Source organism: Peromyscus eremicus, chromosome 4, assembly GCF_949786415.1.
Source record: "Peromyscus eremicus chromosome 4, PerEre_H2_v1, whole genome shotgun sequence".
Taxonomy (NCBI): Eukaryota; Metazoa; Chordata; class Mammalia; order Rodentia; family Cricetidae; genus Peromyscus; species Peromyscus eremicus.
The window spans coordinates 44,633,457-44,777,635 of record NC_081419.1 but is presented as its reverse complement, the minus strand read 5'-3'; the positions used below and the strand labels follow the sequence as shown (position 1 = coordinate 44,777,635).

At 37.3% G+C, this 144,179-nt stretch overlaps 1 protein-coding gene across 10 annotated transcripts; it reads left to right on the top strand.

The window, feature by feature from the left end:
- Nucleotides 1–39,713: 39,713 nt before the first annotated feature.
- LOC131909187 (sodium channel protein type 1 subunit alpha) lies at nt 39,714–126,764 on the top strand. 10 transcript variants are annotated; one of them, XM_059260597.1, is made up of 27 exons: nt 39,714–39,977; nt 55,070–55,188; nt 57,500–57,589; nt 59,473–59,601; nt 61,214–61,305; nt 61,856–62,125; nt 78,471–78,534; nt 78,984–79,125; nt 79,672–79,903; nt 82,841–83,118; nt 84,047–84,394; nt 85,645–85,777; nt 86,511–86,749; nt 88,041–88,214; nt 89,491–89,847; nt 91,088–91,570; nt 99,502–99,622; nt 101,221–101,375; nt 103,042–103,215; nt 105,028–105,150; nt 112,984–113,265; nt 115,707–115,760; nt 117,271–117,408; nt 119,091–119,195; nt 120,730–121,000; nt 123,574–124,583; nt 124,635–126,764. In XM_059260597.1, the coding sequence occupies exons 1-27, from the start codon at nt 39,714–39,716 to the stop codon at nt 124,749–124,751; spliced, it is 5,964 nt and encodes a 1,987-aa protein (XP_059116580.1). In that variant the 3' UTR covers nt 124,752–126,764. The 10 variants fall into 10 exon arrangements, with proteins under 10 accessions (XP_059116580.1, XP_059116581.1, XP_059116577.1 ...); XM_059260598.1 differs by having other exon boundaries at nt 79,672–79,878; nt 82,837–83,118; nt 84,047–84,343; nt 123,574–126,764; XM_059260594.1 differs by having other exon boundaries at nt 79,672–79,878; nt 82,837–83,118; nt 123,574–126,764.
- Nucleotides 126,765–144,179: the final 17,415 nt, after the last annotated feature.

The following is a 144,179-nucleotide window of genomic DNA, read 5'->3' as shown; positions in this document are numbered from 1 at the left end:
GGTATTTGCAAAATTATAAACCGCCTGTCATCTAATTCCTTTTCTTTAGAAACATGGTTATTTTCTATTTAAAAGTTACTTGGTCAGCGTTTATTTATGATTTTTGTTCACACAGTTTTGATATTCAATGATTTAGAATTTCTCTAATTCTTAACAGAAATACATTTAATTTACAGAAATTAAAGCTTGATCATTTCCTCAATCATACAAAGAATATACATGCAGGAGATTGAGCCATGTCTTAGCACATGTCGTGAGGTCCTGGTTCTAACCTCGGTACCACAAGTAACAATAATAGTATACACTAAATAAACAAATTTGGAGATCAAAAATTTGTAAAGCTGAGTTGGATGACTTCTCTGATTTTGTGGTACAATTAATTGTGTGTATGGTACTGTCTACATGCAGTAATGGAGATTAAGATGAAGGTAATGAGTTTCCTTAATTTATACTTGACAGATAAAAATATTTGTCACATTATATAAGTTTTAAGGTTTCCTGCTACAGTAAGAGGGACTTACATATTATCAATTACTTTATTTAGTTTTAATAAAAGAGAATAAAAAGTGTTGTGTGGTTGTAATACGCTCATTTAAACCTCATCTTTCCTTATTAGAATGAATGTAAGCATTTTCTGTTGTTTGGACACTAACACACACACCATCCACCTTCCCACCCCACCCACCCCCGGTCCCTCAGTTACAATATGACCTCTGCATTCCCACCAGCCCTAGCATGCACATTATACATCCAACCTCCACTGCTGAGCCTGGTGTGAGGATGCACACTTGTGATCCTAGCAGTCTGGAGACTGAGGCAAGAGGATGATTGTGAATTTTAAAACATCCTGAGCTACATAGTGATATGCTATCTCAATACAAACAAACAAACAAAAAATTCTCCATTATTTAAAACAGCAGTCCAGGTTTAAAAATCCAGTTCAAGATGATTAGCTTCCATGAGGATTATCTCTTACCCCACAGTCTGTGTACACTATCGCTAATCCTGTAAAGTTAAATGTGTGTCTGTGAGTAATTGAAGCTGCTTCGAAGTCTTTGAAACCGCTTCTTTCTCTGCTTGAGAAACCACGACCTCTCCTTCCCCCAAAGATGACTCACTTCCCTTTAGAGATGTGCCCGCCCCGGGCATAGACTTTTATCACAGTACCCACAGAAGCTCGTGGTGCCTGTTTCTCTCTTTCTGTACCTTCCTTCAGTGTGAGGTAGTGTCTTGCCTCATGTGAGAAGGTACCATCATCACTGCCTGGTTCAACTTTTGCATACTAATTACCCAGTGGAAGTAAGTTAAATGGCATGAGACCAAAATAAGAATGTTTTAGAGTATTCTTACATATTTATTAATTCTACACTTTAAGGATATTTTCAGATGCTGTTATATAAAATATACCTAAGAAACATACAATTTAATAGTTTTATATTATTTTATACAGATTCCAAACTCCTATGATATCACTCAGATATACTACCTATTAGATAATCAAATGATAATCTGCAGCTTTTATGACCTGATTCACTGTCTGAAATTTTTAATTACTTCTTTCATACCTTTCAGGTATATGTTCGTATTTACTTGGGTCCAATTTTTTAATCATCTAATTGATTTTATAGTTATAAATTTACTAATGGTATTATAAAAATAGAATATAAAAGCATAAAGAAGAAAATAATATTCACAGCCTCATAATTTCTTCATTCTCTGTATTAATCATTGATACTGCTTTAATATTTAATATTTTACTCTACATTGTTCTTTTTTATATAATGAGATTTCATGATGTTTTCAGTTATATGTCATGTACCATATATTAAATATTTTTCATGCCACCAGAAAGAATAATATCATCTTAAAACATTTCTTAATAGTTTTAAATTTATAAAATTATTCCTATAGTCATGGAAATTTTGTTTCTTTCTGGTTGGATCATAACTTTTGAGAGAAACTTAAATAACATATTAAAAATAAATAAAAAGAAAGTTAAAAAAGAAATAAATAAATTTCTCTCATTTACAAAAAAGACAGTTGTTATTGAATTATCAGGAAGTGTACAGACAGCAACCTTACAAGTTAGAAGTATGTATAGGTGTGGTTGATATATTGTGCATCCCAATAAACTTATCTGGGGATCAGAGAACAGAGCAGCCATTATATTAAACATAGAGGTTAGGCAGTGGTAGGACACGCCTTTAATCATAGCATTCCTGAGGCAGAGATCCATCCCGATCTTTGTGATTTCAAGGCCACACTGGAAACAGAGCCAGTCATGGTGGCACACACCCTTAATCCCAGGACGTGAGATCTCATGTCTTGCTTGGGAAAGACACAAGCCTTGAATCCCAGGAAGTGGTGGCTGGAAGCAGAAAGGTATATAAGACATGAGGACCAGAAATTAGAGGTTTTTAGGCTTTTTAAGCTTTCAGGCTTTTAGCAGCAGTTCAGCTGAGATCCATTTGCAGGAGGACTCAGAGGCTTCCATGAGGAAACAGGATCAGCTGAGGAGTTGGTGAGCTGAGGTCAGCTGTGGCTTTTTCTGCTTCTCGGATTTTTCAGAATTCACCCCAATATTTGGCTCCTGGTTTGTTTGTTTTTTTGTTTTGTTTTGTTTTGTTTTTTTAGTTTTTATTTTGCAGTACAATTCAGTTCTACAGATCAGCCACAGATTCCCTTGTTCTTCCCCCTCCCGCCCCCCTCACCTTCCCCCCAGCCCGCCCCCCATTCCAATCTCCTCCAGGGCAAAGCCTTCCCCACAGACTGAGATCAACCTGGTGGACTCAGTCCAGGTAGATCCATTCCCCTCCTCCCAGGCCGAGCCAAGGGACCCTGCATAGGCCCCAGGTTTCAAACAGTGGACTCATGCAATGAGCACAGGACCCGGTGCCACTGCCTGGATGCCTCCCAAACAGATCAGGCCAATCAACTGTCTCACCCACTCAGAGGGCCTGATCCAGTTGGTGACCCCTCAGCCATTGGTTCATATTTCATGTGTTTCCGTTCGTTTGGCTATTTGTCTCTGTGCTTTATCCAACCTTGGTTTCAACAATTCTAGCTCATATAAACCCTCCTCATTCTCGCTAATTGGACTCCCAGAGTTCCACCTGGGGCCTAGTCATGGATCTCTGCATCCAGATCCCTCAGTTGTTGGATGAGGTTTCTAGCATGACAATTAGGGTGTTTGGCCATCCCATCACCAGAGTAGGTCAGTTCGGACTGTCTCTCGACCATTGCCAGCAGTCTGTTGTGGGGGTATCTTTGTGGATTTCTGTGGGCCTCTCTAGCACTTTGCTTCTTCCTATTCTCATGTGGTCTTCATTTACCATGGTCTCCTATTCCTTGTTCTCCCTCTCTGTTGTTGATCCAGCTGGGATCTCCCGCTTCCCCAAGCTCTCTTTCCCTCGACCCTCACCCTTCACTACCCCCACTCATGTCCAGGCTGTTCATGTAGATCTCATTCCATTTCTCTGTTCAGGACCCCAAGAAAGACACAGGGATCGCCCAGGTTTGTTTTTTATTTAATAAGACCATTTTAGATTCGTGTTACATATAGGGGTTAGCAAGATGGCTTAGGAAGTCAGGCCAAGCATCCACAGCCTGATGACCTGAGCATAACCCCAGGAACCTACATGGTGGAAGGAGAGAACTGATGTCTTCATGTTCTGCTCTCACCTTGACATATGCACTATGGCAAATGTCCACCCAACACACAAACACAATAAATAAAAACAAATATAAAATTTCAAAACAAAGTCAAGTATCTGGTTTCTATTAATAGACAAAAGATAGTTTGTTGTCAAACACAACTTCTGTTGAGAAGGAGGCAGAAGTCCAACAATGTCCTTTTAGCGCAGACAAGAAGATAAAGTCAAATACTAAAGGAAGGGAAGGTCTCCAACATGTGGACCCGGGTGTCAGGACTGGTCTTCACTTTTCTCTCTCATATTTGGTTTTCCCTGTGGATGGAGATGACACACAGGGCTTAGCTTACCACCTTTTCCACTCTGCCACCAGAGTTCAAAATACATGTCTTATGCTTCTTCATGAAACTAACCCACCATTTTCCTATGTTTAAAAATAGAGACAAAATGATTTCTATGTCATCAGTAATGACCTGCAGATAGTGCCTAATTGATTCCTCATTTTTTTTTTTTTAGCAGCAACCAACACTGGACTCTTTAACATAAAGTTTTCAAGGGATTTAAAATATCCATTAGAATTTGTCTTTAATGACAATTTGGATAATATTAGATTTGGAAGAGGGATAGTAAAGCATTTTTAAAAATGTCATTTATTCTTCAAATATGTGTTGAAGGTTTGCCCTCACCTAAGGGAAGAGAGTCATTAGTATCTTTCTTGAGGTCTAAGAACCACACTGTATATCAAACCAGGGTAACATGTAATATTTACCTTTTATTAAAAATAGATTCTTTTCTCATACAGCATGCTCTGATTACAGTTTTCCCTCCCTCTATTCCTCTCAATTTCTCCCCACCTCCCTTCCCATTCAGATCTACTCCTGTTCTGTCTCTCATTAGAAAGGAACAGGCCTCTAAGAGATAACAAAGTGTAAGAAAATAAGACACAAGAAGATAAAACAAAAATCATCACATTAAGTTTGGACAAGACAAACCAACAGAAGGAAAAGGTCCTAAGAGAAGATTTAAGAAGCAGAGACCTACATGTTCACACACTCAGAAGTCCCATTGGAATACTAAGCTGAAAGCTATGGTATACCCACGGAGGACCTGGTGCAGACCTGTGCAGGCCTGTGCATGCTGCTTCAGTCTTTCTGAGTTTGTATGAGCTTTGCTCAGTTCCTTTAGAGGGCCTTGTTCTCCTGGTGTCCTCCATCCTCTCCGGCTCTTACACTTTTTCCACCTCTTCCAAGTGGTTCTCTGAACTCTGAAGGGAGAGATTTGATGGAGACATCTCATTTAGATCTGACAACAATATAATTTTAAAAACCACTTTAATTTCCGTTTTATCTTCAAGTGTAGTCCCTCATCTCCTTCATCAATGATACGTATTTTATTAGATGTAAATTATAATATGTAACTGTAAGTCACAGAGAATAATCCTGAATTTTATGGCCTTTAGAATAATGTTGTGTTCAAGCTCATTTCAATGACCTTGATTAATGGTGTGATCAAGGTCATTTAAGTGACCTTGCCTTCCTTTCCTACATTCAGTAATAGAATAGACAGTACCTGCCTGCTTCAAAGTAGTACTGTAATACTGGGGAAATTTATTTCACCAACATTTGAGGGGAAGGCCAGTTTGTGAGTTCATTTCTCTTGCAGGGATTGAATCAGTATTGGGCTGCTGACCTCATTAATGAAATATGAGGGCAGTCTGCAGCCTGGCTTCCGGAAGAACACTTGTCACCTGAGCAAAAGCCACAAGGGGACACAAAGGTCTTCCTTCTCACTCCTGCAGCCTCTCTGGATGTCATACCCTTTTTATAAAGCCGTCTTGGTCAGCCATTGCTGATGGTAGTGGAACGCAGAGAGTAAACCCTTGGAAAAATTGTTGAACCTCCCAATCAGTGAGTCTGACTCCTCACCTTCCACACTTTCTTAGCTCGTGTTATGTGAAGTTGAGGATTCCTAGCCAATAAAACAGTTGGCTGGCTTGTATCTAAAATGTATTACTATATAGACCTCTCTTAAAATTATACTTAACCTAGTATTCTTATATCTATGTCTAACATTTAAACTAGTTAGTCATTTTAACAAATTAATAAAGATGTTGAATCATTATCACCTTTTAAGCCACTATAATAATATTCACAGTTATTGGGCCTCCAAGTGAAACAGGAAGTTAGGCATATCAAGAAATAACTTTCTCAGTCATTCATTTCCTCATTTGTTGCTAACTAATTTAACCAAGTAAAAAATGGATCAAGACATTCTGACTCGAAAACAATAAGACCAGCAAGATGGCTGAGCAGCTAAAACGAATGGCTGCCATGCAAGCCTGACACTGTGAATATAGTGGCTGGAGCCTATAGTGGAAGGATCTGCGATCCCATCTCTGAAAGCTGTCCTCTGCCTTTCCAAACACACACCATGAAGAGAGTGCACCTTCACTCTCATATATACAAAACACACACACACACACACACACACACACACACACACACACCAGTGATAAAAAAATTAAATTCATAAAAAGGAAATTAATTAATGATTACCGAGTATGTGAGAATCACTGTATTATCTTTTTGAGTAGTTGGGTGCTCTTTAATATATTTAGAGTTGTGCAACCATCATTACAATTACTATATAACATTTCCATCAAGTTTCAAATAAACTCAGTGCCATTAGTAGTCTCCTCTACTCCCACCCAACCCAAGGCAACCCAGATTTTACCTTCTGCCTCTACACATTTGTTTTCTCTAGACATTTCACAAAAGCAGGACCATACACTGTCATATTTTGTCATCTCATTCTTTTACCTAAAATATTTTTGAGATTCATCCAGTTTGTGTCACATACAATTATTTTGCTTATTTTAATTTCCCACTCATTCTCTTGTCTAGGTATATCTCATTTTGTTTAACCATACCAAGTTAATTGATAAATTTTTGAGTTCTACATTTTGAATACTGTAAATACCATTGCTAAGATCATTTCCATGAAGGTTGAACATAAGGTAAAAACTATTCCTCTTGGGACTTAACTTGAGATCGTTCAAAACATCACAAATAAGCTGAGAAATTACCTCATTTTCTCTGAAAAGTACTCTCCTACAGATAAAGTCTTTGCAGATGATTTTATTCCATGGGAAATACTTTTCTCGGAATGGTGATGTTAATTTTTTCCGCTCACACAAGGAACCCTTTGTTTTCTTATCCACAGGGGCATCCTAGCAAGAATAAGTAGTCAATTTGTTCCAAAGATGAAAAAAAAAAAAGAAAGAAAAGAAAAAGAAAAAAACCTCTGTAAGAACTATTGGCCAAGAATAGAAAAGTCACAGAATAATGCACTTTAATCTGCTTTTACTTGGGAGTATTTTGAAGGGGGAAATGCAAGATATAGGGAAGACAAGTCAAGCTTCTTCAGAAAAGAATTCTCAGGGTCTCTAGCTCTTCTTGTGAACTTGCCTTTTATGCCATCCCAGCTGTATTACATCTCAGCACAACGCATCAATACAGTCGTTAAGGGTGAATGTTGTGATACCTCAGTGCACTGCTTTCCACTCTTTCCATACTAGATTATGCTGTAGCATTACACAGTATTCATTATCTCTTTTTTAAATTCTCTCTTCCTTGATTTTCTCACCTACAAAATGGAGATCACTACTTTTTTTTTCTACAAAGATTGGCTATTGAATTTTAAGAATGTAAATATTCTTTTTTTTTAAGATTTATTTCCATTGTGCACTTTTGGCTTCTTTGTAAAAAATTATATGTTCATAGGTGTGCGGATTCATGTCAGGGTCTTCAATTCGATTTCATTGGTCCACATGTCGGTTTTTATGCCAGTACCAAGCTGTTTTTGTTACTGTAGCTCTATAGTAGAGCTTGAAGTCAGGGATCGTGATGCCTCCAGAGATTGTGTTATTGTACAGGATTCTTTTGGCTATCCTGGGTTTTTTGTTTTCCCATATGAAGTTGAGTATTACTCTTTCCAGATCTGTGAAGAATTATGTTGGTATTTTGATGGGGATTGACCGGGTCCTGTGCTCATTGCATGAGTCGGCTGTTTGAAACCTGGGGCCTATGCAGGATCGCTTGGCTCGGCCTGGGAGGAGTGGACTGGACCTACCTGGACTGAGTCTACCAGGTTGATCTCAGTCCGCAGGGAAGGCTTTGCCCTGGAGGAGGTGGGAATGGGGCGTGGGCTGGGGGGAAGGTGAGGAGGGCGGGAGGGGGGAGAACAAGGGAATCCATGGCTGATATGTAGAACTGAATTGTATTGCAAAAGAAAAAGAAAAAGAAAAGAAAAAAAAAAGATTTATTTATTTATTATGTATGCAGTGTTCTGCCTGCATGCATCCCTTCAGGCCAGAAGAGGGCACCAGATCTCATTACAGATGGTAGTGAGCCACCATGTGGTTGCTGGGAATTGAACTCAGGACCTTTGGAAGAAAAGCCAATGCTCTTACCTCTGAGCTATCTCTCCAGCCCAAGAATGTAAATATTCTTAATGTCTGCCTAAGTCAAGATTTTGGCCTACTTTAATGCCAGACAGAGGTATTTGCGGACTCTGCTGAAATTAGACTCTGTCAAAAAACAAACAAACAAAACCCAAAAGCATAAAAAAGCAAAGAAAGAAAAAAAGAGAACTTCCATTTTTATCAATATATAGAGTCATCATTTTCTTCAGAGTTTTGACAAATCTCGTTGTCTCTGAAATTCTTTCTTCTGCTCTCCATAAATACCACCAATAAAATTAACTAACAAAAGTTAATTTCAATTTCAATTGACTCACTCATTCTTTCCTTCAGAAGATACTTATAAACACGCTACCAGGCACTATGCCATGAGCAGAGACAAATTTCCAGCTAATATGATTCAGAGGAACGACTCTAGAGCCTAGAACTATGGCAAATCAGCATTTATAGTTCAGCCCTGGCTCTACATAGGATCACACTGATAATGTTATTTTGTTTTCTGATTTTTGCTTCTTCATCTATAAAATAGTGATTACTATCTGCATTTGCAAATCATGTCCTAAAGACTAAAGTTATGCTTGCCAAGTACATAAGGTAATGCTTGGCACTGATCAGACACTTTTAAACACGGTCATCATTCTGGTCTGCAATTTTCTCCTAAATACCAACACATCATATTAATTTTACATGCCTCATGTATCCACAGCCTTTTCCTTTGCTTCCTACTGTATTTTCTTTCATTTAAGCTCCAAACTACTGAGGAATGTTCTTGGCAACATTCCCGCCCCCCTAAAGTCCTGAAAGAATTAATCATGCCCTCTTGGTCGGTTTACGTTAAAATAGTAACAACAGCTATCTCATACCCAAGAGCCTAAGAACTCAATAGCTGCTTGGTTTTTCAGGCTGCCTCAGCAGTCAGAGTAGTTCTACAGTGGATAGCTCACATCCACAAGGTTGGGTGCCTCAGCAGTCTTAATCAGTGCCCCCAAACATGGGTGGTACCTGGCAAATGCCTAGAACTTAGCTATGATGGAAGCTGTAGGCAGATTTTTCATCAGGACAGTCGGCTCCCCAATAATGACAAGGAGACATTATTAATTATGAAAGCTTAGCCTATAGTTTAGGCATGTTTCACTAGCTCTTATAAGTTAAATTAACCCATTTCTAGTCATCTACATGCTGCTAGAGGCTCATTTGCCTCCTCTATGTACTGTCCATCCTGCTTTCCTGCTTCCTCTGTGTCTGGCTGGTGACTCAGCCTTTCTTCTTCCCGCATCCTCTGTATCTAGAAATCTTGCCTAGCTATTGGCCATTCAACTTTTTATTAAACCGATCAGAGTGACACATTCTCGCAGTGTACAAAAACATTATTCCACAAAAGGATACTACTAGTTCTGATCTCAGTAAGGGAATCAGCTGCTGAAACAAGAGGATCAATAAACTCAACAGCAAGAGGGAAGGCCAAGTTAGCAAACCATGAATAAGCTTCCATCCAACAAACCCTCCTTTTTCTGGACTGCTACCAGATCTGCCACACACGCTTGGAGTGGGTCTTCCCACATCAAGTAAGGCAGACAGGACAATTCTTCAGTTGAGGCTCCCTAGTCAGGCGACTCAAAGTTACGGCAAGATGACATTAAAACCAACTTTCACAACCGATGTCCAGTGTGTCTCTCCTAATAGACTATACCTTCAAGGCAGAAGTTGTGTCTTTCATACACACAGACACACACATACACACACACACACACACACACACAGAGAGAGAGAGAGAGAGAGAGAGAGAGAGAGAGAGAGAGAGAGAGAGAGAGAGATTCATATATTCCAACCTGCTTAACAGTTGAAGAATTATTCATTCTTTAATACTATTAAACCATGTCTTATATGGTCTACAAAGTAGGTAGTCCTAAAATAAAACATCACTGAAACTTGATTTGTTGAATATTATTTTCTATGTTATCTGTGATATATTGAATATTACTTTCTTTGTATCTATGTTATATATGAATAACAGATTTAAATTAGTGTATTACCTATATAATTTTATACGTACTTAATAAACAAAATGTGTCTGCAAGTCAATGGCTTCTGGATACTAAGAAGTATCTTTCACTATGAATGATAAAATATTTAAGATTACATAAGTCATCTTTAAATTACCAAATATATGATGAAGTATAATGTACTCTTCAATCTTAAGTAAATTTATTCTTTATAAATTGAATAACTATATATATATATATATTGATTCAGTAAAATCATTTTACCATATGTTCTACTTTTGATAATGCAAATGTTTTTATATTATTGGTTTAAATCTCAACAATATTTTCTTAACTGAATAGGTATATAAAATTAATGATTATCCAGCCCAAGTGACATTTAAGCACACGGTCATTCCAATTTTTGGCATATTACTTCTGTTTGTTATTTTATGAGTAAGAAACTATAATACTGTTAAAATGTCAGCACAAAATTTGTAATGGAAAAGGTCTTTGATGGTAAATGGTTTCAGTAGCAAAACATATAAATAAACTTATAGACTTATAATCATAAATGAGGAAAATAAGTCTTTCACGCAATTTTAGAAGTCCTACACTTACATGAACTCAGAGGATGTTGTTTCCTTTATGCTTTACGCTACCTTCATGCTTACCCTACCATATGCCTCATTAACATATATATATACATAAATATAATACAATTTATGTTATGAATTGTAATAAAAACAGTTGAGAGGAAAACAGTGCAGACTGCCCACAAATTTGTCTACAGAGCACTTCATTAGCTACTCAGATTTTCTAATTTGCGAGTGCTCTAGAAGACCACTTAAAATCAAGAACTTAATGTAATGGCTCTTAACTATTTTAAATAGATTTTTATACCCTGTATTTTTAGTTGGGGTCTAGATAACCTCACATATGAGAAGTTTTAAACAGATTCCTGTTTAACCTAGCTCTCGGGGGATAACTGAAGAGGCTTACAAATGCTAGTATTTGGAGGGAACAAGTTAATAGGAATTAATGGATGGCACAAAAACAGATTTCTAAACATAGGCATTCTTTCTATGCAAGAAGCTGACAAATTTTAAAATAGAATCAAAGTGTAATTTTCATTCATTTGGCAACTACTAAAGAAGACATTAAAAGGAATATATGTTTAGAATTATATCTAAATGGTTAATAATATGCTTTCTTTATTCTAGTAGCTAACCCTTTTCAGAATGCTATCCTTGACAAATGTGATTAAGTAGTCTTAAGACTTTCATCTTCATTCAAGATCTTAACATTTCTTTGAAAGAAAAACCAAATCAACAAAAACCCTATATGTTCAAATTGAGTGTCATCCAGAACAACATAGAATAAAAGTTGGTATAACCTTGTCAGTGGAAGTGGTGTCAGATCAATTTAATTTCCTTGTGAGACAAAGTAAGTAGCCACATTGACTAAGAAAGAAATAATGAATATTGCTTATCTGTACTTCAGGGAGACTGTTTTCTATCAATATGTCATCTATTTATCTATTCATCAATTATTTATCATATATCAGCCTATGCTTTTTGAAAGGCATAGTCTCTCATCAATTCACAACTTTTATATCAGAAACATGGGGAAATGCTCCATGAAAAAAAAAAGAGAATTTTCAGTGTTGATTGATGCTAACAATACACACTGACTGTCAACAGGCTTTTGTGAGGGAAAAAACACCACTTAGACTTGAATACCACCATATGAATGATTCTTTGGGGATTATAGTTGCCAGTAAAGCATTCATTTATGATGAATCCAGAGCTGGAATGGAAAATATTGAGTCTTAGAGGCTTTGTGATAAACCTGAGGCTGATTTTCTGTAACTATTGGTCTGTGTTTTATGGATGTCTCAGGCATGTCCTTGTGGTTCCGGGTGGTTAGTAACAACTCCATGAGATCCAGGAGAGATGTACTAACTACAGCCCCTGAAATCAACCCAGACTATTGCGTTTAGTCACTGGTCAGAAGGCTGAAAGGAAAATAAACGTTTAAGTGGCATATAGAAAATTACATGAATAGTCCCTAGGAAAAGCAGGAGTTTGAAACAGGCCAGCCTTGGAACTTTATATACTGGTCCATCAAGACAGGAAAAATGTGAATGACTGATAAAATTTGAATCAAGAACCAATTCTATACAAATAATGATGTAGCTGAAACATTAGCCACAAATTTGAAGAAATTATTTATGTTTAATAAATAATCAATAAAACATAATTTCTGATTAATAGTAGGAATAGGAGAATGATAAACTTTCTTCATACTAAAAGATCAGTTTTGTTGTTTCATTTGCCCTGTTTAAATATCAAATTGATGTGTACAAAGACAAACACAAGCCTGCTGTGGTGGCACAAACCTGGACTCTGAGCACCTAAGAGTTTGACGTAAGAAGACCAAAAGAATCACAGTTCAGTGCCAGACTGGACAACATAGTGAGGTCCAGGGCAGCCTGTTACATAGCAAGACTCCTTTTCAATCAGATAAAAACAAACAGCAAAAAAGCCAGGCACAGATTAAAAAAGTTAAAAGACATTGTTATACCACTGAAAGCGACAGCAATTTCTACTCAAATGTGTACTTCATATACAAAGTCAACGTTGTCTCATTACTTGTCTTCTTTCTATTACCCTAAAGTAGTGTTTCTGTCAAGTAAACCAGTAAGGCAAGGATTACTTAGTGTTTATGATGAATCAGTAAAAAAAAAAAAAAAAAAATACTCAAAAACAAATCTCATTTTTGGAAAGGAGAAAACCGAAGGGGGGCATGATAGCTGCATTCCAATTTGTGCAAATGCTCCGCGTGGTGTGAATGCCATTCAGTTTTTATCTCTGTGGAAACACAGAGTACTGGAGAGGAACAGAAGTTGTAGCCAGGTAGAGTTTCACTTGCTTATTTCTTTTTTGTTTACTCAATGATTTGATCCAACTTACAAAATCAAATACAGTGTCAAACTGAGTAATATGAACTCAAGCAAGCTAGAGGACAAGCTAGAGGAAGCGGTGGGATTCAAATGCTGAAGTATTGTTTTTTGCTGGCCCTGACTTCCCTTTGTGCTTCCTAACAGTTAATGGGGAAAGAAAAGGAGCATGGCAAGTTACATAGAGCTCCTACAGCCTAGTCAAACTACAAATCTCATTACCCTTTGTGTTCTAGCGTATATGTGGCTATGGATTGGGTTTAAATACTTCATTGGCAAATTGGTTGACTCATTGACTGATATTTAATGATATTTCTTTTTGTTTTAGTTCTACTGTTTGTCTAGTGACTAATAAAATCATTATATCTTAAATTTTCCAACAATATTCCTGCTGAACACAAATTTCTGATAATTTTATCGTGCACGATTTATTTTCTACACGTGGACCTACTTTTAAGAATTTAAAACATTGCATAATTTAATATTAAGATTCTTTGCATTTTAAAGTGTGACATTCAGAATGTTATTTCTTACTCTGTCAAAAGATTATATAATGACACCAAAACCTGACCTTCTATGGAAAATAAAGATTCTCTTTAAAAATGTTAACACAACTTAGCGTGAACCAGGCCAAGGCTGGTCTGTCAGATGGAGAAGCTCTTAGGAGTCTAAATTGATTAAAATGATACTGTGAACCATTCAAATTATTGAATGACTGCAATGTGTGTAGTTCATTCCAAAAGATGATACAGTTCTCAAAATGAGTCACTCTCCCAAGACTCACTTTATTTCATTTTTATACTTAACGTATAGCAAAAACGGCTGCTTTATTTTTGGTCAAACTTTGTCATAATTTGTAGCATGGAGCTTTGGTGTCTCAGCAGTGTTGTTGGTCCAAATGTTTGAGATTATGTTAAAATCTGTTTTTTTTGCTTTGTTTTGTTTATTTGTTTTTTTTGTTTGTTTCTGAAAGATTATCTTTACCTATAGTTTTTTAATATTCTTTTTTAATAAAGGTTTTTTGTTGTTGTCATTGAAATTTTTCTATAATTTATTTTTATTTTATGTTCATTGGTGTTTTGCCTGCATGTGTGTCTGTGTGAGGGTATCAGAAGCCCTGAAATTGGAGTTACAGACAGGTGTGAGCTGCCTTGTGGGATCTGGGAATTGAACCCAGATCCTCTGAAAGAGCAGCCAGTGCTCTTAACTGCTGAGCCATCTCTTCAGCCCTTTTAAAAATATTCTTAATATGAAAAATTAGAACAATATAATTTCCGAAAGCTACATATCAAACTCACCAATGTTTTGAAACATTTCCCTATTGAATGTCTAGTTTTTATTTTTTAAATTAATTTTATTTATAATGTTGTGAAACTAGGGATCAGGTCCTCAGCTTTGGGCATGCTAAACAAGCAATCTATATTTAGTAACATCCCCACATTGAATGTCCAGTTTTAAAGCATGGGCTTTTTTCCAATTTATTTTATTTTATTAATGTTTTAATTTAGTATACAAATGAATTTCCTCATGCCATCCATATGTATGTGCCATTATACTTCAAACAAGTATTGAAACTATTAGACCCACAGGCCAAATCAATCCATTATCTGTGATATTTCATTTTGTTGAACTTCTTCATTATTCTCTACAACTTTAAAAGTTCAAGTAAAACCTTAGAAGTGCTTCTTCTGCTATGTTCCACGAGCCTTTTGGACGGTGGTAGAGATGACCCATTTAGGGGTGAGCACTCAAAGTCACTTACTCTAAAAACAAAAATTACTTATAAGTGTCAGTAACCATCCTTGTCCACTACAAAATGAAGCTGCTCTAACCCAGGTTGAAAGCAGCAGTGTGCCTAGGTTTAAACATAAACTCTTAGAAAGTAGTTTTGACAAAATGGCATTTAGGAAAACAGTAGTTGTGAGTTCCCCTCCGGTGCCAATGAATTCCCCAGCCATAGGCTTAGGATCAGGTGTATGGTGACAGGCATGAACCCATCTTCTGGAGCAGGCTTCCAGTACAATCCCCCATAATAGTCAGTCATGCCACTGTTGTGCAGTGGGCACATTTTCCTGATAGGTTGGTCACAAATGATTTCAGCCATTGACTTTTCTCCCCTAGCATTTTGCAACAGCACGTTCTTGCACTATAAACGCTAGCCAGCATGGAGGAAGCTTCCAGGTCAATTCCAGCTTGATTTCTCTATGTTCTAAACCCAAAGTCCGTAATGTCTTCAGCAGAAGGGTCCTATTTCTGATGAGCAACCAAGGGCAATGGCAATAGCTCATTTTTTTTTTTTTTATGGGTCTCTGGGGCCTCTCTGATCAACAACTCCTAGGAAAGGAATGATGTAAAAGGAGTGCTGTAAAACATTGCTTCCTGGATATGTCTTGCCTGCAGTACTCATAAAGTCATAGTGGCTATGGTTACCTACACACGATTGGGCCCATCATATTCAATCATATCCTTCTCCAAGGGGCCATTGGCAGGCAGTTAATTGCTCCTGGGGGGAAGGAAAGTAGTGTCATTCCATACTGAAAGCCACTTGCGAGTTGTCCGTGCTCCAGTAAATACCATCCCCCCACCCACACAACATATGTTCATGAAAACAGCTTTAATGACAATCAGTGGCCTTAAAAAAAACAGACCATGAAACTATGCAGGAACTTATTGGGAATAAGGGGTTCACTGGGAGTGGGCTAAGAGGATGATAAAAATGATCAACATACATAATAGACATTTTGAAATTGTCAAAGAATAAATTAAAAAATACAAAAGGAGAAAAAAAATTAAGAACCTAGTAAGATATCTCATGCCTGTAATCCCAGCACCCGGGGGGGGGGGGGGGGGGGAATGAGGCAAGGTGATCATCCTGAATTCAAGGTCAGGTTGGAGGACACAGTGAATTACAGGCCATCATAGGCTATGGATTAAGACCATGTCTCACTAATAAAAGTAAATAAGTAAAGATAGAATAATGAATAATTAAATAAAGGAGCGTGTGATGTGTAAAGGATTTTTCAGTTTAGGTTTTCACCACAGAACAATCATATCAAGAACTAAAAGGACTCTCAACTTAGTAAGTAATAGGTTTATTAATAGTAGGCACACAATTGGAGAGCCGAGGGCCTAAATACAGCTGAAGCAGCAGGGCAGAAGTGCAACTGGCCACCTAACCAGATGAACCCACTCTTGTCTCGGCCCCACCACTGCTTTCTTTCTACTGGCCTCTCATTTGCTGTTACACTTGGTCCTTTGCTTGCTCCAAGCATAGCTTCCCCAAATTCAACTCTAGGTGACTTTGATGTCATGTTTCCGTGATATTCTGACTCCTTCTTACCCCAATTTAACCTTGTCCAGAGAGATCCTTCTCTTCTCAGTGACTAAGCTTGTAGTTTGGTCCCTTCTGACCTATTTCTCCTACACACCTGCAGCCACAGGACAGGAATGAGAGTCATGTGGCCTGTGCGCAGCTGTCTATGTGTAAGTTACTCATGGGAGTCGATGTTTTAAAGGGGAAGAGGGCTGAGTAGGCCCCCAAGGTTTGTTGGCTTCAAAACTGATGGAACTGAAGCCAAGAGAAGTCAAGAAACGGTATTTAGATCTAGAACTAGATTCTGAACAGTAAATATTCTAAGTTGAGTGGTCTCACCAAGAAAAATCCATGGCTGAGAAGCTAAGTCTCCAAGACAGAAATGCTTTCTTCTAATGTTTAAGTTAATTTAATCTTGGATTCCTCTTTAACAAATTTACTTGTCATGAACTCACTCACTCCCCTAGACCCAAAACTTTTTTTTGATGATACAAAGCAGTTGTTCTCAACCTTCCTAATGCTATAGTCCTTTAATATAGTTCCTCATGTTGTGGTGACCCCAAATCATAAATTACTTTCATTATTACTTCATAACTGTAATTTACAGTTTGAATTTATGAATCATAATGTAAATATCTGTGTTTTCTGACGGTCTTATTGTTGATTTTAAATGTGGCGCTTTTTCTCTGTGAGGAAAAGTCAAGAGGCTTGACAAAACCCAATATCAGAGCTTTATTAGGAAGAGGGAGGGGACAGAAGAGAGCAAGGCAGGCCTGTTGGAAAGACACGAGAAAAGGAGGGAGAAATGGGGGAGGAGGAGAGAGCAGAAGAGAGGGGAGAAGTCTGTGACTAGCTTTTTGAGGATTCCCTGCACATGCACATGTGGGCTTACAGAGCTATGCAACACATGCGCAAATTGCATGAACACGCTTCACACATTGTGCAATCACACAGTGCACGGATTACGTAGGATGTAAAGCCCCTTGCTTGGCCATCAAACTGTGCATGTGTGATCATGCAGCTGGGGGGAGTGGCCAGGAATCCTAGCACTTAGACCAGACCAATCTATGAAAAGGTCGTTTGAGCCCCCAAAGGGGCCATGATGCACAGTTTGAGAACCTCTGGTATAAAGGATGTTGGACTAGTACATTATTTTATATGTGGCTCTCAACGTGTACTTATTCACTGTACATGAATCCTGAAACCTAATTACCAACACAGGTAACTTTGAGTGAAGTCTGATCCCGAACTTATGCCTCATAAAAATAAACAAACAAACAAACAAACAAATAAATCCTGGAGTGGAAGCTTCAGTTATGCATGTGCAAAGTTCTTCTGACGTATTTTTTTAAACAAATGTGGTTCATATTCGCCACTTTATTATTCAGTGAATAAAATCCAATATATGATATTAATTTAGCCCACAAAAATGCTTCCACTTATACTGGGGATGCGGCTCTCCTTTCTTAATTCTGGATTTAATCTAGAGGACAAATTCCATAAAAAGTCTTCATTTAATTAAAATTTACTGTGACATTCTCAGATTCCTTAAGAGGAGGAGTGTGTTAGGTAAAGGAAGCTCTTTGCTTTGCTTTGTGACACTGTGCTCGATTTCCTTTGATTTGGCAATGACATGCATGTTAGAGTTGGGTCAGAAGGATAATGGCATTCTCCTTTCTTCAGTCTGTGCCATGAGTAGGTGACCAAGGGGAAATAATGGATTATAGATCCATTTAGTTATTAATATTCAATTGAAAAATTACCGTGCACAGTGGGGAAACCATTTTGGTCCAAGATGTCAGATAGAAGGATTGTATTTATGATTCTAGGAGTGTTGGAAGAAAAAAAAAAAAAACAGGAGGCAGGATGAAATTTGGTTGATATTGTTGGAGGTTTTCATTGTTTGCTCTTCGCTCCATTGCTGATCTCTTCTGTGCCTTGCTTTTGGCAGGAAAATATAATGCAGCTGCAGCTGGAAGGCTCACACTGTCTGCAGCCAGGCAGACGCACTGTATTCTGAAAGGGTGCTGAGTAATGCCTGCAGAGGCATCGGCCCTTTCTCTGCAGCCCAGTTCACAACCCTAGCTAGAACTGTTTCAGCCAGAATACTGTATGTCACCTCCCCCACCAACTTTAAAGCTCAACATGAACTTCAAGCTGTTGACTAAAGCATGAAATAAATGCATCAGGATTCTCTTCACTCATTTCAACAGCATCTAAGTCCCTCTTAATGAGTCCTTAAAAATTTAAAATTGCCATAAGCATCTTTACATTCTAAAGTTCCTTCAGCGACTTCTCAAGCTACCTTTCCTTGTCTCCAGCACTCCATGGGCTTTCTGTGAGACTCGTTGTGCGAATTTTCGAAAGGGAAGTCTTCTTTTTCTATGTCAGAAAAGAAATGGTTTTACTGTCACCTTTCCTGTGTCCCCATACTGTACTGCATGCTGCTGTAAAGCTGTGCGTTGCATAACTTTGCCCTTCAGTAAGGAGCCACGCTGCCCTTTTGTTCTGTAACATATTGAAGATTAGTTCATTGTATCATGATGTCTGTCTCATGTAGATTGTGATTTTTTTAAAAAAAAGTGCTAGTCATTAGAATGTAGTTGTGGTTTGAAATCATTTTGGTAAGTTGTGCTATTTTCAAATATACATCTTAGGAAAATTAAATTGTATGCTTTGGCTTATTTATTTAGGAATAACAGATAGCAACATGGACAAACCAACAGTTAGTATGCAATAATCTGTTATTGGAAATTGGTTAATGTCTTAGAAGTTTGCTTTAAATAGATTTTAATTTAAAATTATTCATTAAAGATTTGGAGCAGTTACTAAGTGTACATCATTCTTCTGGTTTACAGCAAGGGTTCATAATTATGATAAAATATAACACATTAGTTATATTTTATAATGAAGCATCTCTCTTCTGCTTAGTGAATGTACACTAGAGAAGGCCTCAGGTTCTGGTTATTGTTAAAGGAGAACTAACATGAAATCCATACTTACCGCTTCACTTTTGCTAGGAATATTTTGTAACACTTATAAAATTGAATGGAAAGTTTGTCCTTTATCTCTGACAAATGCATCAGTTATGACTCACACAAAACGCAGGAGGGCGAGCCTCTCTTCTGGGATGACTGTCCAGTGCAGCCTTCTGCTCCTTGGTGGTCTCACTTACATTTTCTTGAGTTTCTGTGTATACAAAGTCAATTGCAGGTAATGAAACAACAATGGGGAAAACCCAGTGTGGTGGCCTCAGTGAGATTGGCTGTCCCCCATAGGCTCCTATGCTTGGTGCCCAGTTAGTGGAGTGTTGCAAAAGATTAGGAGATGTAGAGGAGATGTGATCTGGGGGTCAGCTTTGAGGTTTCAAAAGTTCTCTGTCTCTCTGTCTTTCTGTGTCTCTATCTCTATCTGTCTCTTACTCTCTTTCTGTTTCTCTGTTTCTGTGTCTGTCTCTCTCTGTCTCTCTGTCTCTGTCTCTCTGTCTCTGTCTCTCTGTCTCTGTCTCTCTCTGTCTCTTTGTCTCTCTGTCTCTCTCTGTCTCTGTCTCTGTCTCTGTCTCTCTCTCTCTCTCTCTCTCTCTCTGTGTGTGTGTGTGTGTGTGTGTGTGTGTGTGTGTGTGTGTCCTGCTTGCAAATCAGGATGTAGCTCTCAGCTCCCTCTCCAGTGCCTGCCTGCTGCTAGGCTTCCTGCCATGATGATAATGGACTCTGAAACTGTAAGCAAGCCCCCAATTAAATGCTTCCTTTTATGAGTTGCTTTGGTCCTGGTGTCTCTTCACAGCAATAAAACAGTGACTAAGACAACAATTGAAGTGGAAACACTCACTGCTGAAGTCTTTGAATCCCATATTGATTAAAGATATGAAACTGACTAGCAAGTGCAGAAAGTTTTAGCAGCCAGGCTCTGAGTTGGGGTTGGAGAACCCATATGAGGTTCCTGCTAAAGCTAGAAACCAGGTTTTACAGTACAACTTCTAAAACTATTCTCTAAAGATTCTTTAACTTACTTTAGAAACTGAAATGACCTTCCCTTTTTATTTATAATTTTGCTAATCTGGATCCTCTCTCTTCTTGTCTTTGTCAATTTTTATCTTTACAAAGAATTATCGCCATTATTTTATTAATTCTGTATATTGCTTTTAAGCTTCTCTTTAGTTTCTACTCTGAATATTAGTCTTTCTTGTTGGGCACATGATCTGTTCTCATTTTTAAGTGCTGTAGGTGCGACATTAGGATATTTGTTTGATATCTCTCTGATTTTTATTTGTGCTTTGAGAGTTGAAGAATAATATGTTTTGATCATATTTGACTCCCCTCTCAGCTCTTTAACACCCCTTCCCTACTCACCTAACTTTGTGTCCATTTTTTTTGAGCCTTGCAAAAACCATTGATGTGTCTTCTACTACTAGAGAGTGGTCAGTTAAACCAGAGGTTACAGTCATGGGAAAAATTGTTTCTCCCTCTCCAAGCAATTAACAGTTGTGAATAATCGCACAGCTTGGATAGGATTGTACCCAATTCCCTTCTCCCTGCTGGCAGTGAGACTGGCTTTGCATAGGGATTGTACACACTTTCACAACTGCTCAAAGTTCATATGTGCATCTACCCTGCTGTGTGCAGAAGGTAATGGTTCCTTGTAGGCATCCACCACCACAGGCTCTTGTGCTATATTCTCCTTCTCTTCCTCTGTGATCCCTGAGTCTTGAGGAGTGAGGATCACAGTAATATATTCCCTTTAGGGCTGAGCATCCTGCAGTTTCTTCTTCTCTACACTAGCCAGGGGTGAGTCACTGTGGTAATCACCATCTACTGCAAATAGAGAACTCTCTCTGATTTTTCATGTAAACACTCACAGCCATAAACTTTCCTTCTAGAACTACTTTCTATCCCAAAGATCCTTTTAGGTTGTGCTTTTTACTTATGGGGCAGCAACTTTTAAATTTCCTCTCTGACTCCTTCACTGCCCCACTTGTCATTCAAAAGTAAACTTTTCAGAGGCTCAGTCAGTAAAGTCTTAGAAGCAGAAGACCAAGGTTCAGATCCATAGCATCCACATAATACGGCCAATAGGGCAGCACATTCCTATAATTGAAGATTTGCAGATGCAGAAATAGGAGGATGTTGGGAACGTGCTGGCCAGTCAATCAATCTGGCCAAATCAGCAAGCTATAAGTTTAGTGAGAGATTTGTATTAAAAAAAAAAAAAGTAGAGACTGGTTGAGGAAGAACTCCTCACACACATGCATTGGCCTCTAGCCTCCACATGAATGGACTGACTCACACAGCCATACATAAGTGCGTGCGCGCGCACACACACACATACACACACACACACACACACACACACACACACACACACAAATACACACATACAAAAGAATATGTTCTTTAGTCTCCATGTGTTTGTGTATTCTCTGTAGTTTCTCATGCTGTTGATTTCTAGTTTTATTCCTCTGTGATCTGAGTTTATATAAGAAATTATTTTGATTTTTTTATATTGGTTAAGAGCTGATTTGCCACGTGGTCTATTGTCCATTTAAAGAAGTTTCCAAAGGCTTCCAAGGAAAATGTATATCCTATATACACGTATATTGGGTTGAGTATTCTGTATATATCTCTTAAATCCATTTGACCTATGATACAGTTTAACTTTGAAATTCCTTTATTGATCTTCGGTTTGCGTACCATATCTAAAAATGGTTGTGTGATATTGTAATCATCCACCATTATTATATAAGAATATATCTGAATTATTGTCTCCGTTAGTGTGTTTTATAAAATTGAGAAGTCCAAATTTTGGTGCATATCTACAGTTGTTTTATTTTGTTGAGACAGTGTCTCTATGTGGGCCGGTTTTGGAACTGTTGATCAGGCTGACTGACCTTAAACCTACAGAGACAGGCCTCTTCCACCTAACTAGTCCTAAGATTAAAGGTCTGCACCTCAGTTACAATATCTTCTTGATTAATTGTTCTATTTATTTCTCACTTGACCTTCTTTATATCTTCTGACTAATTTGTTTTAATCTGCTTTATCATATATAGGACAGCTACTTCAGCTTTTTTTCAGCTTCCATTCACTTGTTAGGTTGTCTAGATTGTCCTCCATTCACTCACTTTCTGACAGTGGCTGACTTGACCCATAGGGTGTGTTTCTTGGAGACCATAGTAGAGAAGGAACAGAGTCATGGTTTTTATTGTTGTTGTTGTTGTTTTGTTTGTTTTTGTTTTTTTGTCTAGGCATCTAGGTGCCCAATCTGTGTTTATTATTGAGTTCTGGCTATTTACATATAATGTTATTCTTGAGTGATGTTTACTAAATCCTGTAATTTTTTTTAGTTGTTCTTATTTAGTTGGTGTAATTGTTGTTTATTACCTTCTCTCCTTGGTGTTAGGGATTTGTTGGTTCAATAATATTCTTTCTTCTCCTTGATTAAAAGGTCATGTTATTTTCCAACGGTTTGTTTGTTTTTGATTTCGTCATTTCTATGATTTTTAAAACATTTTTTTTTTCGGAAATCTCTATTTTCCCGCTGAATCTTTCTTTCACGTTACTGACTTTTTCATCTATCTCCCTGACTTTCTCATCAGTTCTGCTGACTTTTTCTTCAGGGTTGTTGACTTCCCTCTCCAAATACTAGACTGAATTCATCGCTTTGGTTGCATCCCCTTGGAGGTCATCAAATAAACTTGTGAACAACTCACTAGATTTTACCTATTTCACTGTATTTTTGAGAAGCGGAGGAATTATGACCTTTTGGGTGAGTCATTTACTTCTTTTTCTTAGTCACATCCCTGTGTTTCTATGCTGCAGTTTTTACACCTGTTGGTTTTGACACATCTCTTGAAGTTTTATTTGAAGATCATCTGTTGAATATTCCAGTCATTTTTTATTTTTTCTTTTCCTTGTTTGTTTCTGTTTTGTTTTGAGGTATGATCTCATGAAGAGGCCCTGGCTGTCTTCAAACTCACTATGTAGCTAAATTTAAACTTGAACTCCTAATTTTCCTGCCTCTGCCTCCCCTTTTCTACAATTATAGTTAGGATCCACCACACAGGGCAGAGCAGGTTATTCTAGAGGTGTCAATCACTGGTTCCAATTAGAGGGAAGAAAGTAAAATGCTGTAACAACATCAAGATCAAACCATTCAAGGTATAGACATATTATTTAGGATAAATGAGGATGTAGTAAATGAAAGAGAAAAGGAAAGCAGCACCGTAAAAGGAGTAGAGAAGGTGTGAGGGTAACTTAAGGGAAAAAGAAGAGTGGAGAGAAGTATTTTGGAGAAGAGCAGGAAAGGGTAAAAAGTTAGAAAAAGTAAAAATTAAAAGAAAAAACTCTGAGGTAAAATAATACAAGGTAAAGTCAGAATACTGCTAAAAGTGTAGCAGACAGGGACGAGGAAACAACTGAGGTAAAAGAGAAAAAAATCAAGGAAAGACAAAAGATTGTCCAATAATGAAAAACACGAATAAACAAAATTAGATAAATGTATGATGGGAAAAAAATATTTTTAAAGTACTATAAAAATTCTCCTAACAGCATAATAAATGAAAAATATGAAAGTGAGGAATCACAAGGGTTAAAAAGAAAGGAGGCAGGTAAGTGTTGAGATGGATTCTTTCTAGGTCCTAGCAAAATTGGAGATTACCAGTTATATGACCAGATTACCAGTTATAGGGTCCTTTAAACTGTGGACTGTTGTCTTGACTATAGTTCAAGCTCTTACTGAGTCTGTGTTGGAAAAATATATGCTGTCTGCCAGAGTTATTTTTACTTTGGTAGTTTCCCTTCTTGGTGCACCACAGACCATAGCTTTGTAGTCCTTGTGCTGGGGAGGTTCTATCTCCCTACTGGGACAATTCAGATTGTATCCCCTGAGGTGGCCAATGTCCTAGTGGTGAGGTGTCTCCCAGGTGGCTTGGGAGTGGCTAAGTAACCAAAGCAGGGAACTCTATGTAGGAGGAGAACCTACCTTCATACTTTCAAGAACTTCTAAGTTGATCAATCAGCCTATGGGTGGGAAGTAGTTCTACAGATCATCACTGGCACCATAGTTCTCAGGCTCTGAAACGGTGAGGCAGAGAACTGACTCATCCTGCTGATCTATCCATTGACCTCAGACTCAGTTATCAAATTCCATGTTACTCTCAGCTGATGATCTGTTCCCAGCCCCTAAAGGCAGGGCTATCTTTCCCTATGTCCTTCCTGCCTAAACTGAGCTTCCTTCCAACTGCACTTCCCAATTCCTTCCTGGGCCTTCTTTTACACTAGGGCTGTGGCAGGCGAAATTGAGGCTCCCTGATTTCTAGTTGTTCTCTACTGTCACGTTCCTGGGTTCTCAAGATTCTGTTGCTGTTTTCATCACTTAAAAAAATTATTTATTGAAAATGTTATGTATGAGTAATGTATTTGCATAATTTCTCCCCTTCTCATCTTCTCCTGTGTTGTGTTCTCCTACACACTGCTTCCCAAATTCATGGCCACTTATTTTTAATTTTATTTTTAACAATAGATTTTCAAAATCTTGCCTAGTCTGTACCCTACGTCCTATAGACTGATTCAATAGGAATTTTCTTTGCCACAAACCTGTACAATGGAGCAACACTGTCTCATCAAGAACTGAGAGGGATTTGAGTCTTGTAAGTGCTGTGAGACTGTCCTTGGGAATCATTGCCCAAGTCTCTTTTCCTTCTTAGCTTTTAAAATGGCTTCTGCTTCTTTTCCCTTCACCATGGAGTCATGCAGGTGGAGCTATTTGGTTTATGCCTTACTTGTCTGCCACCTTTTCCTCAGAACTCTTAGTTTTCTTTTTTCTGCCTTTTGGATTTCCAAACCTCTTCATTCCATTTTCCTTAGGGATGGAGTCTATTTCCCCCCTCTTATTCTGACTCTTTTCTATCTTTCCATATATGTTTTCCTTGTCTATTAGACTGGGCCTGGGAAAAGGTCTGATCCATGTTGAAGGACAGGGCTCCTAGTCAGAGGCAGTCACCTCTGTAATGCCCAGAGTAGAGAAAATCTGCCTTCCCTATGTGGAATAACAACCCTTCCATATGGAGAGAACATTCCAAATAGAGGCATGAACCTACAAACTCACTGTGAACATTTTGCCCTTTGGAAGCTTCTCCTTCCTCTCCAGAAACACATAGTAGTTTTATCTTTATTGGCTCAATAATAATAGTTACCTACTCTCCAAAGAAAATTATTTTCTTAGAAATATCAAAATTAAATAAATTATTCTATTACTAAGTTATAATAATTTTTCTATCATTTATGAACATCAATCATCACTATTTATAACATTTTTTATAATCTACATGTGAAAATAAAGCATAACAGCAGCTGCGTTCATGAGGACTTCAAGTTAAATTATGGAGTAAAAGAATTGTCTCTGCCTCTATCACATCATGCTCTTGATTCTCTCTTTGATTTGCAAGTGGAATTCACCGAAATCTGCCTGCCTCTGCCTCTCAAGTGCTGGGATTAAAGTCATGTGCCACCACAGCCCTGCCATATCTACTTCTTTTTATCTTTTGCCTTACATCTCATTCCCTTTCTTCAAACTCATCTTTTTAGGACAGCATTCCAGGCACATGATAATCATATAAGAAATGAACCACTAAAATGAGTGCAACTCATTCCCTTCCATTGAATTAACAGTTCACAGTCAATTCCATGCTCTTCCTCTTCCTACCAAAACCAAACCAAACAAACAAAAATCTCTTATTCCCTCAATTAGATCAATCCACATTAGTCACGAGATGTGTTGATGCAAAGAACACAGATCCCACTTTGTGGAGGTTTAAATGAAATGTCTTTCACAATCTTGAGCATTTGAATACTAGGTTCCCACTTGGAGTTCTCTGTTTGGGGAGGCTTGGGAGGTCTGGCCTTCCTGGAGAAAGTAAGTCACTGAGATTGGGCTTAGAGGTTTTTAAAAAACATATGGCATCCCCAGTTCACTTTTTCTGATTCCTATTTGTAGTTCAAGAGGGGAATTCTCAGTTGCTTCTTCATCTGCCATGTTTTCATTCCACAATCATGGATTCTAATTATCTCAAACCGTGAACTAGAATAAACTCCTTGTTCTGTATGTTTCCTTGGTCGTGGTGTTTTATCACAGCATCAGAAAAGTAACTAGTACATCATTTAAAGAGAATAATAGATTATTTATGTTTGAGCCAAATTTGACTGTCCATAGCATACAAAAGAGGGTGCTAGGTTACACCAATTCTATGTTTTGATGTGGAAGCACTTTCTTGAAGTTGTATAATAGCAAAACAAAGAAAATCATGAATCAAGGCAATTTTAAAATACATTGGTGGATAGATCAGAGAAGGCCTCTGATGATATCTGATAGCAGCCTTCTTAGCCCTTCTTTGGCAAGGAATAGGGATTAGTTATGTTAATATGTTACTAAAGTTGTTTTTTTTTCTAGTCTGTTTATCAAGATGTTAGGGCTGATACAGAGATGGACAAGGACTAACTCTTTAGGGATTAAAATAGCCCCAAAGGAGCTGGTGCAGAGACCCACAGTCAGACATTATGCAGAAAGAGTCTCAATTGGAGGTCTCTATTGGGTCCCTCCTCTTGGAGCTCAGGGAACCCCATGGAAGATGGAGAGAAAAGATTGTACGAGTCAGAGGGGATGGAGGACACTAGGAGAACACACAAATAAATAAATAAATGTAAATTTCTTACATTTATTTATTTATTTGTGTGTGTGTGTGTGTGTGTGTGTGTGTGTGTGTGTGTGTGTGGTGTGTGTGTGTGGTGTGTGTGCAGAGGTCAGAGGACAACTAAGTAGGGCTCACATGGGCTCAGAGAGACTGAAGCAGCAAGAGTGGGGCCTGCATGGGTCTGCACCAGGTCCTCTGCATGTGTTATGGCTATTTGTTTGGTGTTTGTGGGTGACTCCTAACAGTGGGAGCCAGTGTGCCTCTCTTTTGCCTGCTATAGGGACTCTTTTCCTCCTATTAGGTTGTCTTATCCAGCCTTGATAGGAGGGGTTTTGCCTTATTATGTCCTGTTTGGCTGTGGTCTCTTGGAGGCCTGAAGAGGAAACAGAGGAGGAATGGATCTGTGAGAAAGGGAAGGTGGGTGGGAGCTGGGAGGAGAGGAAACTATGGTCGGGATGTATTGTTTGATACAAGGTTTTATTTTCAGTAAATTAAAAAAATAGCCCCAACAAAGTGTCACTAGGCTACCTGGATCAACAACATTGCAGACTCTCTGAAGTCATTTAAGTTTTAATCTGTCTAGCAGCCTTTGCACACACAGCTTCTTTCCAGGAATTTTCTGTCACAGAAATGAGTTAGATATTGAGAAGTAATCAGTCTCTCTAAATCTCTTTGAATTAATTCACAATGATGCATGAGCAGCTCATCTATGTCCCAGACTTAAAGTGTCTTTTAAAGGGAAAATTCTATTAAGCTGAACAGCTAATGTGAATTAACTGAATTTCAGACAATTTGAAGACAGATTTTGTAACAGACGACTTTCTGCAGACGCGAGAGTGCCAGATTTGTCAAATAAATAAAAAAAATGTTCAGTTAAACTTGAATTTCAAATGAACAATAATTAATATATACTATGTCTTAGTGTCCTACTATGCTTTGAATGAAGCACAAAAACATGTTGTGTATTTCAAATCCAAGCTTAGTGTTCATTTATTTATTTATTTAGGCAATCCATTTGAGATTTCTTTAAAATTTCTTACATTTATTTATTTATTTGTGTGTGTGTGTGTGTGTGTGTGTGTGTGTGTGTGTGTGTGTGGTGTGTGTGCAGAGGTCAGAGGACAACTGGTGGAAGTGGGTTCTCTTTTTCACCATTGGGATCCAGGGCTGCAAAGCAGGCTTGGCAGGAAGCATCCTTCTCTACCCATCAAGCCATCTTGTCAACCTCCTATTAGGATTTCTTAAGTCATTGTAATCACTCATATTCTCACTGACTCACTGACATAAAACTCACCTGGCATCTTCCAATCTCCAGTCTGAAAGTTGTTCCAGAATCATGGAATCATGCTTCTTCCATGCAGGAATCTATCAAGAAAAGAGCAGCAGTTTCCACAACATAGACACTTCTAGTCTCATTCTGTAACATTTCCAAATCAGAGACAATAACGCCCCACCAAGCTTAGTAGCTTTAGTAAATTATTACATTGAAATTAGGGAAACAGGTGGGAGATTTTTGAGATTTAAGTAGAAGGAAAAGTAATTTGGGCGCAGGCTTTTGTTGAATGTTATAGTAATATTGAAATTATTTACAAAGTTTCAAGAACACATGCAGTTATACTGAGTCAGCCGCCACCTGCTGTTGAGTGTAACAAAAATGATTTTTTCACAGTTAAGGAATGTTAGAAAACATATTGAATATTAAAAAAAGCATGAAATAAAAAACAATTATTTCCTGTAAAAATTTTTATTTTTGCAATATTATTTAACAGTTCTTCACTATTCAACCTTTGAAAAAAGGGCCAGAACTTCAAAACTAGTTAGGTCAAAAGAGTGAGGGGCACATTTTGAACTTTATGTTCTTTTATCTGCCATGTTTATGGTGTTGAGTTTAATGTACCAAAAAATTCTTTGAGATAAGCATGAAAATGTGCATCTATTTTAGAAAAAAAATCACTCTATGTGAGATTTATTAACACAGGTTACGAGATGTTTACTCTGTTACTTTTAAATGAGTTAGTAACAGTTCAGGATAGTGTTACTATTCTGTGTCCTTGCACACACACAGACATACACAAACAGTGTGACTTGTGAATTCAAGAGGACGTTTCCATGTTTAGAGTCAACGCTGCAATGTTTAACCTCCATTTCCATTTACTCTCGTCTTTAAATATACAACTCCACTGAAGTTAGAAACACCGAAATCCCATAATGAATCTAAAGCTTGGAGTCTAATTCGTAGAGAAGATTGTGAAGATAATTATCTTACTCTCAAGAACTCCCAGTAGAATTATTTTCCACAAGCCCTGATGGCCTTTAAGACCCTGTCCAGTGTCTTGTCCATGGCATATATTAAATGAATATTTTCAGAATGTACAAAATTGATTGTGCAGATCGTGTGTCATATAGAAAGACAAGAATAGATTAGCTCAGTGTCCCAGCTGCTGTGACAGATGTCCTGGCATCTGGTAGTGTGTCCTCTGTACAAAGTTACCAATCATCTGCTGGTGGGCATACAGAAAACTAGGAACTGCTGAAGGGTGTCTATAAACAAGACTAGTATATCACAAAATAAAGACAGAGTGACTGACCTTAAATTTCAGATTAAAAGCCAACAAGTATAATTTTAAATAATAAATTGGCTGCAATTTTATATCATAAGTGATAAATGTCATTTAGAGGACATTAATATAGTCAGTTTTTAAAATCAAGAAATTATTTCATCTTTCATGACTTATTTCCTATAAATTCTTTCGGCATACTCTGTGCTTAAATGATTATTCTTTGAACAGGAATCTATAACATTAGAGATAGAATTGTGTCAGAGATGAGACTTGTGCAGGGTCCAGATTTTATACATAGAATATTTTTCAATCAACTTGCTGCAGCCCATACACTGCTAGTCTCAAGTTCTCCTAACCCGGAGAAGTTACTGTGTTCGTAGTTCATTCTGATGCATGAAGTGTGGACCACCAGAGAGCCATTTGCCAGGGTGGTTGATCTGTGTTTAACACTCCTCTCCCCTCTCTTCTCAGCCTCCTCTTATCCACTGTGGCTCTTTGCTGTTTCTCTCTAATTGTCTTTGTGTTCTGTTCTATGCTCCTTCATGCATCAACTATACCTTGGACACATGTGCTTTGTGATGAAACCATTTATTAGAAATATTAAAATAGGAAAGGCATCTGCAAATTAGCTTTATAGAGACATCCACACTCCCACAAAAAATTGGGGACATTTCATGTGTAAAACAATTTAAACATCTTTTCTTGCTATAAGCAGCTTATAGACTTCTCTTGAACCATTTTATGTCCTGTGTTGTCCAAGCAATATCCACAAGAGTGAAAGGAGAAAATCACAGAAAACTTAAAATCTCTGGGCTCTTAAGATCCTTAATGCCTTGATATACAGAAAAGATTCTGCCACCAGGGTGTATTTGATGTTTCTCAGGTAAACAGTCTAATTTTGCCATGTGTCCCAGAAGTGCTTTCATATGGATTGAAAACACTGCATTGTTTTTAGGATGTCATGGGTAAGGTAGATATTTGCAAAGTGGGATTAGAACAATTTCCTCCAACATCTCCTGTTAATGTGTTGGCTTCTTTTTCCATCTAAGGAAATTATGCACAGTAATTTTGTTTTCTGTTTCTTTCCATTATTGTTTCACAGCAATAAAGAGACAAATGCTGACTCTAGTAGAATTCTAAATGTCTGTAGGCTGCGAAGTATAGCTATATAATTCCCACCTTCACCAGCACCACTGGCAAAAAAATGACCAGCATTGCTGGAGAAAGCAGCAACTGAGTGACATTTCTATATCTTTGTAGGGTTTATAGTAATGTAGGTTTCATGTAAAACTGAATTGATGCCTCCCATTTCTACAGAAAGCTGAATGGGGACAAGAAAGTGAGGAGGGAACTGGACTGGCTTGTGTTAAAAGCCTTCTTATAGGAAGTGCACACTTAATATCTAGTCAGTGAGCTAGAGCAGCCATGTTAGACTTCCTGTGTCCATCAGCCCAGTTTTCTTGATATCCCAAAATCCACAGCATAAACACAATGATGGACAATGACATTTCTAGCAAATATCTGTGGCTGGACCATTCACTCACCACAATATGGTTTCTTTGACCTTTTTAGTGGGAGACTTCTTTACTAAAACACCTTTTTAAAAAACTTCTTATTGATTCTTTGTGGATTTCACATCGTGTATACCAATCCCATTCATCTCCCTATTCTTTCATATCCACCCTCTGCCCTTGCAATCTTTCCCTCCCCAAATAAAATTTAAAGGAAAAGAAAATTTCTTATCCTGGAATCTGTAGTGTAACATAGTGAGTCACATGGTATACCCCTCAGTCTGTACATCTTTACTTCCAAGTGTTCTTTGCAATGAGACATTGGTCTGGTTCCAGGCCTCTGGCTTCTTCTGGGTCCTCACTGAGACTCCTCTTGGATATGGTGGCATGGGTGAGGGAAAGATGTCCTCCACTCCTCACCCCTCTCCATCTGTGGCAGGTGGGAGAGCTGGCCTCAGGGGGTACAAAAATGACACTAAAACATCTTAACTCAGATACTTTGCTTATAATTAGTACCATTAAATATTCTTTGCTGTATGTTTGTATATGTGTTCCTTTTGGGGAGAGTGTGTACATGTGCTTATGCATGTGTGTGTGGACATGTGTGCACAGAGGTGTGTGTGTTCCTGTGAATGGGGAGGCCAGAGATAGATAGCAGGTTTATTTCTCTGCCACTCTCCACCTTACTTTTTTTGTGACAGTGCCTATCACTAACCTTGGAATTCTTGACTCTGCTAGACTGGCTGGTCAGTGAGCCCCATGATGCTCCAGTCATTGCCTCTCCAGCACTGGAATTACAGGAACAGCTTTTTTCATGAGTACTGGAGATCTGAACTCAGATCTTCGTGCTGCATTGCGAGCACTTTACTAATTGAACTATATCACCAGCCCTCTCCTTTTGGATTCCTGGTATAAGCTAATTAGAATTCTTTGAAAGAATTTTCCTGAATTGCTGTATGATTGTCAGAAGACCCTGAATTCCAGTTTATGGAGGATCTTTGTACTGATTCCCATAATTGCCTAATGATGCTGTATTCTTCACCCAGAACTATAGCTGGAGACTTTTACAGTGCAGGGGATCTCAATTGCAAACAATACTTGTATGTGAGAGACAAATATTCCAAATTAGTTATATCCCGTTAGCAGTCTAGATTTTGATCAGTGGCATACACTTGCACATTAGTAAGAACACTGTGTCAAATGTCACCGATAAGTCAGTGATTTTAGTCCTGTTAGAGCCCATTAGACACCTCTTGACGTCCAGTCGATGTGCCTTGTTATTCCATGATCTGGGTTGAGGAAGAAACACTCCTTTGAGACATTCCATTCTCAGAGCAAAGGAACTAGAGCAGGAGGCCGTGTGGACACACAATGACTTAGTGAAAGCTTCTGTTTGATTAGAGTCTATATGTCTCACTACACCAGCCAAAGAAAGTCTATCACTGAAAACTATACAGGGACAAGAAGATCACTTCAGGACTTCCATGATTGGGATGCCTGCAGGTTACACTGCAATACACACAAGTGACTAATTCTCCTCCAATTAAGTGAATAGTTTGGCATCAACCACAACCAAATACCAAGAAATGTTGTTTCACCTCATCAACTTCATCTTGGCCTCTCTGTGTTTTCAGTGTATTGGCATGATTGGCAAGTTTAGAGTCTTCTCTGTTTAGAATCTAGTCTTCTAGATATTCCTTGTTAGATTGTACCATCTATGACACTGCAATCTCCTCCCCAACAGGAAGACTCTTGCTGCTCACCCATACGGTTCTCTCCCCATCACTGGAATATCTGACACCATATTTGTGATACCTTAAGATTCTTTCAAGGATCAAAGGGCATTAACTTTAAATTGAAACCCCAAGATAATAAAGACCACACCATAGAAATAATAGAGAAAAATGCATATACACTCATATATACATATAAAAGCAGAACTTACACAGATTTACAGTTCTCAAAATTGTCAATTTATAATGGATTTTCTAATGGTTAAGTCTATTGATCCAAGAATGTATAAGTATTTTATTCTGTCAAAACATCTTTTGAAGTTCTGTGCAGTGGTACACACCTTTAATCTCAGCACTCTTGGGGCAGAGGAAAGCCTCTGTGAGTTCAAGACCAGCCTGGTCTACACAAGGAGTTCCAGGAAAACCAGGACTAGCAGAGAGAGCCTATCTCAAAAAAGAAAAAGAACATATTTTATTTTTCTTTTTGTTTTTGTTTTTTGGTTCAAGAATGCACTAAGTACACAAGCCTTATAGAAGTAGTCCGTAGTTGAGTGAGGAAGGGAGATGGTTCAGTGGGTAAGAATACTTGCTTTATGGCCTGATGACCAGAGTTTAATCCCAGAACTCATAGGGAGTATGTAAAGTATGTAAAGGTAGAAAGAGAACCAACTCCTCAAAGTGGGTCCTGGACCTCCAGTTGCACACCCTGGCACAAGTCACCATACACACACTTCATGTACACACACAAAAGCAACAATAATACATATTTTTAGTTGCTTTTGTGAGATGATAACAGTAAGAATAATATTTTACCTGGTTTTATTATTTTGCCAGTGAAATTTTTTGCAAAGTAGGCCAAAACATCTCCTCAAGTATACCTTCTATGGCTAGAGAAATGGCTCAGTGGTTAAGAGCAATTGAACCAGGGGTCCTGTGTTCAATTCCCAGCAACCACATGGTGGCTCAAAACCATCTGTAATGGGATCTGATTCCCTCTTCTGATGTGTGTGAAGACAAGTCACTTATATACATTTAAAAAGAAGTATGCCATCTAGATGTCTGATGTTCTCAGAATAGTGATAGCGCTTGCAGGAACTGATCATCATTTTAGCAAGAGTCTGGCTTATTCTCAACATAAATGCTAAGCCATTTAAGAAGACACTGCAGATAGTTGATTTCTTCTCACATAAAATTATGTAGCATAATACAGTCAAGATATATAGATATTGGATAATTATATCAACTGGCACCCACAATTAATGGCCCTAATTTTTTTTTCTTATAGTGCTTTTCTAAATAGCTCATTTATACTAAGTGGGAGGGCTTGAGGTAGCCTCTTCTGTTCTACCCACACAACTTTATGGAAAATGAACCCTGTTGATGCACCCTTTCTGAAAGCTATGAAACAGCAAAGATGAGACCAAATGGATGGACAAAGATCCCAGATTAAATGCAAATGAAAGAAAGAAGATGCCCTCATATACTCTCAAATTTGTTCTCAGTAAAAAATAAAGAAGTAAAATCTGTTCTAGGAAGGATTGTCAGGCATTACACCATGGTACCTTGGTCAAGGACAGATGGCAACACAATGCTGGCCCCATGCAGAGGAGAAGAGAAGTCCCAATCCTTATTCATGGTTTTTGTGGTGATGTTGGTGTCAATAGACTTCTGCTGCTGCCAGATCTATAGAGCATGGCAGCCTTTCAATTGAGTTTATATCATAACATTTTATGATGATAACAGCAACTCTGTCACTATTTGTGAATTTTCTGAACTCACCTTTTTACCATAATTTTAGAGTATACTTGTATATATAAAAAATGTTTACAGTAAAAGAGCAGGTCAAATTGTGTTCATAGCAGCTTCATGCATCTAGCTTTTTGATGCATTAATGTTGAGTGATTCCTCTATACCATCTAGTTTGTTTAGTACTCTATGATGCTTCCACAATAAAATTATCTAGTGCCATTAAGTGACATATAATGTTAAATTATTTAGTTCACCTTCAAAGATCTGGTCATAAGTAAGATGTACACATACATCAAATAAGTAAAATTAGCATTAGAATTCATAGAATGAAATCATACATGGTGCTGAAAGTCTTTACTCCAAGCAATTAGGAGTGTATGGCAGGATAATTTCAACTTCAGTGCCAGCCTGAGCCATAGAGTTAATTCCAGGCCAGCCATGGCTACACAGTGAGATCCTAGCTCAAAAACTATAAACAAAAACAAAGATGAGATTTATAGAATGAAAAAACAAGGAGTATAAGAATAAGTAGATGCGTACTAAGAAAGACTTTAATATACCTTTTGACTCACAAACCATCAAGAAGGTGAGAAGTATGCACAGACAGATGTGGTCTGAATTAGTGAGATAAAATATGGCAATCCTGTTGAGACATCTTACACTGTATAAATTCTATGGAAAGATGGAGCTTCTCCTCAGGGTTTTAGGAAAGTCACTTTTAAAATCAAAATAAATTCCAAGGATAGAAAATAGTATAAATGACATTACCAGATTATAATACAGAAAACCAAACATTAATAAGCAAATGAAGCAAAAACATTGAAACTTTTTAATATATCCTATTAAAGAGCTATTGTACTAGACAATTTGAAATAAACATTTATTTTAAGAATGTTTCAGGAAAGCATTTGCTTATTTTATATGTACAGTTTTAAATAAATTTATCTTATGCTAATGCTAAAAGTTTTGTCATATTTTGAAAGCTGTGTCTAACGTATTAATTTAAGAAAATCTTGTGTTTGAAATGTTGAAGTATTATTCAAGATAAGGAATGTCTTCAGCCTGTCTTCATTTTATACTTTGAATATTCTTTTTTTCATTTTTCTTTATTAAGAAATTTTCTACTCACTCCATATGCTATCCACAGACCCCCCCTCCTCCCTTCTCCCACCCCCAGGCCTCTTTCCTGAGCCACCCCACATCCCCACATCCCCCAAATCGAGGTCTCCCATGGGGAGTCAGCAAAGGCCAGCACACTGAGCCTAGGCAAGCCCCTTCCCACTGCACCAAGGCTGTGCAAGGTGTCACACCACAAGCACCGGATTCCAGAAGCCTACCATTCTTAAATGTCCCCATATTATATTTAACAAAGTTTCTTCAATTGTATTTTCCCCTTTAAATAATTTTTTTTAGTAGTTTTAGACTTATAGCAACATGGAACTCAAAACCAAGTTCCCTTATATCAGCAATTCTCAACCTGTGGGTCGCAACTCCTTTGGGGAGTTTTATGACACTTTCACCAGGGTCACTAAGAACATAGAAAACACAGATACTTACATCACAATTCATAAAAAGTAGGAAAATTACAGTTATGAAGTAACAATGAAAATAATTTTCTGGTTGAGAATCACCACAACATGAGGAACTGTATTAAAGAGTCACAGCATTAAGAAGGTTGAGAACCAAGGTCTTACATCCTGCCTTCCCCCCACACAGCCTCTCCTAACTGAAATTTCCTACACCACAGTGGTACATATGCTCCGAGAAAATTTTCACATTTTTTATTTTAAAAAATTAATCAATAAGAGAGGACACTATCAAATTAACAAACCCAACACAGTCTTTTTAAAAGACGTCATATCACAAAATCAAAGGGTTAACATCATAACTAAAGGATGCCAGGGGCTTAAAACAAAAACAAGGGGAAGAGATGGCCAAATAAAAGGAAATAAAGATGACAAATATATGAAAAATATTCCTCTTTTCTCATAGTAAGGCAAATATAACACAAAATTATACCCATGCCTTTGTGCTTGTGAGATTAGAAACATTTGAAATTTAACAGGTGGTAATGATGAAGATATAGAGTTAAAAATATTGTCACACTGTTTTCAAGAGAATTAGTAGGAATTTGACCAAAATTAAAATTAAATTTATATTCTTTACACAGTAAAGTCAACTATTAAAAATTAGTACAATAGATATGAGTGCATGTAAGTAAATATTTTTAAATATATTAATTACAGCTTTATTTATGATAGCAGAGATTTAAAAACTTGACTACATAATTATATATATTTAGGTTTATATTATAACATAATATATAATTTTATTTTGTATGTAATAGACATATTGTATATTATTTTATACAACTAAACAAAAAGTATATTTTATATAATTATGTATATTTGTACAAATATGTATTTTATATACAATTTTATATAATCGTATATTTCTATTTATATATAAATATAAATATATAATTATATATTTTATATATATATAGAGAGAGAATGAAAGACTTGGGTGCTATTAAAAGTAATGAATCAAATTTATAAAGACAGGCTTCTTAAAAATTAAATAAGGGTATACAAGATGACCTAGTTATCCCACTTCTAAGCATAGACCCAAAGGACTCCATATCCCACTATAGAGGCTTTCCCATCCATATTTATTGTTATTTTAACAATAGCAGGGAAAGAAAATGGAACCAGCCAAAATGTTCATTGATTAGATGAATGGATAAAGAAAATATGATACATGGACACATTTGAATTTTATATTATAGAAAATTATGAAATCTGCATGAAAACAGAAGACACTGGGAAATAATGTGTTAAATGAAATAACACAACCTCAGAAATACATATGCTGCATGTTCTCTTTCATATGCACATCCCGGCTTTTAAGTGTTAGGCGGCAGTCAATGTGGGTAGAGGCCAATAAACTAGAAAGGATCCCATGAGAAGAAAAAAAGAAACTTGAAGAGACGCGAAGGGCTATATGCCAAATGCCATGTGAAAGTGGAAAGAGAAAGACTGGGAACAGAAAGATACAACAGGGATAGGGCAGGGAGATAATATGAGCATCAGGGGGCAGGAGAATCAAACAGAACTCACCATGAAAATGTCATGAACAGTTACACATGAACCGGACATGGTGGCACATGCCTTTAATCCCAGCACTTGGAAGGCAGAGGCAGGCAGATCTCTGTGAGTTCGAGGACAGCCTGTTCTATAACGTGGGTTCCCATATAGCTAGGGCTGTTACACAGAGAAACCCTGTCTCAAAAAAACAAACAAACAAACAAAAAATCCTAACAACAACAACAAAGTTACACATGATATTATTATAAGCTAAAAGAGAAAAGAAAAGAAACTGAAACGGAATGCATACTAACATGTTTTCAGTAAAAACAGCATCAAATGCTTTACCATATATTATTATTTGTATATATGGTTTAAATAGGATGCATGTGAAAATACATATACTCACTCATATAGAATGTACATACTACCTCCCTGAGAAAATATACAGGAGACCAATAATAGTAGTACTGAGAAGGAGAACAGTGATGGGAGGGAGACTTGACACTAAATTTTCTGTTACATGTTTTGAACTTATATCATTTGCACAGATTATATTTTCTATCAATCAATTAGAACAAAAACCATGTATATATGTACGTTAGAATAATTCTGCAATGAGAAAAGCAGCCATCTTTGTTATCCTTGAACTTTTATTTCCAAATAAATAGATGCCAGTATTTTCAGGTGCTTTATGGGAGGAATTAGTTTTAGATAAAACAGTCTATTCTTCAGGCCCTCATTGCAAGTAGACTTAAGAACCTCTGAAAAGTTCACTTAATAGGTAGAAGGTACTAAAATTGATCCAAATCCTATCTTCTTCCCTGCTCATCCACTTAAAAATATATGGTCACAAATCTCACGGAAATGGGTACTTGTTTGTTCGTGTGAACTCTGAGATCCATAATAGAAGCTAGACAAAATGATTTGACTATAGTTTTCTATTACAGACCCAGACAGAAAGCTTCAACTAACTGTATCAGAGCATGGTGACTTTAATGAGCTAATGTACTATCCAAATAAAATCTATACCAAGCAGAGCTTGGGCTCCGGGAAGTTTGGCACAGCTATATGTGTGAAATGTAAGCTCTTATTAAATATACTTGAAAAGGATGCATCTGGGATTTGGCCTTGAGGTCTGACTCTGTGATATGGAGTTGAGTTTTGCCCAGGTCCTCATAATACATGTAGACTGTAGACCCTGAAAGAACATCAAAATTGCATCAATGAAGGAAACCACCTTATGTTTTGAACTAGGAGCATTCTGCTATCTCCTGTGCTTAGAGCTTTCTCTTCAGTTTAGTTTATCTCCATCCCACCATGTCAATGGCATTTGTCCCACCTTGGACTGTATTTGCCTATGTGTTCAGGTACAGACTCTACTAGGGAGAATGCAGTTCACAGATCATAGCTTCATTCACTCACATCTCTGGGTATATACAGGCACAATTAGGACACCAATGACTAGCTGATTGTGCGACTCTCTGATGGACTGCAGCAAACTCTTAACTTGCTTGTCCTCACTTGTCGGGCCTCAAAGGCTGCATTTTCAACCTTCTCAGAGACAAGTTCCTCCTATCCCAAGACTTTTGAACTAATTGATCTATCACCCCATGCCTCTGCAGGCATACTACTCACCATACAGGTGGTTCTCAGGGTGAGCATTCCGTCAGTGACCTGGTGACAGTTACCACAATGTATGGATGGCAGTACTGAACCAAGTTTTAAACTCGTGGTCTAGGTCTAGTTTCTTTATTAGTAAAGCATAATGGGATGCTTGGCTAAAACTTAGCATAGAGAATACATTTGTTTAAAAGTTTTATTTAGAAATTCCATTTCAATTTGGGGGTGTGGATTAAAAAGTCAAGTCTTCTGGCTCATATTTCTAGATGAGCATTTGTAGATACTAACAACTTTTAGTCTTCTTGATGCTTTTCGTTCCTCCCTCTTTAGGAATCTCACATGAAGAGTAAATAGTAATTAAAATGTGCAGGATGACAAGATGGAGCAAACAGTGCTTGTACCACCAGGACCTGACAGCTTCAACTTCTTCACCAGAGAATCTCTTGCAGCTATCGAAAGACGCATTGCAGAAGAAAAGGCTAAGAATCCCAAGCCAGACAAAAAAGATGATGACGAAAATGGCCCAAAGCCAAACAGTGACTTGGAAGCTGGGAAGAACCTTCCATTTATCTATGGAGACATTCCTCCAGAGATGGTGTCGGAGCCTCTGGAGGACCTGGACCCCTACTATATCAATAAGAAAGTAAGTGTTCTTAGCAGGTGTATTTTGCCACTAACTGCATACATTGTTACAGAAGCATCACATACTAAATTAGCACAACCTTACCATCCTTCTGCTTAAGAAATGAGACCACACTTGTGGGTGTTTTATGTATATTCATGAGAAGTAAATAAATTATATTATACCATATGGAGCTGCCCCAAATGCTTCATGACAAAAATCTAAATATAAGTGGTAGGCAGCTAATTTAACAAATTAAAAATTCTCACCAAAGATTACATGTACTAAGCAATTTTATGTATTTTTTTTGTACCTTGAAATCTTGAAGTCACCCTGAGTTACAAAAAACCTCAAAATGTATTGTGTGAATTTCTCATGGAGGAACATTTTACAACACAAAGTTTTCAATTCCTTTGCCATATTATAAATAATAAATCAAGTAAATTCCTAAAGAATTTGTTTCCATATGGAATATAGTTATGCAATATACAAGGGTACTTTGTTGTTTGTTTTCTTGCTTGCTTTGTGGGGAGAAATTATTTATTTTGGCTCATGGTTTTCATATATAAGACTGTTGGGGCATTTTGTAATCAAACCATATCAGTGCTCCTTCTAACATATATGGGCTTCATCTTAACTGTACAATATCTGCAAAGACTCTATTTATAAGCTAGGGCATGAACTCTTGGAAGACACTATCTAGTCTATTACACTTGCTAGTCCTTAACATGAGAGGGTGTATAATAACTTCCATTTTATTTATCCACCTGCATTCTAAGTCAATATAGCTGTGTTTACACTAATCATCAAGCCCTTTCTTAGTAATCATCACAGATGTATATCATTATTTAAAGTTTTCATTAGTTCTTTGAGAGTTTCGATCATATCCACCCCTTCTCGAACTCTTCCCAGATCCAGCCCCCACTCTCTACCCTTCAAGACCAATGTATGCTGCTCAAATATTCTTAGTTGTGTGGTCTTCCACTGAAGTGTGGTTGTTAGCTTAGTAGGGGGTACGCTCTTAGAGAAACTGTCCCCCCTCCTAGCAGTTAATAAGAATCAACAGCTCTACTGCCAGGGGTGTGATTGTACATCTAGATCCAGTCTCCATAGTGGGCTTTGATCTGGCTTGCACTTGCACAGGTTTTGTGCATGCTGTTGCAGCAGCTGTGAGTTCCTGTGTTTAGCTTCCCTACACTGCCTTTCTATAACACTTTTATTTCAGTTTTCCACAAACCCTGGCTCTTACACTCTTTCCACGACCACCTTTCTGAGCATTGGAAGGAGAGATATGATATATATGTTACCTTTAGGGCTGAGAACTCTCTAATACCTTGCTCTCTAAATCTTGGCCAGTTGTAAGTCCCTGTCTAAATCACCATCTATTGCAAATAGAAGCTTCTCTGATAAAGATTGAGAAATGCATTATCTATGGGTACAATGATAAGTCAATAGAAAATGGTTTAATGTTATGTCCATTTAGCAGAGTAATAGTATTAGGTTCCCTTACCCCTACTAGGGCTTATGATCTACTTAGCTATAGGTTCTTTGTCCCAGTAATGGTGCCAGGTGTGGGTTTGCAATTAAATCCAACCAGAAAGTGATTAGTTACACCTGGGATGTTTGTATCACTTGTGTTCCAATGGGTATGTCCTACAAAGTCAGGAGCTCTCAGGGTTCACAGCTGGGTAAGACTGATGAGTTTTGATGAGTATTCTTCTCTGGTGGCATGCATAGTACTTTATAACACAATGAGACTAGCCAGTAGTGATAATTTTTAGAATTTTAAGGAACCAACACACTGATTTCTCTCCTGGCTACATCAGTTTGCATTCTGACCTTCAGTGAATCAGTGCTCCCCTTTCCCAACATCCACTGCAGCATTTTTCCCCTTTTTTTTTATTTTTTTTTATTTTTTTTACCTTAGTCATTGTGACTGGAGTGATATAAAAACCTCAAAGAAGTTTTCATTTGTATTTTCTTTAAGATGTTGAACATTTTGAAAGTGTTTTTCAGACATGGGCATCTATCATAAAAGAACTCTGTTTAGTACCATGCCTCTGTTTAATTTTTTAAAATTAGATTGTTTGTCATCTTGTTTTTTCATTTTTTTTTAGTTCTGTATTTTCTGGATGCCAACCCTCTATCAGATGTATAGCTGTCTTATGTAGGGTGCCTCTTCATTCAAGTGTTAGTGTCCTTCACTGTAATGTACAGTTTTTAGAATACTTGATCTTTTGTTAGAAATGTGTTGAAATAATAATCTGAAGGACATATATATTCATATAATTAATGTATGAATGTATGTAACTTTTATATTCATTCTTGAATCTAAACTTTTATTATCACCATGATTTCACCAATCCCTTCCACCCAAAAGGCACAGATGATTAAAAAAAACACTTACTGATTGTCTTTTATATTTTGACCAAGCACAATACATTTCTGAATTCTCAACAAATGGCTAGAAAACAAGAATTGTAATCAGTTTAACAAATAAAGGTTTTCATTGGCCATGAACCGTAAAATATTCCCAATGTTAGGGACAACTTCTTGTTCTTATCAGGACACAAGCTGCCAATAATGGCAATTTTGAATGAGAGAGATCTCTTAGAGTTTCCATGGCTGTGATAAAACACTATGACTCAAGAAAATTAGGGGGTGAAGAGAATTTATTTCAGTTTACAGTTCCACATCAGGAACCTGGAATCTGGAACTGAAGCAGAAGCCGTAGAAGAGCGCCACTTACTGTCTTGCTCCTCAAGGCTTTCTCAGTCTGATTTATTTATAGCACCTAGGACTACCCGCCCAGGGGTGGCACCAGAACAATAAGATGCACCCTCCCACACCAATCATCCATCAAGAAAATATACCACCGGCCTGCCCAATCTAGGAAAGGCATTTTCTCAATTGAGGTTCCCTCTTCTAAAATGACTCTAGCTTATGTCAAGGTGACATAAAACCAGTCAGTACAAAGATTATCCATCCCATAGTTGCTACTTATGAGAAGTAAATATGAGGAAATCATGAAATAAAGACTCAGATGTATTCCACACAGAACATGGTTCATCCCATAAATTGTGCGCATTTATTTCTAGTTCCTAGAGATATACAGCATTTCAGGGGCTCCTGTGGTAAAGGTTAGAAAGCTCTCTCCTTATCAGGCATTTGCTCCCCCAAATGTAGAGTCTCCAGTACCATCTGGTAAAACCCACTATCTAAAAATTATTAAGGTCACCAACAGGAGGCTTTATCAAAATACAAAATTGAATTCCAGCATCCCAGCTCCTATGTTGCATCCTTATTTATAAATCTACAATTTAATAGTTTGAGAAAAACCAAACTGAAGCATATTGACAAGGGTAGTAATTCATCATGTGGTAACCAGACTGTCTTACTCAGTGTTATACTCCTGTGAAGAGACACCATGACCACAGTAACTCATATAAAAGAACACATTTAATTGGGGCTTCCTTACATTCAGAGGTTTAGTCAATTATCATCATGGCAGGAAGCATGGTCGAGCATGCAGACATGGTGCTGGAGAGGTAGCTGATAGTTCTAACTCCTGATAAGAAGGCAAGAGAAAGAAAGAATCACTGGGCCTGGCTTGGGCTTTGGAAACCTCAAGGCCTGTCCCCAGTGACACACTTCTCCAACAAGGCCATACCTACCCCAAGGACACACTTCCCAGTCCTTCTCAAGTAGTGCCACTCCCTGATGACTAAACAGTCAATTATTTGAGCCTCTGGGGCCATTTTTATTCAAACTATAACAGACTATCATATATATTTTTCTCTTTAAGTTAAAGAACTTAAAGAACTTTCAAACTACCAGGCCTGGTGGTATACACTGTAAACTCAGCACTTAAGAGTTAGTGGCAAGCAAATCTCTGTGAGTTTAAGGTCAGCCTGTTCTACATAGCAAGATCCAGATCATCCAAAGCTAGATAGTGATACCCCATCTAAAATGATTAACCAACCAATCAACAAATAAATAAACTAAAAATAAAAGCAAAATAATACGCTTTTAAAAATAAGAGCTTTCAGACTGATGAAAGATACTGTCTTGAGGGGAGGTTCTGCCCACAAAGGTCCCTAACTGGCTTATGTTGAATTTCAATAAAAAAAATTACATAAAGGAAAATGGAAAGCAAAATCACACAAGCCTGTGACAATGCTTAAAAGCTTTTATAAGAAGCTCAGGGTGAAAGCTCAGCTCTGACTTGGCAGCTAGATCAGCATTGCTGGACTGCCCACCCCCTCCTCTAAACTTGCCTTTGACATCTGCTTTTCTTATCTCCAAATGCACATTGTGTGAAGAAGGAAAAGCATTCTGACATTTGGGAACAAATCTCGTTGTGCAAGCAGAGCAACTTGATAAGAGAAATATTGTTATCAGGAAGGAAAGGCACATCCTTCACTTTCACATTGCACTCCCATCAAGCAAATCTCCAAATGTGAGCCAGTGGACAGCAGTGCAGCTAGAACTGTTTAAAACAAACATGCTATGTGCTTCACTTGTTTGGTTTTTGAGACAGCAATTCCCTATGTAGCTCAGACTGGCCTTGAACTCACACTCCTCCTGCCTACTGATGCTGGGATTGTAAGAATGTGGCAGCACGTCCACCATAGAGTATGTTAGAACACATGGCTGAGTCATAGACATAATATTTCCTTCTTTCATAGTCCTGTGTTCTAAAACTTTCTGTAGGTTGTCTGTCTATTTCTATATTAGTCTTACATTTTTTTTCAAAATATAGATTGTTTCATTAAAAATTCGTAAACAATTAATGAACATTAAATTTTCTCTGATTTAAGGTGGAGTTGCTTAGTAAAATCTTTATCTTTTAAAATAATATTTCTTCTAATGTATGGTCATTAATTTTAGGTTAGCGACTAGTATCTTCAGCATTAGAATGGTCTTCATTAAAACAATACAACACATACAAACATATAAATATGTATGTATGTATGTATATATATACATATATATTAGTATGTCAACATTAGAGTGGTCATCATTAAAACAATACAACACAGACACACACATATATACATATAATATACTATACACATTCATATATATATATATATATATATATATATATATATATAGAGAGAGAGAGAGAGAGAGAGAGAGAGAGAGAGAGCAGAAGAATAAATTTAAATTTGTTGGAACAGCCAAAGGTCTACTGGTTAAATATCATTAAAGGTGAGATTTTTTCCATGATTGAAGACACTGTGAGTGTCGATTTGTTTTACAAAGTGAGTTGGAATATGCAAGTATCAATGGTTTCCCTTAGATGAACTCAGACAATGAACAGGAATATATTGCCTTATGGAGATCAGGGAGTCCAAGACTGAAAAGTTAGCTGAACCATCACATGATGGAAGGCTATAAGGCAAGGGAGAACAAGAAGGGCCTGATCTTTCACTGGAAAAGCACCAATTCATTCTTGAAAGGGAAGCCTTCACTGAGCAACGACCTTTTATATGTCATACTTCATAATACTGCAATAGAAATAATTAAATTTATGAGTTTTGAGAATGATAAGCACTAAACAATAACATTGACCATGAAAATGGTTACAGAATGTATTCTTTATGCTATATCTCAGGATAAAGTGCAATTGCATTGTATGTGCAGAAACTTGTGTGAATACAGTCTAACAGGCCAATGCTCTCTGTGTTCTTTTATAAAGGCAATCAATGTCACCAGGCATATGGAAATGTCACTGCTGACACCGTATGTTATCATAACATATGCCCACATATTTTTATCCTCTTTGCCCCAGTTTTTGATGTGCATATTATATAATAATCAAACGTTCTACTAAAATTATTAAAACAGTTTAAACAGTGATATTGTGTTAGTAACTGAAGAAATGGAAGCAACAGTGTTGTGGACATCCCTGGTGCATGGAAGCATTGGGAGTCTTAAATTCTTCAGATGGTTTAAACATACAGCACTTCAAAGAACAAAGAAAGGAGGTAATGGCCGTGCTATCAGGCCAAAGGTCATAGAGTTTCCATCTCATGCTTCCTGTCATCAGGGGATCTTTGTAATGAGATTCCAAGCTAATACTTTCTATTTGCTTATTTACTTTTCTGTGACACAAGGACATTTCAGTCTGTGAGTACAGTTTTATTCTTATGGGATATTTTTTCTTGGTTTCATAACTTGAGTTGCTACTGTACCATTTGGCTATACATTCAACTTCACCCACTCTTTGTTCAGAAAATGGCTCCCCTCTCGTGTTCTTAAAATTACAGATGACTCATTAGTACCATGGGAAGAAATATCCTTTTGACAATGTGGCATTTTTACTAGAAATAGAAAGATATTTTAGATCTGTAGTGAAAATAGAACCTTGTTATATTTTGGAATATAGAAATATATTCGTTGAAAAACTGTACCATGTCCTTGAAAGTCTCCTAACAATTTTTTTTAAACCATCCTCTCTTCCAACAGTCCTAACACGATGCATGCCATCTCTGTACTTGGGCTGCATGAGGAGCCTCACACAAGAGGCTTTATATTTATGCCTGCCTGATCTGTCATCACAAAAGTGATTGTGATTGAGGTAGCAAGTTTTTACTTTGTTTTCAGTTAAGGTGAAGAAGGTTATGTTTTTCTAGGAAAATCAGAAAAGTAGATGGCATTTAAAGCCTTATGATTCTGTGGATTGTCATGTCAAAGGTCTGTGACTTACAATTCTCCTTCCCATATCACCAGAATCTCTAGAATAGCTGTCACCTGGACACCCCCTTAACTCCAACATGCTGCAGCAGCCGCTGAATCTTTCTCCTAGTCCCCATTCTTCCTTATTTGTCATTATTTGTCCACTCAGTCTCTGCTTCAGAAAAAGTCCCAGGGCAAACTAAATGACCCTTGACATTTAGTAGGCACCCATCATATTGTTAAGAGACTCTTTGAATAAAAGTAACAAAACTCAGCAAAAACTACTTTCTTGCAAAAAGAAAGGGAAAAAAGTAAACTTATGGGCCAAATCTGGTCGAATAACAAAAGACACAGCATTTAAAGTGACACCATCAGGACAACCCTTCAGCAATTTGGGCTCTGCGTTTGCTTATGCTAGCTGGCTTCGTGTGTAGGCGGGCTCACCCACAAGGTGGCAGAAATAGCCATCAGTCACACTAAGTTAACATCTACAGCAGAGTAACCTTAAAAAAGGAATGCACATATTTTCTAAACTCTAACAGAAGCTCTAGAGTTGCTTGTAATCGGCTGGCATGGTTTGTTACTGTGAATAGGGGGATGTGATAGTCTTCTGGACCAGGTGAGTATCATATGGTGAATCATTTCCTGAATGACGAGAGACACTTCTGTATGGACAGGCAGTGGGGCAGAGATTTCTTCCACAATGAAGAGACAGAAACTTCTGGAGAAGCTATTCTAGATAGGTAAAAAGGAACAATTGCTCCCTCCCCTACATATTATGCACCTGCATACTTAAATTCTTATTTGCCCTACAGGTCCTTTCAATACAGCTTTGGTCGCTATCTAAAACCAATAAAACTGAGGTTAGGCACTTTGCCCAAGATTGTAAAACTATTAAGTAAGCTGGTAGCATTTCCCAAAGCTCTTGCTTCTTAAAAACAAATCTTTCCTATTCACTATCAGCATCTAATATAATTCAACTACCCTTCCCACCTGGTCCTGAGTGGATGATATACACCTTTATGTAGAACCTCAACTGTAAAACTTAATTTATGTGATTCTGTAAGGAAATTGCATCTAAATTGAGATGTGAAGACAAGTTCCAGTCATAGGGAAAACATAAAAGAAGATGACACAGTAGAGCTGGGCTGTTCTATGAGGAGGACATTAGCTAACCTAGTAACATTAGTACAGCGTGTCTGTTATCTTATAATGAGTCTGAAGTTAGCTAAAGGGATCACTTAGTAGATCTTAAAGAATAGCCAGTTTATTTTCAAGGCAAATAACCTCACAGGATTCTCTCTAAAAGCCCCAATCTCTCTTCCAACCTGAAAAACGATACAAGTAATTGAACAAAATCTTTCCTGTATACACATTCCTCTCCTTTGTATGATTATACAGCCCAAATTAAAGACAAAAACTAACTGTGCAGCATTGATACCCATGACTGTTTTGTTATATGTGCACTGTATTGTTTAACTTTTGAGTGATTTTCATCAGGTTGATAAACGTGGCATGAATGACTCTCAGGCCCCCAATTCCGTTTTCCAGCCTCTGTCATTTCAGTTTGCAATCCATAGCTTAAAGACCTTCCCCCCAACCACATGAAGGTTGTGTTAGATATGTTAGGTTGTGTTAGATGAGTTGCAGTTAGTGAGCTGCAGAAAAGCAAATGCTGTAAGAGAAACTGTGAGACAGATTTTCATTCACCCAGGAGCCGAACAAGGAGGAAAATATTTGCCTAAAGTCACAGCATATAAGGGGAGTGGGGGGAGGCAGGAGATGAGGCCGCTTAAAGATTCTCAGAAAGGGAAAAAGACAGACACCATGGACTGGGCTGGAAGGAGACATGTGCGCTGTGATGGGGACCGATAGGAACCTCTTGCCATCTGTGTTTCCCACCCCAAGCTTCAAACATCTCTCTTATTGCCATGTGACTCCCTGCATACTTCCTGCACCTTGCAGAACCTCATGCCCTTCCCAGCAGTGGACAGACAGGGAACATGCTCTTCTCCCTGGCAGAGTAAGGACAGTTTCCCGTTCTGTCCACCAGAGGGGTATGGAGGAGAGATGTGCCCCTGAGCCCAAGTTAGAGCTCTGTTACTATTTCTAGAGTGCCTCTTTCTTCTACATAGTGATACGGTTCCAACTACCATTAATTCGGAATTAAATTTCATTAGGAGTTACATAAGACCGGGGTGTAGTTCAGTGGAAGACTGCTTACTTAGCACTTGTTGGATCCTGGCTTTGATCCCAGCACCTGGAGAGGAAAGTTACATCGAGTTTGAAATTTGAAGAAAGACACATATTTATTTACTCCGTCATGTGAAAACGTATTTAAATTCCAAAGGGATTGACTGCCAGATACAGTTTTAGATGTGTAAATTGAAAAGTTCTGTGATTTAAACTTTCAGGCAAAGAATAAATTCAGTTATAAATATATGCCTATAACATACATTACTTGTTTTGTTTTTTGAGAAAGGATCTTACTTCATCACTTAGTCTTGCCTCAAACTCACAGCAATCCTCCTGCCTCAGCTCCTGAGTGCTAGTATTACATGAGTGAGCCTCCACATCTACATGTGATACTTCTAAATATTTCTTGTCATCCAGCTTACTTTCATATTAATCTTTTGCCTTTGGCTGCAGCTTAACTTTTAGAGAAGGTAAGTGGAATCCATTTGGAGTCATCCCTGTTATGTGGCAGTTTTCTGATAACGTATAGATGGGATGTAAAGTTAGAACTTGAGTTCTAATGGTGTACTTTAAAAAATATGGGCTCTAGATTGAAATAAAGGTTCAACCAATAGCTATGTATTCAGAAAACAAAAACACAAATATACCATTTATCAAATTCAAGTTTCCTCATTGACAATAATCATAGCAACAAGTCACTTTCTATAAGTGCATATATGAGAGAGATTATCATATTGTGACAAATAAATGGGTCTAACTCATATATTCTGCATAATCATTGAGAACTGGGGAATTACTAGTGATTAATCACTAATCAGTAAAACAGGGGCATCACCCTGCCATTGTGGAATCATCTTGGTGATTTTTTTTAAATGCATGAAATGCTACATAACCAATTCTGATGCCATGAATTGAAATCACAGCTTGTGGTTTAGCCCAGTACAGGTATTTCCATAAGTGAAGTGACTTAGTCATAGAAAAGTAGGGTCTAGAATCTCACAGGTAGAAAGAACAGAGACACCTTTGTAATAATAGACCCAATTCTGGAATCTGTCCTCTTAACTTAAGGCAAATCTGCTGTATTTTTTCCCTGATTTTTTTTCTGGATCTTTAAACTGTTCATTACCAGGGATGCTTATCAGTCTTCCATCAAACCACCTTGTGTTTTCTTTAACACCAAAAATGATGTTTTCTTGACAAGGCTGCTGACAAGTGTGACTTGGTTGGTCAATGAGTAGTTGAGGTTAAGTCAAATCTGTTCAGCACAGTAGATATCACCCAGGGTGGCTGTGAGTACTTAAAACACAGTGAGACTGGATTTAGAGTATTGGAGACAGTGTGAAAAAGTCACATGAAATACCTCAATGATTTTGATATCATTTTATCCCCCAATGTCAGTATTTCAGTTACATTGGGTTAAAGGAAACACCACTAAAGTGCGTTTCACACTCTTCATTTGCTTTTTCCTGTAGTGCTTAGAGAATCTGAAATCTTTGTTTACAGTTCAGGTTTCTATTTTACAATATATTTGTATTGGATAGTGCTAGGTTACCTACACCTCCATCTATCCTTCTACGTTCATTTGTGCTACTGTTGGTAGCTGAGCATTCCCTTATCTGTAAACAACTAAGGGCCAAGACTTACATACATGTGTTTTCTTTTCAGGAATCAGCACAAAGCTTTGCAAATACAGAACTAAAAAGTCAACTTTTCAATTGGAATCAACAGTTGCACCTAAATTAGGTCTATGCTGCTTTTCAAGTGTCTGTCATATACATACTACTTAATTATTTGTTGTATAAGCACAGCAAAAATATTATTTAACTTTAGTGAATATACGTAAAAAGATACTTGACAAACCAGAACAGTCCTAAGGTGGTTATGAATGCTTCATTCCCACAAATACATCTATAAATGATGTTTTTATACATCATGGTTAGAGCTGAATTTATCCACAGTGCCTTGTTTAAAAACTTGTTCTGAGGAAGAAAATTATTCCCGTATTAAAATGTTCTCACAAAGTGCCTATAAGTCAATTCCATTGGAGTGACGATGTTAAAGCCCTTGTTTTTCCCTTACAGTAAATGAATCGAGGGATAGGTTTAAGGAATAGACACAAATGTAGCTAGCTTCTACTAAAAGACAGACTCTTGGCACTTGACACTGGGACCACTCACGTGAACCTTCATATCAGCCATGAGTGTGAAGAATCATTTCAGACTAGGAGCTGGTGTTGTCTTTCCTCCTCTGCCTCCAAGTCTGGAGTTTTCTTTTGGGTTGAAGTCACTTAGTGTAATTAAAATTATCTTCGGGAGCTATGTTGACCTTAAGTAGATGACAAGCGTGATGAGATACTATACTATATCATCACCTAACACATTCTTCTAAGAAACCAAAAATGCTATGCATTTGAACACTGCATAAATATTTGTTGGCTTAAACTCACATAGTATTTGTTCCTTCAGCTAACAGTGTACTGTTATCTTCAGTAGATTAGGATTTTTCCCTGGAAGGGAAAATATGTACGTGTAAATATGTTGTATGTGTAAATAGAGAAGGCAAAGATATCCAGATGGTTGGTAGCTTTGCAGTTAATTCTTCATTGTAAGTGAACATTGATCCCTTTGGATTCTCCTCCCCATGCTGTACCTTCAACACCATGGTTTAGAGAAACATTCTTCTGAGTGTCTTTGCAGTTGCAAACTGACTTCTGAACTATGTCAAAATTATGAGGAGAGCAGATACAGATCAGTAAAGAAATAAATAGCAGACTAGTTGTAAAAAGTAACCTTAAGTTCTAAATCAAATTTACTAGCCTGATAATGAATACAGTTCTACATATAATAGGGTGCCAGCTAAGCTTGAATATTCTTCTTTATTGTAAAGCTATTGAAAGTAAACCCATAAACACTTCAGAGTGACATATATGAAGCTTGTATTTGAGCATATATGTTTCGACCTGAGTATAGCATTAATATGGGAAAAACCATTAAAATGATTCAGCAATGCTGGTGTTGTTGTTACAATCCTTAGAAGTGATGGAAGAAAACCTATGAAAAATTAATGTACAGAAAGCATGCCATACAGTCAAACCTCAGTAGTCTTATGTTTCAACTAAACTACATGGATTCACACATTGCACACAAAATTCTTTATGAAATAAGTTACAAATTATTTGCATTTAACAAATAAGTGTATCAAATACATCCTAAAAGACTGAAAGCTTGAAAAATAAAGAATTATACCCAAGTATTAATTCATCTGTTGGATTTTCAAATATTCAATTACTTATCCACACTAGGGGGTACAGTGTTTTATAAAAGCCACTTTGTTGAGTTCCAGTGTCTAGAACTCCTTCCTGGCTTTCTCTCTTGCTGGGCTAAGTTTCTGAATCTTGCCTTTGACTTACTTTGTGAAAGAGTAGTTTCTGTTCTTCCTTTCCCATCCACTGGCCTCTCTAACACTCCTGTTTTGTCATTGATTTATCTTCTCTCTTGCCTATTTTTTGTCAAGTGATTCTGTCTTAATCACTTTTCTATTGCCATAACAAAATACCATGGCTAAGGCAACTTACAAAAGAAAGCATTTCATTTGGGAACTCATATGAGTCCATGACGATCATGGTGAGGAACGTGGCAACAGGCAGGCAGGTGCTGAAGCAGTAGCTGAGAGCTTGCACTGGATCCACAGGCAAAAGACACCAGAAAGAGAGAGAGCTAATTGGGAATGGTATGGACTTTAAAAACCCCCAAACCACATCTATTGACACATGTCTTCCAATAAGGTCATACCTCCTAATCCTTCCCAAACAGTTCTGCCATCTGAAGCCCGAATATTCAAATACATATACCTGTTGGAGCTGTCCCCATTCAAATAACCAGTTTCCTTTGCTCATCATTTCAACAGAAGGTGGCCAAAGAACCTGTGTCATGGGAATTCTGAGTGCAGCAGGTCTCCTTATAATGACTCTGGGTATTTCTCAGTCTACTCAGCTGTTGTTGACTCTCCCAAGTCTTCTTTCTCACCCTCCAGTCTATGGTGGAGGACATAGTAGGCCTGAAATTCCTTTGCCATCTCTATCACTATATTCAGTTCAAAATTAGCTTATAATATTATCTGAAATAATAATCTTAGTTGAAGAGTATACTTTCTTACTAGTTACATTTTTCCTACGGTTCCTACTCTAGTTCCCAGTGTTTCTATCACATTTTCTGAGTATGTTTCTGGAAAAGGAGGTGTAGGCAGAAAGTTTAAGAGATAATGATACTCAATCCTAAGCTTTGCCCTTTCTGTGTCCTTTAATGCTCATATTCCTTAAGGCAAAGGCACTTCCCTTGCTCAAGTCCATTCATGTTTTATGATGATTTCATAAGGTCATTTCGGGACAGAAATATTGAATGACTCAAAGAGAATGAAGGGGACTACGAATTGTCCACCAGCAATTGACACTGGAGTAAGCACCTGGGAAACGTGTTCCTCCCACAAATAGACTTCTTAAGGTACTCTCCTTGAGCTGGACTGACCCCTTCAGAGATGTGTGGGAATGTGGTCAAAGAGCATGCTTAGCGTAGCATTTCCCCACCCTAGGGATGGGGTCTCTGTTGCTCTGCTTATCTATGAAATATAGTGACATTAGTTGCCAAAGAACTGAAATAAAATGGGACAGTACAACCTACTCTTTTGTATTATTTTATTACTGTATTTAACAGACATAAAATTGCCTACCAAATTGCCTTGCAACTTTCTAAACAAAGGTTTTACTCTCAGTAGTTGAATTTTTTGTCACAGGCCAGAAGAGACTAACAGACCTGCACTGGTTAGGGGATGTTTTCATGGCACGTTTAGGGCATTTCTCCCTATATACCAGATAGCAAGTGTTATTTTCAAACAGCGACACTGCATTTGAGGATTGCTCCACTTGAAAATATTGAAGTCAAAATGGAAAATCTATTAGTGACCTGAAGTTTAAATGTGGAGAAGAAGTCTATCAAAGATTCTTTGTCGAAAACAAAGTGCATGTTATAGAGCATGCTAATCATAATGGAGGTCTATGTGGATATACCTGTAAATGTTAGAAGTTAGTTTTAAGGAATTGATGCACAAACATTTACAAAACTGTGCTGGGGTCATTATTAAGTGCTGGATCACTTGTATAAGACTCCGAGTTAGAGATTCAACACACACACACACACACACACACACACACACACACACACACACACACACATGCTCAGTTAGGAATATAGTCTTGTGGTAAAGCACTTGCTTAGCATGCAGGAGACCTTAATTCAATTCCCTATATTTAGAAATTAAAATAAAAAACCTTAGAATTATTTCTCCTTAGTATGGTATTCACAGAGAAGTTGGCTTTGTCCTCCCACCTATGCACAGTCTGAGTATTGATAAATGCCTTACAAGAACTGTGTCAGAGTGTTCCATGGTGCTCCATTGCACGGTGAGTCATTTTTTTTTTTCTTTTTTCTTTTCTCAGCACACTGATCCTTGCTGTGTAGTGAGTCCAACTTTTGGGATAGACTCTGTTCATAATTATGGGTCCTGAGTTCTCTGGAGACTTTGAGCTTTTCTTCCATGCATTTGGGAGTCACTTGGGATTAGAATTCAATGTGTCAGCTAACTCAGAAATCCCAATACAGAATTTAGCACTCCTGGTCAACAGGATACTCTCCAGGGAGCTTGGCCTCCAGAAATCAATGACTGGATGATATCCATCTAACCCAAGTGTGCTCGATGGCAGCTGCTTTTGTTTCCTATTACCAGTGGAGTGATGTTTATTTTATAAGCACAGATAGTGAAGGAATATTTATTTTTAAAACATTCAGTTCTGTTGAATGATTTTGCATTCTACAGGATTAATTTTCCAGATATCTGACCTAGGCAAACAAAACATTATGAAAAGGAATTCTTAAGAATTTTAGAATGGAAATGAAATATGTTCCAATGTCAAACATTGGCTTAAGTAAGACACTTAAAATAAAAATATTCAGAAAATAAGGACACTCTCCTAGCTGGTGTGCAAACTCAGGTAAGTGTGTGCTGGAAGGTAAGGGCCATCACAGGTGTCCTCTCTAGGACATAAATGATCCAGAGAGAGCTGGTATTCATGTGCACATTGATAGCGACTGTCTTGGATGTACAAATTGGAATTATTGATATAACACTATTGGAAAGTACAAAGTAGAGTTTATGCTTCTGTGTTTGTTCCTATCTTACAGACTTTTATAGTATTGAATAAAGGGAAGGCCATCTTCCGGTTCAGTGCCACCTCCGCCCTGTACATCCTAACTCCCTTCAATCCTCTTAGGAAAATAGCTATTAAAATTTTGGTACACTCATATCCTTTTGCAAGTGATTTATGTTAACTCTTTGTATAAATTGCGTTTCATAGCTAGATGTATTATAATTAAGTTAAAATGTGCATGCACTCCGTAGCTTTTATCATATCCACTAGCATCTTTGCTTGGTCACACAAATCATTTTTTTTCTATTTTGTAGTGATAAGAATTGAACCCAGGGCCTCAGATATGCACTGAGGCACACCTCCAGCCCTAAACCTTGTTCTACACTCCAGGATTCTAGCCAGGGAATGGTGCCAGCCACTGTAGATGGGTCTTCCCATCTAAATTAACAAAGCAGTCAAAATAATTCCCCAGAGGCATGTAATGAGGCCTGTCTCCTGGATGATTCTGGATTCAGTCAGGTTGACAATTGATACAAGTTGTCATATGTGTATTGAATTCCCTAAGTTTTGTACAAGATAATCACATTTATCATTACCATGTATACAGAGTCACATAGAATTTTCAGTGAAATTATATAACAACAAAAAAAATCCACTTTCAACATAAGCTACAGGTTAGTCACAGATATGATATATACCATTTTAATGGACCCCACAATGATCTTGTAATCATCGAAGAATCTCAAGAGACTCCAGGATTAGCTAATTTTTCAACTTTTCTGATGATTTATATGCAGTACAGTAGTATCGGGTGCATATCAGATTTAAGCCACTGAATATGATTCCACAGTGCAAAACTGCCTGTTAAGTAAAGACTGAGATGTTCATGAAATGGCTGAAACTGCTCTAAGAGGTTGAAGGGGGCTGGGGTCTGTGGTTCCCACTAGGGTTCAAAGGTTTCTGCAACTAAATTCCAATGTGGGTATTGATCAGTGAAAAATAATTTAGAATGAATTTCTTTTGATGACCTTGGTCATAATTAATATAAAATGTTATTATAAGTTTTATAAGGTCATACTAGCAAGATTCAAAAAATTTACATTCTAAAATCTAAAGAATTGATCAAAGCCATGGGTTTGATTCGTTCCCCAATACTATAAAAAAGTAACTAAGTAAATAAATAAAAAACTCAAAAAATAATAAATAACATAATGCTATACTAACAAAGGAGAAAGAAAAAATAACAGAAAGCAAAATAATAACAGTCACAAAAACAATTTTAAAAAAAGTAAATGTCATTCTCTTTTTGAGTCAAATTATTTACAAGAAATTCCTTAATGCTGTCAATAGGCTATTACTGAAAACAAAAGATTTAACACATAAAAAATTTCTATGTTCACTGTTTTAACACTTAAAAGCTTTTCTATCTTAGTTTGTATTTCTAGTGCCATCATGTGGACATTTGATGAAAACTTTCTTTACACCTGATGGTGATGTTCCATTTGGCCAATCATCTGTAGTAGAAAAAGCACCTGATCTTCTAGCAGAAAACGTGTATGTTAGGATCCTGTATCAACCATCTGTGTTGTCTGGAGCTTAGACATTGTTTCTGTGATTTCTGAAATGTTTTTTAAGGCCACTTTCATAGCCACAATTTTATTATGTTTTCTTCATTCAACCTATCGCTCTGTGCATATACGCTTCTCTAAGGCATTGTGTGCAAGCATTTCCCATGCATTAACTTCTTTAATCTACACAACCAAACAACAAAGTTTGTCCATGGTTAACAGCCGTGTATGAATGTGGGTGGGGACATAGGGAGATAAATGTACATAGAGGACAAGTGACTGGTCCAAGAGCATGTTGCTGTGTAGGATTTCAACTGCATTCAAGTGATGATGAGATGATGAGCCTTGACCTTCAAGAGTGCCCCCTTTTCATCTTTTCCAACAATGTTGTACTTGCATAAACTCACTCAAAACACAGCAACCCAGAACTTTGTACCATACTCTGCTTTGACCATAAGGTATATTCCTTCATAAATTCTGTTACAGAAGAAATTCCAGTGTTACAGAAATACACCTTCCTCAACAATTTACTATTCTAATTGTGTAAATTGATTCAAATTAATGCTTTCTGCTCAAGATGTTGCAAATCCATATAACACAGAAATAGAACCCCTGCCCAAGCTCTGTGGGAGGTAATCATACTGATTTTAAAACAGCTGCAATTATAGCTTGTATTCTTACATCTGCCCATACTCTCATTTAATCTGGAACTGTGGAGGTCACACTATTGTGCATATTTAATCAATGAAGAAAGTGAAATTTAAGGGGATTAGATAATACACAGGCACATGCTTATCCATAAGTCATGTTACACTGAGATTTGGGTTTTTCAGTGTTACTGCTTTTTAAATATAGTACGTGAACTTTCTTTTGTATGTTCCTTAACACTAACTTACATTATTCAGCATGTTAATCATGTGCACTATTTTGACAAACTGTGTGTTTATGACAATGAGCAACCCTCCTGACTGGACAAAGAATGTAGAGTAAGTTCAATTATATATTTTAAAATATTTATTCATGGATATACATTTGAAATTTTGAAACCATGTTTCAATGTACCCTTTAAATAAAACTGAAGAGTATATATAATAAAACAATTTGTAGATACAATGATACAATAAGACAACACTCTCTGAGTCCTAGGCTTAAAAGTGTTGGATCTAGGTTTTCCCTTTACCTTGTAGTTGGTAGTTTTATTTCATTTCGTTTTGTTTTTCAAGACAGGTTTTCTTTATGTAGCCCTGGTAGTCCTGGAACTTACTCTATAGACCAGGCTGGCCTGGAACTCAGAGAGAACCACCTGCTTTTGCCTTCTGAGTGCTGGGATTAAAGTTGTAAACCCCTGCACCCAACATCATAGTTAGTAGCTAACAGAAGTCTAAGAGAATACTCAGTGGTTTTCTTTTAGGATCTAGTATTTGAAAAAATGCAATGAAAATAATCGCAGAAAGATAAACAAGATATATGCTAGGCTTTCATTCCAGACTAACTCCACATTAATTTGGTTAGTCAAGAATCAAAAAGGCTAAGCTGTAAATGCTACATTAAAAATAACATTGAGTCTCATTAGCATGAGGCATTCATACATCATCCAGATTTATAACTACTTCATGTGTAATCATCAAGAACTTGACTAAAATTTCAGTATTATAAAACTTGGAAATTCAGTTGATTGAAGGCTAAACAGACAACTGAAAGTTCTGGTAGCATTTTCAAAAACTGGAAGCATTACTGATGATATTGACTATCTCTCCATGCTGGGTATAACATTGGAGAAGAGAGGCTTAGTTTGTGATAACTTGAGCTATGGCTGTTCCAGTCCGAGCTATTTTACCTGTTCACACTGCCCAGGTTCTGACCCCTATGACTCTCTGGCTGCTGACTCTAACATACACACAATAGTCCCAAAGCCTCTTCTTTCAATGCTTCTAGATGGGAGCCCATGAGAAAATGAACAGATTCTGAAAACAACAACAACAACAACAACAACAACAAAAACAAAACAATAAGCTGTGTATAGGATGGATTCTGAAAGCATTTGTTAACATGCAAGACACACACACAACTAAATAAATAAAACAAAACTTTTAAAAAATTGGGATTGAGATTATTTTCCTTCTGAAGGAGAATCATATTATGCTTCTCATGTCATTGATTGTCTATTCCAACCTGTGGCCTTACCGGCTAACTCTCAGGAGACTCTGCTTCTGTTGGCGCCAAGCCCTTTCACAAAGTAGCTAGACTGACTGTACATGGCGTGTATTTCTCACACTGCTCTAACAGTAGCTTAAATAATGACCCTTTGGGCAGTAGGTATTTATTCTAGTTCCATTTCTGTTGCTACTATACAATAACTTGACAAATCAACTTAAGGGAAGGAGGGTTTCTTTTAGCTCACAACTCTAGATTTCACTGTTATTTCAAGAAAGTCGAAGCAGGAGCTTGACGCGGCTGGTGGCATCACATTCACAGGCAAGACCAGAGACAGAACAAACATGGGCATGCTTAGTACTCAGCTAGTCTTCTCTACTCTTCTACAGCCCAGAGCCCCAAATCAAGGAATGGTACTGCCTGATTTCGAGGTGGGGCTTCCCCTATCAGTTAAGGCAGTCAATGTGCCCACAAGCCAGCCGGAGCTAGCCAAGCACACACTGAGACTCTCTTCCCTGGAGATTATAGGTTTTGTCAAATTGACTTTTTAAACTAACCATCAGAGAAGTCAAGTTTAAATTAATGTGGTGTTTTATTTCTGTGGAGCTAAGATCAAGTGGCTTAGTTTTCCTTTTAAAAAAAGAATATTAGGAAACTGATGTACTCTGAGTGAAAACTACAATGTCCTTAACTCTTGTTGACTACTTTTTTCTAGATACACCTTCACAGGAATATATACTTTTGAATCACTAATAAAAATTATTGCAAGGGGTTTCTGTTTAGAAGATTTTACTTTCCTTCGTGATCCATGGAACTGGCTTGACTTCACTGTCATTACATTTGCGTAAGTGCCTTTTTTGGGGAAACTTCAGAGAATATAGTTTGGTTTTCTGTCCATGCTCAGATTTTTAAACAGTATGCTTTAATGGTAAACCATGCTGGAATGATTTAGGCAATGAAACTCTATGTTTTAATGTTTACCTCAAAAGAGTAAGGCCATTCCACTGTTCCATGTGGAGTAGTTGCAACAACAATTTTAATACCAATGATGGTCTATCTGAAATTTTCAGATATGCTGGTCTTATCACACAAACATCCCATAAGTTAGAAGTGTAAATTATTTTCATCTGACTTGGAGGATGGTTTTATAACTCACAGCAGCAAAACGTGTACTGGCTCCGCTCATTTGCACTACCTTTCTTATTCATGCTGTGCACACTCCTTCCATAATTTCTTTTGTTTGCTTTGTGGAATAGTAGAAAGCAAAATATGCTGAAAATAAGATCACAGGACAAAAAGAAATTCAGTGCATTATAAACTTGCTAAATTGCTATTTTATGAGCCAACTGATCTCTAAGGATTATAAGCAGATACACCCTACCTGTTTCCCTTCGGACTCATTTCTTATTCTTCCTCTCATCTCTCTCTTTATGACCTTCTTTATTTTTACTCAACATAAACCTTTCAATTCACACTGGTTCTATGCTCATTTCCCATTTTCCTGTCTTCTCTCTTTTGCAAGTGATGAACTGCCTCCAGAAAGAGAAGCTGAAAGTAACAGGAATAGGTGAAAGTAGGTGTGGAGGACAGTGAACTAACACCACTTACTCCATCTTTGGCAGCTGACTTTCTGGGCATCAGCAGGTCTGAAGGAGTATATAAGAGGAGAGATGGTACTGATATGCTCAGAAATGTAAATACTGCCTGTCTGGTCTTAATTTTATAACTTTATATTGGATCAAGATATGCAATCCTTCCCCATGCCTTTCAACCACAACTTACAGGATGGTATTTAGGACTTCTCTTTCTTAAAAATAAAACAGAAATAATGACACAGCAGCACTGGGCCACAGAAGATGCTATTGTTAATTTATCCAATTTCTATTCAAACGTTATGTTAGGAAATGCTGTCTTCAACAATAGGACAGTAGACAATCTATTATAATAGCTAAATTTCTGTTGGATGATTTCACATATTATTTCTTTTCCAATGGAAACCATAGCCCATGGCTTGTTTACTCTTTAATTAATTTTCCCAAATCACATACAATTTTGATTATCTTGCTTTCCAAATGGCATCAAGGATGTGTATTTTATGAAATTTACATTTAGTTAATGGTATTTATTATGATAATAAGGCTACAGTGATGAATTCTAAACTTTAATTTGCAACTTGCACTACTATCATTTAAAAACAGCAAAAGATCTTCATAAAAGTGCCAGTTAAACATTAAGTCCCTCCAAATTTTCAATTTTGATTTAACTCTACAGGTGAGTAACAGTTTGTAAACCTGGGTAATTTTCAGCTTTTCACACTCTTAGAGCACTGAGTCTAAAAACTACTTTATCAATTCTAGGTAAGATGTGATTAGTATAAAGTATAAGGTAATTAATTGTACCTACAAATCTTTCCTTGCATCCTGTTACTGTGTTTGTGTGTGAACTCCCCACTACAGATATGTGACAGAGTTTGTGGATCTGGGCAATGTCTCAGCGTTGAGAACATTCAGAGTTCTTCGAGCATTGAAAACTATTTCAGTCATTCCAGGTGAGAGCTATGTGTAAGAGTCTAAGTTATTCACTGAGTTAACTCTGGGACTTTTTCAACTGGTCCTCCTTGCTTGGCATTCATCATTACAGAAAGCCAAGAATCGTAAGACAGAGTGCTTCACATAGTATCACTCTTATAGTTCCTACAGGTTTTATCAGCTTTTGTATTTAATGGGTAGACACTCTAATATGCATTCCAAGTAGTTCCTACTTTAAAATGTATTTTGTAATGTCAATGTTACGAAGGATTTATTTCCTATTATATGTATTAAATTTTATTCATTATACCTATCAATACTTTTGTGAAACAATCTTATTCTTTTCTAACAAAATACAAATTACATGATAATAAAGAATAACCTACACCAGCATGGAAGGTTTGTTTTAAAATGAAGTATTACTCTAAATTATTTTTATATCAGAAATTTACCTGCCATTGGCAGCATTTTGGGACTTATACAATGACTCAATTGTTTCAAGAGAATTGTGTGAAGGATTTATTACTTCAGATATTTAGGGCTTCGTAGTAATAAACTTCTCTCTTTTAGGACTGAAGACCATCGTAGGGGCCCTGATCCAGTCTGTGAAAAAGTTGTCTGACGTCATGATCCTCACTGTGTTCTGTCTGAGTGTCTTTGCTCTAATTGGGCTGCAGCTCTTCATGGGCAACCTTAGGAATAAATGTGTACAATGGCCTCCCACTAACGCTTCCCTTGAGGAACATAGCATAGAGAGGAATGTGACTCGAGATTATAACGGCACACTTGTAAATGAAACCGTGTTTGAGTTTGACTGGAAATCATATATTCAAGACTCAAGTAAGAATTACCATTCTGTGTATTTATTCTTTCAATGTTTGCCTTCTGTCTATTCATGGACTAGTAAAAGATGAACACAAGGAAGTTGTCATCACTTAGAAAATTATCTGACGAAACTTCTTAAAATATTTAAACCTATGTTACTGTTTGGCATTTCTTTCTCCTGGATATTGTTTGTTTGCTTTGACAAGAATGCTAATGATCTAAGCCAGGACTTTGCACAAGTTGAGCTGGTACTGTACTACTGAGCCACAAACCTAGCCATTTGTATGTTTCTTTTCTTTTTTTCTTTTTTACTTTTGATAGTTGAAAACACCTTTATTTTGCCTTTATTCTTTACTACTGAAATTTGTTGGAAGTGTTCCATTTCCCTGTCAGAGGTTGGGGGCTTCACAGATACAGTAGGATAAGATAATTGATAGCACATGAAGACACTAAGTGCCTGTCACCCAGACCTGCTGGCTGCTAAAATTTGACTCTGTCTCTTCTTTTACATTACATTACAGACACTTTTTACCATAATGCTTTAAAGAAAATTCCAGGAAGCATACAGTTTCATTCATGAACACTTTAGAATACAACCTCTAACATAAAGTACAGAGGACTTTAAAGAGAGAATGTGTGTATTTTTACTATACATTTTGAAAGTCCCCCCTGTTTGTCTCCAAAGTAACCATATTATTGCAGTTAATACTAGGAAAGGGACTCTGCCTTGTAATCACTACGTTTCTTCATAACCTTGAGCAAATGGTTTTAATGTTTATTTAGGGGGCTCACAATGTTCACAATGTGCTATATTGCCAGTATGTTTCTTAATAATAGGCCATTTGTATGTTTCTTAATAATAATAAGAATTGTGTTAAGCAGCTTATCCATGGTTTGCACACATATGATGTTTAATTTTATAACTATTCTAATTCTTACTGTTTAATACTACTCTCTTTTGTGTCGTCATGTAGGAGGCTAACAAATTCAGTTAGGGAGAATTTTCCTAGAATACTCCATCAGTGTACATTCCTCAAATGACAGCCATAACAGTGAAAGAAAATATAGTTTGTGAAAAATCTTTGCTAAATATGGCCACTAAAAATTACTGTGGCAACCTGGACTGTGCAAGGATACAGGGAAATATTGATGACAACACATGGCTTAGTATATGATGAGATTTTTTTTTGTACACACAGGTACATACATTCAAACATGTGAACCCACAAAATAAGAGATAATAATTTATTTATAAACATGGGAATCAAAAGTATATCCTGAAATTATTATAATAATTTCTCTTTTATTCCAAAAAGTTTTTTTAAAAATTTAAATTTATTTATTTATTTTATATCCCAACTGCAGTTTCCCCTCTCTCTTCTTCTCCCAGTCCCTCCCCCCACCTCCCCTCTGCCCACCCCAATCCTCTCCTCCTCCATGTCTACTCAGAAAAGGGCAGACCTCTGATGGATATCAACAAAACATGGCATATCAAGTTGCAGTAGGACAAGGCAAACCAATGTGAGGAATAGGGTCCCAAAAGCAGGCAGCAAAATCAGAGACAACCTCTGTCCCCACTGTTAGAAGTCCCACAACAAAACCAAACTATATAATTGTCACATAGATGCTGAGGGCGTACATCAGTCCCATGCTGGCTCCCTGGTTGTTGGTTCAGTCTCTGTAAGCTCCTATGAGCCCAGGTCAGTTAATTCTGTGGGTTTTCTTGTGATGTCCTTGACTCTCTGGCTCCTCCGATCCTTCCTCCCTCTCTTCAGCAGGATTCCCTGAGCTCTGACTAATGTTGGCTGTGGGTCTCTGCATCTGTTTCCACCAGTTCCTGTGTGAAGCCTCTCTGATGACAACTGGGCTAGTCACCAACCTATGAGTGCAGCAGAGTATCATTAGGCATCATTACATTACATTTTTTTCCGCCAGTCCTGTTTGGTTCTATCGTGGGTCTCTGGGTCATCCAGCTTCTGCTTCCTGGTGCTCCAGTCTGTGTCAGGGGTGGGCTCACTTTTGTGTCATGGGTCTGTGGCTGGAACAGTCATTGGCTGGCCACTCCTACAATCTCTGTAACACCCTTACTCCAGCACATCTCATAGGCAGGACAGACTGTAGGTTAAAGGTTATGTGAGTGGGTTGGTATCCCAATCCCTTCCCTGGAAATCTTGCCTGGTCACAGGAGATGGTCAGTTCAGAATACATGTCCCCTGTTGCTTAGAGTCTTAGCTGGGGTCATCCTTTTAGATTTCTGGGAATTTCCATGTTCCAGGTTTCTGCCTCACCCTGAAGTGCCCCATGTATCCAGTCCCTCTTTCAGTACTCTCCCTCTGCTGCTCCCCCACCTAGTCCCTCATGTTCCCATCTCCACCTATCCCCAGTCCACCTACAAAAATCTCTTCTATTTCCCTTCCCAGGAAGATCCAGGCATCCCCCTTGATCCCTCCTTGTTACCTAGCCTCTCTGGTCTGTGGATTGTAGCATGGTTATCCTTTACTTTACAGCTAATATCCACTTATGAGTGGATACATACCATGATTGTCTTTCTGGAACTGGGTTACCTCACTCAGAATGATTTTTTCCTGCATTTTGCTGTATTCCATTTGCCTGCAAATTCCATGATGTCATTGTTTTAAACAACTGAGTAATAATCCATTGTGTAAATGTACCATGTTTTCTTTATCCATTCTTCAGTTGGGGGATATCTAGGTTGTTTCTAGGTTCTGGTTAATAAGAGTAAAGTTAATATGAAAATAGCTGAGCAACTATCCTTGTGGTATGATGGAGCATCCTTTGGTATATGCCCAAAAGTGGTATAGCTTGGTCTCAGGATAGATAAATTCCCAATTTTCTGAAAAACCATCCTATTGATTTCCAAAGGGGCTGTACAAGTTTGCGCTACCACTAGCAACAGCAGAGTGTTCCCCTTGCTCCACATCATCTCCATCATGAGCTGTCACTTGAGTTTTAGGTCCTAGCCATTCTGACAGGTGTAAGATAGAATCTCAGAGTCATTATGAGTTCCATTTCCCTGATGGATAAGGATGTTGATTTCTTTAAGTGCTTCTCAGCCACTTGAGATTCCTCTGTCGAGAATTCTATAATTATATCTGTACCCCATTTTTAAATTGGACTATTTGGTTTGTTGGTGTCTAGTTTTTTGTGTTCTTTATGTATTTTGGAAGTCAGCCCTCTGTCAGATATGGAGTTAAGGAAGATCTTTTCCCATTCTGTAGACTGCTATTTTGTCCTCTTGACAGTGTCCTTAGCTTACAGAAACTTTTCAGTTTCATGAGATCCCATTTTATTAATTGTCAATCTTAGTGTCAGTGCTACTGGTGTTCTATTCAGGAAGTTGTCTCCTGTGACAATGCATTCAAGGCTATTTCCCACTTTATCTTCTATCAAGCTCATTGTATCTGGATTTACATTGAGATATTTGGTCCACTTGAACTTGAGTTTCGTGCAGGATGATAGATATGGATCTATTTGCATTCTTCTACATGCTAACATCCAGTTGTACCAGTATCATTTGTTAAAGATGCTTTCTTTTTTTCAATTGTATAATTTTGGCTTCTTTATCAAAAATGAAATGTTCATCGGTGAGTGGATTTATGTCTGAGTCTTCAATTCAGTTCTATTCCATTGATCCACATGTCTGTTTTTTGTCAGTACCATCCAGTTTTTTATTGCTATAGCTCTTAGAACTTGGAATCAAGGATGGTGATACCTATGGAAGTTCTTTTATTGTACAGGGTTGTTTTAGCTATTCTAGGGGTTTTTTTTTTGTTTTTGTTTTTTTTTTTTTTTTGGTTTTTCCATATGAAGCTGAGTATTGTTCTTTCAAGGTTGGTAAAGAATTATGTTGGGATTTTGATGGGAATTGTTTTGAACCTATAGATTGCTTTTGGTAAAATGGACATTTTTACTATGTTAATCCGACTGATCCATGAGCATGAGAGATCCTTCCATCTTCTGATATCTTCTCCAATTTCTTTCTTCAAAGACTTGAAGTTTTTGTCAAACAGGTCTTTCCCATGTTTGGTTAGAGTTACACCAAGATACTTTATATTCTTTGTGGCTATTGTGAAGGGTGGTGTTTCCCTGATTTCTTTATCAGCCCATTTATCATTGTACATGGGAGGGCTACTGTTTTGTTTCTGGTTTTTTGTTTGTTTGTTTGTTTTGCTTTTGTTTTAATCTTGTATCCAGCCACTTCACTATTGGTGTTTATCAGTTGTAGGAGTTCCCTAGGAGAATTTTTTGGGTTGCTTATGTATACTATTGTATCATCTACAATTAGTGATATTTCTTCCTTTCCAATTTGTATCCCCTTGATCTCTGCTAGTCGACTTATTTCTCTAGCTAGAACTTATATGAAGAAAGTGGACAGCCTTGTCTTTCTCATGGTTTTAGTGGAATTGCTTTGAGTTTCTTTCCATTTAATTTGATGTTGGTTGTTGTCTTGTTGTATATTTTCTTTATTATGTTTAGGTATGTCCCTTTTATCCCTGATCCCTTCAAGACTTTTCTCATGAAGAAGTGTTGGGTTTTCCAAAGGCTTTTTCAGGATCTAATGAGATGATTATGTGGGTTTTTTTTTTCAGTTTATTTATATGGTGGTTTACATTGATGGATTTTCATATGTTGAACTATCTCTGAATCTCTGGGATGAAGCCTGCTTGATTGTAGTGGATATTTTTTAATGTGTTTTTTGATTTGGTTTGTCAGTATTTGTTAAATATTTTTACATCATGTTCATGAGGAAAATTGGTCTGTAATTCTCTTTCTTTGTTGAGTCTTTGTGTGGTTTGGGTATCAGGGTGACTGTGGTCTCATAAAAAGAATTTGGCAATGTTTCTTCTGTTTCTATTTTGTAGAACTTGAGGAGTATTGTTATCAGCCCTTCTTTGAAAGTTTGGCAGAGTGCTGAGTTAAAACTGTCTGGTCTTGGGCTTTTTTTGTTGGAGGGGACTTTTAATGACTGCTTCTACTTCCTTATAGGTCTACTTAAATTATTTATCTGATCTTGATTTAATTTTGGTAATTGGTATCTATCAAGACTCCCCATGGAAGGCTATATATTTTCAGAGGAGGGGATGTAGGGTGGGCTGAAGGGGAAGTTTGGGATGGGGGAGCAGGAGGAGGGATAAGGGAGGGATCTGTGGTTGGTATGAGGAATGAATAAATTTTTTTTTTTTAATGCCGAATGCCATTTATTGAAGGAGGGAGGAGGTCTTAAATACAGGCTTACAGCACAATGGGAGAACCCTGGAGGGCAGAAGTTTGCTACCATGTTTTACAATCTTGCATCTAAGCTGTTAACTCCCATTATGCAGGATACACAGACAAGGAACTTCCCTTAAGCATTCAGGAGGGTGGAACCCAGCAGGGAATTAGCATAGGGAGGATATCAAGTTCAAGGTCAGCAAGCAAGGCAACAGTTACCCAAAACGGGGGCCAGGGACCTACAGGTCCCCCTTTTACTAAAAAAAATGAGCTTCTGACTTAGGTTGCATGGGACGTCAGCAGGTCTCCTTACCTGTCATGGAGACGCCTGCCCAGGCCACACAGGCGCTCTGTCTTAGGTTGGTAAAAAAAGAAGAAAGAAATTTGTTCATTTCTTTAAGATTTTCCAATTTTGTGGAGTACAGGTTTTTAAAGTATGACCATTATGATTCTCTGGACTTCCTCAGTGTTGTTATGTCCCCCTTTTTTTCTGACTTTGTTAATTTGGATATTCTCTCTATGTCTTTTAGTTAGTTTGAATAAGGGTTTGTCTATTTTGTTGACTTTCTCAAAGAACCAGCTCTTTGTTTCATTGAGTATTTATATTGATTTCTATTTTATTGATTTCAGCTGTGAGTTTGATTATTTGCTGCCATCTACTCCTCTTAAGTTTGTTTCTTTTTGTTCTAGAGCTCTCAGGTGTGTTGTTAAGTTGCTAGTCTGAGCTCTCTCCAAATTCTTTATGAAGGCACTTAATGCTATGAACCTTAGTACTGCTTTCATTGTGTCCTATAAGTTTGGGTATGTTGTACATTCATTTTCAATAAATTCTAGGAAGTCTTTAATTTCTTTCTTTATCTCTTCCTTGACACAGTGGTAATTCAGTAGAGAGTTGTTCAGTTTCCATGAGTTTGTAGGCATACTGTTATTGTTGAAATCCAACTTTAATCCATGGTGGTCTGATAGGATGCAGGAGTTTTTTTTTTTTTTTTCAATTTTCTTGTATCTGTTGAGACTTGCTTTGTGACCAAGCATGTGGTCAGTTTTGGAGAATCCTCCATGAGATGCTATGAAGAAAGTGTATTCTTTTGTGCTTGAGTGAAATGTTCTGTAAATATGTTAGGTCCATTTGGGTCATAATTTCTGTTATCTCCAGTAGTTCTGTTTAGTTTTTGTCTATATGATCTTTCATTGGTGAGAGTTGGGTATTAAAGTCTCCCAATATTGATGCATATGGGTCAATGTGTGATTTAAGCTTTAGTAATGTTTCCTTTACAAATGTGGGTGCCTGTAGCTAGAATTTTCCTACCTGGCCCACGGTCAGGGCAAATCTCTCTCACCTGCCAGTCCCACAGCCACTCAGACCCAACCAAGTAAACACAGAGACTTATATTGGTTACAAACTGTATGGCCGTCTTGCTAACTGTTCTTACAGTTTAAATTAATCCATTTCTATTAATCTATACCTTGCCACATGGCTCGTGGCTTACCGGCATCTTCACATGCGGCTTGTCATGGTGGCAGCTGGCAGTGTCTCTCCCTCAGCCTTCCACTTCCCAGAATTCTTCTCCTTGTCCCGCCTATACTTCCTGCCTAGCCAATGGCCAATCAGTGATTTATTTACTGACCAATCAGCAACACACTTGACATACAGACCATCCCACAGCAGGTGCCCTTGTTTTTTTTGTTTTTTTTTTTTAATTTTTATTTTGCAATACAATTAAGTTCTACATACTGGCACAGATTCCCTTGTTCTCCCCCCTCCCGCCCCCCTCACCTTCCCCCCAGCCCGCCCCCCATTCCAATCTCCTCCAGGGCAAAGCCTTCCCCACAGACTGAGATCAACCTGGTGGACTCAGTCCAGGTAGGTCCAGTCCCTTCCTTCCAGGCCGAGCCAAGCGACCCTGCATAGGCCCCAGGTTTCAAACAGCCGACTCATGCAATGAGCACAGGACCCGGTCCCACTGCCTGGATGCCTCCCAAACAGATCAGGCCAATCAACTGTCTCACCCACTCAGAGGGCCTGATCCAGTTGGTAACCCCTCAGCCATTGGTTCATATTTCATGTGTTTCCGTTTGTTTGGCTATTTGTCTCTGTGCTTTATCCGACCTTGGTCTCAACAATTCTCTCTCATATAAACCCTCCTCATTCTCGCTAATTGGACTCCCAGAGATCCACCTGGGGCCTAGTCATGGATCTCTGCATCCAGATCCCTCAGTAGTTGGATGAGGTTTCTAGCACGACAATTAGGGTGTTTGGCCATCCCATCACCAGAGTAGGTCAATTCGGACTGTCTCTCGACCATTGCCAGCAGTCTGTTGTGGGGGTATCTTTGTGGATTTCTGTGGGCCTCTCTAGCACTTTGCTTCTTCCTATTCTCATGTGGTCTTCATTTACCATGGTCTCCTATTCCTTGTTCTCCCTCTCTGTTGTTGATCCAGCTGGGATCTCCCACTCACCCAAGCTCTCTTTCCCTCGACCCTCGCCCTTCACTACCCCCACTCATGTCCAGGCTGTTCATGTAGATCTCATTCCATTTCTCTGTCATTGGGCGATCCCTGTGTCTTTCTTGGGGTCCTGTTTTCCAGGTAGCCTGCCTGGTGATGTGAGTAGCAGTCCAGTCACCCTTGTTCCACATCTAGTATCCTGTAATGAGTGAGTACATACCATGTTTGTCTTTCTGAGTCTGGGATACCTCACTCAGGATGATTTTTTCTATATCCATCCATTTGTCTGCAAACCTCATGATGTCATTGTTTTTCTCTGCTGAGTAGTATTCCATTGTGTATATGTACCACATTTTGTTTATCCATTCTTCAGTTGAAGGGCATCTAGGTTGTTTCCATGTTCTGCCTATTACAAACAATGCTGATATGAACATAGCTGAACAAGTGCTCTTGTGGTGTGGTTGAGCATTCCTTGGGTATATGCCCAAGAGTGGTATAGCTGGATCTTGGGGGAGATGGATTCCCAATTTTCTAAGAAAGCGCCATATTGATTTCCAAAGTGGTTGTACAAGCTTGCATTCCCACCAGCAGTGGAGGAGAGTTCCCCTAGCTCCACATCCTCTCCAGCATAAGGTGTCTTCAGTGTTTTTGATCTTAGCCATTCTGACAGGCGTAAGGTGGTATCTCAGAGTTGTTTTGATTTGCATTTCCCTGATGATTAGGGATGTTGAGCAATTCCTTAAATGTCTTTCAGCCATTTGAGTTTCCTCTGTTGAGAATTCTCTGTTTAGTTCTATAGCCCATTTCTTAATTGGACTGTTGGGCATTTTGATGTCTAATTTCTTGAGTTCCTTATATATTCTGGATATCAGTCCTCCGTCAGATGTGGGATTGGTGAATAACTTTTCCCATTCTGTAGGCTGTCGCTTTGCTTTGTTGACCGTATCCTTTGCCCTACAAAAGCTTCTCAGTTTCAAGAAGTCCCATTGATTGATTGTTTCTCTCAGTGTCTGTGCTACTGGTGTTCTATTTAGAAAGTGGTCTCCTATGCCAATGCGTTCAAGACTACTTCCTAGTTTCTCTTCTAGCAGGTTCAGAGTAGCTGGATTTATGTTGAGGTCCTTGATCCACTTGGACTTAAGTTTTGTGCACGGTGATAGATATGGATCTATTTGCAGCCTTCTACATGTTGATATCCAGTTTTGCCAGCACCATTTGTTGAAGATGCTTTCTTTTTTCCATTGTGCACTTTTGGCTTCTTTGTCAAAAATTATTTGTTCATAGGTGTGCGGATTAATGTCAGGGTCTTCAATTCAATTCCATTGGTCCACATGTTGGTTTTTATGCCAGTACCAAGCTGTTTTTATTACTATAGCTCTATAGTACAGCTTGAAGTCAGGGATGGTGATGCCTCCAGAGGTTGTTTTATCGTACAGGATTATTTTGGCTATCCTGGGTTTTTTGTTTTTCCATATGAAGTTGAGTATTATTCTTTCCAGGCCTGTGAAGAATTGTGTTGGTATTTTGATGGGGATTGCATTGAATCTGTAGATTGCTTTTGGTAAGATTGCCATTTTTACTATGTTAGTTCTGCCTATCCATGAGCATGGGAGATCTTTCCATTTTCTGACATCTTCTTCAATTTCTTTTTTCAGGGACTTAAAGTTCTTGTCATATAGGTCCTTCACTTGCTTGGTTAGTGTTACCCCAAGGTATTTTATGTCATTTGTGGCTATAGTAAAGGGTGATGTATCTCTGATTTCCTTCTCCGCTTTTTTGTCCATTGTATATAGGAGGGCTACTGATTTTTTTGAGTTGATCTTGTATCCTGCTATGTTGCTGAAGGTGTTTATAAGCTGAATCAGTTCCTTGGTGGAATCTTTGGGGTTGCTCAAGTATACTATCATGTCATCTGCAAATAGGGAAAGCTTGACTTCTTCCTTTCCAATTTGTATCCCCTTAATCTCCTTATGTTGTCTTATTGCTCTGGCTAGAACTTCAAGTACTATATTGAATAAGTATGGGGAGAGCGGACAGCCTTGCCTCGTTCCTGATTTTAGTGGAATTGCTTTGAGTTTCTCTCCATTTAATTTGATGTTGGCTGTTGGCTTGCTGTAAATTGCCTTTATTAAGTTTAGGTATGTTCCATGTATTCCTGATTGCTCCAAGACCTTTATCATGAAGGGGTGTTGGATTTTGTCAAATGCCTTTTCAGCATCTAGTGAGATGATCATGTGGTTTTTTTTCTTTGAGTTTGTTTATATGGTGTATCACATTGACAGACTTTCGTATGTTGAACCATACTTGCCTCCCTGGAATGAATCCTACTTGATCATGGTGGATAATTGTTTTGATGTGTTCTTGGAGTCTGTTTGCCAGTATTTTATTGAGTATTTTTGCATCAATGTTCATGAGGGAGATCGGTCTGTAGTTCTCTTTCTTTGTTGTATCCTTGTTTGGTTTGGGAATCAGGGTAATTGTAGCCTCATAGAAGGAGTTTGGTAATGTTCCTTCTGTTTCTATTGTATGGAACAATTTAGAGAGTATTGGTATTAACTCTTCTTTGAAGATCTGGTAGAATTCTGCACTGAAACCATCTGGTCCTGGGCTTTTTTTGCTTGGGAGACTTTTAATGACTGTTTCTATTTCGTTAGGGGTTATTGGACTATTTAAATAGTTTATCTGGTCTTGATTTAATTTAGGTATGTGGTAACTATCCAGAAAATTATCCATTTCTTTTAGGTTTTCCAGTTTTGTGGAATAGAGGTTTTTGAAGTATGACCTGATGATTCTCTGGATTTCCTCAATGTCTGTTGTTATGTCCCCCTTTTCATTTCTGATTTTGTTGATTTGGATGCTCTCTCTCTGTCTTTTGGTTAGTTTGGATAAGGGCTTGTCTATCTTGTTGATTTTCTCAAAGAACCAACTTTTGTTTCATTAATTGTTTGTATTGTTCTCTTTGTTTCTATTTTATTGATTTCAGCTCTCACTTTGATAATTTCCTGGCATCTGTTTTTCCTGGGAGACTTTGCTTCTTCCTGTTCTAGAACTTTCAGGTGTGCTGTTAAGTCACTAGTGTGAGATTTCTCCAGCTTATTTATGTGGGCGTTTAGTGCTATGAATTTCCCTCTTAGTACTGCTTTCATAGTGTCCCATAGGTTTGGATATGTGGTGTCTTCATTTTTGTTGATCTCTATGAAGTCTTTAATTTCTTTCTTTATTTCTTCCTTAACCCATTGGTGATTCAGGTGGGTATTGTTCAGTTTCCATGAGATTGTAGGTTTTCTGTAGTTTTTGTTGTTGTTGAAATCCAACTTTAGACCATGGTGGTCTGATAGAACACAGGAGGTTATTCCAATTGTTTTGTATCTGTTTAGATTTGTTTTGTGACCAAGTATGTGGTCGATTTTAGAGAAGGTTCCATGGGGTGCTGAGAAGAAGGTATATTCTTTTTTGTTAGGATGGAATGTTCTGTAGATGTCGATTAAGTCCATTTGAGTCATGACATCAATTAAGTCCTTTATTTCTCTGTTAAGTTTCGATTTGGGGGATCTGTCCAGTGGTGAAAGTGGGGTGTTGAGGTCTCCCACTATTAATGTGTGGGGTTTTATATGTGATTTAAGCTTTAATAATGTTTCTTTTACATATGTGGGTGCCCTTGTGTTTGGGGCATAAATGTTCAGAATTGAGACTTCATCTTGGTGGATCTTTCCTGTGATGAGTATGTAATGCCCTTCTTGATCTCTTTTGATTGATTTTAGTTTGAAGTCTATTTTGCTGGATATCAGGATGGCTACACCCGCTTGTTTCTTAAGACCGTTTGATTGGAAAGTCTTTTCCCAGCCTTTTATTTTTAGGTAGTGTCTATCTTTGAATTTGAGATGTGTTTCTTGTATGCAGCAGAAAGATGGGTCCTGCTTTCGTATCCATTCTGTAAGCCTATGTCTTTTTATAGGTGAATTAAGTCCATTGATATTGAGGGATATTAATGTCCAGTGATTGTTCATTCCTGTTATTTTTTTGTTGGTGATGTGTGTGTACTTTTCTTCGTTGGGGTTTACTGTTGTGGCTTTATCTATTGCCTGCGTTTTCGAGGGTGTATCTGACTTCCTTAGGTTGGAATTTTCCTTCTAGTGCTTTCTGTAGGGCTGGGTTTGTGGATAAATACTGTTTAAATCTGGCTTTGTCATGGAATGTCTTGTTCACTCCATCTATGATGATTGAAAGTTTTGCTGGGTATATTAGTCTAGGCTGACATCCATGGTCTCTTAGTGTCTGCATTACATCTGTCCAGGTCCTTCTGGCTTTCAAAGTCTCCATTGAGAAATCGGGTGTTATTCTGATAGGTTTGCCTTTATATGTCACTTGGCCTTTTTCCTTTGCTGCTCTTAATATTCTTTCTTTACTCTGTATGTTTAATTGTTTAATTATTATGTGGTGAGGGGACTTTTTTGGGGGGTCTAGTCTGTTTGGTGTTCTATAGGCTTCCTGTATCTTCATAGGCATTTCCTTCTTTAAGTTGGGAAAGTTTTCTTCTATGATCTTGTTGAATATATTTTCTGTGCCCTTGAGTTGGTATTCTTCTCCTTCTTCTACCCCTATTATTCATAGGTTTGGTCTTTTCATGGTGTCCCAAATTTCTTGGACATTGTGGTTCATGACTTTGTTGACTTTAGTGTTTTCTTTGACTGATGAATCTATTTCTTCTATTGTATCTTCAACGCTAGAGATTCTCTCTTCCATCTCTTGCATTCTGTTGATTATACTTGCATCTGAAGTTCCCAATTGTTTTCTCAGATTTTCTATTTCCAGCATTCCCTCTGTTTGTGTCTTCTTCATTTTTTCTATTTCCCTTTTCAGGTCTTGTACTGTTTCCTTCATTTGTTTCATTGATTTTTCTTGATTTTCTTTCAGTATTTTATTGTTCTCTTCCAGGACTTTTTTGATTTCTTCTAATTTGTTTGCCCTTTCCTCTAGTTGTTTACAGCGTTCTTCACATTTTTTTGTCTTTTCCTCTACACGAGCCTCTAGCTTCTTCATGATCACATTCATAAGGCTATTTTCTTCTGCTTCTTCCACTTTCTGATGTTCAGGTCTAGATGTTGGAGGAGGGCTAGGGCCTGGTGATGGTGTATTGCTATTCATTTTGTTGTATGTGTTTCTGCCTTGACGTCTGCCCATCTCCTTGTGGTTTGTTCTTGGCCTTATCTGCACACTTGGTTCAGACAGAGCTGACAGATTCAGGAAGTCTCTCTCTCTTGTCCAGATGGGAGCTCTCTTGTCCAAATTGGAAGTCCGGGGAAGGATGGGAGCTCTGTGCTTCAGAAGGGAAGTCCGGGGCAAGATGGGAGCTGGGGGCCGGCCTCTAAGTCTCAGGAAGAGGCTTGGGGCTCAGGTGGATGGGCATGGGGGCAGGGTGTGGAGACTGCAGGGTCTGCCAGGGGTCTTGGAGAAGGGGATCCTTCCCGGTGGGGCTGTGCTTCAGAAGGGAAGTCCGGGGCAAGATGGAAGCTGGGGGCCGGCCTCTAAGTCTCAGGAAGAGGCTTGGGGCTCCAGGTGCCCTTGTATTTGGAGCATAGATGTTGAGAATTGAGATGTCATCTTAGTCGATTTTTCCTTTGATGAGTCTGAAGTGTCTCTCCTCATCTCTTTTGATTAATTTTGGCTTGAAGTCTATTTTGTTAGGTATTAAAGTAGCTAGACCAGTTTGCTTACTGGAGCCATTTGATTGGAAAGTCTTTTTCCAACCCTTTACTCAGAGGTAATGTCTATCTTTGATGTTGAGGCATTTTTCTTGTATGCAAAAGAAGGATGGATCTTATTTTCACATCTTTTCTGTTTAACTGTTGTTTTTTAATTTGGGTATTGAGTCCATTGATATTTAGAGATATCAATGACCAACTTTTTGCCTACTATTTTGTTGTAGTGGAAGTGTGTGTGTGTGTGTGTGTGTGTGTGTATTTGTTACTTCTTTGCAATATGCTGGTGAAAGATTACTTATTGTCTGTGTTTTCATGGGTGTAGTTAACCACCTTGGGCTGGAATTTTTCTTCTAGTACCTTCTGTATGGCTGAATTTGTGGACAGATATTATTTAAATTTGACTTTACCATAAAATATCTTGTTTTTTTCCAACTATGGTGATAGAAAGTTTTACTGGGTATAACAGTCTGTGCTGACTTCTTTAGTTTCTTAGAGTCTGCAACACATCTGTTCAGGCCCTTCTAACTTTTGGGGTCTCCAATGAGAAGTCAGGTGTAATTCTAATAGGTCTGCCTTTGTATGTTATTTGGCCTTTTTCTCCTGCAGCTTTTAATATTCTTTCTTTGTTCTTTGTTTTAGGTGTTTTCATTATTATGTGGTGAGGGATCTTTCATCTCTGGTCCTATCTATCTGGTGCTCTGTAAGCTTCTTAAACTTTCATAGTCATATCCTTCTTTAGGTTAGGAAAATTTTCTTTTCTTTTCTTTTTTTTGGAAAATTTTCTATGATTTTGTTAAAAATATTTCCTTGGCCTTTGAATTGATTATCTTCTCCTGCTTCTATTTCTATTATTCTTAGGCTTGGTCTTTTCATATTGTTGCAGATTTCCAGGATGTTTTGTGTCAGGATTTTTTTAGATTTAACATTTTCTTTTATTGATGAATCTCTTTCTTCTATTGTATCTTCAACACCTGAGACCGACTCTCCCATCTCTTGTATTCTGTTGGTAATGCTTACATCTGTACTTCTGTTCATTTACCTAGATATTCCATTTCCAGAATTCCCTCAGTTTGTTTTTTTATTGCTTCTATTTCCATTTTAAGGTCTTGAACAGTTTTACTGGTTTCTGTCAACTATTTGTTGTCTTTTTCTTAGTTTTCTTGACATTCTTTAAGAGATTTATTGATTTCATACAATTTTTTATTGTCTTTTCCTGGATTTGTTTAAGGGATTTATTCATTTCCTCTTTAAAGACGTTTATCATCACCATAAAGTTGATTTTAAGGTTGTTTTCTTATGCATCAGCTGTGCTAGAATATTTGGGACTGCAGTAGTGGGATGGCTGGGCACTAGCAATGACATATTACCTTGGCTGTTGTTGATTGTGTTCTTACAATTAACATTTAGGCATCTAGATTTGGAGTTATAGGTCTAGGTGCCAATTTCTGGATTTATTTTTGTTGGACAGGTGTTTTTTGCCTTGGTTTCTGTTTCCTCTCTAGCATTCTGGCTGATGTGGCCTGTGGTTGAGCAGAGAATCTCCATCTGCATTGGGGGCTGGACTTCTGATGGCCTGGATGGCCTCTAGTCCAGCAGGGGTTTGCTGCCCAAGTTTAGGGCTCGAGTTCTGGCTATGTGCATAGTCACTGACCTGGCTGGCAGTCCTCTGGGGTTCATCTGGTCTGGCTTCTGCCTAGTTTTCAGGGAGTTGGCCTGGTCTCTGAGGTTCAGGATGCTGGCCTGGCCAGCCTCTGATGAAACAGAAGGCTTCTGATTTTCAGGAAGTTGGTCTGGCCTCTGATGAGATATAAGGCTTCCATCAGAGGTGTGTGTTAGAATATGGTCTGATTCCAAAGTTTTAAAAACCTAAAAACCCTATGCCAGATTCTTCAGTCCATGTTTGGAAATATAAATGATGCTTTCCCTTATTTTTCCTGTATCCTTTATAATATCATATGTAATGAATTTCTCTGGAAAATTAGCATTTGGGAATTATTTTTTCTTACAAAAATCCAACAATATTTATTTAGTCCAATAATGATTATTTAATCCAATGTGTTCTGTATTTCTGTCATCCCTATCTATCCATTCAGTAAACTTCACTGAAAGACTACAAAGTCCAATGCAAACAATAGTGAATAATGAGTGTGGCTTTATTTTTAGTATTGATAATACTTTGAATGAGTGGGTACAATCATAGTGAGTATACTGAGAATATCATGTGTGTCCATGCTACTTGATACATGGTGAGGTGGGTTCTTCATTGTCAATCTTTGATGGGAAAGAAATGAATGGTTGAGGAAAGCCTTGAAGACATGGTTTCTCAAGTTGCTACTGAAAGGAAGGAGAGACTTATTAAAACTGAGAAACAGTGATATGATGCAATGCTCACCTATTCTAATTGTTTTTCTAAAATTTTCATTTATTTGTAAAAAATAGCATTTGTTTTCATTCCATTCTAAAATATTTCATTTCATTATAATATTCATATAGTTGATCGAGTTTATGAATCATTATAAACTAATAGAGTTCTAGAATCTGATAAATGTAAATTATGATTAATTTTAAGAATTTACTAATGATATTACATATGGAAGGGAAACAGGAAAATATATCATCTTTTTATTTTGAAATATGTAGTAATTTCAAGATGCCTGTCATTCTAATCTCCTTCTGCTGGTGACACTTATTTATTTCATGAAAGTAGAAAATACTGAAACATTCCCAAAAATAACCCATGAGTACACATGGTTGTCACTAATTTTACATTAACGATGAAGAAAACCTTGTACCATTGAGTATCAATACCCTTAATATAATAGTAAGATTTGAAGGGTGAAAGGGAAAAACTCCTATGTTTAAGTGAATAATGCATTATGCTTAAAATCACTTGAAGAAACTAAGACCTAACTTCCCTAGCCTTTTAGTGTTTTCCACAGTACAAGTGTGTGTCACGTGACTTTCTTTTTTTCAAACAGGATATCATTATTTCCTGGACGGTTTTTTAGATGCACTACTGTGTGGAAATAGCTCTGATGCAGGGTAAGCCAATCATTTGTGTGAGATGTGAGTATGTGTGGTTTGTTCCCATATAAATGTGTATCTCTTTGTGTAGAAATTCACTGATAACAGCAACTAAATTTATGCATACTAATTTTCAGTTATTATAGTATAAATAAAAAAGAACATAATCTAAATGTTAATAATTTCTTCTGTAAAGCAAGAAGCAATACTTTGATCTGTTATGCTATTTCCCTGACGTAAGTATCAAGCTATGATTCCGCAGTGAGGAAGAATGGTTTCTTAGCAACAGCAACACCTAGCAGCTAGTAATATACTATGAAGTCAAAGGTGGGAAATGTGTCAGGGAGTTGGATTCCACAACCTTGTGTCCTTTAAGTAGCAACTAGATCGTTTTATAAGTATAGGCTTCTACCAGAATAAAAAGACAACAGAATGTCTTGTCATACTTTCTTTTTCCCCATTTGCAGCCAATGTCCGGAAGGATATGTGTGTGTAAAAGCTGGTAGAAACCCTAATTATGGTTACACAAGTTTTGATACCTTCAGCTGGGCATTTTTGTCCCTGTTTCGACTGATGACTCAGGACTTCTGGGAAAATCTTTACCAACTGGTGAGAATCTGAAAGATACTGCATTTAAGTAGAATCACATAAGAATACAAACGGAATCATGAAATGCAAACCAAAACATGATATAGTAGAGAAAATATAACTTGAGATCAGAGATGCCGGCTTCTGTATCCCACTGATTACAATACATATTGAATGGAGTAAAGCCAAGAAGAGTGATTCTGTTCTGTTTCTCCATGACTCAAATGCTATTTCTCATTCTTCTTAGACACAATTTCTCCTAAACAAAAGACAAATCTCCCTTCAGCCCTGTCTCCTTCTCAAGTATTATCTCTTTCTTTTGATCTCTTCTATGAAAGGCTCAGGTTTTGGTGGAGGTGCCCATTGTTTTCCATCAACTGTTTTAGTCTTGGTGAATCCAAGAATCCCTTACAATGTTTATGACTGTATAAGTCAAAGAAGAACAGAGAGAGAGGTTAAAGAAATAGTGAAGTGACACAATTGTTAATTTTGTCAGAGTTCTGCCAGACACACAGTCACCAGGTACTGAAATAATTGTGAGAGTAATTCTGGTACTCTTGTTTCTAGACATTGCGTGCTGCTGGGAAAACATACATGATATTTTTTGTGCTGGTGATTTTCCTGGGCTCATTCTACCTGATAAACTTGATTCTGGCTGTGGTAGCCATGGCCTATGAGGAACAGAATCAGGCCACCTTGGAGGAGGCTGAACAGAAAGAAGCAGAGTTTCAGCAGATGTTGGAGCAACTTAAGAAGCAGCAGGAGGCTGCACAGGTACTAAGTAGTTCAAATGGATCTTGTTCCACAACACAGACCTTGGCTTCTCTCCATATATCTGCTTGGATTTCCCACCTGCCTCTAAGCTGCCCTGCCATGGGCCAATGTAGCTTTATTTATCAACCAATCAGAGCAACACATATTCACAGCATACAGAAAGACATCCCACAGCACTTTCCCTTTTCTATCTAATCAAAAGGGAAGGTTTTAACTTTAACATAGTAAAATTACATATAATAGAACAAGTCATCAAGCAGGAATTGCAGTTATAATATCTAGTTTATTTGTATTTGACAAAATTAAAGAAAATATTCTATCTATCCCATATTTGTGAGTCTAAAGTTTCATATCTAATTTATCTTTTATCACAACCAAGGAAAATTATAATTGTAACTAGTCTTCAACTGCAACAAAGACCCCAGAAGAATATAATATTACCTAAGTAAACGGGAAGTGCATTGTAAGCAACTTCCAAAAATCTAAAATGACAGAGACAGCTGGCTACCTGGTTAGTTACCCAAAATTCCTCTGTAATTTTGGGGCATCCATCTTCAGCCTAGAGTTTTTTAGTCGCTTCTGTATCCTGTAGAATATCTGTCAGTCTCCTCTGTGAAGCAGGAAACTGAAGGACCATCTCATCTTGTTTTGACAAAATTTAGTGGTCATTTTTCCATGATTCCTACATGTCCAGTCGATACATTTTGTCAAGTAGTCCAGGCAAGAATAGTTTCTTGCCCAAATGGCTAACTTTTGCCATAAGAAAAATAAACTCCATATGGAGTTTCTTCAGTGCTCATCATCTTCTTTGAAGTAAATCAGTGCTATCAGGAGCAGGCATGTCTCATTGTCCAGAAAAGCCTGTTTTTAAAACATTTTAAATGTCATATTCTATAGATCTTTGAAGTGTTTGAAGATTACCTACCTAATTGAAATATAACTATGTATACCTAGAAAACTTAACATGACTATAAGTTTGATTATCATAGATTATTAACTATTAATCTGTATTTCTTAATTATATATTACAATTTTAAATGAGCTGCATAAACATAATATATTAAACAAGAGTAGAAATATATATAGCATAACAAAATTAACTTTAAATTTGTATCAATAAACTAAAATCCATAGCAATGTAAAACATTTTAAACAAGTTGTTGCTCTTTGAAAGTAGATTCAATTATCTACCCTTTTATTCTATCATATCTATATAATATCTCCTTTTTGGAAGTCACTTGTTTGCACTTTCTGCTTACCCAGTTAATATCATTTTCTTCTGGGCTCTCTGGGGGAGTTGAAGATTAGATAGTTATAATTATAGTTCTCCTTGTTAAGAAATTCAGAAAAGAAACTCACTAAAGAAGTGTAAAGTGCCGGGCAGTGGTGGCGCACGCCTTTAATCCCAGCACTTGGGAGGCAGAGCCAGGTGGATCTCTGTGAGTTCGAGGCCAGCCTGGGCTACCAAGTGAGTTCCAGGAAAGGCGCAAAGCTACAGAGAAACCCTGTCTTGAAAAACCAAAAAAAAAAAAAAAAAAAAAGAAGAAGTGTAAAGTATATAAGTTCGAAAGACATCAAAAGACAGTTTTGGTTGGTAATACAAATTAGGATAGAAGGTGAATTAGATACAATCCTTTGGATGCACAAAGATAGTATAGATAATGGAGTATTTTCTCTGAATTTGTCAAATGCAAACGGACTACACATTGTTGATGTGTTTATTGCCTGTGTATATTGTATATATTTATTGTACTATTGTATATTATTTTTCTTTTATTAGTTATAAAATTCTTTTATTTTAGACAAAAAAGGAAATGTGGTGATATTTTATTTGTGCTCTAACAAAATAAAGCTTGCCTGAAAATCAGAAGAAGGAGCTAGCCATGAGTTAACCATAGAGGTCTGGAGGTCTGTACAAACAGACAGGAAGTGATAGAGCTGGGCAGAGAGAGGAAGTGATAAGGCAAGGTGGAGAGAGGAGCTCGCTCTTCTTCGGCAGAGGATTTCACAGGGATAAGACTTGTGGCTTGCTGCTCTGCCACTCTGATTTTTCAGCTTTTACCCCAATATCTGGCTCTGGGTTTTTTATTAATAAGACCATTTAGCAATTGTGTTACAACTAATAAAATAAAATTTTATTCAAATCAAATTATATTCAGAGCCATCTTGATCATACAGAAAGAGTTCCTTCAAGCATGCTTATTCATTTACCACAGTTCTGTATTGAGGATATTGTGGGAATAACAATGACTAAAAAGTATAGCTTCATAACCAAACAAGCTGTGACCACACAGCATTTTTCATCTCCCATACTCTTACAAATAGGGAGAGCCACTGTTGAGATGAAGGTGGTTGGGGCGGCTTTTGGAGAATTGACCACCTTCTGTTGCTTAGTGGAAAGTTATCGACCCCCCCTCCTTCTTCTGCACAATAGTATTATGGAGGAGTGAGGAAGGGGTTGGGATACCTTTCATAACTTCAACTGATAATATATGGAAGTTATTGAACACTTTCAGAAACTGGAGAAGACCTGAGCTTGCTATCACATTTCCAACTTCGAATAGGATCTTGAGTAACTCTTCAGTTCTTCTTCCATGTTCCAGTCTGTTTTTCAGAAAAATGAAGATAATGGCCATTAAATACTAATTACTAGAATAGATTGGGTCCTATGGGATTTTTTTAAATGCCCAATGAATCTTTATGAACATGTGATCAATGTAGCACAATGCAGACTTAATAAATGTTACCATGAGGGAAAGTAGATTATTTCTGAAAGTCATTGTTAGTTAAAAGAAAGAAAAAAAAATTCCCTTCACACCCAGAAAACATCTTCTAGGTGATATTTGCCTCAGTTAGCTAGTATTTTGTAAATGATGGCAAAACTTGAGCAACTTGAAGAAAGCTCTTAAGCAGTCTTTTCTTGTACCACACTAAAACGTTTCCTCCTCTACATAGCAGGCAGCGGCTGCAACTGCCTCAGAACACTCCAGAGAGCCCAGTGCAGCAGGTAGGCTCTCAGATAGCTCTTCAGAAGCCTCCAAGTTGAGTTCGAAGAGTGCTAAGGAAAGACGGAATCGGCGGAAGAAAAGAAAACAGAAAGAACAGTCTGGAGGGGAAGAGAAAGATGAGGATGAATTCCACAAGTCTGAGTCTGAAGACAGTGTCAGAAGGAAAGGCTTTCGCTTCTCCATAGAAGGGAACAGACTGACCTATGAAAAGAGGTACTCTTCCCCACACCAGGTACGCACTGCTGAGTCCTCTGATGAAGAATCAAAACAGACGTAGGAGTTTTCATCAACTGAATTGACTATTGTTGAATTATGCCTAAAACTGCTTTTTCTCCATATAGTTATGTGAAAGCTTTAGTCCCCTCCACACATACCCAAATATGTTCTTGGTTGCTTTTGAAAACAGAGGGTTCGAAGTCAGGAGAACTGGATGTTCATGTTGAATGTAACTTCTGGTAATTGCCTTTAATTAATGACATTTAATCTTCCAGTCCTCAGATCTTCTAAAAGCATCCACAAAATGTAGACTAGGAGTCAGCTACTCAGAAATATGCCTTTGGCTAATTAACAACACTATGTTGGTTTTCTTCCAATAACTTGTTCATTAAGGATCCCATGAACTTCTGAAAATACTTGTCACAGTAAACTTTACAGAAAAGTGTACCAATCAGAATTTCAGAATGTTTAACTTCTGGTTCTACAGATACCCTATTTTACAGGTGAACCAGAAAAAAAAGGAAGTGGTATTAGGAAGGTGAACTAAAATAGTCTGTGAGAATTGCTGTAGGAATTATCTGAAGGGAAAGAGAAGTGAAAATCAGTCACAGCCCTGCTGTCCGTGTTCATCACCAATGGATTCATCCATAGAGAGATTCTTAAGGGTGTTTCTCTTTAAACTTGAGAGATAGTGACTGGGTATTTTTCTCCCGTTATCTTTAGACTGCATGCCAGCTATCTGTTATTTAATATCAATGGCTAGAAACAATAATGTACAGAGATAATTTAATTTCATCTGAATGCCTATGAATTATATTAATCAGAAGGAATGTGATACCTTCTCTAACAAATGATGAAATTTCTTTCAACTTAATCTTGCAGAACTGTTTCAACAGGCTGTTTTAATATTGTTTTCCTTTTTGTTGTTTGTGTCAACGTTTCAGTCTCTGCTGAGCATCCGCGGTTCCCTGTTTTCCCCAAGACGCAATAGCAGAACAAGCCTTTTCAGCTTTAGAGGGCGAGCAAAGGACGTGGGGTCTGAGAATGACTTTGCGGATGATGAGCACAGCACCTTTGAGGATAATGAGAGCCGGAGAGACTCACTATTTGTTCCCCGAAGACATGGAGAACGGCGCAACAGTAACCTGAGTCAAACCAGCAGGTCATCCCGGATGCTGGCAGTGTTTCCAGCAAATGGAAAGATGCACAGCACGGTGGATTGCAACGGTGTGGTTTCCTTGGTTGGTGGACCCTCAGTTCCTACGTCTCCAGTTGGACAGCTTCTGCCAGAGGTGATAATAGATAAGCCAGCTACTGATGACAATGTAAGAAAGTTTTACATAGCTCAGGCATGGCTGGACCATGATTGCTGCACCAGCCAGTGTTTCTACAGAATGGAACTCTTGAGAATGATTCCTGGTTGGTCACGCTGAGAATGCCCTGCATCTTGTAGCACCTTTAATAGACTAACCAACTAAACCTTAAAGCCTCAGCACTCCTTGCACAAACGCGAATGCATTACCTACTGTATATGCTAAGGATTAATTGAACAATAATGACTACCTTGGTTGATTTGCTATGTACCCATACTGAATTTAGATATGGAGACATCATCCCTAATGCCCTATTATAAGAATAAATAAATGGCTTTTAAGTGTAAAGGGCATATAGTAAATCTTCCCATCAGACTCTTTAGTTTATCTTTGTTTTAGTTGAGATTTTCAAAAACACTGTGCATAGATAGCTTCCATCATTACCTAAAATTTCCAGGGTTGATATTTGTTGTACTAAAAATGCTGATATAGGTATTCACAAAGCCAATCTACACAAAGGGACACCAATAAATTATTAATCCCGATAAAATAATTGTCTGTGTAACAAAGGAGTATTGTGTGTTTGTTACTGTACATTCAGACAAGAACTTTCCAAACAAAGGATACTTCCTCTTAAACTGTACACTCACTTGGAATATATCAGCATGATGAGCATGACTAAGTTTAAATTAGATGACTTATTGCTTTGGTACCCTGGATGAAACTGTTGACACTGCATGGATTTTTAGAATATACTTTGTATTATCAATGACCATCTGTGTCTTATATCTAGAAAATCAGATGACTACAGCTAAGTGTGCTGTAGTCTTTGGTATTTTCTTAAAATGAAATGGTTACTTTCTCAAAAGTGAAGTGGCTTGACCATCTATATGACTTTTCAAGGCATTAGGATTTAACAATTTGTTCTTTAATTGAAAACAACTTAAATATGCCTATGACAATCTTTACCAAGTATATTATAATCACATATCACATATTTCATAAAATTATAAAACCAAGGGATCAAACATTTAAATTTTCTTTTATGACTATATGATTAGCAGTTTAAATATTCCAGGTTAATGATCCAATAAGTCACCAATATCTGCCATCAGCAATTAAATATGAAAATGCATGGTGCACGTGTTTCATGAAAATCACTGTCTCCATTTATTTGTGTGCCATATTGCTCAAGTTAATCATTTAATGCCTCAGCATTTTCTTTACAGGGAACAACCACTGAAACTGAAATGAGAAAGAGGAGGTCAAGTTCTTTCCATGTTTCCATGGACTTTCTAGAAGATCCTTCCCAAAGGCAAAGGGCAATGAGTATAGCCAGCATCTTAACAAATACAGTAGAAGGTTTGTAACAAGCCCTACCACCATTATTTCAATAAAGTTTCATTATCTTACTGGAGTCAAATATCTCTACTTATATGTTGGCAATTACACTCACAGAAAAAAAAGGAAAAAAGAAATTCCCTACCATTAAATGGGTGTTCATGCATTCTGAAAGTGTTGAATATTAAGTTCAATGTGCTGGACTCTGAACTCTTAATATCTTAGTAGTACATGGGAACAGTGAGAGATTTCTAATTCATCAGTCAGAAATCTTCTGTTGTAATTAGCTACAAATTTCAGCAACATGGTTCCTTCCGTCATGATCCAAAATAATTTTAAGATTACAGAGACGAATAAGTCATTTCCACAAAATAAAAGCATATTTAAAGGATGATGTATCACATTAATCCTTGCCCTAAATCTTACAAATGAGCAGCCTGTCAGTAACACAGGATTTTGCACAGAGTGAATTCCCAAAGCTATGTTCCTGTTGAAACTTCACCTATATGACCAACAACCTTACTAGCGGCCAAGTGTTAAGAAGCAGGGTCTATGTAAAAAAGGAAAATGATTTATTTCTTACCTCTACTTTATGTACATGTCTGATGGTATCTATATTGTTATATCAAGTAATTATCTTTGCAGCAAACAGAAATATGCTTGCTACTGAAAGTATGTTTAGTGGATCTAAAATAAATATTTGTACTTAGAAGGTAGTCATTTAGCATTCTTCCTTCTTTTTTTTTAAATCTAGAACTAGAAGAATCAAGGCAGAAATGTCCACCCTGTTGGTATAAATTTTCCAACATATTCTTAATTTGGGACTGTTCCCCATATTGGCTTAAAGTCAAACATATTGTCAACCTGGTTGTGATGGACCCATTTGTTGATCTGGCCATCACCATCTGTATTGTGTTAAATACCCTTTTCATGGCCATGGAGCACTACCCAATGACGGATCATTTCAATAATGTGCTTACAGTAGGAAACTTGGTAAGCATACAAGAAGGTAAATGTGTTCAGTATTCAAATTTTCTGCTTGGGAAACTGTTTACTACATTTAGTGGCTTATTAGCACTCTTTCAACCACAATTCCTACATCCCTAAGGCAATTACATTCAGCTGTCTGTGAGCACTGCTTTTTGAGAAATAATAGCCTTTAATGTCTGTGAAAAAATTGAGAAATAGGCATAGACCTGCAATAATGACTAAAAAGTCAATAGTGATGTTTATAAAGTTTTGAAAATGTGAAGTGTTTCAGAATTTAAGGCCATGTTTTTCTTTGAGTGATAGCATCACTGTGTCCTTACTCTAGACAGTTCAAATAAGGTCATGTGTTCTTTCAAAGTGATCAACAACATAAAAGTGTCTCCCTTTTTTCTCCTTCTGGAGTCTAGGGAGTCTATGTTCTGTTTCATACATCTGTTCTAGATACAGATCATGAAATATTGAAAAGGCCCAGTGCATTTTGTATATAATATGATCATTAAGCCCATTTTTAGTGAATGTTTCCACTTAATATTCTCCTTTTTTTTACTTTAAAACATAAGTTATTAAAATGTTTTCCAGCTGAATCAACTTAGAAATCTCAGTTTTTATTTGAAGGAAGAACCATCTAAAGTATGACATGCTTTTAATACAGTATTTAGGAGGAATTTTAGGATTTTGCCAATATAGAAAATTAAAATACGCATATCCTATAGTGTATTTGTATTTTTAAATCTCTACTATTTACATTATGGAAATATACTTTTTATGCATGTAACTAATTATAATGATAGTGGTTATCACATTATAACACAAGATACACATTAACAATAACTATCTCATTTGAAGGAAATAAGAATAATCTTACAAATAACCTGTTTATGAAAATCTTGTCATCTAGGTTATATGAGGTCTGGAAAGAAAGGCATTTTAATGGAATGAATAGTATCAATTTAATGGAATGAATAGTATCAAAATTGTGCATTGGTGCTCAAATTCTAATTTAGCCATTTTCTAGTTGGTTGATAAAAGATGGACATTTTAAACACCTTGAAATATTGTTTTCTTTCCCTGTAATAATTATGGTATTTACACTACCTGGTTATTGGAGCGTCTGTGAGGGTAATACAGTAAACTAATGCAACGCAGCCTTGTCAACTAAATTTGCCTCTACTAGTAAGACAGTAATAGGATCAGTAATGGAAAAGTAGCCTAAGCCTTTTATCCTAAGGAAAACATGTTATATTTACCATTATTATTATCTGATAGAATTTGAGTAATTTTGTTTTGATCTTAGGTTTTTACTGGGATCTTCACGGCAGAAATGTTCCTGAAAATCATTGCCATGGACCCATACTATTATTTCCAAGAAGGATGGAATATCTTTGATGGTTTCATTGTGACACTAAGCCTGGTAGAACTTGGCCTTGCCAATGTGGAAGGATTGTCCGTTCTCCGTTCATTTCGACTGGTAAACAAGAGAGTGGCAATAATAATTGTTGCCGGGTGGTGGTGGTGCGCGCCTTTAATCCCAGCACTTGGGAGGCAGAGGCAGGCGGATCTTTGTGAGTTCAAGGCCAGCCTGGTCTACAGAGCGAGATCCAGGAAAGGTGCAAAGCTACACAGAGAAACCCTGTCTTGAAAAACTAATAATAATAATAATAATAATAATAATAATAATAATAATAATAATTGTTTTCCCCAGTGGTGTTCCTTCATAACACTTCCATAGACTTTCCCACACAACCATTAACTTCTTAAGGTTTTGTGTAACTTGATGCTTCTAAATGGGAATGATATCTCTTCAGGTATTTATTTCAAAAACAGCTTTATTCTGAAAAGTTTAGTCATGTAAACTTCACTAATATTATCAGTTATTAGTTTGCAGTGCTGGGTTACATAACACAGAACCTTGCACATGCTTTGACGTTGAGCTGTCACTAGTCCTGTCATGTGAATGCTGTTTTTGTTGCTATGTTGACAAAGTATTGTTTATAATGACTTGTACAATTAATGTTTTCAAACTGAAGAAGTATGCTTAACAATATTTTAATAATAACTTGAAAGTGTAAATAGCCTTTGGTAGCAGTGGATGACATTCACATAAAAGGTATGCACGTAATTCTAATTCTAGAAAAACCTATTCCATCAAAAACTAAAAAGTTTATAATACTATTAAGCATATGCAGTAATTCATATACATTGCCCTGAAGATCAAAGAGGAGTCATAGTAAACGTGCCAGGTTTACAATATATGTGTATTTGTTTATATCTTTATCCCAATGTAATATTAATAGATACAAATATTTTTTCTATTTACATCAGGCTCAATGTAATGCTACTTAGAACCTTCTTGACAAATAAGTTCTTTGACAGAAATTATTCACATCCACATGTTAATAAGACAGTATGAAATTTGATGGGTCTCAGAGAAACAAATTAAAGAACATAGGTTCCAATATACAATTATGAATTCACTTTCAAAGAAGATGATCTATATTATTAAAAGCTGGAAAAGTTAGATTCTTTCTGGGAGGATCCAAATGTTAATCATGAATCTGAGAAAGTTAGAGCAAGATATTATGGGAGGATTTTTTAGGGGTTTGTATTGCTAGCTATGAACCTCATGGCTGCATTCAAGATAGGGAAGTGGTCTGTCAATGAACTGCACCCCCTTATTCCTTAGTAAGTCTCACTATAATGCTTATGAAGATCATAATGTATATTAATTTGTTCTCATTTTCTAGCTCCGAGTATTCAAGTTGGCAAAATCCTGGCCCACACTGAATATGCTCATTAAGATCATTGGTAACTCGGTGGGCGCACTGGGAAACCTGACACTGGTGTTGGCCATCATTGTCTTCATTTTTGCCGTGGTCGGCATGCAGCTATTTGGCAAAAGTTATAAAGATTGTGTCTGCAAAATTGCCAGTGACTGCAAACTCCCACGCTGGCACATGAACGACTTCTTCCACTCCTTCCTGATCGTGTTCCGTGTGCTGTGTGGAGAGTGGATAGAGACCATGTGGGACTGCATGGAGGTCGCTGGCCAAGCCATGTGCCTTACTGTCTTCATGATGGTCATGGTGATTGGGAACCTTGTGGTATGTATGCAAATTCGATATGCATTTAAGATATATATTGAGCCAGGCGGTGGTGGTGCACGCCTTTAATCCCAGCACTTGGGAGGCAGAGCCAGGCGGATCTCTGTGAGTTCGAGGCCAGCCTGGGCTACCAAGTGAGTTCCAAGTAAGGCGCAAAGCTACACAGAGAAACCCTGTCTCGAAAAACCAAAAAAAAAAAAAAAAAAAAAAAGATATATATTAATAGCATAACAGAGTGGTACTCCTTTTATTAAAACTAACTTTTATCATCATTAATTTTAAATGCCTCTGATCTTAGATATGTTCATATTCTCATTCTGAAACAAATACTATCACAATATGTTATGGTAATATAGAAATACAGTTTTAAAATGTATGCACACTAACGTTATCTATAATTTTTATCCTCAACTCTATCTTATGTCAATCATTTCATCACATTTATTTTGCAAATTGCATAGAATTATTAAAATGTTTCATAAATCTGCCACATATATATATATATAAATATATGCCGTGTGTGTGTGTGTGTGTGTGTGTGTGTGTGTGTGTGTGTGTGTATAGTCTTTTGCTATAGAATAGTGTTGACAAGAATGGTCACTGCTGGCGAATGCCTTTAATCCCAAAACCCAGGAAGCAGAGGCAGGTGGATCTCTGTGAGCTCCAGGCCAGCACAGCCAGGACTACACAAAGAAACCCTGTCAAAAAAAAAAATGGTTAATGAATGTTTTGAGAACTTAAATTTTTAATTTTAAATTTTGTAATAATCATGATTTTATTTCTGTTAACAGCCAACAGCATAAAACCACCAAGAAAGAAATGCCAAAGTATATATAAATGAATATTTGGAAATATTAATGATTTTTAAATTTAAAACTGTTACATTACATCAGTAAATTTGTTTTCGTTTACTCATACAACTTTACATATAATGATAAATTAATTCATTTAATTCTTCATTTCATGTGTGGGAAATCTTCAGAGCAGTAGGAAGAATGCTTTTGTTTTATAGAGATGGAGCCAGATCACACATTCTGAGTGCCCGACATTTCTCCAGGGCTGGGTGTTGAACCCACGGCCTCGTGATGTGCAGCCTGTGCTCTGATCTTAGCCCACCTGACTTCTAATGACTGCTGTGTCTCTTGCTCATATGGCTTTAGATTATTTCTACACCTAAGGGAATAGCAATCTCTGTTCTTCTCTGTGTTTTGGTGAACATGTACCTATGTCTATTTTCAAGGTCCTGAACCTCTTTCTGGCCTTGCTTCTGAGCTCATTTAGTGCAGACAACCTTGCAGCCACTGATGATGACAATGAAATGAACAATCTTCAAATTGCTGTGGACAGGATGCACAAGGGAATAGCTTATGTAAAAAGAAAAATATATGAGTTTATCCAGCAGTCCTTCGTTAGGAAACAGAAGATTTTAGATGAAATTAAGCCACTTGATGATCTAAACAACAGAAAAGACAATTGTATATCTAACCACACGACAGAAATTGGGAAAGATCTGGACTGTCTGAAAGATGTGAATGGAACCACAAGTGGCATAGGGACTGGCAGCAGCGTGGAAAAGTATATCATTGATGAGAGTGATTACATGTCATTCATAAACAACCCCAGTCTCACCGTGACTGTTCCCATTGCTGTGGGAGAGTCTGACTTTGAGAACTTAAACACAGAGGACTTCAGCAGTGAATCAGATCTAGAAGAAAGCAAAGAGGTAAGATTCTGTAAATTGGGGAGGTAAAAATGTATACATATATATGTACAAATATATATGTGGATTGTATTGTCTGTATTGATGATTTGTAGAACATGTTTGGCATATCATCAAATATTATTTTATTGAGAAACCAAAGACTTAATAACAAGGAGGTGAATTACAAATCAAAGTATAATATACTGATGTGTGATTTTTCTCATCCTTATTAAAGAATATTTGTTAAACTACTAACAAATAGTAAACAAAAATAGCATCATTATAAAACTACTTAATCCTTACAATTAACAAAGGAGGGGCATGTTATTGTAACTTTTCTAGTAAAAATAAATAAATAAAAATAGCTTTGGATGCTTTAAGAGTGAAGGTGGAACCTGGAGCCTTTGTCTATAAGTATTCATATTTTTTCTGTGTATCACCTCAGCTCAAATATATAGAAGTGAATTTTCAAAAGAAGTGGTCCATACTTTTCCTCACAATAAAATTACATTATGTTGTAGTTCTATGTGGGCTAAAATAGCACTGTGCTCTGAGCTGGATGGCTTACATAACCAAAATTTACTTATTCACAATTCTGGAAAGTAGAAAATTCAAAACCATGGTATCACAGGGTCAGTTTTTGGTGAGGGCCATCTCCTAAGGTTGTAGATGGCCACCTTCCTTGAGTCTTTACAAAGACTGTCTGTGATATATGCACATGAACAGAAATAGATCTGTTGTCTCTTCCCCAACTTTTAAGGACTTCACTCAATTGGATTATAGCCTTAGCTTCATGATTCATTTGCTCTGTAGGGCGCATTAACAAGCCCCACTTTCATATATATATATGGTTTCATTATTTGAAGATGGAACAGAGGACAGGTGGGAGAATACAATTCAGTCCATGAGATCTTACTTTAAAATATTAACCTAAAACATTAGTGGATATTAGGGCTGTCCCTGACTTGGACTGACTTACTATTACTATTTCTCACCAACCAATGCATTCTTATTTACTGTGATGCTGGCTATGGTGTTCAGGAATTTGTGTGTTGTGAATGTATTTTTTACTTATATTTTCAACTTACAATGTGCTTTCTGGGATATAACAATGGTATTATTATACATTAAGGAAAGGGACAATTTTGTAAGACAATTCCAAAGAAATCTAAAACAAGGAATCTGTGGTTCAAGTTTTAATGGAAGTCCCCAAAATAGTACAGCATCTTTAGAGTTTTCATAGTCCAAATTCTTTAAAGACATCAGTATGTCAACGACAGTCGATTCCTCACAAAAATTTGCTGGCATATACACCATGATCAAGGGAAACCATGGGGTATTTTGGTAGGTAGTTGTCAGGGAGAGATACCATAGACATGTGATATAATATAGGCTATTGAGTATGTCAATTTAATAATGACTCAAGCTTTTGTAACAAGTTTTTGTGTCAAGTGGATAATTCCCACTTTCAGGAGGAGGGACTGGTATTGAAACTAGCAATGGCTACATTGAGATATTTTGGGGATTTGTAGTGAAAGAAGGGGAAGAAACAGCACAGAGACACAAGAGTGGGAAAATCCTGACTACAATGTCCATGGAGAGGGATTTGAAGTGTTAAAAAAACAAACAGCTGGGCAATGGTGGTCCACGCCTTTAATCCCAGCACTTGGGAGGCAGAGCCAGGTGGATCTCTGTGAGTTCAAAACCAGCCTGTGCTACAGAGTGAGTTCCAGGAAAGGCACAAAGCTATACAGAGAAACCTTGTCTCAAAAAAAAAAAACAAAAATAAATAAATAAAAATAAAAATAAAAAAATGCATCTTCCCACACTCCAAATCCATTTCCTACATTTAAAATGCTTTGCCAAGTATTTTAACCCATTGAGTCAATAATAACTGGCAAACAGAGTATCAGGGGTCTCATTCATATGTGTCTGCATATATGTATCAGTTCAGTAAAAGGCTAAGATTTAAAATAGATCATGCTCTGCTCATAGGTCGGCACACACTCAGTTTATAGATGAGTGCCTTCTCTGTTGCATCTCTATGTGAATGCAACAGTGTAGTATATACCTTTTGACCATGGCATTCCAGATTGATGTATCTTAATCACTTCAAAGTTAAACTCTCATTAATATCCATAAATAAGATCCCTGTAAGAAATCTGGTCTCAGAATAAAAACATTTCGTGTTGAAAGTTAAAGCTGAGCATGAGAAGAAACCATCCAATCCATTCCTCCCATAGACACACCGAGCATGCTTTGCTTGCTCTGTTTTGTGTTGTTTCACCTTCAAGGTCAAAATCACTTTCTGTACCAGAGAAGATCTTTAAAAGCAAGAAATGTGGCATAAATCCACTGTGAAGGGAAAATGCTCTCAGCATCAAGATTGCAGTTTTAAGTGATTTTGGAATGCCCTAGTGGGCAAGGCAAAGTGCGTATTTCAAACGCAATGCGGTTTGTACATTCCTTCATCTCAACTCTTAAGTGAGCCTGCCAAGTATATATGGATTCCGTAGATCAAAGGACACATGTATAATTTAGCTCCTGGTGTTCACGTGTAAAAATATACACAGTCTGTAATTAACTAGTCTGTTTGGGATTTAATAAGTTAAAGATTTATTAATAGCCTAATAAATGCCAAAATGGATCTAAAATATTTTATTAATCTCAAAACAGTGAGAATTAGTACTTTAAATTCAAAGTAAAACTTAGTAGCAATTTAAGAACAGAAAAAAGAGATCAATTTACCTTCTTAAATTTTAAATTAATAAAATTTTTGTTTGAAAAACATTTGGGTTTAATTGTTACCCAGTATCTTTAGAATGTTGTTGGAAATATGTTTTGTGTGCAGAGTTGACGTGACTTCCCTAGCAGCTAAAGAGCTTTCCTCCATATTTGAGTGGTAGTACTATATCAAACAAATGACTGCATTCATTCTTTTTTAATTTTGACAATGAGAAAAATAAAAATACATTGACAAGCATATGTTTGCTTTTAGGGTTTAGATACAATGTTTTTATCCTGTGCTTAAAATGTGAGTAACAAATTAAATAAAGGCATTGAGACTCTTAATGACACAACAATGAAGGTGAAAGTGTGAGAATTTTTCCAAATTTACATTTATCTCATAAGTATTAGTATTTTTAATGTGAGCATTATTTGCAAGTGTCTGTAAGAGGTTTACAAAAATTAACTGTTTATTCAAACTCAAAATAAAGCATAGTAAATTCAAGAAAGCAGAGAGAGAGAGTGAACAGGGTCGCCCCACCTCAGGTCAAGAAAACAAATTAATGCATATTAGAAAATAGAATTCTATCTGTAAACAAAGGGAGGACAGGCCTTTATATAACCCAACTTTTGGTAAACACAGTTGAGTTTTTGTGTTTTCAATTACACACTAATGTTTATCTTATTTTCATTTTTCTTTTTTTGATCTTACTGTCCTGTTATGTCCTCATTACAAAGAAATTTTCCAATAACTCAAAAGAATAAAGTATGAGTAGAAATAATTTAAAGCTCAGATTATCTTTATGAATTAGCATGCCGATATAGAAATAACAAGAAAAAACTGTCAGTCTGTGTATATTCTTTAAAAAAAACTATGTAGGAGTGAAAACCTTATGTAAGCATATCCTAAAAAGTCAAAATATGAATGTGAATATAAATATATTACAAGTGAGTCTTACTGAAGTGGGTATCTGTAGTTGGAGATTTCTCCAGTCCCACTCAGGCCCATGGCCGCTCAGACCCAAGTAAACACACAGAATTGCTTATAAACTGTATGGCTGTGGCAGGCTTCTTTCTATCTAGTTCTTATATTTTAAATTAACCCATTTCTATTCATCACTAAGTTGCCATGTTGCTTGTGGCTTACTGGTAATTTACATTTTGCTTCTCATGGGGGTGGTGGCTGGCAGCATCTCCTGACTCAGCCTTCTACTTCCCAGAATTCTCCTCTCTCCTGTCCTGCCTATACTATACTTCCTGCCTGCCTAGTGGCCAATCAGTGTTTTATTTATCAGTCAATCAGAGCAGCACATTCATGGCATACAAAGCCATATCCACAGCAATTCCCCTTTTCTTTCTTTTTTTTTCAAAAAGGAAGGTTTTAACTTTAACAAAGTAAAATTACAGATAACAAAACAATTATCAAGCAAGAATTACAGTTACAGTATCAGTCTATTTATAATAGCTAGTCTATTTGTATTTGGCAAAAGTAAAGAAGATATCTTCTATCTATCCTATATTTGTGAGTCTAAGGTTTTATATCTAACTTATCTTTTATCATAACTAAGGAAATTATAACTATCTAGCCTTCAACTACATCAAAGACCTCAGAAGGATATAATATTACCTGAGAAATGGGAGAAGGATGCAAGCAACTTTTGGGAGTCTTGCGAGAGTAGACAGCTGGCAGCCTGAACAGTCATCCACAGTTCCTCTGTTAAGTTGGGGCATCTGTCTTCAGCTCACAGGCCTAGAGTCTCTCAGTCACCTCTCTCTGTATCCTTTATAATGTCTGGCAGTTTCCTCTGCAAAGCAGGAGCCTGAAGGACTATTTTGCCTTGCAAAGTTCAGTGGTTACCTTCCTATAGGTCCTGCATGTCCAGTTGATACATTTTTCTCAAGCAGTCCAGGCAAGAACAGTTTCTTGCCCAAATGGCTATTTTTGCCAAGAAGAAGATGAACTCCATACAGAGTGTCTTTGATGCTCATCTTTCTCTTTGAAGTAAATCTGTGCTGCCAGGAACAGACATGTCTCACTGTCCAGAAAGTCTAAATTTTTAAAACATTTTAAATGCCATATTCTGTAGGTCTATGAAGTGTTTGAAGATTACCTACCTAATTGAATTATATCTATGTGTACCTAGAAAATTTAACATGAGTATAAGTTTGACTATCATAGGAGACTAATTATTAATCTGTATTTTTTAATTATCCACTACAATCTAAATGAGTTACATAAACCTAATACCGTATATTACATAAACATGTATACAGTATAACAAAATCAAGTTTAAACTTATATTAATAAACTAAAATCTATACTAATGTAAAACATTTTAAAAAAGTTGTTGCCCTTTAAAATTAGGTTCATTAATCTACCCTTTTATCCTATCATATCTATATTCTATATTTCTATACCAGGTATCTATTTGCCTTCTACACAAAATGACATCTTGAAAATGTGTTAAAATAATGCCTTGGGTTGGGTTCTTGCAATTTTCAGTCCAGGCATTCTCAGATAAGTCTTTTTCTTAGAACAAGGAAAATAGTACTTAGTTCCATCAAATAAATCATCTTTGTTTTCTTTTAAAGGCAGAATAAGTGCAAACAGTGGTCCTTGTATAAAGGATGCTATGGTTGGAAAGAAGTAAAACTGGCTATTGGCAGTCTTTTGCTAGCAAATGTCAGTATTATAGCATGACATCATTGATACAAGGAAAAAGCAGTGATAAGGGAGTGAGATGCTTCCATGAGTAATGGCACTTGGCACTAAGTCTGAAGATCTGAACTTAATATCTAGGACCCAGAAAGTAGAAAGAGGAAATCGGCTCCATCAAGTTGTCTTTTGGATTCCATGTGTGTTACAACACACATGTACCTTCACACATACACACACACATGCATACACAAAATGACTAAATAAATGTAATAGTACATTTTAAGTATATGTTCCTGTTAGCATCATTCAATTTATAATTTGATGGAGCAACTTTTATGTAGATAATAACTCATTTCTGAGGTCCTTATTTGAGAACAAACTGCTTTACAACTTTTTATTCCATTTGACAATAAAAAATGATACTACTGAAGAAGGGGTTTTATTTGAATTACATCTGATACTGTGATTCTTGATAAAGATATTTAGAGATCTATCAGATCACTATTATATGTTCAGCAAGATAAATTTGCTATGTAAATTAAATTTCATCTGAATCCCTGCCCACACATAAATTTATTCATAGGGGGAGATAGGATTTCTAATAATTAATGAATGTTAGTAAAGACTCTTACCTCCTCAAATCAATTCACTGATCAATACATGAAGAGAAGGCATCATAACCTGAATACTGTTTTATAGTGAAGAATGCTGGATGATAATGAAATGCTATTGTATTCATAATTTTTTTTATAAAATAAGTATTAATTCTTACAACACTGAGAATGTCAATAAAAGTTATTGGTATGACATGAGTTACTTAATGAAGTGGCAAAACTCAGCCTGGACCTATTTATAGCCACTGGTAAATACCAATTATGTTGAGGATGAGACAATAGATCTTCAGAAGGCCATGTCCTGATGAATGATGGGCATTGTAACTTAAGCCCTCCATCTAATGATTCTCTCCATCTGTTAGAGAAGCAAATGCTTGATTTAACCTTGGGTATGTTTTTAAGTCAGACGAAATGGTAGAATCAAAGATAAGGTCATTCGAAGCAAATGCAGCCCAAATGTAGGTTTAAATATCTACCTGTTGTTGCATTCTGCATCGAACAGTGAAGACTCCAGATGCTGAATGTGATAAATAGGCTAATGTCATATTTTTTGGAAAGTTAAATTAGTTTTCAGTGAAGAATCTATGTATGATGTCAGAGGTAATCTTCAAAATGAATGTTGAGAACTAGACTGATCTTTCATATCTACACAGATCCCCATGACCTGTAATTTTCTATTTTACAAGAAATTTAAAAGAAAGGGAGACAATCAGTTGGATATAGACCCAGATGTAGATGCCATCTTCCTTTGAGCAAATACAAAGTAAACCTCTGTTTCATATATATGAAATTCTATTCTAAACATTAATAGTTTTAGTATGACACTTAAAACTTATTATTTAAAATACATGTTGAGTGGGCAGTTAGTGTGATGTCTTTTAGGGTCTACATAAATCTATAGTTTGGAAAATATAGTACTTTATTTCAAATATCAAATAGGGCCATGAATGGTTTAGTTGCCAATAAACACTAAGTGTCTAACATGTTGTTGGTGTTCAATATATCTTACCTGACTAAATTACCAAATGTACTAATTACTTTTACCCAAATTTGAAGGCCAGCATGCCATCTTTACAAAGAATTCCCAGAACTAGCTCCTATCTTTGGAATAAGTTGATATTTCCTGCTGTTTTTGCCATCATTGTCTCCTGAGAAGTTAAAAAGAGAGCCATGCATCTGGTTACTACTGCCAAACTCTGGGAAATAATGTTTTTTTATCTAATTAGCTTCACGTGTCATATTAGCATAAATATTACTCATTGAGGGGGAAACTGACTTTTCCATGCATTTATTGATTTGTTTTTACAATGCTTTACATTCTAAAATATTTTTCAGTAATAGAACATGCTTATTTACTAGTCCAAGGTTATTTGTTTATTGATATATTTTTTACTTTTTGTATGGCACCTTTTCTCCAAAGAGCATATGGAATATAAAATTATGAATGTTTTTATAATAAATAATTCTGATCTTCTGATCCACCTAACAATGTATATTACAAATATAAGTTAAAGCAGCAGGTCATAATTGCCCAGAAGTAAGACAATATTAAAGGTTTAAACACAGAATAGTTTAATGATTTTATTTCTTTCTAAGGTAGACATTATCTTAGTTTCATTCTCCTTTTCTCTCTTTTCCCCATGACTACAAATAATGACACTGTCCCCATTCTCCAATCCACAGGACAGAGGTGTTGCTAATGGTCACTTGTAACATCCCTATACAACATAGCAATATCTGATTGCATACAGAAATTCCTGGAAAAGGAAATAACAAGGAGGTTTTCCTATTTCTTCTTCTGAATCTCTGTTTTACTATAAATTTTCAGATCACCTTGCCTCAAAAAAAATGTAAAAAAAAAATGAAGCCATGGTAATAATCCCATCTTGGTAGGCCACTTACTAGGAAATTAAATTAAAGCAACTTGTTTTATATGCCCATTTTGTGCACAGAAACTCAATGAAAGCAGCAGCTCTTCAGAAGGGAGCACAGTGGACATTGGAGCACCTGCAGAGGAACAGCCTGTCATGGAACCCGAGGAAACCCTTGAGCCCGAAGCCTGCTTCACTGAAGGTAAAGATAAGGTCTTCAGCTAGCATCTCACCTGCAGAGTGCAGCCTCCTCAGCTGTTGACCACCCAAAATCCGGTCCCTTACACACAATCAAACTTGGCAATAGACCCATTTCACGTGTTTCGAGAGTTTAAAATCCAGTGCTGTTCTCTGATTATTTCCTTCCACACCATGGCAGAGGTTATGAGTCTAGAGAAAAATACTTTCATTTCATCAAAACTCATGACTAATTGACATTTTTCAGAGAAAATAGTGATTGTTTTTACAATAAGTTTGCTTCTTAAACATTTGTCCAATGCTCACAAAGAAAATTTATCTGAATGGTAAATTTGCTGACTATGAAAAGTAAGAGAATTTCAAATTTAAAGTCAGGTTTTTAGATGAAAGCACAATTCTTAATGCATGTTGTGAGCAGAGGAAATGCAGAGCACCCTGGATCCCTTGCACAGGGCCTGCTTCAGCCTACAGTGATCCAGCACAAGTGTGAGACTTGTCTCCTGTAGTTAGTGTTTACTATGGTTTCGTGCCTTTGTTATTTGAGTTTGGGAAATGTTAGTGTATTTGTAATTTTCTATTAGTTGTTTTTGCCTTATAGGCCTAAAAGGTCATTAGTCTTTCTTTGCCCCCTCTATAAATGATGCACATACTCACTCTAAACCTTTCTCAAAACTGCCTCTGTACACCCATCAGGAAGTTTCTTGCTCTGCTGGCCAGCTCTAACAAGAATTCATCTGACAACTCACTTAAGAATACTTTCTTTTTTAGTGTTCATGGCAATTCTTCTCTACCTTCTGCCCCTTTCCTTTAGTGCTCTGTTCCTCAGCTCTGTCCTGCAATCTTGTCTTCTTCCATTCATTCCTTTCTTTTTTTTTCTCTATTTTCTTCTGACATCCCACCTCTTTTCCCCACTTTGTCTCCCTTTTGCCTCGGGGCAGTGTTCCTGTGTTTATCTCTTTTCTTTAAAAGCTTTGTGAACAGCGTTTAAACACAAGAACATACGCAGTACCTTCCACTCTCCCTTTTAATTTTCGTCCACAGTGTTTAGAAAGGTAGTTAGTACTGTCCATGGGTTTGATTCAGAAAATAAAAGCAATGGGGGAAGTCAAAGGTGCATCCAAGCAGGACCATGCAAGTCACTTGTTAGTAAACTCATTACCCAGAAAACCATGCATACCCTTTCAGGATCACCACAAGAATATCCATATGTTGATGAAATCTGAATTGCTGTTCTACACATTTCTTAAGGGAGATGTTTACTTTTCAGTGACCAATTTCATTTTGAAGTCCTTTACTAGAGTAGCTACAACAGATGTAATACGGTCATCCAGTAAAAGACAAACTACTTGTCACTATTTGTAATTTACGAAGTGTCTTCTTTGAGGGCAGCATTGTGTAAAGAAAAGGCAAGATCTGAAGATGCTTCATGGCCCATTGATTTCCCACTGCTCATAAATATGCACTTCTTACTGTAAGCTGAAAGTGTCATCACAACCAATGAGGGATAGTACTGGCAGTGGGAGGATGAACCTGGGCTTGACATGGCATGTGATGGAGGCAGCAGAGCTCTTCTCGACCTCTTTTGGGACCTTGTGCTTGCAGGCTGTGTACGGAGATTCAAGTGCTGTCAAATTAGCGTGGAAGAAGGGAGAGGCAAGCAGTGGTGGAACCTGCGTAGAACCTGCTTCCGGATAGTGGAGCACAACTGGTTTGAGACCTTCATCGTGTTCATGATTCTCCTGAGTAGCGGTGCTCTGGTGAGTGACCATCATTAACTCAAAGTGCTACAGTAGCTACTTTGAAATATCATCTGGCACCGGTGACTTTTAACCCTTTGTACTCCATTGTCTTCATTACCAATGAGTCTTCAATAATTGCATCTTTTAAACCCCCCAGCCACAAATTTAATGACTAATCCTGCGTGTCTGGGTTCGCCTTTACCTGTGCACATACATTTCTAATCATTCATCAATGCTTGCTTGTTATGAAGCAGCTCGGAAAATTTGGCCCTTCTGCTGGATCACGGTAAACAAATGAGCATTCAATTTGTCTTTGCTGAACCAAATGTGAACATGATAAGCACAGTGGAGCTCATGGAAGTGCTGTTGTTGTGATTATCTATCCTCTGAGTTCTGATGAACTCTTTGTCGGCAGAGGAAGCCCGTAGGGACCCCTTCTCTGTCTCTTCTCGTGTGGGCTCACCATTCTTGGGCTTCTCAGGAAACAATAAATATTGGTGACAATAAGTAGTGGGCAGCATGCCTGAGTGATTATTTAAAGATTGGATTCTCTTCACAGGAAGGTATTTGCTTTATCAGAATCTATTTAAACTTAGATGAAAATTTTTACGAATATACAATTATATTGATAGCATTCTAGAATTTTAGGTATTGGGAAATATTTAAGCCATAAAGTGTTTGGATTAATAGATAATAGGTAGATAGATAGAGATAGAGAGACAGATAGATAGATAGATAGATAGATAGATAGATAGATAGATAGATAGAGATGATTGATGGATAAATAGATTTATACATATATGCATACACACATACATAGATACAAGGATAAAATATATAAATAAATAAATAAACACAAAGCACTTGCTTGATTAAAACACAAACACTTACAAGTTTTTAAATCATGTATTTATTTTCCTGTAACTATCTGGGTGGAATAAGACTCTTCCACATATCACCTTAGACAAAAAAATATATATATCCTTTCAGCACTGAAAGAAATATGCATTAGAAGTAAAATACCAGCTGGGGTTTATATTAGCACAACACATATTAGGATCTAACTGAAAAGTAATGTCACATTACCACTATCTCTGCTAAGAAGTTAAATTATCAGCAAAATCAATAAACAAAGAAGCAGCTAACTACTTAATAAAATTGGGCAGTATGTTGATAAACCATTTCTGCTTTATAAAAACAATCATTCTTTATTTCTTTAATCTCTCCAGTATAAAAAATCATAAGCATTAAAAGAGATAGAATTTTTTTCCTCTCACAGTGCTGAAAATAAAACTGCTGGCCTCACATACCTTAGACAAATTCCCTAGCCACTGAGTCACACCTACAGCATGGAACAAAAGAAAGGAAACACAATGACTCCCATGCACTATGACATTGAGAAATACTTCCTGGCCTAGTCAATTGACCCATGAAATTATGCTTCTACTTCAGAAAGAGTGGTGTCATGAAGACCCCTCTGGTTTTAGTAGCTAGGAAAGTATACTTTTTCCTTTGATTTAAAGTGAAAAGACCCAGATTTAAAATAAAAAACAAAACAACACTAACACTGTGGCTCTGCTCTCCTGTCCCAAAGAAATACCATGTGCATATATAATCAGAAAAAAATCTAGCTTTAAGATTCTGGAGCGTTTGAAAGCTAAAATGTATAACTTTTTCTCCCTAGGCTTTTGAAGATATATACATTGATCAGCGAAAGACGATCAAGACCATGCTTGAATATGCTGACAAAGTCTTCACTTACATATTCATCCTGGAGATGCTTCTCAAATGGGTGGCCTATGGCTATCAAACATATTTTACCAATGCCTGGTGTTGGCTTGACTTCTTAATAGTTGATGTAGGTATCTTCCATATCATTCCTTTTGTTGGAGGGAGTTTGTCTCCTTTGTATCTTAATTCTAAAATGATGACACTCTAGCCACTGTGTTCTAATGACAAGATAGATTGCTCAGCCCTAAACTCTCTCATCAAATGATAGCATGGGACTTGGAAGTTCTAGATTAATTTAGTAACTGATTAAATTAGGGGAGCTGGCACACACCTTTAATCTCAGCACTAAGGAGATAAAAGCAGACAGATATCCAAATTGAAGGCCAGCTTGATCTACAGAGCAAGTTCCAGGACAGCCAGGGCTACATAGAGAAACCTGTTGTGAAAATCAAAATAAATAAATACATAAATACTTAAAAATAAAGGAGATAAGATCTAGTAGAAAAATAAATTTAAAATATATTTATAATATATAAGGTTAGTGATGGAAAAGGACATTTAAAGAGTACAATATTTATTCTGCCATGTTATGAACCAGACAGACTCCAATATGGCTCTCCACCCATTCTTTCACTGGTTTTGTGCCCCAATAGGAAAGAAAGTCTATAAACAGAAGGGAGAGTGGGCACTACTGTAATTTTATAAATCTCTGTTATCTACTGGAAGATTTTATGCAGAGGTTTCTAACTCCATTCCAATAAGGTTACAGAGAATAGAGAAAGACATGCCTACTTTATGTCAGGGAGGAAATATACCTTGATATACCAAATGTCCTTATAGAGAATTTTAGTTATTAATAATCAATACTTCATTCACTTAAAACAAGTAACAAGGCCACAACGTGAGGTCAAGATGAGGTGAGTGAATTGAAGGAGGCCTCAAAGGAACAATCAGTTTTACAATACTGAAAGGAAATTAATCATTAGAAATCAGCTCATGTTTTCATAACTCACAGTTGGGATGGGTGGTTTGCAGATTCTTAACTTTTAATATTCATCCATGTCCTTTTTATGTTGTATTGTTTTTGAAGTTTTTCATACAGTATATTTTGATTATAATATTTCTTCTCCCCCAAGTCCTCCTAGATCCTCCCATCCTCCCGACCCTCACAAATTCATTTTATTTAAAAAAAATGAAAAAAGAAAAAAAAGAAGAAAACAAAAGTAAAAACAAAAACCACCACACCATAACAAAATAAGCACACAAACAAATAGCAACAACCCTGAGTCCATCTTGTCTTGATCAGCTACTTCTGATCCTAAGGACCATCCTCGAGTGTGGGTGATATGTACCCAGTTTCACTACACTGAAGAAAAATTATTTTCTCTCCCAGGAGGTATCTGTTGCAGATAGTTTCTTCATTAGGTGTGGGGCTTTCTGCTCTTGTCCCCTCCTCCTTGCTGGGATTCAGGCTGGTTTAAATTTTCTTCTGGTCCTGTGCATGCTGTCACTGTCTCTGTGAATTCAAGTGTGTCTCACTCTGTTGTGTTTGGAAGACACTATTTCCTTGGAGTCCTTCACCACCTCTGGCTCTTAAAAGTCTTTCAACATCCTCTTCCTCATAGCTCCCTGAGCCTTAAGAGGAGGGGTCTAATGAGCACATCCCACTGAGCGCTGAGTACTCCAAAGCCTCTCACTCAACAATTGTCCAGTTGGGGATCTCTGGGTTAATTACCACCTGCTGCAAGAAGCTTCTCTGATGAGGGCTGAGTCATGCACGGATCTTAAGATACAGTAATATGTCATTGGGAGTCATTTTATTGCTATGTTCATTGAGTAGAATAACAGAACAGCTATATATTTTTAAAAAACTGTCTGTTATATATAAATCAAATTAAAGCTGTTTCTTTTATTCATTGTTGTTATTTGTATTGCACAGGTTTCATTGGTCAGTTTAACAGCAAACGCCCTGGGTTACTCTGAACTCGGGGCCATCAAATCCCTCAGGACACTAAGAGCTCTGAGACCTCTAAGAGCATTATCACGATTTGAAGGGATGAGGGTAAGAAAAGGAGAACTCTGGAGCATCATATATTGCCAAAGCTAGACTGAATTCAGTTTAACTAACAAGAAATAAATGCATGCAAAAGGAATGGCAAGTCTCTGCGAAATTGCTACTTTGTCATTTTCTCTGCTGCATATTTACTTCTTGGTGATATGCAAGAGAAAATAGGCCTCTCTGAAAATGATTCAGTATCATTTATCTGCATTGCTAATGAAAAGGACCTTCTTTCATAATTGATCTTGGGAGTTTCCTTACAATCCCGAATAGAAAGGGAGAGAAAGGCAGATACTCTACTAAAGATCTAAATGGAGCTATATAACAATTGCCTAAAGATAATTTTGTGTCGTTCTCCTTTGTGATGACCCATCTGTACCTAAGGGATCTTAGTGAAAGTCATGTGAATCACAGTGTGTATGAGTACAAAGGCGGAAAAAATGAAAAGTTGTCGAATGTTTTGTCTTTAGAATGCCAACATTTTCATTATTTGTATATAATCAAGGGCAGATATTTACTGGCTGAATTACTCCTAATACCACCTCAGTTGTAACTGAATTAATCTTAATACATAAGTAAGGTATTAATTAAATATATATCCCCACACATCTTATGACAATAAAGTTAAAGAAAAAGAAGCAGAATATGTATTTTTTTATTCATTACTATAGATGACTCACTGGTGAACCTTAACTTAGATTGTGTTTCTCAGTTACACAAAATTTTATATTGCTCTTTTGAGCAAAACATTAAACCCTTCTCCATAATTCATCCCAGGTTAGAATTTTACATTTATTGGCTTATTGTTATTATGATTATTTTCCAGCATAAAACATTCATTTATATAAGATATATGCTGTCAAATTTGATTTTTTTTTCTTTTTAAGACCCAAAATTTATGTTCCCTAAGCAAAGTAGATGAAATATGTAAGCGAAAGAGAAAGCCTTGTCCTGTTACTCCCTTAGGGTCACTTATGCTTATAAAGCAAGTGGTACCGCAGGACCCTCCGCCAGCATGTAGATGGCTTGTGTACTGTGCTCCCTTATAAATAGAAATCTATTATAAATTTTATTATACTATACTTTAAGAAACTTAACACTCAGCCAGGTGGCGGTGGCTCATGCCTTTAATTCCAGCACTTGTGAGGCAGAGCCAGGCGGATCTCTGTGAGCTCTAGACCAGCCTGGTCTACAGGGTGAGATCCAGGATAGGCACCAAAACAACACAGAGAAATCCTGTATTGAAAAATGAAAAAAAAGAAACAACATTCATTTTTAATTTCCCTAACACATATGGAAACTTCTCTTCACTAGACACAATCAAGCACAAAGAAGCTTTGATTTCATATTCACATTTATATTAAAAAATTATCATAAACTTTCCCCAGATTATGCAGAATTTAATTTTTTTTCTGTGAAAAGAGCACTGTCATTCCAGAACAGCAATTTCAGTTGCCAAGGAAAACATTGTTTTCATACATTTTATATAAAAAATATGTTGGCTGAATTAAAATCCATAATTTAAAAGGCTCCCCAATTCAGAATAATGCTAATTATATGTGGTTGTTAGAAAACATTTCAAGCTGGGCAGTGGTGACACACACCTTTAATGCCAGCACTCAGGAGGTAGAAACAGGTAGATCTATGTGAGTTCAAGGCCAGCCTAGTCTACAGAGCGAGTTCCAGGACAGGCTCCAAAGCTACAGAGAAACCCTGTCTTGAAAAATCAAAAATAATAAAACATTTCAAGTTTGACCTTTTAGAAGATTATTAAATCTGTAGTCAGTCAGGCGGTGTGGCACATGCCTTTAATCTCAGCACTCAGGAGGCAGAGCCAGGTGGATGTCTGTGAGTTCGAGACCAGCCTGGTCTACAGAGCAAGATCCAGGACAGGCACCAAAACTACTTGGAGAAACACTGTCTCAGAAAAGCAAAAAATAAAAAATAAATCTGTAGTCATTTATTTTTATATATAACATTTACTTCCCATAACAAGTGGGTTTGTTTTCTATTTTTTCGTGTTTAGAGGAGTTACTTTATTTTTATTTATTAATAATGCTTTAAAAATAAAAACAGAGTCATAGAAACAAATACTCTGTGTAGATGCTAAGAAGCTGATGTCTGCCTCTGATTTCTTGGCGCAAAAGTGAGATCAGGAACACCATACACCAATGACAACTCCTCAGCACCAGTTTGGCATTGTAAAGTCAAAAATAACCTAATTATTGATTCTACTGTTGTATTTCCAGTATATGAATTCCTCTATTTCATAAAAACGTAACTGTGGATGATAGCGAGATTGGATGTGATGATGATTGTAACTGGGAAGTGAGATTAGACTATCTTCAGAAACTCTCATTTTATTCTCCCTGGCAGCATAGATTCCCAATAGCTGGGTCACAGCGTGAACCAGGCACTCATTTTGCTTTGGGTTTTCTGTCACTCTTTCAAAGCATGTGCTTTTATGCAACACTACTGAATAAAGCATGCTGCAGAATGCTTGAGAAGGAGTTAGATAGTAAAAAATGAGTTATCATCACGTTGCCCTTTGTGTTTTGCATGTTTTATGCACATTTTTGGCTGACAGCTTTTGAACACTTATTGTATTTCAAATTTCCAGTCCAAATTTTTCAACTTGTGAAATTGAACTGAATGAACCAATGTCGTGAATAGCTAGGGTCAAATAAAACTTGTATTTAAATTGGTATTTTTAGTTTCCTAATCTGGGAAATTGTAAATATCTTTTCAAAGGAACTCAAGTCTTAATTGCTAGGAAAACAGACAGTGAGCATCATATACAAAAGAAAAAAAAAGTAACACCAAATGTTCTGTCATATCAGATTTCTAACTAATAATAAACTATATATTTCTATTTTATATAGGATAATCTTGCTCCAACTTGGATGGGGTGGAGCGGTGGTTCCTCCCCTCAGCCCTTTATTATGGGTACTGTATTACCCCTTTTGCTACCTTTAATCCTTGCACTGTGACTTATGTGTAGTGGGATGAGGGAGGGAATGGGAAGGGTATGATCGCACCACAGTAGGGACAATACAGCATATACTTCCTAATCCACTATCTTCAGTGAGCTTCAGTTTCTTTGGGGGAAAAATACATATCTATATATCTGTGAACTTACCTTCTGTGGATTATAACCCCAGTAGTGCATATCTCTATTAAGTTTCACTAAATATGATTCAGCTGCTGTATAGTTCATTGTCCATTTATGGGGATATTACTTGATTGGTGAGGGTGGGGGACCCTGGCATAGGATGATTATGAAAACGTTCTAACTTGTCAAGCTGATGATAGTGACTGAGGCATCTCTCTCTCTTGCTTTTGGATACACTGCTCTGGTCCCTCCAAGGGCCAGCTACATTCCATCAGTTGATTATTAACGTGTGTGAGCAGAGACTAGGGTGCAACATACCAGGTATCATAGGGTCTTTATTGTGATCATTCTCATTCTTACTGCATAAAAATACGTTACTTGCAAAAGGTAGCAAGGCAAGATACCTGTAAAAGAGTGGAATATGCAAAAAATGTGTTTTAAATTAGAAAACCAAGGAATGTGAAAAATCAACTTCATTGAACTATATAAAATAGAGAATTCATGCAGGAATAAAAAAATCATGAGCAGTAAGGTATTAATGCAAAAACCAACCTCTTGTAAGCCACCCCAATTACTTCCCCACATCTTAGATGATATCACAGTGTACCCCAAAATAAAAACAAAGCTACGTTTTTATTACCTCCCAAAATTTAGGAGATTTATATAAGAAAGATAATTTTTATTATTTAGAAGAAGAAAAATAGCATTTTGTTTGGATAATTGATACATTTACCTATCAGAAATATTCAAATTAATAAAGTTTCATAACACTGATTTAGGTGTTAGTTTTTTTGACGACTTTTTACTTTTCATATTCAGTATTCATGATTTCTGCTTTCCTATTTTTACATTATTATTCATATAATTTTTCTATATATCTTAGAAAAACTATAAAACCCATGATTACCATTAACTTGAAAAAAATCAAAATGTCTTCACTTGGAGGATACTTTTGAATGCACTGAAATTTCTAGCATCAAGTAACATATTTGTCTATTCCTCATTTTTCATTGATTTAATCAGACATGTGGACCCTGAACAAGAAATAGACTCTAAGAACTGATTGTGCTACAATAGAGAAATTCTATTGGGAGATGATTTTTTTTTAATTGTTAGAAGAAGCAATCTCTACGATCAACCCATTAAGCATGCTTCTTTCTTAAACATCTTCTTTTATGTACCTCGTAACCTCAATTTGTTCTTTCCAATTTATTTAGACCAACCCTTCCCAGTACATCCCCACATGGGAGCCAATTACTGACTCTCCCTAGAGACTGAGAAGAATTAATACATCTCCCTCTCTGCAGAACCAAGGGATGGTTGGGACTCTTGGGAAAAACAATCCTTTTGTGATCTTTTGCTCTGTACTTTAATGAAATCACAACTTTAAGTGCATTTTGAATGGCAATCCTCTGATGCTATGCCAATTGTTTTTCCGAGACAAAGTTCCTTGTGAAATAATATTTCTCACTGGGCCAAATCTGTGGCAAATTTGTACATCTTCTTCTCAACTACATTCCTACACAATATTTCAAATCATCACAAGTCCATTAATGGGCATTAATTTTAATTCAGAACCAGTTCCTGTTTCAAAGAATATCTTTCACATTTATTATGTTATGCAAACATTTTTCTTATTTAAATCTTGCTTATTTTTCTCATATAATCAAGAAATAAAAGCTAAAAATTAAGCTGTGTTCAAAACATGCTACAATAAATTCTACTTCATTTGTTCCTTCAGCCAGTTATTTTTCTTTTCCTATTTTGAAAGCTCTCTGTCACACTCGAGACAAGCAAAGCCTTAATAATTTGTAAATGTACCTTACATTTTCAAAAAGATATTAGTATCTGTCTGTGGAGATGGTTCGGTGATTCACTCCCTGGCCAGTGAAGCATGAGGGCTGGAATTTGGATCCCCAGAAGCCATGTAAATGCCAGATGGGAATAGCAACTCACCTGTAATTCCAGAATTAGGAAAATGGGAATAGATTTCAGAGCATGCTAGCTAGCCAGACCAGCCCTGTCAGAAAGCTTTGAGTTCAATTGACTCAATGAATAAGATGGAAAACAGTCAAGGAATTCCCCCACTCCTACATCTAGTTCACGCCTCACACGTGTGCTCACACCTGTGCATGCACACCTACACACATATGCTGTCACATGCAAACACACATATATGCATTAGACATACACACATCAAAGTATCATAATCTACCAAAGATATAGTAATATCACTTTCACACAGAGCAGTCATAAGTGGTGGAAATTCTTGAAAAAATAAGCAGGGTGAACAAATTCTGGTTCACTTTCTGAACCGCACTTGTTTTAATTTCTTTATTCTCATTTTCCAAATGAAACCCCAATACTAAATTGTCTTTGTAGTTTCCTCAGTACTACAGTTATGATTCTTGAATTCAAAGGAGAAAACTCTCATCTTGTTAAGGAGGCTGAACTTTTGAGTGGAGTTAGACTCAATAAAAGTCGTGTTTATTTTGAGCTGAAGTCCTAAGAAGGGAGGTCATTTCAAGGGGAAATACTGGGAAGGGAGTGGTAAAGAAAGAGAGTATCGAGCCTCAGGCAAACACATTAGTACACAGTTATCATCACAGAGGGGCTTGAAGTGTATGTAGCCAGTTAGGGAACCTAGAAGAGGAACTGTATCAGTGTAGTGAAATCCTTCAGCAGCCAAGACTGGCACCTGAGCACAGTCCCCAGAACCCAGAACACACCCCATATGGTGGAGGGAAAGAACCAACTCCGGTGAGTATTCCCCTGACCTCCACACAAGTGCTATAGCACAGACACAGACAAAGACACATAGACACACAGACAGACAGACAGATGTGGTTTTTAAATGTTTCAAGGAAAGCAGATACACAGACAGACTATGGAGTGATGTAAATGTCAAAGAGAGGGAAACGTTTTCTAATGGCTAGAGAACTATTAATAAATTTTAAAATGGGACTTGGGGTAGATCAATTCCTTCTATCCACACTGAAAGAAGGGGAAAGAAAAATCTGACAATAATGTCATTCTAAACTAACAGAGGGCAGAGCCAAGAAGGAGATCAGGAAGGTGGGCAAATGGCCACGCTGGAAAGGTTTGAGAATGCAGTATGAGAGCCACAGACTGGTGTGGCGATGGTCAGTGCCATGGGGTCAAAGGCAGAAGGTCACACATTAGTACGGACACTGAAGTTGCAGCAGACACAGCACTTCAGTGTGGACTGAGACAAACTCAGAGAAACAATGACTCAATTTCAGTGTTCACATTTCAAATTCAAAAAGATCCAACGTTATGAGTACACTTAATACATAAACTATTTTTAGAATCATTTTTCAATAAATAATTTAAAAATTAAATTGAAGATAACTTTAAAAAATAATCTATAAAGAAAGGTTTATGTGTTAACTCTTTCAGGCGGGCTATAGGGGAGATAATTGCTATGTACAGTTTCTCCACCTGAGCCTATCTTCTGCTTCTGCCTGGGCAGCTCAATAGAATTAACCTTTTCATGTTCATTCCCATCTTTGTCATTACTGGTTTCATTATTTCCTTTGGCCCACATAACACACTATTTTGAGGCCTCTGATGGTTATTGTTTTTTACAGAGTGCAGTCAGGGCTCAGAAGTACAAGGAATTGGCTCTTACCCTACTATCAGACAATCAAAAAACGTGTTTTCTGAAATTAAACTCTAATCAAAAGCAAATGGACGATATTCTGAAGTACCAAATTAACAAGAGCAGCAGGTGTTGCCACATGATTGGAATCAATCTCAGTCCTTCTTGCTCAAGTCTGAGACACATCTGCCCCTGAAGAGCATCATAGGGCCGGCCTTTATCTCCTCTCTTAGCTACTCACGTGCAACTCCAGGGAGAGCTGTGGAGAAGGAAGCTGGGGCTACAGTGTGTCAAATATTTTTAATCTGTAGTCCTTGGTTAAGAATGAGTGGGAGGTAAATACCTTTTCATAAAAAGGGGAGATAAGAATTTAGCTTTACAGAATTCCATCAGAATTGAGAAGTATGTATGCCATCCCTCCTTTTCTTACTTTTCTAAGAAACTGATGTAAAATAAGTTTATCGGATTAAAACTCAGTAAATCAAACACTGACATGACTGGAGCTTGAAATAAACGATGTGATGATCTACTGAAATACATAATGCTAAATTGTCTTGCTTCTTATGCAAAAACTATTATTAGTTATAGCAATGCATGGATAATTAAGGCCAAAAATATATTAGGTGTTGAAAATATTTTTATATTTATACATCTGAATTTTAATTTATTTCTGAAGTGTATTGGTCAAATCAATTCATGCCCAAATGTTTTAGTTCTGTCCTTCGACATATTTTTTTTATTTTTTTGTAGTGAACTAATCTTCTGCCCAGAAGTTCCTACCTCTCTTTTTTTTTCTAACAAACTCCACATCTGATATCATCCAGTAGCAAATTCCTCTGATTTGGCTTTTTCTTTAGCTCTTCTTTTATATTAAATTTCTTCTTTTTCCCCATTTCTTTGCATATTGCCTATATTTATTTTCCTAAGCATAACATTTAAGAAAGAATGGATTTTATTTTGAGATTGTTTTGCTTTGCTCTTACATAAGTAGGATAAGTAGTCTTGGTAGAAAAAAATGAAGATTAAAAATTCCTAGGGGAATGTCTTTCCACTTGTAATCAATAAGAATTCTGACTTTTCTTTCTCTCCGTTTGTGTATTAGGTGGTTGTGAATGCCCTGTTAGGAGCAATTCCATCCATCATGAATGTCCTTCTGGTTTGTCTTATATTCTGGCTAATTTTCAGCATCATGGGCGTAAATTTGTTTGCTGGCAAATTCTACCACTGTATTAACACCACAACTGGTGACATGTTTGAGATCACCGAAGTGAATAATCATTCTGATTGCCTAAAACTAATAGAAAGAAATGAAACTGCCCGGTGGAAAAATGTGAAAGTAAACTTTGATAATGTAGGATTTGGGTATCTCTCTTTGCTTCAAGTTGTAAGTGAACACTATTTTCTCTGAAAATTTTATTGCTCGGAATAATAACCAAGTGATTATTACAGCTATTATTTAGTTAAGAAAAAAGTTTATAATATTTTTTTCAGCATTATTTGTTAGTACAAGTTTGTGAGTCCAGAAGAGTAGGAACGTTCACATGAGAAGACATAGTCAACAGACGTCAGGCATTTCAGTTTTTTCCAAAGGTCTTATTTTTTTCTCGTGTTTCCTCAAATTTCTGTACTTATGAAAAAAATTTGCTATTAACTAAATAAAATCATTGGTATTTTTTTCTACTGAAATTGAAAAGCTTGTTCTACAGATGAAATGCCTTTCCTCAGTATGTGGCATGCACACACACACACACACACACACACACACACACACACGGTTAGCAAACACTCCTGGATAGTAACGTATATGTAGGAATTTACTGATACTTAGCAATGCCAGTCTGGACTGGAAGTTTGAGAATGATGCTTGGGTGTGAAGATTATCTTTTCCTAGTGAAATGAAAATAACAGAGTGTGAGTGTGTAGAATCCAAAGGCAGACAACTCTAGTTTCATATCATACGAGTTTTCATTACCATTACTGAGTTGCTTTACCCTAAACATCCTATTAGTTCCCTAAAAATAGTTTATATTTTTTTTAATTTCAAAAGATTGTGGTTCTTTAAACATACTCATCCAGTGATACTTCTAACTGAAACAAAACAATGAATTTTTAAAAGGACAGGTTACTTCTAAAAAAAAAATATTGCTGTACTTTCTGCTTTTAAGCAGAAAGCTTAAAAAAAAAGTGTTTGTCCTTCTGAGTCTGGGTTACCTAGTCAGGATGATATTTTCTAGTTCCATCCATTTGCCTACAAATTTCATGATGTCATTGTTTTTCTCTGCTGAGCAGTATTCCATTGTGTATATGTACCACATTTTCTTAATTCGTTCTTCAGTTGAGGGGCATCTAGATTGAAAAAAACACTATTTATTTTCTTCCCCATTGCTTCTTTAGGGTATTCAGATCAGAAATGTACTTGTTTGCTAGGATAACATTTCTGTTACTCAACCAGGGACCAAACAAGCCTGTACTGTTCCCAACAGTTTTCATAGAAGTCCTTACTACGATCCTTTGATAAATTTGTCTCTTTTTGTTTTCTTGGAATATCTCTTTCTCCTATACCTGTAGCCTACTCTGAATGTTCACAGCTCAATACAATGATTTTGGAAGTGAAGCAAGAATGGCTTCCTAAATATTACACTGAAATCACCATATTTCCCTTCCATTCACTCTAACCCTGTGCTGTTCCACCCATAAGCATATCTAAAACATATCACTCCTTCATAAAACCAAGGAAAGAAAAGTTGGGAATTTTAAATGAGCCTTCGAAATGTTAAGTGTTCTGAAAAGAAGAAGAGACTTCCTGAACACAGCTCTTCAACACTTTCTGCTTGAAGTCTTTTCCACTAAACCACACAGAATTACCTCTCGCCTCTGTGTTGATTAGTAATTCCATTGAAATGGTTCCTCAAATCACTTTTTTTTGGTTCCTGTATGAGGTGTATGATAGACAAGTTTTATAATTGACCTAAGTCACTGACACATTCCCCATCTCTCTGCTTGATATGAAAAGTATTTCTGTTTTCTGGCTAAGATGCATTTCTCCTATAACACTTTCACTTCATCCACCATTCCACAAGAGTTAATGATTTAAAAACAAAGATGCATCAAAAAGTCATGCTAGGCTTCCTCATTGACTAAGGAGAATATATATATATATATATATATATATATATATATATATATATATATATATTATATATATATGCATTTCAGGTCCTCTGGGCTCAAAATCAATGTTCTGAGACACATAGCAAATGAGTGTAAGACGTTAGAGTAGGGATCCCTCTTCAATGTGAAAATGACAAGTGTCTGTCCTACTCTTTCACACTTCTATTATTTATATTAACTCATTCTTTTCAAGGATCACACAACATAAAGTGAATATAGGGCTGCTTCTGAAATTTTCTTAAAAAGATGGTTGCAACTTTTTATGTAAACCTGTATGATACATAGAGTAGTGTTACAGTAAAGAAAAATCTTAAATGTTGTCAATTGATCACCTGGAGGACAGATTTCTGCAGGATATTCTCAGGTTTAACTTGTCATTGCTGTATATATTTCCAATTCTCCTTATATTTCTAGAACTTTCTACCAAGTTATAATAGCATGTTGAGTTTGAGAATTACTTTAGAGCTGGTTATAAAATAGAAAGATATGTATGATGGTCATTTTGTTTGCTTTCTGTCTTCATTAAAAACCCATGTAAAATTTGTTTTGAAATTGCTTTAAAATAATTCTTTAAACATGTACAGTAAGAATACTTACTAAGTTATCAATTCTGAATTTTAACCCAAAGTAAGACATGGATGTCCTTTCTAATAGGCCACGTTTAAGGGATGGATGGATATCATGTATGCAGCAGTTGACTCCAGAAATGTAAGTATTCTTTATATCCTACGTCTTCTGGAAATATTGACCAGGCTCCTAAATTAGCTCAATAATTAGCCAAGTGAACTGACTCTATTTTAGCTAAAAATATTGGGGAAAAAAGTTTGCACCCAAGGACAGCAAGTGCTGATCAGAGAGATCATATTGAGTTCAACCAAAAACTGATGTGAAAGAAGAGGAAAAACAAACTCAACTCATTCATTTAATAACTATCAGATCTTCTCTTAATATTTATATTTGATGTAAAGGAACAAATAGAAAAAGCATATTACTGTCATCAATAGCTGAAATGTGTAGGCAGCCTCCATATTGGGGGGCCTGAAAAGCTAAAGATGCTGGCAGAGATCTCTTTGATGTTTCAGTATTTTTCAAATCCATTCTTTATATGAACAGCATCCGTGAATTTACTGGAGCCTGTAACAATGCTCTTACCACTTCCGCTTTATTTGGTTACACACGTTTTCTATCTTCCAGATGCACAAAATCTCAGGCTTCCTCTAAGACTGATTTCTAAAACTGTAAAATTTAGTGTTTTCTTCCTCTCTGTTATTTCTTCCCTTGTTCTTGTTTTGTTTTTCCTTGGTAGCCCAGACCTCTAGCTCAAGATAGATTAAGATAACTTTGAAGTCCTCCTGATCCCCCTATGTACTTCTTAATCACCTCTGGATTTATGTCAGTTCACTTTGTTGCACAGACTTTGCTATATGTGTTTAGTTGATTTTAAATCTGTTGTTTTAAAAGGAGATGAATGCATTAGGAACCTATGTATAGTAAATCTTAACTTCTTTGTTGTGCAGTAACAGGTCTGTCTTTGTCTATTTTTATAACCACAAGTTTGAGAGTCAATTATCAATTGAGAACTTTATAAAATGGACCGCATGTCTATTCAATCTGAAAATTTTAATGACTGTGTTAACAGTAGGGCAAGATGCCAGCATCCAGTTGAATAGTTCAGTTCTTTTATTTGCTATGCAAGTTCATACACAAATGAATCAGTATTCTAAAAGTATTCTCTATATATTTATAAGAGCTCTTTTTTCACTAAGAATTTTCTTTGATTGTTCTGAAGACAAGGTGTCACATTGAAGCCCAGACTTGTCTCTTACTCACGGCAAGTCTCCAGCCTCATCCTCCCAAGTGCTAGAATTGTGCAGACGTGAGACACCACATGCAGCTCACTAATATTTTCAAATTACTGGAATTCAGTTAACTTAAAACTTACCAAATTTAAAGCACACTGTTCATATAACAAAATGTTAGTCATATTTAAAATTATATAAATAGTTTTAGAATGTCATGTAACATTACTTTTTTCCACAAAAACGTTTTAGTACCTAATTTCAGGGTTTTTTTTTTCTTTAGAGGCAGTTGATATGGGTATAAAAATCCGCTGAATTATTACTAAGAATATAATCTGCTACTCTTGTGAAAAAGCACCAATGTGCTCCCCACATCTAAACCTGATCTAGCAGTTAACAAAAATGCTCTCCTCCGGCAGGTGGAACTTCAGCCTAAGTATGAGGAAAGCCTGTACATGTATCTCTACTTTGTCATCTTCATCATCTTTGGGTCCTTCTTTACCCTGAACCTATTTATTGGTGTCATCATAGACAATTTCAACCAGCAAAAGAAGAAGATAAGTATTTTTAAAGTATTTTCTAATCATTGAAGTAGAGGGATTGTCTACAATGTGAATTTGAATCAAGAGGAGATCTTGCATTCAGAAACAAAATAGCTTATGACTTTTTCCATATGTTTTATCTTTAACAACTCACTCCCCCTAAACAATGTATTTGCAGCTAGAGGATTTTCCTCAATTGCTACCCATCATAATTTTTAAGACAGGATCCCTCATTGAACCTGTAGATCATCAGTTCAACTAACTGGCTGTCCAATGAGATCAATGGATTCACCTACATCTGCATTCCCAGAACTGTGATTATGAGCACATGTTGCCATGCCCACTTTAACACGGGTGTTGGGATCTGAGCTTAGATACTCATTCCTATGTGTAAAGCATTTATCACTTGGGCCATCTCTGAAATAATTTTTTTAAAAGTACAGTTATTTATTCATGAGAGTAGGGTGCACAGGCCACAGGTAAGTGTATGATAGTCAGTGGACAACTTGCAGAAGCTGGTCCCCTCCTTGTGGGCCCCAAGGTTTGAACCCAGATGGTTAGTCTTGGCAGAAAATTCCTGTATGCACTGAGCCATTGCCCCAGCCCTGAAATACTTTCTAATATACAATTTTAAATATTCTTTTGGACAAAGTTTTCCCAGTTTGTTGAAAATATTCATATGCATTTATCATAACTTGGTTAATTTTGTTGCTTCTAATCTTTAATGACTTAAGTCAATTTTTCCCATAAAATATTTGAGTGTTTTAATCTTTTCTTACAATAAATTTCAGAGTAAAGTGTTTCACCTCCTTGGAGTCATACAGCCAGTCCACTGAATAAAATGTATGACCATGACCTTGTTCCAGCTCTCTCACTGACATCAAACACTCTCTTCAGTTTTTAATATTTGGTATTTATTAGAGGGAAACAAAATTAACTTTCATTTTTGTGGATTTTATGGCTAATAGATTTGAATGCTTCACAGTCAATCTTGTGTCTTTATGTCCCACTACTCCATAGCCTTTGTTCAGTATATTTACTTGTCGATATTGAGGATTTATATACTACACAGCATTGTTGTCCTCAATACTGATAGCATCCTATTCCTAACAGTATCCTCTGCTCCATTTGCACCTATCAGCTGGTGTTCAATCCTCTGGGCTCTGTTCTATCCCACACCTGCTGTTCTTCTGATGTGTACTCTTCTCTGAGACCCTCCAGGTTTCTTTCAGTCCCTTCCCTAGAATTCTTGACAGAATTAAAGAGACTGTATAACCAACTCTAATATATATAGTTGTACTTTAAGTGTATATTATGTGTGTTGGGGGAGTGTGTTCAATTCTTTCTACATCTGAACAGAAAAAAAATCACTGTATTGCATTCAGAAAGGCAATGTATTTAATGTAAGGAACTAAACATTTAGTGTCCCCATGAGCCAAGTTTTACTACTCATGTATTTGGTCTTGAGTAATCATTTAAGAGTTATTTTATTTTTCTCGATATAATAATAATGGCCATTTTGAATTATCTTAAGAATTAAATATGATTGCAACCACTATAACATACTTTTAATATTTCAAATTTAAAAAATCACAGGAATAATCATGTTAATTTCTTCAAATTTCTTGTCATAGTATTGAAAAATATGGAGGAGAATGGACACAATTTTAACCAGTTTTGATTTTTCTTTTCTATACTTTGGAGGTCAAGACATCTTTATGACTGAAGAACAGAAGAAATACTATAATGCAATGAAGAAATTAGGATCAAAAAAGCCACAAAAGCCTATCCCTCGACCAGGAGTAAGAAATAGCCAATGAAAATCATATAAAACAACATCCTTAAATGAGTTTTGTTACACAAGGGAAATCAACTATCATTTTTCAGCACCAAAAATAAATCTTGTACTTCTTGAGTATCATTAATTCATGTCTTTTTTATAGTTTTTTTAAACACCAAAAAGAAAAAAAATAATATATATATATATATATATATATATATATATATATATACAAATTTGTCTTCAAATGACTTAAAATTATACAACTAGAATCCCAACTACATAGCCAAATGATACAGGGTGTGTGATCTGCACAATAGTTGTGTCTTTACCATAAGCTGCTGTGCAATGTCACAGAATGCATAAACATTGGGTGGGGCTAACATGCATTAGGCTTTCTGAGATTAAGAGGTAGATAAAGCATTTAATGGCATACCATCTCCAGTTGTAGTTGATGTTTAATTATTAGAAATATGGAGCATTTTGGAGGAGGTGAGAATTCCAGTATCTAATATATTTATATATGGTTTAAAAGTCACCAATTACTGATGTTGGAATTATCACAATTTGTGATAATAAATACCCATTCTCGTATTTCTAGGATGAATTCTACAAACTATTAAAAAAGGAACTTGTACTATCATAGTGGTTTTCATGGCAGTAATCTTTAAGCTTAAAATATTTCCCAGGATGAATCAGAGACCAGAATCTTAGTGATCACTCCTGTTATGTTAGCCAAGCATCACTTTCTTAATGAGAAAACTTTCCCCATTGAGACTTAGCACTACGCATACAAATGAGTCAAGTATGTGCATTAAAATTTATGGTAGTAAAATATCCTTAGGTTCATTCAATTGTCCGAAGGAATAAACATGCAATGGTCTGCAGAATCTAACAGCAGCTGACTGGGGTCAAAGCCCAGATTATAGCAAAGTTCATGTGTTCGCTTTGTTGTAGCACAACAAGGAATGCCTTTCTAGTCTGATTACCCCTGTGGAGACCTCTATCATTGTGTGTCTGACAATATCAGCAAGAGCCACTTGCAGGGAACAAATTTAATGTTGCCAAGATGGGATGTAAATGTATGATACTTCAGATATGTCCTTGAAGTCACAAGGTCCCTTTGATAATTCTCTAGGAAGAAAGCAAATATAATATTAATATTTACTACATTTTTTAAATGGTCACGTGGTCTAATTGATCATTGGAAAGTGCTGCAGTGAGCGCAGCCAATTTTTGGTAGCACCAGATCAAACGGGTTTCCTACATTCCTGTCACCTTGAGGTGTTGAAATTCAGTTTGTGCTTCTGTACAGAGAGTACAGGGAGAAACCCTTCAGCAAGGGATTGATGTTCTCAGGAATATACATGGTTAAAAAAAAATTAAATAACTAGATGTAAAAATCTACTACAAGGCATCTCTTATAAATATTTGTGCCGATAGGTAGGTACTACGTACAATACTAGAAGGTAGGTTAATATAGGAAGCACTCAGCGTACATGCTGTGTCTACCAGGAACCTCTGCCGTGGCTGAAAGTGGCTTTGTTTCTCTGCAGAACAAGTTTCAGGGAATGGTGTTTGACTTTGTCACCAGACAAGTGTTCGACATCAGCATCATGATCCTCATCTGTCTCAACATGGTCACCATGATGGTGGAAACGGATGACCAGAGTGACCATGTGACTAGCATTTTGTCACGCATCAACCTGGTGTTCATCGTGCTGTTCACCGGCGAGTGTGTGCTGAAGCTCATCTCCCTCCGCCACTACTATTTCACCATTGGATGGAATATTTTTGATTTTGTGGTGGTCATTCTCTCCATTGTAGGTAAGATGTGAAAATACTGTCAAATTCAGCCTGGTAAAGGAACAACAAATAGAGAATGGAGGTCACCTCACTATTCAAAGTGAATGTGTGGCTGTGTTTTATCAGGGTGTATTTATTTTTCTTCTAAAGTTAGGCTCTATATCAATATTTTATTCCATTTTATCTATTTGATACACTAAGTGTTTATTTGTCAATTAGCAAAAACTCCTTCATTGAGGTAGATTTCATTATATGGATCTGTACTGTGAACCAAAAGAAAAAGGGCTTTCAAGAGGTTGAGACTGAATAATCTGTGCACTATCTAGATCAGCAGTTTTTAACCTATGGCTCATGACCCTTTCACAGGAGTCACAGAAGACCTTCAGAAAACCCAGCTATTTATGTTACAATTCATAACAGTAGCAAAATCACAGTTACAAAGTGGCAACAAAAATAATTTTATGGTAAGAGGTCACTGCAACATGAGGAACTGTGTCAAAGGGCTGCAACATTACGAAGAAGGTTGAGAATCACTGGTCTGATGGTCAGGAAAGATTGGGTTAGAGATGTAGCTGTGGGGTCAACATCGTACAGAGTGGAACATGGTTACAAGATAATAAGAAAGGGAAATAAAAGAGAAGAGGGATTAAAAACCAAGCGTTAACAAAGACAAACAGTAGTTTATTATGGTTGTCATGTGGAAATTTTCAATATTTCTAAAAGGAAACTGACAGCACAGGACATCTCTTAGTCATATCTTTCAAACTGTGTAATGTATAAGGGCCTCGCGAAGGGAGTTCATCCCACTGAATGACAAATGATGCTTCACAGATATGAAGAAGTCTCTGTATAGGCCCCAAAGACTCATTCCTAATTAAGACAAAGTCAACACACCATTTCAACCATGTTGAACCATGTAAGGTTCTCTGTTGGTAGGATTTTTGTGTTAGTTCCCACTGTAAAGAGCCTTACATCTTAAATCCAACTTATATGTTTTATGCAGTCTTTAGTTCCAACACACATCAGTGGTTATAAACATGTAACTAGGATATGAAGAAAAAGAAAGACAGAGAGGCACAAAGATGGAGACAGAGACAGACAGACAGAGAAGGCTAACTTAAGAGAATGAATGAGGCCTTTGTACTTAAAGGCATTTGGGGTTTTGTTTGTTTGGTTGGGGTTTTTTTGGTGTGTGAGTGTGTGTGTGTATGTGTGTGTGTGTGTGTGTGTGTGTGTGTGTGTGTGTGTCAGGAGGGGCTGAGAAATGTCCCACCATGTAAAGCACTTGCTGTGCAAGCTTAAGAACTGGAGTTCAGGGGTTGAGGATTTAGCTCAGTGGTAGAGCGCTTGCCTGGCAAGCGCAAGGCCCTGGGTTCGGTCCTCAGCTCTGAAAAAAAAAAAAAAGAACTGGAGTTCAGATCCCTAGCAACCATGTAAATTCTGGTCAAGCATGTTGGCTCACCTAGAACTTCAACACTGAGAGGACTCTTGAATGCCCCCAAATTACATAGCTTCCTATTCTATCCATAACAGGGAGTTCTGTGTTAAATTAAGAGACCCTGACTCAATAAACAAAGTATAAAGCAATCAAGGAGACTCCCAATGTCAGCCCCAGGCATACGTGCACACACACACACACACACACACACACTCACACACACACATACCACATAAACATACATGTGCCAAAAACAAAATCACAGGGAGAAAGAAGCTCTAAAAATTAAAGAATTGAGATGCTACATGAGATCAAATGAACACTAGCCTTGGAGCATTTTATAAGTGTACAAGCACATGGATAAACAATTCTGTAAGAGTATTACATTAAAACTCAAGGAAGCATCAGGTTTACAGGAAGATGAAAATAGCATTAAACACTCCAATATTTTGGATTGATGAGGTGTAGAAAAGAAATTTAGCTTCAACAAATTTAGAGAAAATCATCATATCTATATAAATTAGTACTTATATCGTTGGCTGTTGATATTGAAGCAAACTTGAACATTTATTTCTGATGAGATTTTAAGTTAACAATAGCATATCAACACCCCTGAAAACACAGTACTTTGATTCTTATATTTTAATTTATTGCTGAGTTAAAATTAAGGTCGATTTATGCTAAACATTTTATAATTCTATATATTTTTCCATATCTATGAATTCAGTATCTACTAATTCAAAGACCAAAAGTATGTTTAAGAACCCTGCACCTCTACTGACCATACATAGACATTTCATTACTGTTATTTCCTGTGACATGAACTGCAGCAATTCACATCATGATGTTTATGTTGTTAAATACGATAAACATTTTGAAGGTAATTTAAAACCTCCAGAAGGGTATATATCGGTTATATGCAAATGTGATACGCTAAGATATGAGAATTTTGATGTTCTAGGGAGGGGAGGTGCATCCTGGGACAAATCTGTTGCAGATACTGGAAGATGATTGTATTATATATGTACCATACTTAAGATGACACAATTGAATCTCAATGCTCTGAACTTGACTTTGGAACTTTAATAAATCAAATATTTTAATGGTGATTTCTTCACTGATATTCTAATTATTTATTCTAATTATTTTTCTATAGGAATGTTTCTGGCTGAGCTGATAGAGAAGTACTTTGTGTCCCCTACCCTGTTCCGAGTCATCCGCCTGGCCAGGATTGGCCGAATCCTACGCTTGATCAAAGGCGCCAAGGGGATCCGCACGCTGCTCTTTGCTCTGATGATGTCCCTTCCTGCGCTGTTCAACATCGGCCTCCTGCTTTTCCTGGTCATGTTCATCTATGCCATCTTTGGGATGTCCAACTTTGCCTACGTTAAGAGGGAAGTTGGGATTGATGATATGTTCAACTTTGAGACTTTCGGCAACAGCATGATCTGCCTGTTTCAAATCACCACCTCGGCAGGCTGGGACGGACTGCTGGCTCCCATCCTCAATAGCAAGCCCCCTGACTGTGATCCTAATAAAGTTAACCCTGGGAGCTCGGTGAAGGGGGATTGTGGGAACCCGTCTGTGGGGATTTTCTTTTTTGTCAGCTACATCATCATATCCTTCCTGGTTGTGGTGAACATGTACATCGCGGTCATCCTGGAGAACTTCAGCGTCGCCACGGAGGAAAGCGCAGAGCCCCTGAGTGAGGACGACTTTGAGATGTTCTATGAGGTCTGGGAGAAGTTCGACCCTGATGCCACTCAGTTCATGGAATTTGAAAAATTGTCTCAGTTTGCAGCTGCTCTTGAACCCCCTCTCAATTTGCCGCAACCAAACAAACTTCAGCTCATTGCCATGGATCTGCCCATGGTGAGTGGAGACCGCATCCACTGCCTGGACATCTTATTTGCTTTTACGAAGCGGGTTTTGGGTGAGAGCGGAGAGATGGACGCCCTTCGAGTCCAGATGGAAGAGCGGTTCATGGCTTCCAACCCCTCCAAAGTCTCTTATCAGCCAATCACTACTACTTTAAAACGGAAACAAGAGGAGGTGTCAGCTGTTATCATTCAGCGTGCTTACAGGCGCCACCTTTTGAAGCGAACAGTCAAACAAGCTTCGTTCACATACAATAAGAACAAACTCAAAGGTGGGGCTAATCTTCTTGTAAAAGAAGACATGATCATTGACAGGATAAATGAAAACTCTATTACAGAGAAAACTGACCTGACAATGTCCACCGCAGTTTGTCCACCCTCCTACGATCGGGTGACCAAGCCAATCGTGGAAAAACACGAGCAGGAAGGAAAAGATGAAAAGGCCAAAGGAAAATGAACAAAAACCAACAAAAGTAATGAATGTGGTGACAAATTGTTTACAGCCTGTGAAGGTGATGTCAAAAGGACTCCTTTAGGAGGTCAATGCCAAACTGACTGTTTTTACACAAATTCACTTAAGGTCAGTGCCTAATAAGACAGTGACCCCCCCTTGTCGGCAAACTCTGTGACTCTGTGGAAAGGGGAGACAATCTTGGCAAGAGGTTACTGTTCTCACTACCAGCTGATACTGCTGAAGACGAGAGACAAACAGCTAAGCAGACTGCAGGGACCCGTCTAAAGGGACGGAGCGCGATAACCTGGGGGTTAATGTGAAGCACTGTAGTGTAGTAACTGTGTCCACCATTTGCATTTCAACTGCCACACTGGTCACGTTTTTTACAAACTCTGTTAGTGGATTCATCTTTTTTTTAATCCATATGTTGTTTGTTACATGTGACTATTTTTGTAAACAGGGTCTCTGCTGGGAAACAGACAAAAGGAACTCTCTTCCAGGTGTGTCACCTGGGGGTACTGACATACACATGGCCCTCCTGTCTGCACAAAGATGTGGTTTTGCATGAGGGCATGCTGCACCATAGATCATGCATGAGAAAAAGTCACAAGGAAAGCAGAGACAGTTCTTCAACAGTTCTATGTCATCTGTGTTTCCAGGGGGGCAGGGTCGGCACTGAGGTGATCATCAGATAGATAATAGGCTTTGTTCATCTGGTTTTGTCAAGTCTAGCCCTTAGTCAAGGAGATAGTTGGGGATAGGTCATTAAGTCTTAGTGGGTGCAAACATCATTCAAACGTCTGGAATCCCATTATGTTTCTGTTCACTGTCTCTTAAAAGTCTCTAAATACTGAATATGACTCCTTATCCCCAACCCTAGAGGAGTGAATTGACCAAAAGAACCCTTTATAAATTTCCGCTTAATCCTGCACTTTGTTTGACCATCTTCAGCTCTCAGCGAGGTTGACACTGTATGTGTTAATGAAATGCTATTTTTTATGTAAATAGTCATTTTACTCTGTGGTGCACGTTTGAGCAAACAAATAATGACCTAAGCACAGTATTTATTGCATCAAATATGTACCACAAGAAACGTAGAGTGCAAGCTTTCCACAGGTAATATACTGTACTCTGTACCATTATAGATAGTGTGGATGCTGTCAATGCATGTTGATATTACCATGTTGCGGTATCTAGTTTCTCCCACCAAGCAGATTCTCATTCATGAGAAATCATAGGTCAGTGGCTAAGTCAAGGAAACTGTTCAGCAGATTTCATTTCTGTAAATCATTAAGCAATAGTTTGTAGCACTTCAACAATGTTTGGATTATTTTTAAATTTTAAGTGGGTAACATCCAGTGTATAGCCAGACTGTACATACATGTTTGAAAAAACAACACTGCTTAACCTGTTAAAACATGTTTAGAATTTTATAAGCCAATATAAATACTGTACAAAGTCACTTTATTTTATTTTTCAGCATTATGTACATATGAAGAGGAAATTATCTTCAAGTTGATTTCACAATCACTTTTCTTACTTTCTATCCATAGCAGTTTTTCATGGAAGATATTTGCTAAGAAATGAAAACATGACTGGGTAGTGGTAGATCCTCCGCTTTTTTATTACATTTCTTTTATTTTACAATTTTAAGGGGCAAAATACACTCATAACTCCACATCCAAATTATGATTTGCAATTGGAAAAGGGTATTAACATTTGATTTATAGTTATCGTAGTGTTATGCTAACTGCTGACCACAATGCTTACTTCCCAATATTGTCCTTAATTTCCTAATTTCTGTTGAATTATTTTTCTTTGCTTTGGAAACACATTTCTCTAGATTGTTCTAAATATAAGTGTGGGCATCATAATTTCTTTTCCTCAAAAACAGAGAGTATTACACTTACATAGTCAATTACATTGACATATTTTGGGTTTCTTACAGAAGCAGACCATAGGCACCTCTTTTCTTAAAAATATTTAGATGAACCATATTCATGAACTGCATGTTGGAAAATGCTACTATTACCCAAAATGATGCTAATCACAATTAAAAATGTGCAAAACTAATAAAAATTAATTTTTTTATTTTATTGTTTGCCTGGTTATTTTTTGTTAGCAGAATTTTATAACAATATGGAGATGTTTTTATCTACTTATGGTGGGGAGAGCTGCACACACACAAACACACACACACACACACACACACACACACACACACACACTTGCTGTATGGAACAGAAAACTTGGAGTAAAAATGGGACTTCCTAGAATGGCCCCCTCAGCAGCTAGAAGCAGCAAAATGTGATCTCTGTGAGAACAAAGAGCCAGGGCTAACAGATAAACTGGTATTCATGGGGGTAAAGTTATGCAAACCAATGCAATGGGGCCAGCCACTTGAGATACAAAAGGAAGCCCTTAAAGCATCATTGAGAAACTCAAAGTTGCTATGAGTGGGCTACTATGCTCCTCCAGAAGTTCCCTGCACCCACTCTGAGTTTCCCCCTAGAAAGATAGCATCTGTATCACATGTATATGTTCCCCTGTCCCTTAGCTTCCAGTTTGCTGGCCAGTGGGAAACCAGTGTTGGACTTGAATATGAAAAGTGCAAGATAGTAACATTTATCCATCTGTTCCTTCCTTGCAGGCCTTACCCACTGAAGGTCAGAGTGCCCCCTCTCTTACAACTAGAGCAACTTGCTGTTGAACCAAATAACCCTTCTTTGCTTGCTTCCCTGGTTCTGGAGGTGCTTCCTTATTCCTTACAACTTTCCCCGAAATTTATTGTCACCCTTGTAAATGATTTCTAAAAAACAAACAAACAAACTCTCTATACCTCATTTTAACATGCCGTGTGTCCCCTGCCAGGCTGACAAAATGATTAAATATCTCCCTAAAGTCAACAAGAAGCAATGACTTGCCTTAGGTTGGCTTGGAGACTTTATGTAACTGACTGTCATAGACACAGAATCAGTCACTGAGAGAAACACAACATGGTCAAGCTTAGAATTCACAGACATTGGCTTAGTTAGGGTTCTATTGCTGTGAAAAGACACCATGATCACAGCAAGTCTGATAAAGAAAAACATTTGATTGGGGCTGGCTTATAGTTCATAGATTTAGTCCATTATCATCATGGCAGGAAGCATGGTGGCATGCAGGCAGACATGGTGCTGGAGAGGCAGCTGAGTGATCTATATCTGAATCCACAGACAGCAGGAAGAGAAAGAGAGACACTGGGCATGGCTTGAGCATCTGAAACCTCAAAGCCCTCCCCTGCCCCCACCAGTGATACATCTCCAACAAAGCCACACCTCCCAATAGTGCCAGTCCCTGTGAGCCAAGCATTCAAACATATGAGTCTATGGGGGCCATTCCTATTCAGACTACCCCAGAAATGGAGAGGTTATTGGAATGGTCCAGGTAGCAAATCTGACCATCAGAATTAACTGAATCTCTGAGGATAGAGAACCCTTCATTTAACACTAGGATTGTACCATCTTAGTCATAAAACAAGAAAGAGGAACAATAGATTTAACCAGAAAAGCAAGAGTAATGCCCAGTGCTTTTCACATTTTTCTACATCTTACTGAACATGTATGTTTGTGATACATCATCCATCAATAGAGGAGTTCCAGTTTAGAAACGACTAAAAGAATGCTCCATTTCCAGGGAAGGACAATGGGCTTATACCAGGTCTCATTGGTACATTTCCACATACAAAGAACAAACAGTGAAACATAAGCCTATAAATCTCCCTACTTTGCTATGTTTTTTCACAACATATGCTATGTCAAAAAGTAATTGGGGGCCTGGAGAGATGGTTCAGTGGTTAAGAGCACCAGCTGTGCTTCCAGAGGATCTGGATTCAGTTCCCAGCATCCATATGGTGGCTCAAAGCCATCTGTAACTCTAGTATTGGGGAAATTATTAAGGCCACTCCACGTAGTTAAAAGGAGATTTATTTAATGACGTAACTTACAAATTAAGGGATAGGTAGGTCGCGGGGTCTGGGGAAGGTGTATCACAGTCCAGCGGTGTTCTCTGGAGCTCTGCTTTGTCCACCTTCACCATCCAGGGTCCTGGAACCAAGAGAGTGTGCGCCGATCCAGATCTCGGGTCCCCAGGCGCCTCCCTTGGCCCCGCCTTGTAGGCGTGACAGTTGCCGAAGTCTCAATGGGGGTTGGAACTTCCAGAACAAAGCTGGAATGGCTACCCACTACACTCTAGTTCCATAGGATTTGATGCCCTCTCCTGGCCTCCATTGCCATGAGGCACAAGCATGGTGCACAGACATATATACAGACAAAAGCACTCAAGCACTTAGAATAAAAATACAGAGAATTATGTGGTCTTGTCAATAGGATAGAAGAAGCACCTAGAATATTCATGTCATAGGCCAAATCTGGGGCAAGCTAAGCACCCAAATACATACTAATAGAACACAACACAAGAAACAAATAATACCAATTTATGTACTGGATTTATTTACATAAATAAGTAGAAAATGGAAAAACATCTTCCTTTTAGTAGGACATTTATGAATAAAAATAGAAGTAAAAAAGAAAGTTGTCATTGGACAATCATTACAATTAATTTACACAAGACTCATCAAAGAATTCTGGAACTCATGCATAAAAGTTTGGAGAGGAGCAGGAATCTTACATTGCTTCAAACTATTTCTTCTTTATTAATTAAAATTTTTATCATGACAACAATTCTAATCTGACAGAAACAAGAGTTCTTTAGTCAAACGAAAGAAACATGCCCAGTTTGCACAATGGTGGTGACTGAACATAGAGCCTATGTATGCCAGACAGGAACTCTACCAACTGAACTACATCCCAGCCTTGCTCAACTTTTAATAAAGTAAAATCCCAATAAAAAAATTTAAAGAAGAAAATTAGCAATGGATAAACCAAGTAGATACAACCATCAAAAGCAGTATCAGCTATGAGACCAAATGATACTATCTCTTGTTAAGTTATACCAAGATGGCCACCTTACTTCTCAGTCACCATCAGGATTTCATAACCATAGTCTTAATAGTTGCAAAATAAAATCAAAGACATTCTATTAAAGAAGTGAGTTTACACTTAAAATGTCAGTGTCATAGAAAAAATTCAAGGATTTTTGAGAATGAAGGGCTATGGGAGCTAAACACTATGAGGTAAGAGATTAAGAAATAGTAGAGATAAAGATTATCATTAGAAATGCTGGTTAAATTTGAGTAGGAACCACCAAGTAGTTCTTGGTACTCTAATAGGGCTAAATGTCTTAGTTTTTAAGGCTAATCTACCTATTATAAACAAAAAATAGAAAATGGCATTATTCTTGCTTCTTTTCCCTTCCCCTTTCTCTCTCCTTCTTTAAACTTCTAAATCCCCCACCTTTCCTCTTACTTTGTTTCCCCTCCTTTCCTCTTGCTTCGATGCCCTTCCTCTTTCGCAACAGAGAGTCATTTCCCCAGTCACGTCACACTGTCTTGTACATGTCTCTTTTGTCTCACATCTTGTACATCTACACTCTTTCCTTTGAACCTTTTTCTCTGTCTTTGGACTTTCTAAGTATGCGTTCTTGGTTTAGAAAAAAAAACAACACTACTCAACCCTTATTCATCTTTTTACACTCTCCCATTTTTTTTTTTAAATAGAAAACTGGGATCCATACTCATCCCCTCTCCTGCTTAAAATTAAAAGAAAAAGATGAGAAATTTTGTCTGGGAGTCATCTTGTTGATATAATCACTTTAAAATTATCAAATACCTCTGTACGTTTTCCCATCATACAGAGACAACCAAACCAAACTAGTGGGAACTCATGAACTGTGGACCAATAGCTGTGGAGCCTCCATGGGACTGGACTAGGCCCTCTGCATAGGCGAGACAGTTATGTAGCTTGATCTGCTTAAGGAGTCCCCAGACAGTGGGATCAGGATCCATCCCTAGGGCATAAGTGGGGCTTTTTGGAGCCCGGTGTCTCAGACACCTTACACAGCCTTGGTCAGGGAGCCCCTTGGACCTGCTTCAACTGAGTGTCTCAGGCTCCGTTGACTTCCCATGGGAGGCCTTGCCTTGAAGGAGGTGGGAATGGGGGTTGGGATGGGGGCAGAAGGAGGGGTGGGAGGAAAGAAGGGAGGGGATCTGTGGTTGGTCTGTAAAATGAATAGAAAATTTCTTAATAAAAAAAAAAACAGAAAAAGAGATGGAAATCACAAAAAAAAGTATCAAATGTTATGCTACCTATTAGGTGTCCTATATTCTTATGTTGTTAACATGAAGTAAGGAGCAGGAAAGAGCAATGTGTGGACACAAGAACAAAGCATGATATCCATCTGAGGGAAGGCTGTACATTCCCAGCTTCTAATATGAATGGCATCCCTTCCATTCAGTGTTGACTTCGAAATGAGGAGTGATGGGCTGGGGAAATAGCTCAGTGATCTAGGACCTGCTTAGAAAAATATAATTTCAACTGACCCAACTGTCAACTGTAGAAGAGTCAATGCTGTTTTGATTTTCCACAGGTCTTTAACCTTCATGTGTGACAGTATGCAGGCCTGAAATATCTTAAAAATACTGCATAGGAAACTATAACCTTAATGATAAATACCTCATGCAAATATTGTTATAGAAAAATTGATTTTTCTACCAACATGTTAATGAACTCGTTTCCCTCATATTGAAGTTGCCAATGTGTGTATGTGTGCATTTTAGTGGAAAACATTAAGACACAAGTGTTGTCTTCCTCCTTTGAGTTATTGGCAATCCATTTGAAGTCAGGCAATCTGACTATGGTAGCAGACATTGAATATATACTGAAGTGAAAATGAATATTGCCAGTAGCTGAGAGACAAGCAGGGATCCTATGACAGAAGGTCTTAACTGTATTACATGGGCTCTGCATCTGAAATCACACATAATGCAAACTAAGATGCTAACACAATGCTAAACTTTGTTCTTCTAAAGAAACCTTTTTGCTTTTCTAATGCTTCAGTGTATGACTTCTGTTCTACCTGTTTAAAGGCAGGCAAATTCAATTATCTTTATTTAATCTTAATTGAATGTGAGACTTTTTGAGAATTTGATGATCATGATCATTCCCATCTCTCTTTAAATTGTGCCCTTTAAGAAACCAGAGCACCTTGGGATTCTTCCTACATTGCTGGTTATTTGTTTTTGTCTTAAAGCTTTTTCTCCTTAGATTTATACTGCAGTCAGTATTGGTCATTTTGCTGTGCTGGTGCAATAATTCCAATTGTCTATTGGTGACTTGTGCTAATACATTCAGCTGTCCTGTTCAATTTAGCATGTCCAACACCAATTTCTTCACATTCTATCCCTCTCAGTCACTAATGAAACTATCCAGAGGCTGGCAAGATGGCTTAGAGGGTAAAGATGCTTGCTGCCAAACATAATAACCTGAGTTCAATCTCTGAGTTGCATATAGTGTCCTGCAGCCTCCTTGTGATTGCCATTGTTCAAGTGTATACACATACACATATAAACATACACACACACACACACACACACACACACACACACACAAATATACCACCAACAACAACTAAATAAATAAATAAAAACAAAAACAGCCAGAAGTAAACCTGATTTCCTAATATCTGTTACTGAGTTACTGTTCTAGTTCACAAAGAGAAAAGAAAAAGAAAATATTATAAATTATAGCACTTAAGGGATAGATAAACAACTCAAAGTAAGGGTACCTGGTAACTTCTGATCTGGGCTCTACTGAATAAAGGAGGTAGGAAATAATTAACAGAAAGAATATGGAATCAAGTTTAAAAGCAACAGCTTCCGCTGTACAAAACTACTTGATGAATGGTTTCTAAAGTTCCCGTCATGTCTCTTTGATTCGATTTTATTACCTACAAAACATTGATAATTATCCTCATGAAGACAAAATGACTCAGTGCAAGTGTTCCTTACAGATCACAGGTTTCAGGCATCCAGTCATTACAGTAGATATGCTCAATCAGACCCAAAAGGAGAAGCAGTCTGGTACACTGATAGTATTTGCAACAGGTCAACATTCACAAAGTAAAAAGTGAATACTGTCAGAGACCTGAGAAAGGCCAAAACTTAACCCATGTCAGAATGATAGTAATGAAGGCTTCTTATAAGATCTGTAAATGTAATGGAGGCAGGTCAGGAACAAGTAGGTTTTAACTTTAGGACAAAAAAAAATGGGAAACAGAAACATTGTTTAAGAAGATCCTTGGAGAATAAATATAGTCAGGAAAGAATATGGTGATATTTTATTTGTGCTAAAATGTGATTTTATTTGTATGTTAATAAATAAAATTGCCTGGAGGTCAGAGCTAATAGCAAGCCATAGCAGAAGCCAGGCGGTGATGGCGCACACCTTTAATCCCGATCACATGACAGGCAGATCTCTGTGTGTTCAAGGACATAGCCAGCAATGGAGACATATGCCTTTAATCTCAATACCAATCATAGAGACCTAGAGGTCTGTATAGACAGGCAGTGATGAGGAGGTCATGTGGTTGGGTTTACAACCAATAAGAAGGCAGAACAGAAAGTCAATAAAAAGACAGACACACAGGAAGTAGGCCTCTTTCTGAGGGGAAGGACGGCAGCAGTGAAGGGTAAGAAAGGGTTTTTAGTATCAGCTCTTAGCTACTGCTCTGACCTCTTGGGCTTTTAAATCTGCATTTCACTCTGTTTCTTATTTAATAAGACTGTTACATCTACATCTGGTGCCCAACGTTTGTGGTACGAATTCATGAAAAAGCCGCTTGCCTGTGGCCTTGCAGGCCCCAGCTCTGCCCCTAGCTACACTCGGCTGGTTGTGGTGGTGCATTCCCATAGGATTTGCTGAAGGCAGAGGCAGGAGGATCCGGAGTTTGAGGCTGGCCAAGGAGGCTTGCTAAGGAGAAACTTTGGCTGGGACTGAGCCACAAACGGTGGTAGGACCATGGAGGCAGTGGCTGCTGCTCCAAGTTGCTGGCTGCTTCTCATCATGTTGGTGACTGCGGTGATGCTGCTACCTGGGACAAAGGGTTTACTGCTGCTTGTTCAGAGAATTGCCCGGACCATCATGTTACAAGAAAGCATTGACAAAGGTCAGTTTGGAAAAGTTTGGCAAGACAAATGGTGGGGAGAAATTGCTGGGAAGATTTTCTCTTCTAGGGAAGAACACTCATGGTTTCGAGAGACAGACATTTATCAGACTGTGATTACTCCAAACTACAGAGGAGGCACACACATAAAAAAAAATCTACAGGGAACCATGACCACACCTAACAGCAACTTTGAAGTCTTCAAAAGGATGATGGGACCCCACAACGATGATTCCACGAGGGAAAGATAGACTTTGAACTACAAACTACTCAGGACAATTTTGAGATGGCTACCTGAAATGATCCAGCCTGACAGACTATTCGAGCAAGGACTTGTGACGAACCCTGCACTTTCCCAATATGCAGAGACTGAACAAATGATACAGGACTTGACAATTAACCCAAAAATTTTCTTTTCAGGATTCCCTAAAGATATTTTCACCCCCAGAAAGCAGGAAGTAATTTTAAGAAAAAGATGCCCACATTCCCAAGAAGCGGGGTGGGTAGTTTTTGGTTGTTTAATGAGTTATGGATATTGTCATTGTTTATTATGGTTGATTATAAGTTGTTAATTGTTAATGGTCAGGAAAAAAGCTGAACAAGGAGATTAGATTCAGAGTTTTTGTTTGAAAAAAAGAGAAAAAGTAAAAAGAATATAGATATGAGGTAAATCATTGAATCTACTCTGAGAAAAAAGATAAAGAAATAATAGGATAAATGGGTAAATCATTGAATCTACTCTAAAAAGAAAAAGGGGAAGATATGAAAAAAAACCACAAAAGGTAGATTGTTGAATCTATTATGAAAAGAAAAAAGAGAATATGCATGATAAGATAAAAAGGCCAGTTATTGAATCTACTTTTAAAAAGGAACTATTTGTTTTACATAGGATACGTAATGAAAATTTTTTGTCTGAGTTTATCAAATGTTATTGGACTGGACATTGTAAATATATATTAATGGAGTTTTTCATCTGAATCTGTCAAATGTTAATGGACTGGACATCATTAATGTAATTCTTGACTGTATATATTGTATATACTTATTAGATAGTTTTTCTTGTATTAGTTATAAGCTTTTTTATTTTAGACAAAAAAGGGGAAATGTGGTGGTATTGTGTTCCCCAAAATATTGTGTACCCTAATAAACTTATCTGGGATCAGAGAACAGAACAGCCACTAGATATAGAGGCCAGAAAATGGTGGTGCACATGCCTTTAATCCTATCACTTGGGAGGCAGAGATCCATCCAGATCTCTGTGAATTTAAAGCTACACTGGAAACAGCCAGGCATGGTGACTCATGCCTTTAATCCCAGGAAGTGAGCCTTTAATCCCAGGAAGTGATGGCAGAAAGCAGAAAAGTATATAAGGTGTGAGGACCAGGAACTAGGCTGGTTAAGTTTCAGGCTTTCGAGAAGCAATTCAGCTGAGATCCATTTGGATGAGGACACAAAAGTTTCCAGTCTGAGGAAACAGTATCAGCTGAGGAATTGGCGAGGTGAAGTGGCTGTAGCTTGTTCTGCTTCTCTGATCATTCAGCGTTCACCCCAATACCTTGCTCCAGGTTTGATTTTATTAATAAGAACTTTTAAGATTCTTGCTACAAAGGAATAAGACATAAGCTTGAGTACCTTCTCTTTTAGGATTCTATGCTTTATTTACCTGTGTGGAAGAAGTTTGGGTTTACCTAAGAAATGGACACTCAGATTTAATGATGAGTAGTGCCTAAGACATTACATACTCTGGCAAAAGGAGCCAAGTTTGTGAGACCAATTATTTCAAAATAAATGACATTAAATATTGTTGTTTCTAGATGGTAAATAGAAATAGGAGTCATGAGAAACCTGATAACATAAAATTAGCAAAAACGAGATACTTTGTATTTCTTCACCTGTATTTATTTATTTAAAGTTTTAGTGAATATTATAGAGATATATTATACCACATAGAAAAATGTTGGTAGAATTGTTTATTCAAACAACTGAAAGAGTTTTCTTCAAATACTTTCTTCATCACTCTTTGTACCAAATGAAACCAGGCCCATTTGTCAAGAATAAGTAATGTTACTTAACACTGGAAAAGAAGTCCCCAGTGGATTCTGTTAAAAGTCTCTGAACACGCAAACCACCCCTGTGAGAAGGGAGGCAGTACCAATGACCGTGCTAACACAGCATGAGCTGGGGCCAGCCTGGACAGATCATGATAGAAGTTTGGTTTCTTCATTTTCTCCACACTGCAACTCTCAGTTGGCCTTGAGGGGTGTGGCTTGGAATTCACGCTCCCATTAGTCTCTGCTTCCTCTCTGACACAAGAATACATACACCTGTTGCCTAATAATCATTAGCTGTTTGGTGAATGAGAAAAATGGTGGATTTTTAGCACTGCTATAAATAGTCCTTTTAAAAAGTATTTAGTCAAGGGTGTAAGTTCACACCTGGAGTCCCATTCCCCCAGGAAGCAGAAGCAGGAAGTTTGAAATGAGTTTAAGGAAACCTGGGGCTACATAGTGAGTTATAATCTGGGCTACAGAGTAAGACTTTCTTCACCTAAGTGGGAATGGCCTGGAGAATCTGACTCATTCTTCTTGCTTCCATCAACACCAAGCATATAGTTGGTGCACGTAAAGATATGCAGGCTCTCACTCATACACATTAAGTAAATCAAGAAAAAAATTAAAAAGATATATATCCACTTTTACCTTACTTATAAAGTGTATCTGAGATCCATCATTATATGCAACATGTGTAAGATAACAGTACACCAAAAAATTACAAATGGAAATTCATATATATATATATGTATCCATGCACATACAAATGTTTAAAAGAACATATATCACTATTACCTGTAAAGAAATAAATGCAGATATAAGTAAATGCATAGACTTAGACATATATTTATATGCATATTTTTTCAAACTATTCGTCCAAAAGTGATTTTTTTAATTCTTCTGAACTTAAGAATTCTATAATACCCCCATTCTTTGTTATGTTGGAACTATTAAGTTGGCCACATTAGATTTATTTTTATGAAAGGTACTGGGTCTGTTTTCCCTTCAATACAACTTAGCCTCATTCTAATCTGCATTATTAATGTCCATCTTTCATCAGGGATGGTGGAGCAATACCTTATTCAGCAGTATTCCTTGCACTCATAGAAAAAATTCTAAATGCAAATAAACTGTGCCTTTGCTCATTCTTTATTGTAACTGTATTTAGTTACTCTACCTTAGGAAAAGTAGCTACTGCAATACACTGACCGGTAACCTGAAACAGGTGAAGTGCTAGGACACAGTGTATTAAGGATAAGGTAGTGAAGGTAAATACACAAGGAATGGATAGCAGGACTTGGGGTGAATAGTTCAAGTACTCAGAAATAAGTATTTCACCAAAGAGAAGAACATGCATGGCATCATTAACTTATACACTGCAGAGACTGTTTCATACATCACATGCTATGATATATAACAAATAACTCACTGGACATTAACTGCATAAAATTTAGTATAAATGTAGGCAGTATGCCTTACAGCACTCTGCCACTCCCCTTTCTCCACACCAGAACGTATATTTCCTTGGCTTTATCCTTGGACCATACCTTAAATATACACATCAGCATCAGGAGAACCAAGCATGGTGGGTACCAAGTCTCCAGGCCTACTGTATAGCATCTGTAAACTTTCAGTATTGGTGAAATTATTAAGGCCACTCCACGTAGTTAAAAGGAGATTTATTTAATGACGTAACTTACAAGTTAAGGGATAGGTAGGTCGCGGGGTCTGGGGAAGGTGTATCGCAGTCCAGCGGTGTTCTCTGGAGCTCTGCTTGGCCTGCCTTCACCGTCCAAGATCCCGGAACCGAGAGAGTGTCGGCGGATCCAGATCTCAGGTCCTCAGGCGCCTTTCTTGGCCCCGCCTTGTAGGTGTGACAGTTGCCGAAGTCTCAATGGGGGTTGGAACTTCCAGATCAAAGCTGGAATGGCTACCCACTACATTTCAGTATCTTTAGCGCTTCCTTTTATATAAAATATACCAGGGCATTAGTTTAAAATAAAGTCCCAAACCTCATCTCAAATCAGAATCCCCAAGAAAAGGATATTCATGTGTGTTGCTCATGCATTGCACGGAGCCTTGCTATCAGTTACAGTGAGGTAGAAGAACATTACATAGCAAGCTCTCCTCAGAGTCTCTCAGACAAGTCAGAATAACTCTGGCTTTGGGGTATTTAAGTCCACAAATGTCAAAGCCTTCAGGAACTCATCACAGTTGACTGTAGTACGTCATAAACACAACACACAGAAGGTGCTCCACCACTGAGCAGCACCACCTCTGGACCACACACTAACTCAGTACAGAATGATACATGCTCTCAGACTTCCCACAAAGATCAGAGTAAACACTACATTGCTTCTTCTCAGTAAGTACAACTTGACTTTACCAAAAGGAACCATTCTGTAACAGCAGAACATAATGAACTCTTAGAGGGCTTTGGGAAACAAGGACATCGGGGACAGTTGCAGGACATTTGGACTGTTCTGAGAGAATGGGATACTTAAGAAAAAGAACTCCCAGTACCAAAGAGAGAGCAGGAAAGGTCACCACCCCAGAAAATCACTGCTAAGATATTTGAAGGACACAGAGTCTATTTTTTTTTTTTTACAGAAAATTATCCTATGAAAAACACAAAAACTAAACACCAATTATTTGGTAATGGGGCCAGCATTCAAAGGCCATTGTGCCAAGTCTGTAAACTTTATTAAAATTTTATAGTATTTTCCTCATTAAGCTGCAAAAACAATGCATGTAAATTATTTATGGGAAAAAGGAAATCACCCCCAAAACAGTGCAAACACAAAATACAATGGTTCTATTCTTGAGTAATTATCAAGGCAAGACATATTATGTGCACATATATGCAAGGCTTTTAATATAAACACAATAATATTTTTATGCTCTGCTGCATCAACATTTCAATGAAAATATCTTAGATATTTTCCCATGTGACACATATTTCAGATTCATTCTTAAGTGGTGAAAAATATTACATTATATAGATTTAACAATCACTTATTGATGGACATTGAGGGTGGGTTTTTTCTGTTTTTCTTTATAGTTAGTAAGGGTGCAACAAATACTTTATTCCTGTTTTTTACACATCCGTGAACATTTTTGTTGGGTAAACTCACAAAATTTGATTTGCTAGATTATAAAATATTATTTTCCCTTCTTATTTTAAATGTGAGCAGTTCTGGAAGCAAGAGCATCATACCAATTTTTTTTGTTGCCAAATTTTTCATCTAGGACAAATAATTCTGCAAGCACAGCATCCGTGAAGGCACATCTAGCTTCCTAGTACAGAATGTACCCTGCATTGTACTAGTTTAAAAGTTAAATAAGGTGGAGAGTGACAGAGTGGGACACCAATATCTTCCTCAGACCCACACACACTCATTCATACACTCACACACACACACACACACACACACACACTCACTCACTCACTCTCACACACACTTTATTTTTTAATTTAAAAATTAAAATTTTTTGAAGAAAAAAAATTCTTCAAAATTCAATACACAGGCCAGGCAACAGCTCAGTTGGTAAAGTGTTTGCTGTCCAGCATGAGGACCTGAATTTAATTCCCCAGAAGCCAGGTTAAAAAGCCTGGTGCAGTGGTATACATCTGAAACCCCAATGCTGAGGATGAGCTTGCCTTGGAAGTTCCTTACTCACAGAACCATCTTGCTGACCACCAGAAATTTTAATGACTTCTAAAACTAATTCAGTTTTAGAACTTTAGTTCACAGCCAAATCCCCCGAATATGGGTACAATATGGGTACCAGAAACCTTTTAAAGATTTGTCCCTGAATATGGAAGATGCTATGGTATAAATCATTTATTTCCAAATATTAAATCTAGACAATATTGAGTTGGATGGATATCCTTGGAGCTTGCTACCAAGCCAGCCTGGCCAAATCAGTAATCCCAAGTTCAGTAAGAGACCCTATCTCCAAACATAATGTGGAGACTGACTGAGGAAGACACCTAATGTTAATACCTGGCTGCTACATATACATTCACACATATGCACTCATATGTACAAACATATAAAACACACACCCAAAGAAAGAGGAAAAGAGAAAGGGAGGGAGAGAGGGAGGTAAGAAGAAAGGAAAGAAGGAAGGAAAGGAGGGAGGGAGGGAGGGAGGGAGGGAGGGAGAGAGACAGGAGGGAGGGAGGGAGAGAGGGAAGAAGGAAATGAAAGTTTCTCCTGAGGGGAAAAAGTAACTGTTCCATGCATGTTGGTTTTGGTACAACCATCAGGAAACAAACAAACAAACAAATTTACAAACAATCATCTAGGTCTTGGAAATTGATAGAAAATGACTTTTTGGGGGACACATATCTAGGGGTTATGTGTTACTAGAACATTCATATCTCAGTGTCTAATTCATTCCTCAAATTGAATCAAACTCTGGATTCCTGCTGGCAAGCACAGACTCAATATTGTCTAGATTTAATATTTGGAAATGAATGATTTATACTATAGCATCTTCCATATTCAGGGACAAATCTTTAAAATGTTTCTGGTACCCATATTGTACCTATATTTGGGGGATCTGGCTGTGAACTAAAGTTCTAAAACTGAATTAGTTTTAGAAGTCATTAAAATTTCTGGTGGTCAGCAAGATGGTTCTGTGGGTAAGGAACTTCCCAGGCAAGCGATGACCTGCATGTGGTCCCTGATACTCACACAAAGATAGAAGGTTGAAATACATTCTACATAGTTTGTCCTCTGGTCTCCTCATGTGCACTCTGGAACATGTGCACACACACACACACACACACACACACACACACACACACACACACAATAATGTTGCTGTACCTCATCCATATACATATTCTCTTCAACTGTATAGAAATTGTGACTTTATTACATATTCTCTTACTATTGACATACAAAAACTTCTACATACACACCACCTTTTCATGCAAGACAAAAGGCAACTACATTGGTATGTGTGCCCAGCAAAATAATCTTATGATGGAGAAATGCTGGTCAGTATATGGGGCGAATACTACACTTCAAAAAAAGCTGTTTTTTTTTTTTTTTTTGAGGTATGATCCTCAGACAGAAAACATCAGCAATACTTTGAAATGTATTATAAACACATGCTTTGCCTACCTGGTTATACCCACTACCTCACACTCTGATCAGTCCCCTCCCCACCCCTAGCATATCAAGTGATTGATAGCTAAGTATCTGAGCCCAAGCTTGACAGTCATTGTTCGTACCCATTATTGTCTTACCCATGGGACAACAATGTCCTCCAGTGGCCAAAAACATGAACACTATTTTAAGTAAATATATTGGTACATCGTATTTTAAATGATGTACAAATCAATAGACAACATTCACTATGTTTTTAAATGGGCATGAACCCTCTGTCTTAAAAGTAATATACACAGAAGAATGTTTTTTTAATTGTATATCTGTGTGAGGGTGTCCAATTTCCTGGAACTGGAGTTACAGACAGTTTTGAGCTGTCATGTGGGTGCTGGGAATTGCACCCAGGTCCTCTGGAAAAGTAGCCAGTGCTCTTAACCTCTGAGCCATCTCCTCAGCCCCACAAGAATTTTTTTGTTCTTAATTTAATTAAATTCCTCATGCTTCACGTGGCTACATTATTATGCAACACCATTCTAAAAGCTTTTGCTTCTGCCTTGCTACAAAAATACCAATTGTCTAAGCTGATCACTTGGGAGAGAGAAGAAGGAAGTTTTAGAGTTCAGAGTCAGTCTGGACCACATAGCAAGCTCCATGCATCCTGGTTTATAGCTTAAGTCTCCGTTGAAATTAAACAAAACAACCAGAAGAAACATACACCTAGTCTCATTGTGTACTTGAAACAATGAAAACAGGGACTATTTAGAAGAATACTAAACATCATTTTAAAATGTTCTCTGATGATAAGTAGAGGAGTATACATTTTCCATGTGATTAAAAGTTTTGGAGACAAAAAAATTGAGGGGTGGTGATGGTAAACCCCTACTGTTAAAATTCAGTTGCAAATGGACTCATGAACAGGGATGTTTGGCTGTTTTCACTCAGCCACTTAGACAGTGGGCAGGCTGATAAAGGGGGGCTTTGTACACGAGGAGCCAGGAGTTACATCTGAAGGAAGAAAGCATGCACATTTATGGAAGAGGAAAGAGAGCACCAGCTGTTGAAGGACATGGACCTAGCCTTCCATGGATGGAAAGGTTTTCATCCTGAGGGAATCTGAGGGACACACTAGAGAACAGCACATGCATCGGGGTACAGGGATACTCTGAGGAGCACCTGACCCAAATGTTACTAAGCAGAGTGCTCAGACTTGTGAAACAGTAAGTGTTGAGGGCCATCAAGTTGTAACAGCAAGCCACAAAGAGACAGGAAGGGCAGCAGGGAGTGCCGGTCCATAGCATGCCACCGGGCACAAGCATAATTTTGAGCTTAAGATATCAGGACAGCTGATATCTTTCTCTAATTTTATCTGATATCTAGATTTTTCCTCTTCTTCCAGAAAAATAGGAAGATATTCATTTCCAATATAAAGTGGGAAGAAAATGCATACTTTTCCAATGGAAGCAATAGCGAAGAGGATTGTGTACAAACAGGTTTCGTAAAAATAAGGTCATTTCCCTTTATCTTCCTTGCATAGTTTAAGTTCTCGTCTGTGACCCTTTTAGTTCTGTCTTCACCAGAACCACTCAGATTTCCTCCATGTTTTCTTTTAATCCGATGCACAGTGACATAGAGAAAACAGACATGATTGAATGGACATGCTGATCCTAATTGCATGTACTAAATGCTTATGAGATCAATATACTTACCATAAACCTAATACCACTTCCCCCTCAAAAAATCACTTTGCAAGTCACGGAAGTTAAGTAGCATAAATCAGCTCCACCTCAGGCCTAGAGACCAGACCCCCCCACCCCCATATTCTCTCTCAAACCCATCCACTTACGGTGATCTTCACAGGTTTCACAGAGAATGGATTAGAGCTCTCTCTAAAGAGAGAGTAGATTTTGGTAGGTGGAAAAAATAGCTTGGGGCATAGGAGAAAAACACATTCTACAAAAAAAGGAATCCTCCCTTCTACACAGAGTAAAGACTTTCTGAGGGGGAAGTTGGGGATATAGTTGAACAAGACATGGAGGCAGTCTTAGCTTCCATGCTCAGACATTTGTAGCTAATAGTAGAGAAACAGCAGAAATATTTGTGTTAGAGAACACACCAGTGTTTCAAGAAAGATAGACTCATAAAGGAATTCTCTGCACAAGGGCTTATGGAGGACTGTCAAGTCATCACAAGTAACTAATAATGTTGGGTGCTAAATGATTTACTGTTAGGAACTTGACAAGGAGCTAAGTCATTCTGCTTGCATGTGTAGCTTTCCACTGGTCTTAGGTCATTTGGGGTTTAAACATTTCAGGCTGCTCATCTATCACCATAACTGTGATCCTCAGATAGACTTTCCCTCTTGGATTCAAGTGTGCAATCTCAAGACGACACACGTTATAGAGCACCAAGGCTTTATTAGCCCGAGATTTTCTGTGCTGCATGCTTTGGAAACCAGATCAGTAGCTATTACCTGCCAACTGCTCATTGCCACAGCAATTCCTAGACTATGAATTTTAGAAACAATTCCACCATGGCAAGATGTGCCTTAGTGGGTGTAATGAATGTACTTTAAGGAAAAGCCCGTAGAAAACCTTGCTTCATTTTAAAGCCGGGAGTCGGAGTTAATTTATCCCATCTCTAAAGAATGCTCTTACATAGCCTACAAGCAGAAAGAAGTTCATGTCTGCAGACAATGTTAGTCAGCTTGTTGGCTCTCATAATAGGTACATTGGTGAACATCTTCTAGAGAAGAGAAGCCCTCACAGGCCTAGGAGGATAGGGGACTGTGATGAGTCGACCTCCTTTCATGCCTGGGATGGCAGAGAATACCATGGTGGGAGCTCCATGGTGGAGGAGACCCAGTCAGTTTGGGACTGCCTGGAAGCAAACTGAGAAGCCAAGGGTCCCAATATCCTCTTCAAGGGCACTCCAGAATCATCTAAAGTCCTTTCACTAAGCCTCCCCTCAAAGGTCCACCCCTTCCCGCAGCACCACAGACTGGGGAATTAAGCATTCAGCACACCTGTCTTGGAGGGACAGTTTATATCCAAATCATAGCAAACCCTTAAGAAATACAAGTCTGAAAGAGGCAATTACACATTTCAAGTAAGACTTTACGGTGGAAATCTGGTGGACCAGTTTAATAAGCACTCAGACAA

Bases quoted from the DNA above. Each gene is read 5' to 3' on its own strand.
- LOC131909187 (XM_059260590.1), top strand. From the start codon at position 39,714: ATGGAGCAAACAGTGCTTGTACCACCAGGACCTGACAGCTTCAACTTC. The intron at 61,306-61,855 runs GTGAGAGCTATG...TCTCTCTTTTAG, and splicing joins AACTATTTCAGTCATTCCAG to GACTGAAGACCATCGTAGGG. The intron at 85,778-86,510 runs GTTTGTAACAAG...TTTTAAATCTAG, and splicing joins CTTAACAAATACAGTAGAAG to AACTAGAAGAATCAAGGCAG.